Consider the following 144,179-nt stretch of genomic DNA (forward strand, 5'->3'; position numbering starts at 1 on the left):
TCGGCGTCTCGATCCATGGTGAGTCGAACGGAATCCGGGTGGAGTCAAACTGTAAACTAACAGTGTGGAAATAAATGTGAGTGTAAAACCTCACAGAGACATAGACACGCCGCTAAACGTGTCACAGCACGTACCTCACATTGATACCGACACCTTCCGCTCCGTGGCACCGACACGTACCTCACCGTGACACTGTCACGCCCCTCACGGTGAACCTGACGCTACCCTCACCGTGACAGGGACACAGTTCCCACCGTGACACCGTCACGTCCACACCGTGACACCGACTCCCATCTCACCGTGACGCCGAATAATAATGAACTCTGAATCCAGACGGCCAATTCCTCGTGGATCCCATGTATCATATTCTTCCGGATAAGCCTCCCCTGAGGGACCCAGTCAAACGCCCACGGCTCCAACTTAATCGATCACATTCGGGAGAGGTGACAAAATCTCTGGAATCAGAGAGACGCTTGTCAGCCCTGGGAAGTCAAGGGATTTGGACTTTCGGCGATGAGACTCAATGTAACTGAGATTGAGAGAGGGAGGGGGTGATCGTGGTGGAAGGAGAGACCGCGGCTGGCGGGTGGAAGGGAGTCCCAGTGAGGGACACGGTTGAATTCACCCACACACTGATAGAGAACATGGGAAATAGATCGAACCGGAGGTTCTGCCTACTCCGCCTCGTTACGTCCGCCATTATCGTGATTGTTGCCGGGCTCTCGACCCATGGTGAGCCGAACGGGCACCAAATGGAGGCAGGTTGTAAATAAATTGTTTTTGTAAAACATCGCAGGGACACCGACACCCCTTTACTGTGACACTGAGACACCACTCACTGTGACATCTATAAGCTCCTCAACCTGACCCGTCCAGCTCCGCACCGTGACAAGGACTCACGCTTCACTGTAACACCCCTTACCGAGACGGTATCGCCCCTCAACATAACACCGATGTACCGCTCAATGAGGCAATTATCCACACCTCACCCTGACATAGGTAAACCCCTCACCGCGATAGCGACTCCGAAATTCACAGCAAAACCTACGTAGTACACCCCGTGACGTCGATGCATACCTCAGCGTGACAGTGTCACACCCACCGGATTGACCGACAGGATACTGATGCAGACCCCCACTGTAACATGAACTAAATCCTCATCGGGACATTGATACACAGACACGCCTCTCATTTCCCTCGGGATTACCCGGGATTAATATGTCTGCCTGTCTGTCTCATGGTGGCGCCGACGCCTCTCACTGTGCCACAAGTACATCCATCACTGTGACACCCTTCACCGTGACGCTGACACAACACTCTCTGTGACCCGTTCGGTAGCGTGACGCTGACTCACGTGTCACTGTAAACGCTAAACATCCATCACCGTCTCTCTCAGTGTCACAGATTCGTCACCAGTTAACTGAGACGGAAACGAAGTACAGATCTGTCAACGAAACTAAGGCTCGAATCTGTGAATTGTTGACCAGCAGAAGAGGTGAGACATCATCCCCCTCTTTCACCCGCTCCTCATCACAGGGCAGGCATGGAGAGAGGAAGCGTCACTCTGTGCTTGACATCGGGAATGTGTGATGAGATGGTGTGGAGGATCATTCACTCTGTGTTTGACCCGGTGAGTGTGTTATGGGGCTGCGTGGAGGATGTCTGTCCCCTGAAGGGTGTTTTGGCACCGTGGAGAGAGCGTTTCACTCTGAATCCTGGAGTGTTCGACGAGACGGTGCAGCGGGGGCTTCGCTATGTGTCTGCATCCGGGAGTGTGTGATGAGAGCATGGAGAGACAGATTCCGTCTGTGTCTGAATCCCAGAGTGAAGAATGGGACGGAACAGAGGGAACATCACTCTGTGCCTTAATCTGGGTGTGTGTGATGGGACAGTGTGGAAGGAGCTTCACTCTGTGACTGACACCCGGAGTGAGTAATGGGATCGTAGAGAGACAGCGTCTGTGTCTGACTCCGGGACTGTGTGAGACGAGACATTGTAGCGGAAGCTTCACTCTGTCTGAATCCCAGAGTGAGGGATGGTACGGAACAGACGGAACATCACTCTGTGTCTTAATCTGGGTGCGTGTGATGGGACAGTGTGGAAGGAGCTTCACTCTGTGTCTGACTCCCGGAGTGAGTAATGGGATCGTAGAGAGACAGCGTATGTGTCTGACTCCGTGACTGTGTGAGGGGACAGTGCAGAGGAACGTTCATTCCATGTGACACTGGACTGTGTGATTGGATGTTGTGGAGCGAGTCTGAACCCGTCAGTGTGCCATGGGAGAGCGTGGGCGGAACTTCGCTTTGTGTGTGAGCACAGCTGAGCGTGATGGGACGGTTGAGAGAGATCTTCACTCTGTGACTCGCCAGGAGGTGTGTGATGTAAGGAGGGCGTAAGGAGGGAGATTTACACTGTGTTAGTCTCGGGAATGTGCGATGGGACGGTGTGGAGACAGGTTCCCTCTGTGTCTGACACAGGGATTGTTTGATGGGACGGTGTGGAGAGAGATTCACTCTGTGTCTGACCCCGGGAGTGTGTGACGGGATGGTGTGGAGGCATCTTCCCTCTTTGTCGGACCCCTGCAGTGTGTGATTGGACGGTGTGGCGGGCGGGGGGGGGGGGGTGATGAGCATCGCCCGTTCTCTGACCCCTGTGTTATTTGATGCCACATGGCAGAAGGAGTATCATACTGTGTCTGACCACGGGAGTATGCGGCGGGATCGTGCAGAGTGTGTTTCATTTCCTATCTGACAACGGGGAGTGTGTTGGTAAAGTGTCCAGGGAGGCTCGCTCTGTGTTTGTACGCAGGACTTCGTGTTGGGAGAGCATGCAGTGAGCTTCACTACATGTTTGACTCAAGGAGTGTGTGACAGTGTGGTGGAGAGAAAGCTTCAGTCTGAGACTGACCACGGTCTTATGTGATGGGACAGTGTGGTAGGAGAATCACTCTGTGTTTCACACTGGGAGAGTATAATGGGATCGTCAGACAATGGCTTCATTATTCATCTGTCCCTGAGAGTGTGTGACGTGACGTTGTGGATGGAACCCAAATTTCTGTCTGCCCAATCAGGAATGTGTGTGACTGAATGGTCTGCAGGGACCTTCACTCTATAACTGACGCCGGGTGCCTGTGATGGGACGGTGCCGAGGTAGTTTCATTGCGAGTCTGACCGCGGGAGTGTGTGATGGGATGGTGTGGGGGAATTTTCACTCTTTGTCTGATCCTGGGAGTGTGTGACGTGACCGTGTGAAGGGAGCTTCACTCTGGGTCTGACCACAGGAGTATGTGACGTGACGGTGTGGAGGAAGCTTCACTCTGTTCCTAACAGGAGTGTGTGCTGGGACGGTCTGGTGGAGCACCACGGTGACCGACCCAAGGATTGTGTGATGGGACAGTGTGGAGGGAGATTCATGCAGTGTCTGCCCTCTGGAGTATGCGATGTGACTGGGTAGAGGATGCTTCACAGTGTCTGACGCCGGAAGTGTGTGAGGGAACGATGTGGAGAGAGCTCCTTTCTGTGTCTGAACCCGGGAGTGTGTGATGGGAGGGTGTCGAGGGAGCTTCACTCTGTGTCTGACCACGGGACTGTGTGATGGGACGGTGTGGAAGGAGATTCACTCTGTGTCTGACCCCGGGAGTGTGTGATAGGACGGTGTGGAAGGAGATTCACTCTGTGTCTGACCCCGGGAGTGTGTGATGGGACGGTGGGGAGGGATACTTTTTTTATGTTTGACTCACAGCGGATGTAATGGACCGTACGCAGGGAGATTCACTGTTCCTTCTTCCTATTTTCCAGAGCAAGAGTGTCCCCAGTCCTGGATCAGAAATGAAGGCGGCTGTTATTTTATAACCACGTTTACATTATCCTACGATAAAGCAAGGCTGTATTGTTCGGACACTGATTCTAAACTTCTTGAAATAAATTCGGCAGAAGAAGAGGTACGTGTCAGACCGACGGAAGATATATCCACACCGGAGTGAAACTCCCTCCACACCGTTTGATCTCACACTTCCGGTGTCAGACACAGAGTGAAGCTCCCTCCTTCTAGTCCCAGGACACACTCGCGGTGTCATAAACGAAGAGAATTTTCTTCACACCGTCCCGTCACACATTTCCGGGGTCAGACACAGAGTGAAGCTCCCTCCGCACCGTCACATCACATACTCCCGAGGTGCTACACAGAGAGTTCCCTCCATACGGTCTCATTACACACTCCCCGGTTCAAACACAGCGTGAGTCTCCCTCCACACCGTGGCATCACATTCTCCTGTGGTGAGACACAGAATTAAGCTCCTTCAATACCATCTCTTCAAACTCTCCAGGGGTCAGACAGAAAGGGATGCTCCTTAAATTTTGCTTGAATTCAGTCATTAATGATAACAATTTACTTTCACAGAACTTTGTTAATAAAGCTGTCAAGGAACAAGACAGTTCATACTGGATTGGAAAATGCAAAGACGGGTGAGATTTGGGATACTGCATGTTTCTGAGATGAAAGTGGGTCGTCGGATTGATACAGGCTGCGAGAAGCGAGTGGGCAGTGGATTTATTTTGGGGACTGGCACAGGCTGCGGGAAGGTTGTGTGCAGTGATATTAGTTTGTGGTCAGACACGAGTTGCTAAAGGGAGTGGGCATTGGCACGAGTTTGGGCTCTTAGAAGGGCTCTGGGGAGAGAGTGGGAAATCGGGACATTTTGGAGACAGAGAAATATTTTCGGTGAGAGATTGGGCAATTGGATTTGTTTCGGGATCGACACGGACTGTCGGTAGAGAGTCTGCAGTAAAACTAATATAACCATATAACAATTACAACACGGAAACAGGCCATCCCGGCGCTGCTAGTCCGTGCCGAATGCTTACTCTCACCTAGTTCCACCTACCTGCACTCAGCTCAGAACCCTCCATTCAATTCGTGTCCAAAACCTATCTATTTTTTTTTTAAATGACAGAATCAAACCTGCCTCTACCGCATCTACTGGAAGCTCGTTCCACACAGCTACCACACTCTGAATAAAGAAGTGTTGCCCTTAAACCTTTGCCTGTTAATTCTCAACTCATGTTCTTTTGTTCGAATCTCCCATACTCTCAATGGAAAATGCCTATCTACGTCAACTCTACCTATCCCCCTCATAATTTTAAATACCTCTATCAATTCCCCTCTCACCCTTCCACGCTCCAAAGAATAAAGACCTAACTTGTTCAACCTTTCTCTGTAACTTAGGTGCTGAAACACAGGTAACATTCTAGTAAATCTCCTCTGTACTCCATTTATTTTGGTGACATATTTCCTATAATTCGGTGACAGAACTGTACACAAAACTCCAAATTTGGCCTCACCAATGCCTTGTACAATTCTGACATTACATCTCAACTCCTATACTCATTGCTCTGATTTATAAAGGCCAGCATACCGAAAGCTTCTTCACCATCCTATACACATGAGGTTCCACTTTCAGGGAACAATGCACCATTATTCCTAGATCACTCTGTTCTACTGCATTCCTCAATGCCCTACCATTTACCATGTCTGTCCTATTTTGATGAGTCCTACCAAAATGTAGCCCCTCACTCTTATCAGCATAAACTCCAGCTGCCATCTTCCAGCACACTCCTTCTTTTGGCCTAAATCTCTCTGCAAGCTTTGAAAACCTACTTCATTGTCTACAACGGCATCTATCTTAGCATCATCTACATCATTATTAATCCAATTTACCACCCCATCATCCAGATAATTAATGTCTTTGACAAACAACATTGGAACCAGTACAGATCCCTGAGGCACACCACTAGTCACCGGCCTTCAACCTGCCAAACAGTTATCCACCACTGCTCTCTGGCATCTCCCATCCAGCCACTGTTGAATCCATTTTACTACATCAATATTAATACCTAACGATTGAACCTTTCGAACTAACCTTCCGTGTGGAACCTTGTCAAAGGCCTTATAGACAATTTCCACTGCTTTTCCCTCGGCAGCTTTCCTCGTAACCCCTTCAAAAAATTCAATAAGATTTGTCAAACATGACTTTCCAAGCACAAATCTATGTTGAATGTTTTTAAACAGACCCTGTCTATCCAGATAATTATATACACCATCTCGAAGACTACATTCCATTAGTTTACCCACCACCGACGTCAAACCTGCACGCTGATAATTGCTAGATAAACTCTTAGATTCCTACTTAAACAAAGGAAACACATGAACAATACGCCAATCCTCCGGCACCATCCCCGTTTACTAATGACATTTGAATTATTTCTCTCAGAGTCCCTGCTATTTCTACACTAACTTATCAGGACCCGGAGACTTATCCACCTTTTGTATTCTTTAAAAGCTTCAGTACTTACTCTTCTGTAATCATTATAGCTTCCATAACTACCCTATTTGTTTGCCTTATTTTTATAATTCAATACCCTTGACCTCATTCAATAACGATGAAAAGAAATTGGTCAGAATCTTCCCCATCTCTTTTGGCTCCACAAAGAGCTGTCCACACTGATTCTCTAAGGGATGAACTTCATCCTTCACTATCCTTTTGTTATTAATATAACTGCAGAAACACTTCGGATTTATTTTCACCTTACTTGCAAAGCAACCTCATATATTCTATCAGCTTATTAATTTCTTTCTTCAGATTCTTTTCATGTTCTTTACATTCTTCGAGCACCTCATTTACTCCATTCTGCCTATACTTATTGTAGATATCTCTCTTTTTCCGAATCAGGTTTCCAATATCCCTTGAAAACCATGGCTCTCTCAAACTCTTAAACTTTCCTTTCAACCTAAGAGGAACATAAAAAAAATTCTGTACCTTAAGTTTTTAACTTTAAATGACCTCCATTTCTCAATTACGATCTTCCCATAAAACAAATCGTCCCAATCCACTCCTTCTAAATCCATTCGCATCTCCTCAAAGTTAGCCTATCTCCAATCAAGAATCTCAACTCTGGGTCCAGTTCTATCTTTCTCCATAATTATATTGAAACTATATTTGAGTTATATGAAATATAACTCAGGGCTGTGCTAAGAAAGTGGGGTTGTGGGATATGTTGGGGTGCCACAGGTCAATGGCGAGGGAGGGTGTCAGTGGTTTTGGAGACTGACTGCTGGAGGTGCGTTGAAATTGTTTACCCCTCTTTGATAGGAAAGTGGCTTCGAATGTCCTGTTCCGGAAGTTCCGTGGAGACCCCGAATGCGGTAAAAGTACAAATGACACTGAGGTGAAAGATTGCAGTCAGGTTCGGGCACGTTTCATCTGTGAGAAGTCCGAATTTTTGTATCCGGATATTTATGAAATGATAAAGGATCTCTGTCAAGAAACACTGAGACGGACTTGAATAAAAAGATAAAATCCTCTTTCTCCCCCATTTCTCTTAACCACTCAGACTACCCCTTCCGTACCGCTGCTCCTCAACCCTTACCCTGTTCTCATCTTCCATCGCAATCTTACTCACCATCTTGCCCTCTCTTTACCCTCGTCCATCTAAAGTCTCTCTCCCATCCCTCTCTACTCCCGCCTTCAAAGTTTCATCCCCTTTTTCCTCTGTGTCCCTTTTATCTAAACCAACTCGCTCCACGCTTCTATCTTTAGCTACTCTCACCTCAATCATGTGCGTTAATGTTCTCGATACCCCAGTCCTGGGGAAATAGAGTGCACGCAATCCCCTTATCTGTGTCCCTCGTGGTTTTGTACACCTCTGTAAGGTCACCGAAAAAAGTCTCAGAATTCCCAACCTCGCTCCATAACTCAGTCCCTCCTGCCCAGGCAGCATCCTCGGAAATCTCCCTCTGCAGTCTTTCCAGTTCGTTGAGATTTTTCTTAGAGCAAGGCAAGCAGAACTGAACTCCATACTCCAAGTGCGGCCTGACCGAGGTCATCTGCAACTGCAACGTGACCTCCGACCACCGTGCTCAGTGTCCTGACTGATGAAGGCCAGCGTGTCAAATGTCCTGTCCACCTGTATCGCATCTTTTCTACCGGATTCACGTTCTGTTTTATTATCTGTGGCTTAGACCACCTGAGATTTGTTCTTTTGAAGAATCAGTAGGGCGCAAATATGTAAAATTAACGTCAAATGCAAAACGTTAATAAATGCCGCAAAAATGTGGAGGTGGTGCTGATGCGTTCAAGAATATGCTGGAGGAGGGGAAGAAGGTGTTCCTGGTTCATTGAGTTTTCAGTCTCCTTTTCGTCGTCAACCCTCCTTCTCAGCCGACCATCCTCGTCACCGTCATCCACGACTTCCCCTACAGTCCTCCCCGTTTCCGCCACCGCAGTCTTGTTCCACACCATGACCCCTCCGTCCCCTATACTCCGTGCTGTCTCCGTTATCTCCTCCTTCCCCAATTCGGATCTCCTTCTCCCTGACCCACTCAATCCCCTGCAGATCCTCCACGATTCCATTAACCCTCTCCCTCCTCCACACGTCGCCCTCTCTCTGCTTATGGAATTATGCGGAGGGGCGGATGAGGTGACGTCTGTAGTTACACCACCCAGCCCCCTTCCACCGAATATCGATCTCTCGTTTCTGAGCCTCTGCCCTGTTCTGTGTGAACAGGCCGATCGATTGGTTCGATGACACTGCATTCCCGTGAGTGATATCTCACCACCAGGGCTGTGCTCCAACCAAAACCACACCCTCTTCCAATTCTCTCCTGTTCCCTGCACATCCTCTGAACACAAACACACGCACATTCTCCGAGCCGGACTCACAATTCAAGACTTCAGGAAGGGCGGAGTTTTGGGGATTGGTGACAGGGAAGGAGCTTCGGAATATCGGAGTTACTGAAGGGACCCGGGGGAGTAAGCTTCAGTTAGTGTCTGAACCCGGGTGTGTGCGATAGGACGGTCCGGAGAAAGCGTCATCCAGTGTCTAACTTCAGAACAGTGTGAATCGACAGTGTGGAGTTAGTACACTCTGTGCCTGACCCCGGGGGTATGTGATGGGTCAGTGTGGAAGGACTTCATTGTGTCTGAACACGAGAGTGTGTGATTGAATGGTGTGAAGGGAGTTTTACTCAGCGTCTGAACTCGGAAGTGCATGTTATGACGGTCTGGAGGGAGATGCACTCTGTGTCCAACCACGGAAGTGTGTGATGGGACGGTGTGGAGAGATTTTCACTCAGTGTTTGAATGTGTGTGTGTGTGTGTGTGTGTGTGTGTGTGTGTGTGTGTGTGTGTGTGTGTGTGTGTGTGTGTGTGTGTGTGTGTGTGTGTGTGTGTGTGTGAGAGAGAGATGAGCCGGATAAGAGATAAGAGGGAAAGATTGGTGGAAAATTGGATTTGAGTGGAAGTCAGAGGGTTTATCTCTTTGAATCTTCAAGGAGGAGACAATTGGGTGAGAGAAGGCACAGAACTGTTGGCTGATTTGTTTTCAGTTTAATTATTGTTTCTTTCTTTATAATCGCAAATTCAGAGCAGTAGCACCGTCTGGCAGGAGAATTGAATGCTCCTTTGCGAGATGTGGGAAGGCAGGGATACCTCAAGAGTTCCTGACAACTTCACCTGTAAGAAGGTCACCCAGATGTACCTTCTAACACTTTGCGTTACGGAGTTGGAACTGGAACTGAATGAATTCGGGATCATTCGGGATGCCGAGGGGGTGATTGGGAGGACATATAGAGATGTATTTACACACAATGCGTAGGATACAGGAAACTGGGTGACAGTCAGGAAGGTAAAAGGGGTTAAACAGCCAGAGCCAGTGCAGTGACCCCTTGTGGCCAACCCGCTCAATAACAGGTAGACCAGTTTGGATATTTCTGGATGGGAGGACAGAGGTGCAAATGACCAAGAAGGGGAAAGTCTCACCGGTCAGGTCTCTGGCAGTGACTATGGTTCTGTGGCTCTGCAGTGAAGCGGGTAAAATATGACGAACTGTATCGATAGAGTTGCCTTTGTTAGGGGATTGGAAAAAATCTACTGTGGTAAAAGAACGAGATTACTCGATAGGATGTGTTCCGTATCGTCGCCAGTATATTGGTAAGAAAGGGGAACCGGTTCTGCAAGCTTATGTATGTGCAGGTGTAGCCAAAATTAGAAAGGACGTTCAGTTTAAAATGTGGCTCAAATGTTAGGGTTGGATCCAGGTCTTCGGATGTGTGAATCACTGGGCTCTCTTCCTCGGAAGGTGCGACCTCTACAGACGAGACGGTTTCATTTCATTTCAATTCAATTCAATTTAAGTTTATTTGCAATTCTATCACACGTGACGCTCAGGGCCAAGCTGCTAAACTCAATCCCATTTGTCACACGAGGCACAAAGCATGCATAATATGTATAAAATAGAAAGACTGCAAGCATATGCAGGATATCAGTGAACTACTCTCACGCATAATCCACACGCGCACACAAGCACATGCGCGCGCACATATTTATATATAAGCACCTTAAGGTCCAAGGCACTTTATAAACCACCGAAATCTACAAGCTACAACAGCTGAGCTTGTCTTCTGCCAAACGAACACTGGGGGCAGCACAGAGTCCTGCCTGGAAGCCGCGCCACTCCGCCCCACGTTGTGCTGCTCCTTCATTTTCTCCACCATCGAGCAACTCTCTCAGTTTACACCTGAACCGGATTGGAACTAATATCCCAGCGCGAAGGTTTGCCATTAAAAATGGGGTCGTTGTGGTGTTTAAGTTGGAGTTGCAGGGGGATGATAACCAGAATGATTGAACAGATAGTTGAGACATTGTTCGGACAAATGTTGTTAAGACTTCAGACAAAGTCAACACGCCTGCTGTGTCTCATGTTCTGAACTGCGTACGTTTCAATGCAGGAAGTATTGTACGAAAGGCAGATGAGCTCAGGGTGGGGGTCAACGTCTGGAAGCACGATAGTTTAGCCATTAGTAAGACTTGGTTGCTGGAGGGGCAGGTCTGTTAGCTCAACCTTCCAGTTAACCGCTGTTTTAGTCGTGCTTATATTTGTATAATTTAGGCTGAGGCGAGGAGTTAAATGTGGAACAGAGGAATAAGAAAATTATGAACTCATTCATGGGGCTATATTATCGACCACCGACAGTCTGGGGATTTAGAGGAACAAAGCTGTGGAGAGTTTGGATTCTGTTGTAAGAGACGTCAGATTGTGCCATTTGAGTGATTTTAACATTCTTGGTATTGACTGTGAGCCTCATACCGTGAAAGGACCACAGGGATAGTCTTCTTAATCAGTTAAGAAAGTTTCCTGAATCAGTAGATAGAAAGTCCGAATGACAGAGTGCAAAACTTGTTGTCATCCTACGAATAGGACAGGCCAGGGGACAGAAGATTGTGTAATGGGACCACTTTCCCTCTAGTGATGGTAATGCCATTATTAGATATAGGGTTATTATGGAAAAGGATAGGTTTAAACTCGAGTTTAGTTGTTTTTTGAAGTTTATAACAATACAAGACGCAAATAGACCAGATAGCCTGAATCTTGCACCCCCAGGGTGGAAAGGTCTAATACCAGAGGACCTGCATTAAGGTGAGAGGGGTATCGCTCAATTGGTGTATCACAACTCTTGGACCGAAGGGTCTGCTCTGTTGTGTGATTCACGTTCTCTGCTCTGTAGAAAGAGCAGAGTGGTTTGAACTTATCGGGTGGGAAGAGCAGGGGGTTGGGTAGAACAAGGAACTCGACGATTTATCGACAAACAGAGGGAACGACTGATGGCATCGGCTGTGAAAGACACACACCGACTCCATCTTCAAAGGGACACTGAAAAAACCCTTACAGTGTTTCGGTGTCTCCGACACAACCCCCGTCGTGATATGAACATGCCCCTCACTGCCAGACCCACACACTGACAACCCTGCACTGCAACAAGGAAACCTCCTCGCTGTGTGCATAACACCCTCCCTCCACAAACCCCCTCCCTGAATCCCTAAAACACTCCCTCTCCATCACTACTTATCGTCCGCCTCACACATTCCCTCCAGTACAATACTCCCGTCTCCGTCACCCGTCCCTCCCTTACAAGCTGCCCCGTCTCCGTGACACCGTCCCTACCCTGCACCCATTCTCCGTCTGGGTCATCCACAACATTCACTACGCCCCTCCCCGTCCGCGTGACCCACCCCATCACTTAAACCCCAACCCGTCTTCGTCAACCTCTCCTTCTCCTGCACTACTCCCTTTCTCTGTCACACACTGCTCACACAACACCGATTCACTTTCATTCAGCCCCCTTCCCTTACAGGCTTCCACGTCTCCCTGATCTATTCCTTCCCCTGCACACGTCTCGTCTCCCTTAATCCCCTACCTTCCTGTGGCACCTCCCACGTCTCCGTTACCTCCTCAATCCCCTAAAACTATCCCCATCTCGGTCGCTGCCCCATTCGCCTCCCTTACTGCGTTCACAGGCAATTGTGGGGACTATGACGGAGAGATGACGTCTGTTGCTGCAACCACTGCCTGCCACCGTGTATCTATCACCAGGTCCTGAGCGTCTCCACAACTATGCATGCACAGACCGGCCGTATGGTTCCAGCACCACTTGAATCAGTGGCTGCAATCTCAACACACTTTCCCTGTCCTGCCCTCTCCTCCTCTTCTTCCCTCTTCCATCAGCACAGAATCCAGTTACACACACACACTCCATCTCCGAGGGTCACACACAGTTCGAGAGCACTGGAGCGCTGAAGTGCTGGGTATTGGTGAATGGGGAGACCGGGGAAGGGAGGGAACTGCGCACTGTTTCTGACTCCAGTGGAGTGTGCTGCGATGTTGCGGGAGGTACCTCACATGTCCTACACCGGGAGTGTGACGCGATAATATTCAGGCTTTCGACAAGCTGTGCTCTGGCAAAGATGTACTTGGAAAATTGGAGCCCAAGCGCTGATTAACCTCATTGGAAAAGGGAACGGATTATTCGATGAGTAGTGAGAAGTTCTGAAGGAGAGAGGGACTGTGGTGCACAAGGCTTGGGAGTCCACACTGTGAATGGGACAGGGCGCCAGCGCCTGCAATGTGACACTGCCGCACGCCCCACCTTGACAGCGACTCGTCTTTCATCGTGACTTCAGTGCATCAACTCGCCCTGCCTCGAAGCACTGACACCCTCTTCCCCGTCTCCATTAACCCCTTCCCTCCATAAACACCTCCAATCTCCCCTTCCGCTTTATAAAATTATAAAGCGTTTTAGTGTCCTTCTTTATGTGAGGGGATGTGTTGGTATCACGGTGAATCAGCTTATAGTGAGGATTCAGCTTACAGAGAGGAGGTGCAGTGGCCAACGGACTGATGCAGAGTCAACAACCTGTCTCTAAATGTGAACAAAACAAAAGAGAAGGTTGTTGACTTCAGGAGGGCACGGAGCGACCACTCCCCGCTGAACATCGACGGCCCCTAGGTAGAGATCGTAAAGAACACCAAATTTCATTGTGCTAACCTGACGTAAAATCAGATTGTGCGGGTTTTGGGCTGGGGAGTTGCAGTTGAACTAAACAGTGAGTGTGTGAAGGGATGGGCTCAAGGAATTCACTCTGTGTCTGTACCAGAAAGAATGTGATGGGACGGTGTGGAGGGAGATTCACTCTGTGTCTGACCCCGGGAGTGTGTCATGGAGCGGTGTGGAAGGTGATACCATCTGTTTCTGACGCCGGGAGCGTGTGAATCGACGGTTTGGAGGGGTATTCACTGTGTCTGACCCCGAACGTGTGTGATGTAATGTTGGTGAGGGAGCTTCACTCAGCGTCTGACTCTGGGTGTGTGTGATGGGATGGTATTGAGGAGTCTCGCTCAGGGTCTGACTGACGGTCTCAGAGACTCATATATATTTTCCCCTTGGGACAGCCTCCAACCAGAGTTCGGGAGCGAGGAAATGTGAACATTATAAACCAGTGCCTCGCGTTTGTTTGAACAACAACCGATCCGCAAGGCGGGTTCATCAGCAAGAGAAAATAAAGATAGAAACATAGGAACATAGAAAACCTACAGCACAATGCACGCACTTCGGCCCACAACGTTGTGCCGAACACGTCCCTACCTTAGAAATTACTAGGCTTACCGATAGCCCTCTATTTTTCTAAGCTCCATCTACCTATCCAAAAGTCTCTTAAAAGACCCTATTGTATCCGCCTCCACCACCGTTGCCGGCAGCCCATTCCACACACTCACCACTCTCTGAGTAAAAAACTTACCCCTGACATCTCCTCTGTACCTACTCCCCAGCACCTTAAACCTGTGTCCTCTTGTGGCAAACATTTCAGCCCCGGGTAAAAGCTGACTATCCACACGATCAATGCCTCTCATCATCTTGTCGTTATACGATGACTCTCTATCAGGTCATATTGGGAGGAAAATAGACCGAATGTTCATTTCGCAGGAAACTGGGTGACGGTCCGGAGATTCAAAGGGGTTAAACATCCAGCCCAGTACAGCGTCCCCCCGTGGACAAGCGTCTCAATAACAGGTACACCAGTTTGTATGCTTCTGGCCGGGAGAGACAGGTTAAAATAGCCAAGTGGAGACAGATCTCACAGGTCAGGACGACACATGAACATCCATGAATACACCCAACGGTGACAGCGTTACTCCAGAAACAAGGTGCAAAATAAATTGTCAGCATTCAAACACGGCAGAAGGCACAAAATATATTTATGAAATAGAAGAAAATACCAACATAGTTTGAGGCCCTTGGTCAACTGAATACCACTGATATCTGCAGTCAACCACAACAGAGTCTGTCTTCTGCCGAGCGAACACTGGGGGGCAGCACAGACTCCTGCCTGGAGGCCACGCCACACCGCTCTGCCGTGCGCAGCTCCTTCACTTCCTCTGCCAGCGAGCAACTCTCTCAGTTTACACAACAACCTGAGCTGAAATAATATCTCAGCGGGATTTTCTGGCATAAATGAGGGCATAAAACTAGAGTTACAGTGGGGAGGGGGTGAAAACCGTAATGCCATCACAGATAGAAGAAAGGTTGTTGAGACAGATGTAGTTAAGACCGCAGACAAAGTCAGGAAGAAGAAGGTTGAGCCAGCTGGGACCCATGTTCTGAGCTGTGTACGTTTCAATGCCGTACGTATTGTACGAAAGGCAGATGAGCTCAGGGCAGGGGCCAACCTCTGGCAGAATGAGATTGTAGCCAATAGTGAGACTTAGTTGCAGAAGAGGCAGGACCGTTAGCTTAATATTCCGGGTTTCGGCTGTTTTAGTCGCGCTAATGAGCAAATAAATCAAAGGTGAGGGTCGGCTTTACAGTCAGGGAAAATTTCATGGCGGTGCTCAGTCAGGACAGACTGTGGAACTCGTCCCGGTGAGGTTTCTTTGGGAGGAACTCAGGAATAAAAAGGTATGAACTCGATCATTGGGCGATATTTTAAATCACCTAATATTCCGGGTGATTCAGAGGAACAAATCTGTTGAGAAACATAAGGTTGTGATATTGCGTGATTTTAACAGGTGTTAACTGTGAGCTCCATACCGTGAAAGGACGACTGCGGTAGTTTCTCAAATGTCTTTAAGAATGTTTCCTTAATAAGTAGGTAGATAATTCCAACCAGAGAGTGCCATAGGGGATCTCCTCGTACGGAATGGAACAAGGCAGTGGACAGAAGATTGTGCAGGTGACAGCTTTGCATCACGTGATGATATTGCCATTAGATTCAAGGTGATTATGGAAAAGGGTATTTATGATCTCGGGTTTAGTTCTAAATTGAATGAAGGCTGACTTCTTTGGCGGCAGGAATGATCTGGCAAGTGTGGATTCGGCCAGGCTGTTTTCTGGCAAAGATGTACCTGCTAAGTTGCAGCCAGGCGCTGTTTCATAAAACTGTTTCATAAGGCTGTTGAAGGAGAGAGGGATTTCAATGTAGTGGATTGGGGTTCACACACTGTGAATGGGGAAGAGTGCAGATAGGAGCGGGGACTGCATTTGACGTTTCAGAACCCCCTGATTAATTCCTGACTTTCCATTGAAGGAGGTGTGGCGGGGCTCTTTGAAGAGAATACAGAAAGGATTCACTAGGAAGCTGTCCGGATTAGAGGGCACTATCTATAAGCAATCTATAAGGAGAGAATTTTTGGTTTCTTTGTCTGGAGCGGCAAAGGCTGAAGGGACAACTGGCAGAGGGTTATCTCACTACAAGAGACACAGATGGACCAGACAGCGGGTATTGTTACCCCCGAGGATGAAAATGTCTCATATCAGAGAGCGTGCATTAAGGTGAGAGGGGCAAGCCGAAATGAGATGAGGTTGGCAAGTTTTTTATTCACACAGAGACTGGTGGGTGATTGTACTGTGCTATCAGAGACGGTGGGGAGGGCAGATCGATAGAGGCGTTTCACTGGCTCTTTGACAGTCACGTGGATTTGCAGGGAATTGATAGAGATGGACGTGTGTCGGCAGAATGGATTTAGATGAATTGGTATATCACAACATTGAGTGCCGAAAGGTATACTCTGTTCGAATATTTACGTTCACTGCTCTACAGGAGGGTCAGGTAGTGTTTTGAACTCATGGGATGGGAAACGCTGCATTGAAAAAATCAGGGAACGACCTCTGGACATAGGCAGTGAACACAGCCCTCACCACTACACAGACACTCCCCTCACCGTGACTCCGACACAGCCCTCAACTGGACATGAGCGCATCCCTCATCGTGACACCGACACAGCCCTTAACGGGTCATGAACGCGCCCCTCATCGTGACACCGACACACCGACACGCCTTGCAGCATAACACGAACACACCGCCCAACGATACCGACACACTGTCACGACCTTCACCTTAGCAGGGGCACAATCCACCCGTGTGCAGAATCCCCTCCCACTCCAAGACTCCTCCCCAGCTCCGTCTAGCCTCGCTCTCCTGCACTACTCCCTCTCTCCGTCACAAACTCCCTCTTTTACACCACTCCCGTCCCCGTCACCCTTACAAGCTGTCCCGTCTTGGTGACGCGCTCCCCGCTGCGCACATCCCGGTCTCCGTTATCTCTTGTCCTCCCATCGCCACCACCCGTCACGGTCCCCTGCTGGATCCCCTAAAGGTGTCGTGAGACTAGTCTAGCGAACGACACGGGGCCGTGGGGAGAGAGCGATGTAGAGGGAATATTCCGAGAGTACTCTCGGGGCTTCCTACTGGATCTATTGTCCTTCTGTTGAAATTGTTTAACCCTTTTTGATAGGGAAGCGGCCTCTCATGTCGGCTACAAGATGAACGCTGGCAAGTTCGAATGCAACCGAATGCAAATCGTCCAGGAAGATTTCCTCTTGCAATCGTGATAAACGCCGTCTCATCTGCGAGACGGCCGCATCTTTGTACCCGGATAGTCCTGAAGAGATCCAGGATCTCCGTCAACAGCCAGTGGGGGCGACTTGAATCAGTTGACTCATCCCAGTCTATCACTCCCCCATCTTATCTGCACTTTGCCCCTCCTTCATTTCCCTCTCCCTCTATCGCAACTTTTCTCCCAATCGCACCCTCTATTTCCCCGCCCCTCTAACGTCCCTCTCCCATCTTATCTAACCCATCTCGCTCTCCCTCTTCTCTCTTTCCCACTCTCATCTGAATCCTGTGTCCTCTGATTCCCCTAAAATGGGGGAAAAAAGACTGTGCGAATTTACCGCATCTCCCTTCATTCCAAGGAATAAAGTCCTGACCTACCCCAGCTATCTCCATAACTCAGTCCCTCGAGTACTGGCAACATCCTCCTAAATCTCCACCCGCACTCTTTCTTGCTTAATTGCATCTTCGCTGCAGCAGGGCACCCAGAACCGAGCACCCTACTCCATGTGCGGGTTCACGGGCGTCTTGTGCAACTGCAACGTCAGCTCCGGACGCCTGTACTCAGTGTCCAGACTGATGAAGGCCTGCGTTATTATTTGTGACATACTGGCTGAGAAATGTTCTTTTGCAGCATCAGTTCGGCGCAGAGATGTAAAATTAATGTTAATTACAAAAAGATAATAAATATCTCAAAATGCCGAGGGTGTGCTCCTGAAATGGAGGAGGGGAAGAGCTGTTCCTGATTCATTGAGTTTTCACGCTTCCCCGATGGTAGTAATGAACACAGGACATTTACTGGGGTGAGGGTCCTCAGTGTTGGATGCCGCCTTCTCGAGGATGTCCTCGACGGTGGGAGCGGTGGTGTCCGTGACGGGGTTGTATGAGTCTACATCCCTCTGCAGTCTCTGGCCACCCTGGGCGTTGCCGACTCCACACCAGGCGGTGATGCGACTGGTCAGAGCGCCCTCCAGCGGACATCCACATAAATTTACTCGTGTTCAATGTGAGACCAAATCGTCACAAACTCCTGACGTCACAACATCATCTGTAGCGAGGGAGTTATGGATGATATTCATCCCAAGTGCAGAATAATAAAGAGTCCTTTATTACAAAGGAAATTGAGTACAAGAGGAAGGAAATCCTCTTGCATTTGTACAGAGCCCTGGTGAGACCACACCTGGAATATTGTGTACAGTTTTGGTCTCCAGGGTTAAGGAAGGACATCCTGGCTGTAGAGGAAGTGCAGCGTAGAATCACGAGGTTAATTCCTGGGATGTCTGGACTTTCTTACGCAGAGAGGTTAGAGAGACTGGGCTTGTACACGCTGGAATTAAGAAGATTGAGAGGGGATCTAATTGAAACATATAAGATTACTAAGGGATTGGACAAGATAGAGGCAGGAAATATGTTTCAGATGCTGGGAGAGTCCAGTACCAGAGGGCATGGTTTGAGAATAAGTGGTAGGTCATTTAGGACAGAGTTAAGGAAAAACTTATTCTCCCGGAGAGTTGTGTGGTCCGGGAATGCACTGCATCAGAAGGAAGTGGAGGCCAATTTTTGGATGCTTTCAAGAAGCAGCTAGATAGTTATCTTATGGATAAGGGAATCAACGGATATGGGGACAAGGCAGGAACTGGGTATTGGTAGTAATTGATCAGCATGATCTCAAAATGGCGGTGCAGGCTCGAAGGGCCGAATAGTCTACTTCTGCACCTATTGTCTATTGTCTATTGTAATGTCTGGAATTGACTCAGACTCAAAATAAAGAAGACCGCAGTAGCGATATCCAAAGGGCCTATAACAACCCACAGTGCTAGAAATGGATCTCCTACGGTTGAGCACTGAGTGCTCAGCACAATCCATTTAATTACAGACATTCCAGGAAGGAATACGACAACAATAATCGGCAGTCCGAGTCCTAAAGTGAAAGTAACCGCTACGCACACTCCAAATGAGGCCACATCAATTCCGTAAAATTAAATCCTTGCCTGGGAAATGAATGCGAACCAAATGAATGCCTTCCTCACCACTGAGTCCTTGAACAATCCAGCTTGTTGGTGGCAAAGGTTTTCAGTGCCTGACCAGGTACGCATTCGGACCCGATGCCTGGCGAGAATTCACCCACTTGAGGAATGATTCTTATATCGTCCGTCGAGACAGAGGTCACGGAAGAGAAGGGGGCTAGCAGAGCCGAACAATATGCCCATCTCCAATGTCTTGTTAAACCGCAACGTGACTGCCTAACTCGTGTACTTACCCACCTGCACCCCTGCAAGTCTCCGTCATGTATTCCCTCCCTTACACACAAACTGTTTTACGTCAGCCCATCCCTCCACTAAAATCCGCTCCCTCTCCGTGATTCCCTCCCTCTTCTGCACCACTACCCGGTCTAGTCAATCTATCTGTTCACATCACCCTTGGTCGGCTGCACGACCCCCTCGCTCTTCTACACACCGGCGGTCTCTGTCACCACCAGCAGGCCCTGTACCCTCCCCTGTCTCCATCAGCCCCTTCCTCCCCTACAACAACCTTCGTTGTCATTCTCGTCAATCCTCCTTCGTCGGCGACCAACCTCGTCAACGTCGGACATGACAGCCCTACACCCTACACCTCCTTTCAGTCACCAGCTTCCTCTTCTACACAACGCGTCTACATCAGCGCTCCGTCCCCTACACCCCTCGCCGTTTACGTTATCTCCTACTTTCACAACTCCTGCCTCCGTCTCCCTGACCCGCTCCATTCCCTACAGCCCTCCATGGTTCCATCAACACTCTCCCTCCTCTATATCCCTCCCTCTCTCTGTCACATTGAATTCTGGGGAGGAAGGGGGTGAGGCGACACCTGGTGTAACAACACCCCGCCCCCCTCCACCGGATGTCGATTACTCTGTTCTGAGCTTTCACTATACTGTGTGGACAGGCCGGTCGAGTGGGTCGACGCCATTTCCTTCCATTGACTGACAGCTCAACGCCACGTCCTGGATCTCCTTCTCCGCCACTTCTCTTTTCTTCCCTGGACACCATCTGGACGCAAACACTCGCACGATCTGCGAGACCGACACACAATTCAGGACTGCTGGAACGGCGAAGTGCTGGGGATTGGTGAGAGAGAATGAGCTTCTGAACCTGGGAGTGTGTGAAGTGATCAGGGCGAGGGAGCTTGTCTGTGTCTGAACCCGGGTGTGTGTGAGGGGATGGTCCGAAGAAAGTGTCTAACTTCAGGACTGTGTGCTCAGACGGTATCTGGCCCTACGAAAGTGTGCTGGAACGATCCCGAGGAAGGTTTGCTCTGTGCCTGAGCCCGGGAGTGTGTGATGGGACGGTGTGGATGTAGATTCACTCTGTGTCTGAACCCGGGTGTGTGTGAAGGGATCAGGGGGAGGGAGCTTCAGTTTGTGACTGAACCTGGGAGTGTGTGAAGGGATCAGGGGGAGGGAGCTTCAGTTTGTGACTGAACCCGGGTGTGTGTGAGGGGATGGTCCGAAGAAAGTGTCTAACTTCAGGACTGTGTGCTCAGACGGTATCTGGCTCTACGAAAGTGTGCTGGAACGATCCCGAGGAAGGTTTGCTCTGTGCCTGAGCCCGGGAGTGTGTGATGGGACGGTGTGGATGTAGATTCACTCTGTGTCTGAACCCGGGTGTGTGTGAAGGGATCAGGGGGAGGGAGCTTCAGTTTGTGACTGAACCTGGGAGTGTGTGAAGGGATCAGGGGGAGGGAGCTTCAGTTTGTGACTGAACCCGGGTGTGTGTGAGGGGATGGTCCGAAGAAAGTGTCTAACCTCAGGACTGGGTGATGAGACGGTATCTGGCCCTACGAAAGTGTACTGGAACGATCCGGGGGAAGGTTCACTCTGTGCCTGAGCCCGGGAGTGTGTGATGGGATGGTGTGGAGGGAGATTATGTCTGACCCCGGGAGTGTATAATGGGGCGGTGTGGATGGAGATTCACTCTGTGTCTGAACCCGGGTGTGTGTGAACGGATCAGGGGGAGGGAACTTCAGTTTGTGTTGAACCCGGGTGTGTGTGATGGGATCAGCGGCAGGGAGATTCAGTTTGTGTCTGAACCTGGGAGTGTGTGAGGGGATGGTCCGAAGAAAGTGTCTAACTTCAGGACTGTGTGATGGGATGGTATCGCGAGACCATCAGTGCTTGTCTGACACCGAGAGTGTGTGATGGGATGATCCAGAGGAAGGTGCGCTCTGTGCCTAACTCTGGGCTGAGTGATGGAACGGTTTGGTGGGAGACTCAGTACATTCCTGACCCGGGAATGTGAGATATGACGGTGTGGATGGAGCTTTACTATGTGTGGATCATGGGGATCTCTTCCAAGGAAGGTACCACCTTTACAGACGAGACGGTTTCATTTCATTTCAATTCAATTCAAGTCAAGCTTAATTGTAATTCCATCACACATGAATACTCATGCATGCAGCCAGGACCAAGCTGAAAAAGATATTCCCAAGTGTCACATACGGCGCAAAGCACACACAATATGCATAAGATATAAAGGAAGCAAACACTGTACAACATCAATAGAAACATTCACACAATATGTCCACACACACACACACACACACACACACACACACACACACACACACACACACACACACACACACACACACACACACACACACTCACTCACACACACACACACACACACAGATATGTAACGGTGTGTGAGGTTTCACTGATAATGTGCTGATATCTCTGTTGCATCAGTGTCTATGTTATTACTAGCAAATAACTGGGACTTTGCAATGTGCGCTATCCAGTGAGAAACTTAGCTGCCTTTTGGGCGAGATACTGAGAGCGAGGACACAAGAGGAGTGAGCTGAGATCCCGCAGGACCGAGTGAACTTGGAGTGCGGGTCCGGGAGCTGACGGCGATCGGTGGAAATCGATGTGGAATTCAAGGACGGAGAACCGTACGCCCCAACTTGCACAATAAACTTCCACTGAAATTTGCCCTTTTTCTCTTTGTTTCCGATTATGAAGCACATCTCTTTAATCCCATTTGGTGTACCGTCTGCTCTTCCGTGATACTGAGTTCTACAAGGGGAAAACATCAGGCAGTATCCACACAAACAAGACTTCATCGTTTTGGCGTGGGTTGGGAGGGTGCGGTGACTATCTTCCTCTTGTCAAGCGTAGCCGGCCAAACCTGGGGTTTACACATGAAACCTACAATTGGCCAGAACAGATTTTGTTTTCTGCTGAGCGAACACTAGGGGGCAGCACACACTCCTGCCTGGAGACCGTGCCACACCGCCCTCACGATGCTCAGCTCCTTCATTTCCTCTCCCATGGGCAACTCTCAGTTCACACCTGAATTTGAGCGGAACTGGTATCCCAGCGGGAAGTTTTCCCATCTAACAGGGAAGTGGCGGGACTTAAAGAGGAGTTGCAGGAGGATGAAGGCCAGAACGCCTGAACAGATAGTGGAGTGGTTGTTGGAACAGACCTCAGACAATGTTGGGAAGTAGAATGTTGTGTCTGCTGGGACTCATGTCTGAGCAGCGTCCGTTTCAATGCAGGAAGTATTGTACAGAAGGTTGACCAGCTCAGGGTAGGGGCCAACGTCTGGAGGCGTGATATTTCAGCAAAGCGTGAGAGTTGGTTGTAGGACGGGCAGGACCGTTAGCTCAGTATTCCCGGGTTTTAGTCGTACTAATGCGAGAATAATTGAAGGGCGACGGACAGCTTTACTGGACAAGGAAACTATCACGGCGATGCTCAGTCAGGTGAGACTGGAGAACTCGTCCAGGTGAGGCTTCACGGGTAGATCTGAGGAATGAGGTAAGAACTCGCTCATTAGACACATTATCGACCACCTAACAGTCCTGGGGATTCAGAGGAACAAATCTGTAGAGAGATCTCAGACTGTTACAAGAAACATAAGGTTGTGATCGTGAGTGATTTTAACTTTCTTGGTATTGACTGTGAGTCCCATACAGTGAAAGACCATTGGGAGAATTTGTCAAATGTTTTAAAGGAAGTTTCCGTAATCAGTACGTATAAAGTTCTAACAAGAGTGTGCAGTTCATGATCTTCTCCCACGGAATGGGACAAGGCAGGAGATAGAAGCTTCAGTGGGGGACCAATTTTCACCTAGTGATGATAATGCCATTAGATACAAGTTGATTATGGGAAAGGATAGTTCTGACCTCTGTTATAGATTCTGAATTGGATAACGGCCAATTTTATTGGAGTCGGGGATGTTGATTTATGGCAAAGTTGTACTTGGTAAGTTGGAGTCCAAGCGTTGTTTATCCTCAGTGTAGAAGGGAAGGGCCCGAACCGTGAATAGTGGGAAGAACTGAATGAGAGCGCGACTTCAGTGAACAGGATCGGGGTGCCGAGGAACCGACGGACAAAGCAGATAGGAAATGGGACTGGGTTTGACGTTTCCGAGTTCACTCATTCATTTCGGGTCGCCCCGTTACAGGATGAGTGTGGGGCTCCTTGGAGAGGATATAGAGGAGTGTTCCCTGGGACGCTTCCAGGAATAGAGAGCAAAATGTAAAAGCAGATGTCGGAAATTTTCGTTTCTTTCCTCCGGAACGGGGGAGTCTGCGGATACACCTGACAGCTGTTTACGTCATTTCGAGAGACACAGACTGACCAGACAGCGGGTATTTTTACCCTCAGGGTGGGAATGAATAATACCGGAGTGCCCGCTTTAAGGTGAGAGGGGGTAAGTTGAAGGGAGATGTGTTCGGTACGTTTCTGTTGTGAAAGGGTTTGGTGAGTGATTGGAACGTGCTGCCAGCGCAGGTGGTGGAGGGAGATCCACAGAGGCGTTTAATGCTGTTTAACAGGCTCATTGGTGTGCAGGGAATGGAGGGAGACTGACATTGTGTCCGCAGATTTAGTTTATTTGGTATATCACAAACTTGTGGGCCGAAGGGTCTGTTCTGCTCAGTTACTCACGTACTCTGCTCTGTAGAAAAAAACGCAGTGTGCTGTTTGAAATCATCGGGTGGGAAGAGATCAAAGGATCTGGGTAATCTCCGTCAAACAGTCGCTCTCCTACACCACCCCCGTCTCCGTCACCCCTCCCACCCTTGCAAGCTCCCCCGTCATGGTGAACCAGTCCCTCACTTCGCCGTGTCGCTCATCCTCTACCTTCCCTACTGCCCGCCCACTCTCCGTGACACGCTCCATCCTCTAAAACCCTCACTATCTCCGTCGACCCCTCCCCTCTCTGTGACAACAGGCAATTGTGGTGACTATGAGAGAGAGAAAGCGTCTGGTGCTGCACCTCTCCCCTCCCACCGGATATCTGTCACCGGTTTCTGAGCCTCTTCACAGCTCTACATGCACAGACCGGTCACGTGGTCCCACCATCAGTGGCTGCAGTCCCACCACCCTTTCACTGGTCTCCTCTCTCCTCCCCTTCCTTCCTCTTCTGGCAGCACGCCATCCTGTCACACAGACACACACAGCATCTCCGAGAGACACACACAGTTCGAGTCTGCTGGAACACCGAAGTGCTCGGTATTGGTGAGTGGGGAGACGGGGGGGGGAGGGGGCTGGGGGAGCCGCATACATTTTCTGACTCCAGTACACTGTGCTGCGATGGAGCGGGGGGTGGTTCACATGTCTGACACCGGGAGTGTGATGGGTCGGTGTAGGCTGAGTTTCTGTCTGTGTCTGATCCCGGGAGTGCATAATGGGAGCAGTGTGGAAGGGATTGTTCACTCCGATTCTGACCCCGGTAGTGTGTGCTGGATCGTTGCGGAGTGAGCGTTACTCAGTGTATGTTTCCAGGAGTGTGTGATGGGCTTTTATGGAGGGATTCTCGCTCTGCCTCTTACTCCTGGTCATGGGTCGGTCGATTTCGGCGTTTAAGTTGACTCTAATCAGAGATAGGGAGCAAGAAAATGGTGCCTAACACGTTCTGCTCCAACGGCTGCAAACTGAACACCCTTTCTGTGGCCCCACTCTCCGCCCCTTCCTTCCGCTTCTCTCAGTACACCATTCTTTTTCTATGTTTCTTAACTGGGTGAGTGAGCAGCAAATATTAAATGGCAGCAATTAAATCTGTATGTACGGGAAGGTGCTTTTGCAAAGTGAGATCAGGGATTTAGCTATTAAATGAAAGTACAGGACCACCAGCCGTCCCAAAGTGTCCAGCCATAGGAAGACCATACAGATCAGCACGGGGATCAAGTGCTGGTGTAGGTTGGAGGGCTGCAAAATTTGGAATCACTGTATTTTTTTCCAAGGAAGTTGGGATCTGTATAGAAGAGATGGAAGACGGTTTACACATAAACTAGAGGGGGAGTGATATCCTAGCGGGAAGGTTTGTCAGTACTGTGCATGAGAGTTTTTGGGAGAGTTGTTGAACTGGAGGGGAACTGATATCCTAGCGGGAAGGTTTGTCAGTACTGTGCATGAGAGTTTTTGGGGGAGTAGTTGAACTGGAGGTGATTTGGAGAAGTTGTTTTCTGCCAAAGCTGCTCTTGGTATCTTGGAGCCCAAGCGCTGTTTACTTCGTTGCAGCAGGGAACAATCTGTACTGTGAATAGGGGGAGGTGTTGAAGGAGAGAGGGATTTTGGTCTACGGCTGGAGAATACACAGTGTGAATAGAGGGACCCCTCCCGTCATCATCACTCTTCCCTCCCTTACAAACCTCCATGTCTCCTATCGTATTTGCATCCACCACCGTTGCAGGCAGACCATCCCACTAACTCATCCCTCTCTCAGTTAAAAGCTTACCGCTGACATGTCCTCTGTACCTCCTTCCAAGCACCTTAAAACTGTGCCCACTCCTGATAGTCATCTCAGCTGCAGGATAAAGTCTGTGACTGTCCACACGATCAATGCCTCTCATCATCTTCTACATCTTTATCAGGTCACCTCTCATCCTACGTCGCTCCCAGGAGAAAAGGCCAAGTTCACTCAACCTATTCTCAGAGGGCATTGTCCCCAATTCTGGCAACAACTTGTAAATCTCCTCTGCAATCTTTCTATGCCTTCCACATCTTTTCTTCAGCGAGGCGACAATAACTGAGCTCAGTACTCCAAGTGGGGTCTGAGCAGGGTCTGACATAGCTGCAATATTACGTCTCGGCGTCTAAATTCAGTTCCACGATTGATGAAACCCAACACACCATGCGCCTTCTTAACCACAGAGTCAACCTGCGCAGCCGCTTTGAGCGTCCTACGGACTCGGACCCCAAGATCCCTCTGATCCTCCACACTGCCAAGAGTCTTGCCATTAATACTATATTCTGCCATCATATTTGACCTGCCAAAATGAACCACCGCACACTTATCTGTGTTGAACTCCACCTGCCACTTTTCAGCCCTGTTGTGCATCCTATCAATGTCTCGCTGGAACCTCTGAAAGACCTCCACACTATCCACAACACGTCTAATCTTTGCGTCATCGTCAAACTTACTAACCCGTCCTTCCACTTCCTCATCCAGGTCATTTATAAAATTCAGGAGGAATGAGCCCCAGAACAGGTCCCTGAGGAACTCCACTGCTGACCAACTGCCATGCAGAATATCACACGTCTTCAGTGAAACATTCCCTTCCGTGGGCAAGCCAGTTCCCGATCCACAAAACAATGTTCCCTTGGATCCCATGCCTCCTTACTTTCTCAATAAGCCTTGCCTGGGGTACCTTATCAAATGCCTCGCTGAAATCCATATACACTACAGCTACTGCTCTTCCTTCATCGATGCGTTTAGTCACATCCACAAATAATTCGTACGGCGCAACCTGCAATTTTAAAAGCCATGATGACATTTCCTAGTCATATTATACCTCTCTAAATGTTTATGAATCCTGCCTCTCAGGAGTTTCTGCACTGTTACCAAACAGTGAGTTAAGACTCACTTGTCTATAATTGAGCTATCTCTGCTCCCTTTAGGGAGCAACATCCGCAACTCTCCAATCGTTCGGAACCTCTCCCGTCCCCATTGATGGTGCAATGATCATCGCAGGAGGCTCAGCAATATCATCGCTCGCCTTCCACGGTAGCTTGGGGTTCATCTCATCCTATCCCAGCGACATATCCAACTTGATGCTTTCCAAAATATCCAGCACATCCTCTTTCTTAACATTTACATGCTCAATCACTTCAGTCTGCTGCAGGTCATCACTACTATCGCCAAGATCCTTTTCCATAGCGAATAGTGAAGCAAAGTATTCCTTAAGTACCTCTGCTACTTCCTTCGGTTCCATACACACTTTCCCAATGTCAGACTTGATAGCTTCAAATCTTTCAGGTCTTATCCTTTTGCTCTTCACATACTTGTAGAATGTCTTGGGTTTTTCCTTAATCCTGCCCGCCAAGGCCTTCACATGGCTCCTTCTGGCTCTCCTAATATCCCTCTTAAGCTCCCTCCTGTTAGCCTTATAATCTTCCAGATCTCTAACATTACCTTGTTCTCGGAACCTTTTGTAAACGTTTTTTTTCTTCTTGACAGAGATTCGCCGCTTTTTGATCGCTTCCGACCGCGACTTCCAATGGGTGCAATATCAGGAGATGAACAGGACCTGGTGATAATATCGACTAAAAGTCCTTGAGTTGCATTCGTCCCTTGAATCCAGGATGACTGGGAATTCCCTTCTGGATCTTTGGCAGACTTCCTGTCTGAAGAAGACTTACGCCCTCAGCAACAACTTTTCCATCCTCGAAAGCAAATTCTTCTGCCAAGTGTTGACGAGCAGGAAAGGTGAGGTAAAATGCCCCATTTCCCCGCTCCTAATCTCAAGTGAGAGGGAGAGAGACAGAGACAGAGAGAAAGAGCGAGGAGAGAGAGAGAGAGAGAGAGAGAGAGAGAGAGAGAGAGAGGAGAGAGAGAGAGAGAGAGAGAGAGAGAGAGAGAGAGAGAGAGAGAGAGAGAGAGAGAGAGAGAGAGAGAGAGAAGAGATAGGTTTACTCAGTCTCTGATTTTGGCAATGAGTTTTGGGACGGTGTGATGTTCGCCACACCCAGTGTTTGACATCGCAGGTGTGTTCACACTGCTTCTAACCCTGGCTTTGCGACGAGAGGGCGTTTGACATCTGGCATTTGTGATTGAACATGGGGAGAAACTTGAAGTTTAGAATCGAGCAGTATTGAAGGATCTTCACTTTGTGTCCCACCCAGGCGGTGTGTGTTGAGCCTTTGGAGGGAGTTCCACTCCGTGTCTGACCTGGGATTTTATGATGGGACGGTGTAGAGGGAGAGTAAGTGTGTTTGGAAAGTGTAGAGGGAGCCGCACTCCTTCTGATCAAGATAGTGTGTGATGGGACGGTGTGGAGGGAAATTCACTCTGTGTCGGACTCCAAGAGTGTGTATTTGAACGGTGTGAAGAGATCCTCAAACTTAGGATGACTCACGGCGGATGTAATGGATGACACGGAGGGAGATTCACTGTTCCTTCTTCCTAATTCCCAGAGCACCTGCGTTCCCAGGACTGGATCAGGAATGAGGACCTGTGTTTATTCCATATTGACGTTTAAAATATCTTACGATGGAGCGAAGCAACATTGTTCTAACTGCGATTCAAAGCTTCTTGAAATGAGTTCTAAAGAGGAAGAGGTATGTGTCAGATCGACAGAAGAAATATCCGCACCAGTGACTCCGCCCACTCCAGTACATCACACACTTCCGGGGTCAGACACAGAGAGAAGCTACACACGTTGGCGTTGCATTGTGCCGGTGGTCAGGGCCCACTGGAGAGTAAATGAGATTGTATCCGCTGTCGACCTTTTGTGGAGTTCGCTAAATTGCAGCGGGGCCACGTCTTTGCTGGGGAAGGGGTGACTCTGGATAGGACCAGCCTCTCAAAGCATCCGTGAGTATCACTGGGCGATTGTAGCTGAGACAGCTCTCCCTACTCTTCTCGGGCACTGGTGTGATTGCCGCCCTTTAGAAGCAGCTGGAAAATTCCGACCACAGCTTTGAGAGATTGAAGGTGTCCTCGGACACTCCAACCTCAACTACAGTCCTCCCCACCTTCGTCACTTTATCCCTCATTGAACCCTCCCCGTCCCCGTCAGCCCCCTCAGCACCTGCACCCCTCCTCTTCTCCGTCTTGCACTCCGTTCCCATTGCTCGTTGTCTGGGTGGCACGTCTTCGACCCCGCCACCCAGACAACCCCCCGCCCTCGTGTTCACACGGAATGTCGAGAGAATGGGGGAGAGCTGACGTCAAGTGTTACATCTCCTCCTTTCCACCGGATATCGAGCTCTCAGTTCTCAGCCTCTCTACATCTCCGTGTAGGCAGGCCAATTGTGTGGTTCCTCACCACATCCTCCCAGTCACTGCAATCACAGCAGCCGTCTCTGTCCTCCCCTACCCTCTTCTAATCTCTACACTACATCCGGTCACACACGCATACTATCTCTGAGACAGACACACAATTAGAGACTACAGGAATGCAGAAGTGCAGAGGACTGGTGAGAGGGGAGAATATGCTGAGAGGAAGCTTCGCTCGGTTTCTGACTCTGTTAGGGTGTTATGGCACATTCCGGAGGGAGATTCACTCTGTCAGACACCGGGAGTGTGTAAAGGGACGGTGTAGAGTGCGATTCACTTTGTGTCTGACCCCGGGACTGTGTGATTGAAGGGAGTGGAGAGAGCTTCATTTAGTGCCTGGGAATGACACGGGGAGTGTGTAATGGGACGGTGTAGAGTGCGATTCACTCTGTGTCTCACCCCGGGAGTGTGTGATGGGACGGTGTGGAGGGCGCTACACTCAGTGACTGACCCCGGGAGTGTTCGCTTTGAGTGTCCAGAGGTTCTCCTTCTCTCTATATATCTCTATACATCCCCCCACACAGTCTCTCTCTCTCCCCTCCAGCACAGTCTCCTTATCTGTCCGAACTCTTTCAATCTTTTGCTCTACCATCTTTATTTCACACACTCTCTCTAAACCCAGTCCCACTCTCTGTCTAAAACTACACACTCTCTCTCTCTCACTCTATCACTTCTCTGTTGCTCTCGCATCAATCTCTTTCTCTCTCCCACTCTCTCTTTCTCCCTCTATTATATCTCGCTCGTTGGCTCTCTCTTTCTGAACTGTGTTGAGAATTGCCTGATGGAGTTCAACTCAGACAAGTGTGAGGTGCTTCATTTTGGTAGATCCAATATGACGGCAGATATAGTATTAACGGTAATACTCTTTGGCAGTGTGGAGGATCAATAGGGTTTTGGGGTCGGAGTTCAGACGACATTTAAAGCAGCTACGCAAGATGATCTTTGGTTACGGAAGCATACGGTGCATTGGCCTTCATCAACCGTGGGCTTGAGATTAGGTGCCGAGAGGTAATAATGCAGCAATATTGAACCCTACTCAGACCCCACTTGGAGTACTGCGCACTGTCCTTTTCTCACTCTTTCCCTTTCTCTCTTCAGTTGCTAATGCCTCTCTGTCTACAACACCCTCCGTCTCTTTCACTGTACTGTCTCTCTCTACGCCCACTTCTCTCTTTCTCTACCCTCACTCTCTCTTTCTCACTCGCTATTCTCTCTCCCTATATCTCTCTCTCTCTCTCCTCTCTCTCTCTCTCTCTCTCTACCCACACACTACCTCTCTCGCCTCCATTCTCTCATTCTCTGTAACGCCTCTCTCTCCCAATCCCCCTCGCTATATCCCACTCCCTCACATTCTACCCCCACTCGCTCTCACTGCGGTCTCTCTCTACCCCAATTTCTCATCCTCTCTTTCACGGTCCTCCCCTCTCTCACTCACAACCACACACTCTCGCTCCCTCTCTACAACCACTCTCTCTAGCCCCACACTCTCTCTCAGTACGCCCTCTCCTAACCCACACATTGCCTCTCTCACCGAACTCTCTCTCTTTGTCTATCGTCTCTCTGACTCACTCTAATCCCACTCTCTCTATCCCCTCTTTCTTTACCCCACAATCTCTCCATCATTACTACCCCTTCTCTTGCTCTACCCCACTCTTCCCATCAGTCTGCACTCTCTCTCTCTCTCTCTCTCTCTCTCTCTCTCTCTCTCTCTCTCTCTCTCTCTCTCTCTCTCTCTCTCTCTCTCTCTCTCTCCCTCACTACCACCCAACCTTTCTCTACCACCACACTCTCTCCACACTCATTCTCTCCCGCTCTCACTAGTCATTCTCTCCTCCCCTACTCTCTCTTTTCACTACCGTCTCTATCTACCCCACCTCTTTGTACACCTCTTTTTCTCGACCACTGCTCAGTCTCTCTACTCCAATTCTCTCTCTCTAAACTCTCTCACCACTCTTCCTCTCTCTCTACCCTACTGTCTCTCCCGTTTCCCACACTTCCTCTCTTTCTCTCTATCGTTGCCCATTTCCTCCAGTCTCTCTCCCTGTAAACATACCTTCTACTCTCACAGACAGTCTCCCTCTGTCCCTCCCGCTCGAACCCCACTCTCTTTCTCTGTCCCGCTCTCCCCCTCTCTCTCGTTTTACCCTCTCTCTCCCACTCTCTCTCTCTACCTCAACTCTCTCTCTTTCATTCTACCGTATCCCTCTTGTCTCAATCTTTCTCCAATCCGTCTCTTTCTCTGCACTCCCATTCTATGTCCACCAACCCTCCATCTCTCTCTCTTCCACTGTCTACAACCATTGTCCCTCTATCCTACCGTCTCTCTCCATTTCCACCCACAATCTCTCTCTCTTTACTGCTGCAGTTTCCTTCTCTCCCCCAAAACCTTTCTCTAACCACACTCTCTCGCTCTTTCATTCTACCCCCACACTCTCCCACTCTACCACCCTCTCTCTCTCTCTCTTCCTCTATCTCTCTCATCTCTGTCTTTCTACGCCCCACTCCATAGAGCGAGAGAACATGACAGCACAGAAACAGGCCCTTTGGCTCTTCTTGGCTGTGCCGAACCATTTTTCAAGTCCCACTGACCTGCACGTGGGTCATATCCCTCCAAACCCCTCTCATCCATATACCTGACAAGATTTTCTTAAATGCCAAAAGTGAGTCCGCATTAAACAATTCATCTGACAGCTCATTCAACACTCCCACCACTCTCTGCGTGAAGAAGACCCCCCCCCAATGTTCCCTTTAAACTTTTTCCCCTTCACCCTTAACCCACGACCTCTGGCTTTCTTGCTATTGCTTTGCTGTCTTGTTGAAGACCCGCTCAGTGTAGCCGCAGGTTTTCAAGTCCTCTCTGAAAAACTAACAAACCTCAGCTCATGTTGCCATGGGTGACGAGAGTCCTTTGATAACGATCAGCGTGCGCTGGTTTCCTGTAAACTTCAACGGAACAATGTCAGTTTTCTTTGATAATTACTGCAAGCTTTGATAAAACGGCAAGCTATTGTTTTCGACTTCTTCTGGTGTAAATTTGGTGCAGATTTGAGAGAGAGACGAGAGAGAGAGAGAGAGAGAGAGAGAGAGAGAGAGAGAGAGAGAGAGAGAGAGAGAGAGAGAGAGAGAGAGAGAGAGAGAGAGAGAGAGAGAGAGAGAGAGAGACTGTGAGGAGTTGTTCATTTCACTCGGAGGGAGGGAGCTCGCTTGCTTCAGTGACTGTTGGGTGTTTGTCCCCGGGGCCGTGGTTTTTCGCGCAAAGATGGTCTGAATCCCCGGTGATGAGCAGAGCAGTGGGACGGTCAGAAGATCAAAGCAGGAACCAACCGTGGGTGGAGTGGGGGAGGACATCAGAGGCTCTGCATGAGTGTCACATATCTATCTGGTTCACACATTCTTCGCTCCTGTCATCCCTCACTTATCCCCTCATTCCACTTCTTTCTCCCGTCTTCTCTTCTTATCACACTCCATCGTCCACATCTCTGTCAATCGTCCATTCACTGCATCCCTCCTCCCTCTTTGCAGCGCTCTCTGCTCCCTTTCATGCGCTTCGCCCACTATCTGTCCTTTTCACTCTTTCTACCTCCCTTCCTTTCTTCCCCTGTCAGCTTGCACTCTGCTTTCTCCCTCTCTCCCCAATTTCTCTCAAATTGCCCCGATCTTTCTGCATTCCCTATCCATTCACTCCCACCTATACCAACCTCCTATCACTGCCCTCCCTCTCTGTCCCCTTCACCCACTTCTCTCTCTCCGACCTCCCCTAACGTTCCCTCATTCTCCTTCCCCAACTTTCACGCCACTCTCACTGCTCCTGCCCCCACCACTCTCATCTGTTGAGATAATCGTTCTCACACCTTTACTCTCTCTCTCCTCCCCCGCACTTCCTTCCCCTGCTCTCGGCCTCTCTCATTATCGGCCCTTGATCTGGTGTTTGTTGCTGTCGGTCAAACTCCCCTATGAACACGGGCTTCCTTTGTCAACGGTCACTTCAACTTCCTATTCAACCTTTCTGTGTAACTCAGTTTCTCAATCCCGGCAACATCCTTGTAAACCTTCTCTGCAGTTTTTCAAACTTTTTAATATCCTTCCTGTAATTAGGTGACCAATACTGCACACAATACTTCAAATTCGATCTAACCGATGTCTTATACAATCTCACCATTACATTCCAGCTCTAATACTCAATACTTTGTTTTATAAAGGGCAATTTACCAAAAGCTTTCTTTACAACCCTATCTACTTGTGAAAACACTTTTAGGGAATTATGTATCTGTACTCCCAGATCCCTCTGTTCTACTGCACTCCTCAGTGTCCGACCATTTACCTTGTATATTCTACCTTGGTTTAATCTTCCGAACTGCAATACCTCACACGTCTGCAGTAAAATCGATCTGCCATTTTCAGCCATTCCTCCAAATCCCTCTGAGGTCCAAATCCCTCTGCAAGCTTTGAAAACCTTCCTCACTGTCCACTACACCTTCAATCTTTGGATCATCAGCAAATTTTGCTGATCCAATTTGTCATATTATCATCCGGATCATTGATATAAATGACAAGTAACAATGGACGCAGCACTGATCGCTGTGGCACACCACTAGTCACAGGCCTCCACTCAAAGTAGCAATCCTCCACTACCACTCTCTGGCCTCTTCCATTGAGCCAATGTCTAATCCAATTTACTATCTGTGAGGCCACCATCTCGCACTCTATGAATCCCTCTCCACCCCACTCCCTTCTCCCGCTTCCTCTTGTTATCAGCTGCTTAGCTCGTGTCTGTTGATGTCGGTCTGATTCCCTTGTCAAAACAGGCTTCCACTGACAATGCTTGCTTCTCCTTCCTGAGTTTAGAGACACAAAGAATCCTCTGCAGGATGGACGACAGTGAGACTTACGTGAACGTGAAATTCACGAAAACGGACTCACAGTCTCCTTCCCGAGGTGAGTGTGGCCGAGAGACGAAGGAACGGAGTTTCAGTCTGTGTCTGTCCCCGGGAGTGTGTGATGGGACAGTGGGGACGGAGATTTACTCTGTGTCTGACCCCGGGAGTGTGTGATGGGACGGTGTGGAGGGAGATTCGCTCTGTGTCTGACCCCGGGAGAGTGTGATGGGACGGTGTGGAGGGAGATTCACTCTGTGTCTGACCCCGGGAGTGTGTGATGGGACGGTGAGGAGGGAGATTTACTCTGTGTCTTTATGTCCTTGTAAATCTTCTCTGCACTCTTTCAACATTATTAATATCCTTCTTGTAATTCGGTTACCGAAATTGTACACAATACTCCAAATGCGGACTCAAAAAATGCATTATACAACCTCTCTATAAAATTCCAACTCTTCTACTCACTACTTTGATTTATAATGGCCAATGTACCAAAAGCTCTCTTTACTATCCTTTTTACCTTTAGGCGCAACTTTTCGGGAATTTTGTATCTGTATTCCGAGATCCCTCTTGTCTACTGTTCTCTTCAGTGCCCTGCCAATTACCTTGTATGTTCTACAATGGGTTTTCCTTCCAAAGTGCAATACCTCACACTTGCCCGTTGTAAACTCCATCTTCAAACACGAGGAAACCTGCAGATGCTGGAAATTCAAACAACACACACAAAATGCTGTTGGAATGTAGCAGGCCAGGCATCATCTATAAGGCGAAGCACTGACGACGTTTCAGGCCGAGACTCACTGACCACTAGAACTCCAATCTTAGTATCATCAGCAACTTTGCAGGTGCAGTTCACCACATTATCAACCAGACCATTGATGTAGTTGATAAATATCAATGGACCCAGCACTGATTCCTGTGGCTTACCACTAGTCACAGGCCTCCACTCAGAGTAGCAATCCTCCACTACCACTCTCTGGTTTCTTCCACTGAGCGAATGACTAATTCAATAGATAGATAGATAGATACTTTATTCATCCCCATGGGGAAATTCAACTTTTTTTCCAATGTCCCATACACTTGTTGTAGCAAAACTAATTACATACAATACTTAACTCAGTAAAAAATATGATATGCATCTAAATCACTATCTCAGAAAGCATTAATAATAGCTTTTAAAAAGTTCTTAAGTCCTGGCGGTAGAATTGTAAAGCCTAATGGCATTGGGGAGTATTGACCTCTTCATTCTGTCTGAGGAGCATTGCATCGATAGTAACCTGTCGCTGAAACTGCTTCTCTGTCTCTGGATGGTGCTATGTAGAGGATGTTCAGAGTTATCCATAATTGACCGTAGCCTACTCAGCGCCCTTCGCTCAGCTACCGATGTTAAACTCTCGAGTACTTTGCCCACGACAGAGCCCGCCTTCCTTACCAGCTTATTAAGACGTGAGGCGTCCCTCTTCTTAATGCTTCCTCCCCAACACGCCACCACAAAGAAGAGGGCGCTCTCCACAACTGACCTATAGAACATCTTCAGCATCTCACTACAGACATTGAATGACGCCAACCTTCTTAGGAAGTACAGTCGACTCTGTGCCTTCCTGCACAAGGCATCTGTGTTGGCAGTCCAGTCTAGCTTCTCGTCTAACTGTACTCCCAGATACTTGTAGGTCTTAACCTGCTCCACACATTCTCCATTAATGATCACTGGCTCCATATGAGGCCTAGATCTCCTAAAGTCCACCACCATCTCCTTGGTCTTGGTGATATTGAGACGCAGGTAGTTCGAGTTGCACCATATCACAAAGTCCTGTATCACCTCACCATTTATACCTCGTGACTGAATCTTCCTAACTGACTTCCCATGCGAGATCTTGTCAGAGGCCTTACTGAAATCCCTGTAGACAACATCCATTGCCTCCCGTTCATCCACTTTCCTGGTAACCTCCTCGAAAAACTTTAATACCTTTGCTAAACATGACCTATCACGCACAAGTCATGTTGATTGTCCCTGATAAGTCCCTGTCGATCCAAATACGTAGATCCTATCTCTTAGTACTCCTTCCAATAATTTACCTACTACTGACGGCACATTTACCGGATGACTTTTAAACATTTGTTAAACAACGGAACAGCATGAGATATCCTCCAGTCCTCCAAACCCTGATGTGTGTGATTGGACGGAGAGGAGGGAAATTGCCTCTGACACCGGGTATGAGTGACGGGACTGTGTGGAGGGATATTGACTCTTGTCAGACCCCTGTAGTGTGCGATGAATTGGTATGGAGACTGCTTAACCCTGCGTCTGACCCGGGAGTGTGTGATGGGACGGTGCGGACAGATTACATTTTCTGTCTGACCCCGGGAGTGTGTGAAGTTACGATGGTGCGGGAGCTTCACTCTGTGTCTGACCGCGGGACTGTGTGATGGGACGATGGTGAGGAAGCTTCCCTCTGTGTCTCACGCCGGGTGTGTGTGTTGGGACGGTGTGGAGAGAGTTTCACTCTCTCTGCTTGCAGAAGTGTGTGATGGGCCGGAGTGGAGGGAGATCGCCTCTGAGCACGGAGTGTGTGATGCGACGGTGTGCAGGGAGATTTCCTTTGGGTCTCACAGAGTGAATCTGTATTGCGATTTGTCTTAAAATCCCCTACTATCACAACTTTATGTTTCCTGCAGTTGTCTGCTATCTCTCTACAGATTTGCTCCTCAAATTCTGAGTGACTATAGGGTGGCCTATACGACAACCCCATTAATGTGGTCGACAGGGAAGGGTCGTGCCGTTAACTTTCTCCTGTCCCTCTCTTTCCCTCGTCCACGTTTTCTTCCACTCATTCTATCACCTTTCTCCCTCAACTGTGCTATCGCTCTCACACTTGTCATTCCCTTCCGCTCATAACCTCGCTTCCTTTTCCATCCGCCAATCTCTCCCATTCTCTCCTGGTTCTGTTTCTCCATTCTATTCTACCTTTCAGCCCATCGCACCACTCTCCATTCTCCACCCCCCCCCCCCCCCATCGATCCCTTCTACCGTTTGCCTCCTACTTGGAATCCCAGTCTTTACCCGTCACTTCCCCCCTCCCTTACCTTCTATACCTCCCTCTCAGCTATTCTTCACCGTGTCGACTCCGTCTCTGTCCGACTCTCTCTCGCCCTCACTCTGCTCTGTCTCTCTGTTCTCACTCCCACGATTCTCTACAGGTTTCTCCACCTTCTATTTCTCACCCTCTCTTATATTCTCTCCTCCTCTCCCAGACGGTCTAACATCCACATACTCAGTGCTAAAGTCTGGGAAAGACGAACTTCTGATCGATGAGGATGAAGATCTTTCAATCTCCTCTGGACCAGTCAAACTATCAGCGATTGCTCGAGCAGGTTTGAGTTCACAGTATTAGCGTCAATGTGAAGGAGTCACGTGCTATACGCACAGAAGTTCAACTTCTAACGCATCTGCATCGACCACTTTCTATGACAGCTCGTTCCATAGATGGCCCAGCATCTCAATTTAAAAAAAAAATCACTCGTGTCACCACCTTCTACAATCACCTGATCCCTCATCGCTTTGGTCCTCAATTCTCCAAGCCCAGAGAGAAAAATGGCTCTGAGTATTCACCTTGTCTGTGCCCCATGTGGTTCCGCATGGGAGGTTAGTAAGGAAGATTCAGTCGCTAGGTATACATGGAGAGGTAGTAAATTGGATTAGACATTGGCTCAGTTGAAGAAGCTAGAGTGGTAGTGGAGGATTGCTGCTCTGAGTTGAGGCCTGTGACTAGGCAGTGTCTGCCTTTTATGCCTGAACCTTCCCTGTTGTCCAGCTCAGGACTGGTTTCCGGATATAGACACTGACAGACCATGTACAATGGACTAGCGCTCTCGAAGCCCCCTTTGTAAATAACCACCGCACACCTACGTGAAATCGCACTTCGTGAAGCTCTGCTGACGCCGCCTATGGGCAATGTACTTTCTATACCGGTCTCTCCTCCTTTCACTTCTTCTTCTCTCTCATTCTCTCTCAGACGGTCTGAACTCCACCTACTCAGTGCTGAACCTTCCAAAAGACGAGCATCACTTGGAAGAGTCTGAAGATCCTCCTATTACATCGGGACCCGCCGGAATGTCAGCGGCTGCACCGGCAGGTCAGAGTTCACAATAATGACATCACTTTGAAGTGGTCACGTGTTTTACGCACAAGTGTTCTGGTTCCAATGATTCTACTTCGACCACTTCCTCTGGTAGCTCATCCTACAGACGGGTAAAAAAAAAGTTGTCAATCTTGTCCTCAGTTGCATCATCTACTGCTATCACCTTATCCCTGAGCGCTTTATACCTCGATTCTCCAAGCTCAGAGTAAAAATGAGTCTGTGCTTTCACCTTGTCTTTGCCCCATGTGGTTTTCTACAGCTCCGTTAGTTCACCATAGAACCATAGAACATTACAGCACAGAAACAGGCCTTTTGGCCCTTCTTGGCTGTGCAGAACCTTTTTTCTGCCTAGTCCCACGGACCTGCACCTGGGCCATATCAACCCAAACGCCTCTCATCCATATACCTGTCCAAGTGTTTCTTAAATGTCCAAAGTGAGCCCGCATTCACCACTTCATCTGGCAGCTCATTCCACACTCCCATCACTCTCTGCGTGAAGAAGCACCCCCCTACAATGTTCCCTTTAAACTTTTCCCCCTTCATCCTTAACCCACGACCTCTGCTTTTTTTCCTCCACTGGCCTCAGGCAAAAAAGCCTAGCTGGATTCAGTCTACCTATACCCACCATCATTTTATACACCTCTATCAAATCACCCCTCATTTTCCTACCCTCCAGGGAATAAAGTCCTAACCTATTCAACCTTTCTGTGTAACTCAGTTTCTCAGTTCCCGGCAACATCCTTGTAAACCTTCTTTGCACTTTTTCAAAATTTTTAATTTCCTTCCTGTAATTCGGTGATCAATACTGCACACAATACTTCAAATTCGGTTTAACCGATGTCTTACACAATCTCACCATTACATTCCAGCTCTAATACTCAATAATTTGTTTTATAAAGGGCAATTGACCAAAAGCTTTCTTTACAACCCTATTTACTTGTGAAGCCACTTTTAGGGAATTATGTACCTGTACTCCCAGATCCCTCTGTTCTACTGCACTCCTCAGTGTCCGACCATTTACCTGGTAAGTTCTAGATTGGTTTAACCTTCCGAAGTGCAATATCTCACACGTCTGCATTAAAATGGATCTGCCATTTTTCAGCCTTTCCTCCAAATCCCTCTGAGGTTCAAATCCCTCTGCAAGCTTTGAAAACCTTCTTCACTGTCCACTACACCTTCAATCTTTGGATCATCAGCAAATTTTGCTGATCCAATTTGTCAGATTATCATCCAGATCATTGATATATATGACGAATGACAATGGAGCCAGCACTGATCCCTGTGGCACACCACTGGTCACAGGCCTCCACTCAAAGTAGCAATCCTCCACTACCACTCTCTGTCTTCTTCCATTGAGCCAATGTCTAATCCAATTTACTACCTCTCCATGTTACCTAGCGACTGAATCTTCCTAACTAACCTCTCATGCGGGACCTTGTCAAAGGCCTAACTGAAGTACATGTATATAACATCCACTGCCTTCCCTTCATCTACTTTATCGGTAACTTCCTCGAACCACTCTAATAGATTGGTTAAACATGACCTACCACGCACAAAGCCATGCTGACTTTTTGTAATAAGTCATTGTCAATCCAAGTACTTTTAGATCATATCTCTTAGTACTCCTTCCAATAATTTACTTTCTACTGATGTCAAACCTACCGGCCTATGATTCCTCGGCTTACTTTTTGAGCCTTTTTAAAGCAATGGAACTACATGAGCTACCCTCCAATCCTCCGGCACCTGACCCGTGGATTTTGACATTTTAAATATTTCTGCTCGAGCCCCTGCAATTTCAACACTAGTTCCCTTCAAGATCCGAGGGAATAACCTGTCAGGTCCTGGGGATTTATCTGCTCTGATTTGCCTCAATACAGCAAGCACCTCCTCCTCTTTAATCAGTATAGTTTTCATGACCTCCCTACTTGTTTGCCTTGTTTCCATAGACTCTATTCCAGTTTCCTTAGTATATACAGATGAAAAAACATTTAATATCTCTCCCATTTCTTTTGGTTCCATACATAGCTGACCACTTTGTTCTTTGAGTGGACCAATTTTATCCCTTACTATCCTTTTGCTCTTAACATATCTGTAGAAGCTCTTAAGATTACCTTCACCCTGACTGCCAAAGTAACCAATTCTATTATTTTAGTCCTCCTGATATCTTTCGTAAGTATTTTCTTATTCTTTTTATACTCCTCAAGCATCTTATTTCCTCCCTGTTGCCGAAACATGTTATACATCTCTCTCTCTTCATCTTTATCAGACACCTCTGCGCTCCGAGGCATAAAGTCCAACATTGCCTGACACATTTCCATAATCCAGTCCCTGAACTATCCTCGTGCATCTCCTCTGCTCACTCTCTAGCTCAGTGGCATCTTCTCTAGAGGAAGACGACGCCCTGGGAACACTCTACACAAATGTGGCTTTACTGACGTCTTGTACAATTCCAACATGACCTCCCTACTCCTGTACTCATTGCCCTGACGGATGAAGGGCGGCGCGACAGGTGCTAACTTCACCGCCCTGTCTACCTGTGACTGCACTTTCAGAGAACCGTGTCCCTGAACCCCTGGGTCCCTCTGCTCTGCAACACTCCCCAGGGTCTCTGTCTACCTGTGATTCCACTTTCAGGGAACAGACTACCTCTAGCCCTGTGTCCCTACGTTCTATAATGTCCCCCAACATTCCACTCTCCCGTCTTCCAGGGTGATCTACCATCTGTGATCTTGATACGTGTTTTGAATAGCGTTCATTATAGCTATCAATCCGGACATATTGGGCAGTCAAATTCCCCTGGGACACACACCTTTACACAGAATAGTCTCCCAAGTGAAAAAATAAAATGTTTTATTTTCTTCCCTGTTCACCATGTCTACCACCCTGCTCTCAAAAACGCCCTGGTTCCTCACTAAAGATATAAACACTGCTCTTCCCATGACTGCAAGAAACTAGAGAGCGTTGTGGAAAGAGCTGAGCCCAGCTCCGAAACCAGCTTCCCCTCCATGAACTCTTTCTACACATACTGCTGCTTCGATAAAGCACCCTGCATCATCAAAAGTCCCCGGACATTCTGTCTTCTGCACCCTCCCATCGGAGGGAAAATGCGAAAGCGTGTATCAGGAGGCTCAAGGACAGCTTCTACGCTACAATAATCTGACTATTGAACGGATCTCTAATACGATAAGATGTACTCTTGACATCAGATCTTCCTCTCTGTTGCTCTTGAATCTTATCGTCTGCCTGCACTGCAATGTCTCTATGCATATCTGGATTACATCTAATTATCTGGGTAGACAGGGCCTATTTAGCAAGAATCAACACGAGTTTATGCGTGGAGGTCAAAATAAGATTTTGCCCAATCTTATGAAATTTTTTGAAGAGGTTACTAGGAAGGTTGACGAGGGTAAAGCAGTGGATGTTGTCTATATGAAATTCAGTAAGGCCTTGGCAGGTTTCAACATGCAAGGTTAGTTAGGAAGGTGCAGCTGTTAGGTATTAATATTGAAGTAGTAAAATGCATTTAACATTGGCTGGATGGGAGTTGCCAGAGAGTAGTGGTGGATAACTGTTTGCCAGTTTGGAGGCCGGTGACTAGTGGTGTGCCTCCGAGATCTGTACTGGATCCAATGTTGCTTGTCACATACATTAATGATCTTGATGATGGGGTGGTAAATTGGATTAGTAAAGATTTAGATGATTCTAAGACAAGTGGCCTTACGATAATGAAATAGGTTTTCGAAGCTTGCAGAGAGATTTAGGCCATTTAGAAGAGTGGGCTGAGCGATTGTAGATGGGGTATAATGCTGATAAGTGTGAGGTGCTACATTGTGGTAGGACTAATCAAAAAATGACAGACATGGTAAAGAGTAGGGCATTGAGGAATGCAGTAGAACAGAGTGACCTAGGAATAATAGTGTATAGTTCCCTGAAGGTGGAATCTCATGTGGATAGGGTGGTGAAGAAAGCTTTTGTTATGCTGGCCTTTATAAATCAGAACAATGTGTATAGGAGTTGGGATGCAATGATAAAATTGTGCAAGGCTTTGGTGAGGCCAAATTTGGAGTATTGTGTACAGTTCTGGCCACCGAATTTTAGGAAGGATGTCAACAAAATAGAGAGAGTACTGAGGGGATTTACTGGAATTTTAACTGGATTTCAGCACTTAAGTTACAGAGAAAGGTTGAACGTTAGATCTTTATTATTCGTAGCGTAGAAGATTGAGGTGGGTCTTGACAGAGTTATTTAAAATTATGAAGGGTATAGTTATAGTTGACATGGATAGGCCTTTTCCATTGAGAGTAGGGGAGATTCAAACAAGAGGACATAAATTGAGATTTATGGGGCAAAGGTTTAGTGGTAACACAAGTGGGGACCTCTTTACACAGAGAGAGGTAGCTGTGTGGAACTAACATCCTGTAGAAGTGGTGGAAGCCGGTTCATTATTGTCGCTAAAAAAATGGATAGGAAAGGAATGGAGCGATACCGGCTGAGTGCCGGTCTGTGGGAATAGGTGAGTGTAATCGTTCAGCACGGACTAGAAGGACCGTGAGAGCCTGTTTCTGTGCTGTAACTGTTACATGGTTATATGTCTAAATGGTCTGGATGAAAATATAGGTGGGGGGGGTTTGGTATGTTTGTAGATGATACGTTGATGGGTGTTGCGGATCGCATAGAGGACCTGCAAAGAATTCCGTAGGCGATGGAACAGTTTCTGATATGGGACGGAGGATTGGCAGATGGTGTTTAACCCGGACAAACGTAAAATGTTGTACCTTGGTAGTGGAAATGCTCAGAGACAGCTCTCTACTAAAGCCAAAACACTAAATGTGTTTTTACCAGAGGGATCTTACAGTCCAATGCCACTGTTCATGCCATGGTTTCTGATAGGATGGCTCAGAATGCCATGCCTGCCATTATTAGTTGGGGCACTAAGTTTAAAAGTCCGGCTGTTATAAAGCAACTTCACAAAAATTTCTAGTCAGCATGTGTTACGTACCCCGTAACTGGGTGACTAACCAGCAAGAGAAAGAAGAATCTGTTGGAGTCTGTTGGTACTATATTCAAAAGTGTTTATTAGTAAAATAAGCAAATTAATATCAATAATGCAAGTATATAGATAATACACGTTAGCAATAATAAAAATAAAAGTGTGGGAATAATAATAAGCAATTATAAACAAGCTCTATCGATGTCTAGGGGATAATGTATTGTCATAGAAAAGTATAAGGTTCAGTTCATTTCATACGTGCTGCTGTAGATATTGGTTGTTGTGTTGTAATCGTTGGAGAAAGAGAGAGAGCGAGAGAGAGAGAGAGCGAGATGTAACAGCTACAGTCATGCAAACCTTCCTTTACGTTCTTGATCCGCCATAGCGTTGTGGCCATTCAGTTAATGACCCCTCTGTCCTTCAGCTGGACCGTTCTTCTGTGGTGGACTCGTCACTCTGGCATGAGTGGACACACACACATGTCCCCATCGGCCCTGCTATAACACTGTGAGTTCAACCGACCGATTTCTTTGTTCGGTCTCCGATGCCCCACACCTTCCCGTGGGTTCCAACACTCAAGCAGTGCTCAATAGTGTGTCTCCTGGTGTGTCTGAGGGGTGTCTCCCCAGACCTCACTTTTATCCCTACTCACGGGGTCTCAGTTGTCAATCAATTTTGAATGGCTGTGTCCATCAAACCAGCCCACTCCAGCTGTCCACTGAGGAATGTTAATGAACAGAATGGTACAAGGTGAACAACCCTCTCAGAAGCCATAAGTCTCTCAGAAGTCATAGTACGGTGAATCAACAAGTCTCTCTCCCCTGCTTCACCTTTCTCTTATCTGCAGCAGATGTTCTCTCATGTTTTCTTTTCCATCTCTCTCTCTCATTAGCAGCATAGAAACAGTAACGGTTTGTGATTCTCCCGGGGGGAGGGGGCATATGGGCAACTCAGCACCCTTCTGCCCATCAGAGCTGTTCATCCTTCATAACACATGAATCAGGCGTATTGAATACAGTTCTGGTCACCCCGTTATCGGAAGGATGTCAAGGCCTTTGCTGTCATCCGGAGAGGATAAACGGGATGTTGCCTGGTTTCGATGGCTTGGGCACGTGGTTGTTTCCCCTGGAGCGGAAGAAAATGAGGTTGATCAGATCATAAGAGTTTCAGACGGTATCATTCCCAAACGTGAAATGTCTAACACCAGAGGGAATACATCCTGGACAGCATTGCCGGCCGAATGGCCTGTTCCTGTGCCGTACTGGCTGGTCTACGATGCAGGATGTTCGAAACACACAAAGCCTTGTTAAATGCCCAGATTCTCACACGTCTCGGCCACAGCCATTAGAGGTCCCGTGGGTAACACAACCAGTCACGGACATCCGCCGGCCTCTGGGTTTTGTGGACAAGCCAGTACGGAAACCAAATTCCAAATTCACTGTGAGTCCCAGTCATCACAATGTTGTGAATGGATCTCCCATGAGAGAAACATTGTCAAAGGCCCGTCTACAGTCAACTCTTTATCACTCCATTGAACCGCTTGATCAATACGAGATCCCTTTCCCCGTCGACAGTTAAGGGTTCTGTCGTTAATTGTGTCCTGTCGCTTCACATTTAACTCCCCAAAGGAAAATCCCTCACACTTACTTCAGCTAAACTCCGATTGCCATTTTCCACCCAGATCTACAACTGATCCATACCCCACCGAATCTATTGGCGATAGTCCGCACTGCCCACAACACCGCCAATCTTTGTGTCTTCTGAGATTTTACAACCATCCATCTCTATTCCCATCCAGGACAATCACACCCATCACAAACACCGGAAGGTCCGGTTTTATATGTATACCATTTCCCACCATCTTTTCAATTTTTTCTCAAAATTTATATTTTGTTTTTTTTCACTGAAAACATTTCGGAACAGGCACTTCCGGCCATTCAGGCCGCGCTGCTCAACAATTCTCCGAATTATTACTTTTTCTAATGGCAGTTAAATTTACAATAACCAATTAACCGAACAACCGGTATGTCTTTGGACTGTGGGAGGAACCCAGAGCGCCCGGAGGAAATCCACTCGCTCGTGGAGAGAATTTGGAAACTCCTTGTAGGCAGCGGCGGGACTAAACCCGGGTCGCTGGTACTGTAAAGTGCAATGGTAACCATCTCGTGCCCGTACCCCCCTTCTCATTGTGAGCAGCCACAAAACAAAGAAACACAGTGGAGTCCACGAAGCTCTCTCTCTCTCTCTCTCTCCATTGTCTCGTCCCCCGCTCTCTCCCACTTTTTTCTCCCATCACTCCCTCTCTCTCACCCACCCTTTCGCTGTCTCTCTCACACATCCCACTCACCCTTCACTCATAACATTGCTTCCTCTTCTCACGTGGCCATTCCCTGTCTCCGATCTCTTCCCGTTTTCCTTCTCTCCATTCGCTCACATTTTCCCCCCCCATCTCTCCCCTCTCACTCTCACCATCTTCTCCCTCTGTTTATCCGAATGGTCTCTCCACAGGTCCGCATAAACAAGAGCCGAACGAGAACATCGGGAATAGACCGGACCGTAAGATCTGTCTACTCTGCCTAGTTACGGTCGTCCTCATCGCGACAGTGGTCGGGCTCTCGATCCACGGTGAGTCAAACGGACTCCGGTTGGAGTCAGACCATAAACTAACAGTGTGGAATGAAACGTGAGTGTAAAACCTCACAATGACACGGACTCGCCGCTCAACCTGTCAGAACACGTACCTCACCGTGACACTGTCACGCCCCTCACGGTGAAGCTGACACTACCCTCACCTTGACAGGGACACAGCTCCCATCGTGACACCGTTACGTCCACACCGTGTCACCGACTCCCACCTCACCGTGACGCCGAAAAATAATAAAATCTGAATCCAGACGGCCAATTCTCCGTGGATCCCATGTATCATAATTCTCTGGATAAGCCTCCCCTGAGGGACCCGGTCAAACACCCACGGCTCCAAATTAATCAATCACATTCGGGAGAGGACCCATGGTGAGCCGAACGGGCTCCAAATGGAGGCAGGTTGTAAATAAATTGTTTTTGTAAAACACCGCAGGGACACCGACACCCCTTTACTGTGACACTGAGACACCACTCACTGTGACATCTATAAGCTCCTCAACCTGACCCGTCCAGCTCCGCACCGTGACAAGGACTCACGCTTCACTGTAACACCCCTTACCGAGACGGTATCGCCCCTCAACATATCACCGATGTACCACTCACTGAGGCAATTATCCACACCTCACCCTGACACAGGTAAGCCCCTCACCGCGATAGTGACTTCGAAATTCACAGCAAAACCTACGTATTACACCCTGTGACGTCGATGCATACCTCAGCGTGACACTGTCACACCCACCGTCGTCATAACATGCCTCTCATCGTGACACAGACACACCCCTCTCTTTGAGACCAGCACACCCCACACCATGACACAGATACTCCACCCACCGTGACATCTCCACGCTCCTCACTCTGAGATTTCTCACGCCGTGACATCGAGAAGCACTTCATTGTGACCCGCACATCTCGGGCCAGGGCACCTAAACACCTGTCACAGTGACACCGACACGTTCCTGACAGCAACTCGGATTGACCGACAGGATATTTATGCAGACCCCCACTGAAACATGAACTAAATTCTCATCGGGACATTGATATACCCCTCAGCGTGACACAGACACGCCTCTCATTTCCCTCGGGATCAATATGTCTGCCTGCCTCAAGGTGGCGCCGATGCCTCTCACTGTGCCACCAGCACATCCTTCACTGTGACACCCTTCACCGTGACACTGACATAACACTCTCTGTGACCCGTTCGGTAGCGTGACGCTGACTCACGTGTCACTGTAAACGCTAAACATCCATCACCATCTCTCTCAGTGTCACTGATTCGTCATTCCAAGGAAAACTGCCACCGAAACTACCAAGCTGAACTCCGTCATCAGTTCACGGAGATGGAAACGAAGTACAGATCTCTCAACGAAACCAAGGCTCAAATCTGTGAATTGTTGACCAGCAGAAGAGGTGAGACATCATCCCCCTCTTTCACCCGCACCTCAACATAGGGCAGGCATGGAGAGAGGAAGCGTCACTCTGTGCTTGACATCGGGACTGTATGCAGAGATGGTGTGGAGGATCATTCACTCTGTGTTTGACCCGGTGAGTGTGTTATGGGGCTGCGTGGAGGATGTCTGTCCCCTGAAGTGTGTTTTGGCACCGTGGAGAGAGCATTTCACTCTGAATCCGTGAGTGTTCGACGGGACGTTGCAGAGGGGACTTCGCTCTGTGTCTGAATCCAGGAGTGTGACGGGATCGTGGAGAGAGAACGTCTGTGTCTGACTCCGGGACTGTGTGATGGGACAGTGCAGAGGGACGTTCATTCTATGTGTCACCGGATTGTGTGATTGGATGTTGTGTAGCGAGTCTGAACCCGTCAGTGTGCCATGGGAGAGCGTGGGCGGAACTTCGCTTTGTGTGTGAGCACAGCTGAGCGTGATGGGACGGTTGAGAGAGAGCTTGACTCTGTGACTCGCCAGGAAGAGAGTGATGTAAGGAGGGAGATTTACACTGTGTTAGTCTCGGGAATGTGTGATGGGACGGTGTGGAGGCAGCTTCCCTCTGTGTCTGACCCTTGCAGTGTGTGATCGGATGGTGTGGGTGGGAGAGCTTCGCCCCCTTTCTGACCCCTGTGTTATTTGATGTCATAGGGTAGAAAGACCATCATACTGTGTCTGACGACGTGAGTATGCGGCGGGATGGTGCAGAGAGTGTTTCATTTCTAATCTGTCCACGGGGTGTGTGTTGGGGAAGTGTGGAGGGAAGTTCGTTCTTTGTTTGTCTGCAGGACTGGGTGCTGGGAGAGCATGCAGTGAGCATCGCTCCATGTTTGACCCAAGGAGTATTTGACAGTGTGGTGGAGTGAAAGCTTCAGTCTGAGACTTACCCCGGTCGTGTGTGATGGGACAGTGTGAAAGGAGCATCGCTTTGCATCTGACACTGGGAGAGTATAATGAGACTGTGAGACAAAAGCTTCTTTCTTTATCTGTCCCCGAGAGTGTTTGACGTGACGTTATGGATGGAACCCAAATTTGTGTCTGCCCAATCAAGAAGTGTGTGATTGAATGGTGTGCAAGGACCTTCACTCTATATCTGACTCCATGTGGGTATGATGTAATAGTATAAGGGAGTTCGACTCTATGTTTACTCCTGGATTCTGTGATGGGACAGTGCTGAAGGAGAATCCCTCAGTGTCTAGCAACGGGTTGCGTGATTGGAAATTGCGGACGGAGCTAATTCATGTGTCTCACCCCAGGAGTATGTAACGGGACGGTTTGGATTGAAATTCTATTTGTGTCTGTCCCTCAGGATCTCTATGATAGGCTGTTGGAAAGGAGTTTGTAACTCCTATCGGGGGCACGGCTGCGCAAGCGCGTGTAAGTCGGACCGTGAGGCAGCGGGAGTATTTAAAGAGAACTGTTAGACGGAGTGGGGCGACGTTTTAGCGGGCGACGAAGTAGTGGGAGACAGAATAGGAAGGCTTTGTCTCCAGAGGCTTCGGCGCGCAGAGGCTGAGGACAAGCTTCACTCCAAGTGAGGTAAGGCCGGGTAAGATCCTTTAAAAGGAGGAAGTTTCAAAAGTTGAGGCAAGTATTGGGTAGGTTATGGCAGCTGAGATCGGCCCCGTGGTTTGTCCATCCTGCAGCATGTGGGAAATCAGGGATGCTTCAAGTGTCCCTGACGACTATGTGTGCAGGAAGTGTGTCCAACTGCAGCTTCTGGCAGACCGCATTGAGCGTCTGGAGCTGCGATTGGATTCATACTGGAGCATCCGCGATGCTGTGAAAGCCGTGAATAGCACGTTCAGTGAGTTGGCCACACCGCAGGTAAAGGCTACACTGGCAGAAAGGGAAGGGGTGGCCACTAGACAGTGTAGCAGTAGGCAGGTAGTGCAGGAGTCCCCTGAGGTCATCTCCCTCCTAAACAGATATACTGTTTCGGATACTGTTGGGGGAGATGTCTCATCAGGGGAAGGCAGCAGCAGCTGAGTTCATTGCATCATGGGTGGCTCTGCGGCACAGGAGGGAAGGAAAAGGAGTGGGAGAGCTATAGTGATAGGGGATTCGATTTTAAGGGGAATAGATAGGCATTTCTGTGGCCGCAAACGAGACTCCAGGATGGTATGTTGCCTCCCTGGTGCTAGGGTCAAGGATGTCTCTGAGTGGCTGCAGGGCATTCTGGAATGGGAGGGTGAACAGCCAGTGGTCGTGGTGCACATAGGTACCAACGATATAGGTAAAAAACGGGATGAGGTCCTACAAGGTGAATTTAGGGAGTTAGGAGATAAACTAAAAAGTAGGACCACAAAGGTAATAATCTCTGGATTACTACCAGTGCCACGTGCTAGTCAGAGTAGAAATAGGAGGATATTTCAGATGAATACGTGGCTTGTAAAGTGGTGCAAGGGGGAGGGATTCAAATTTCTGGGGCATTGGAACCAGTTCTGGGGGAGGTGGGACCGGTATAAAGAGGACGGTCTGCACCTGGGCTGGATTGGAACCAATGTCCTAGGGGGAGCGTTTGCTACTGCTGTTCAGGAGGCTTTAAACCAATATGGCAGGGGGTGTGAACAAGAGCACAGAGACAGAGGGGTGTAAAATGAGGGTAGAAGCAAAAAGTAGTATGGTGAAAAGTAAAAGTGGCAGGCAGGCAAATCCAGGGCAAAAAGCAAAAAGGGCCACTTTTCAACATAATTATATAAGGGCTAAGAATGTTGTAAAAACAAACCTGAGGTCTTTGTGTGTCAATGCGTGGAGCATTCGTAAAAGGTGGATGAATTGAATGTGCAGATTGTTATTAATGAATATGATATTGTTGGGACCACAGAGACATGGCTCCAGGGTGACCAAAGATGGGAGCTCTACATCCATTGATATTCAATATTCAGCAAGGATAGACAGGGATGAAAAGGAGGTGGGGTAGCTTTGCTGGTTAGAGAGGAGTTTAACGCAATAGAAAGGAAGGACATTAGTCTGGAGGATGTGGAATCGATATGGGTACAGCTGCATAACACTAAGGGGCAGAAAACGCTTGTGGGAATTGTGTACAGGTCACCTAACAGTAGTAGTGAGGTTGGGGATGGCATTAAACAGGAAATTAGAAATGCGTGCAATAAAGGAACAGTAGTTATAATGGGTGACTTCAATCTACATATAGATTGGGTGAACAAATTGGTAAGGGTGCTGAGGAAGAGGATTTCTTGGAATGTATGCGAGATGGTTTTCTGAACCGACATGTCGAGGAACCAATTGGAGAGCAGGCCATTGTGGGTTGGGTATTGAGCAATGAGGAAGGGTTAGTTAGCAATCTTGTCGTGCAAGGCCCCTTGGGTAAGAGTTACCATAATATGGTGGAATTCTTCATTAAGATGGAGAGTGACATAGTTAATTCAGGAACAAAGTTTCTGAACTTAAGGAAGGGTAACGTTGAAGGTATGAGTCGTGAACTAGCTAAGATAGACTGGCAAATGATACATAAACGATTGACAGTGAATATGAAATGGCAAGCATTAAAAGATCGCATGGATCAACTACAACAATTGTTCATCCCAGTTTGGCAAAATAATAAACCAGGGAAGGTATTGCACCCTTGGCTGACAAGGGAAATTAGGGATAGTATCGTCAAAAGAAGAAACAAAAATTAGCAAAAAAACAAAACAAGCGGCACACCTGAGGACTGGGAGAAATTCAGAGACCAGCAGAGGAGGACAAAGGGCTTAATTCGGAAAGGGAAAAAACGATTATGAGAGAAAGCTGGCAGGGAACATAAAAACTGACTGTAAAAGCTTTTATAGATAAGTGAAAAGAAAAAAAAGATTGGTCAAGACAAATGTAGGTCCCTTACAGTCAGAAACAGGTGAATTGATCATATGGAACAAAGACATGGCAGACCAATCGAATAACTACTTTTGTTCTGTCTTCACTAAGGAGGACATAAATAATCTTCCGGAAATAGTAAGGGACCGAGGTTCTTGTGAGATGGAGGAACTGAGGGAAATACATGTTAGTAGGGAAGAGGAGTTAGGTAAATTTAACGGAGTAAAGGCAGAAAATTCCCCAGGGCCAGATGGTCTGCCTCCCAGAGTGCTTAAGGAAATAGCCCAAGAAATAGTGGAGGCATTAGTGATAATTTTTCAAAACTCCTTAGCATTCTGGATTAGTTCCTGAGGATTGGAGGGTGGCTAATGTAACCTCACCTTTTAAAAAAGGAGGGAGAGAGAAACCGGGAAATTATAGACCGGTTAACCTGACATCAGTGGTAGGGAAAATGCTAGAGTCGGTAATCAAAGATATGATAACAGCACATTTTGAAAGAGGTGAAATCATCGGACAACGTCAGCATGGATTTGTGAAAGGAAAGTTATGTCTGACGAATCTTATCGAATTTTTTGAAGATGTAACTAGTAGAGTGGAGAGGGGAGAGCCAGTGGATGTGGTATATTTAGATTTTCAAAAGGCTTTTGACAAGGTCCCACGCAGGAGAATAATGTGCAAACTTGAAGCACATGGTATTGGGGTATGGTATTGATGCGGATAGAGAATTGGTTGGCAGATAGGAAACAAAGCGTGGGAGTAAACGGGACCTTTTCAGAATGGCAGGCAGTGACTAGTGTGGCACGGCAAGGCTCAGTGCTGGGACCCCAGTTGTTTACAATATATATTAATGATTTAGACGAGGGAATTAAATGCAGCATCTCCAGGTTTGCGGATGACATGAAGCTGGGCGGCGGTGTTAGCTGTGAGGAAGATGCTAAGATGATGCAGGGTGACTTGGATAGGTTAGGCGAGTGGGCAAATTCATGGTAGATGCAATTTAATGTGGATAAATGTGAGGTTATCCTCCTTGGTTGCAAGAACAGGGAAACAGATTATTATGTGAACGGTGCCCGATTAGGAAAAGAAGAGGTGCAACGAAACCTGGGTGTCATTGTACACCAGTCATTGAAGGTGGGCATGTAGATACAGCAGGCGGTGAGAAAGGCAAGTTGCATGTTGGCATTCATAGCAAAAGGATTTGAGTACAGGAGCAGTGAGGTTCTACTGCAGTTGTACAAAGCCTTGGTGAGACCGCACCTGGATTATTGTGTGCAGTTTTGGTCCCCTAATCTGAGGATAGACATTCTTGCCATAGAGGGAGTACAAAGAAGGTTAACCAGATTCATTCCTGGGATGGGAGGACTTTCATGTGAAGAAAGACTGGATCGACTAGGCTTATACTCACCTTGAATCATCTTGAAACGTATAAAATTCTAAAGGGATTGTACAGGCAAGATGCAGGAAGATTGTTTCCGATGTTGGGGAACTCCAGAACGAGGGGTCACAGTTTAAGGATAAAGGAGAAGCCTTTTACGACCGAGATGAGGAGAAACCTCTTCACACAGAGTGGTGAATCTGTGGAATCCTCTGCCACAAGAAACAGTTGAGGCTGGTTCATTGGCTATATTTAAGAGGAGGTTAGATATGGCCCTTGTGTCTAAAGGGATCAGGGGGTATTGAGAGAAAGCAGGTACAGGGTTCTGAGTTGGATGGTCAGCCATGATAATACTGAATGGCGGTGCAGGCTCGAAGGTCCGAATGGCCTACTCCTAAATTATTTTCTATGTTTCTATGTTTCTAACTGACTCCTAAAGCTTGTGATGGGTCGGAGTTGAGGGAGATACACCTTGTGACCGGTCCTGCGAATGTGTAATTGGGTGCCGTGGCGGGAGTTTCAATTTGAGTCTGACAGCAGGAGATTGTGATGGGACGGAGTGAACGAGCTTCAGTTTGATTCTGACGACGGGAATGCGTGATAGAAGGGCGAGAGGGTAGTTTGTATTTGACCCCGGGAACTTATAATGGGGCAGTTTCGCGGGAGATTAACTCTGTGTCTGACTCCGGGAGTGTGTGATGGGACGGTGTGGAGGGAGTTTCACTCTGTGTCTGACTCCGGGAGTGTGTGATGGGACAGTGTGGAGTGAGATTCACTCGGTGTCTGACCCGGGGAGTGTGTGATGGGACAGTGTGGAGTGAGCTTTGCCCTGTGCCTGACACAGTGTGTTTGCGATGAGATGCTATGCAAGGAGGAATGAGCATTGGGAGAGTGAGGAGGGAACTTCACTCTGTCTTTTACCGGAAGTGTCTGATGGGACAGTGCAATAAGGAGCTCACACTGGGTGAAACCCCCGGGAGTGTGATGGGACTGTATGGAGCGAGTGTCACTCTGCATCTGACCTCTGTCGACTGTGACAGGATGATGTGGAAGGAGCTTCACTCTGTGACTAACACAGTGTGCGAGCGATGGAATGCTATTGTGGCTGCATCATTTATATCTGACCTCTGTAGTGTGTGATCTGACAGTGGCTCCACTCTGTTTCTGACAATAGGATTGTGTGTTGGGACAGTCTGGTGGGAGCATCACTCTGTGTCCAACCCGAGGATTGTGTGATGCGACAGAGTGAAGGTAGCTTCACTCTGTGTCCGACCTCTGGAGTGTGTGATGGGACAGTGTGGAGGGAGATTCACTATGTGTCTGACCCCGGGAGTTTGTGATGGGACGGTGTGGAGGGAGCTTCACTCTGTGACTGACCCCGGGATTGTGTGATGCGACGGTGTGCAGGGATCCATACTCTATGTCTGTCTTCCGGCGGATGCAATGGACCGATGTAAGGGATTCATTGTTACTTGTTCGGAAATTCCGGAGCAAATTTGTCAAGGGACCGGTGAGGAGGGTGTTTAATTGTGTATTTGACCAGTTCTATGTGATGGGACGATGTGGAGGGATCCTCTTTCTGTGTCTGACACACAGCGGATGTAATGGACAGTACGCAGGGAGATTCACTTTTTCTTGTTTCTAATTTCCAGAGCAAGCGTTTTCCCAGGATTGGATCAGAAATAAAGACTCGAGTTATTTTATATCCACGTTTCACATTTCCTACTATGAAGCGAAACATTATTGTTCGAACTCAGACTCTAATCTTCTTGAAATAAATTCAGCAGAAGAGGAGGTACGTATCCGATCGACGGAAGATATATCCACACCAGAGGGAAACTCCCTCCACACCGTTTGATCTCATAGGTCCCAGGTCAGACAAAGAGTGAATCTCCCTCCATACGGTCCCATTACACACTCCCGGAGTCAGACACAGAGTGGAACTTCCTCCACACCGTCCCATCACACACTACCGGGGTCAGACACAGAGAGCTCCCTCCACACCGTCACATCACACACTCCCGGGATCAGACACAGAGTGAGGCTACCTCTACTCCGTGCCATTACATTCTCCGGTGATGAGACACGGAATCAAGCTCCTTCAACACCTTCCCTTCACGCTCTCCTGGGGTCAGACATAAAGGGACGCTCCTTAAATTTTGCTCGAATTCAGTCATTAATGATAACAATTTAATTTCACAGAAGTTTGTTGCCAAAGCTGTCAGCGACCAAGGCAGTTCATATTGGATTGGAAAATGCAAAGACGGGTGAGATTTGGGATCTTGCAAGTTTCTGAGAAGAAAGTGGGCCGTCGGATTGATACAGGCTGAGAGAAGCGAGTGGGCAGTGGATTGATTTTGGGGACTGGCACAGGCTGCGGGAAGGTTGTGTGCAGTGGGATTAGTTTGTGGTCAGACACGGATGCCTAAAGGGAGAGGGTGTTAGAATGTGTTTGTGGACTGACAAGGGCTGTGGGGTGAGAGTGGGCAATCGGGGCATTTTGGAGGCAGAGAAAGTTCTACGGTGAGAGAATGGGCAATTGGCTTTGTTAGGGAATCGACACGGGCTGTTGGTAGAGAGTGCGCAGTAAAATTAATATAACTATATATCTATATAACAATATAACAATTAAAGCACGGAAATAGGCTGTCTCAGTCCTTCTACTCGGGGCTGGTCTCACCAAGACTATCTTCTTTTTTTGACTTCTCCCCTACATCTTCGGTCTGAGCGCACCGCTTCTCTGTCACCTGCTATCCTCCCTCACACACTGTCTACTAGCTTTCTCAATTTGTGAACTAGCCTCATCTTTCCTCGTCTCTTCAAATTGATTCCCACTCCCAGCTATTCTTATTTAAAGTCTCCCAAGTAGTCTAAGCAAATCTCCCGGCCGGGATATTTGTCCCCCTAGGATTCAAGTGTAACCCGTCCTTTTTGTACATGTCACACGTTCCCCAAAAGAGGTCCCTGTGATCCAGAAACTTGAATCTCTGCCCCCTGCTCCATCCTTCAGCCACGCATTTGTCCTCCACCTCATTCAATTCCTACTCTCACTGTCGCGTGGCACAGTCAGTAATCCCGAGATTCCTACCATTGCGGTCTTTCTTCATAACTCCCTTCCTAAATCCCTATTTTCTCCTTTCAGGACTACTTCCCTTTTCCTCCCTTTGTCATTGGTATCTATATGTACCACGACCTCTGGCTCCTCACCCTCCCACTTCAGGATATCCTGGACGCGATCAGAAACATCCCGGACCTTGGCATCAGTGAGACAAACTGCCATCCGGGTCTCCTGACAGCGTCCACAGAGTCGCCTATCTGACCCCCTAACTATTGAGTCCCCGATTACTACTACCTTCCTCTTCCTTTCCTTACCCTTCAGAGCTACAGGGCCGGACTCTTTGTGCCGGTGGCCCGGCCACTGTCGTTTGGCCCAGGTAGGTTGCACCCATCCCCCCACCAACAGTACTCAAACAGGAGTACTTATTGTCAACGGGTACAGCAACTGGGGAACTCTCTGTTACCTGACTATTCCCCTTCTCTCTCCTAACAGTGACCCACCTGTCTGACTCCCGTAGCCCTGTTGTGACCATCTTCCGGTAACTAATCTCTATCAACTCCTCACTCTCCCTGACCAGACGAAGAACACGGTCCCTTAGGAGCTGCAGCTCTGCGCACCTGGCGCAGATGTACATGTCCAGGAGGCTAGGAGACTCCAGGACCTCCCACAGCTGACACGAGAAAACAAGCTGTCTTCACACTCATAATTCTCCCTTTCCTCAAATAACAGGAAAAATTAAAAACTAAACCTACCTTGCCTCACCCGTTTCCGTCTAAGCCCACTGAGACAAAGCCCTTAAGCCTTCACTCTGCTCCCGGCTCACTCCGCTGCCCGCAAAACGACACTGCCTCCTGTATACTCCCTTTTACATCTTCCTCGCTTCACTGCCCGACGTCACACGCCTGCTCAGTCCCGCCTGTCTTACCTCTGATGAGATGAAGAAAAAATCAATATGGCTCCCGCCGCATTCCCGTTCTGATCCTCAGACTTCCTTCTCCAAATGTTGTAACTGACATGGGCTGTGGGAAGAGAGTGCAATGTGGGAGTCTTCTGGTGGTTGACACAGATCTTTAGGGAGAAGGCTAGCCTTGGGATTATTTTGGGAACTTGCACGGGAACTTGAGCAGAGAGTGGGAAATGCAAGTATTTTGGGGACTACCACGGGGCCGTGGGGAGAGAGACAGGCAGTGGGTGTAGTTTGGACTGACACGGATCTGTGGGGTGGGAGTGGTGAGTGTCAGTATTTAGGCAGAAAACACAGGCCTGTGGGGAGACAGTAAAGAAGTGGGAGCATTTTGAAGACTGACATGGGGCCTTGGAAGACACTGGCACCGTGGGAATATTTTGGGGACTGACACGGGCGTGTGAGGCGAAGGTTGGGTACTGTTATTATTCTGGTCTCTGACACAGATATGTGGGTAGAGGGTGGGGCAAGCGATTACTTTAATGACTTTAATGACTGACACAGGGCTGCAGGGAGAGAGTGGGTCAGTTTGAGTAATCTGGTGACTGACACAGGGATGTGCTGGGGAAGTGGGGTTGTGGGAGATGTTGGGGTGCCACAGGTCAATGGCGAGGGACAGTATCAGTGGTTTTGCGGACTGACTGCTGGAGGTGCGTTTAAATTGTTTACCCCTCTTTGATAGGAATGTGGTTTCGTATGTCGTGTACTGGATGAACGCTGGAGATTTCAATTGCGGTGTATGTACTTGGCAGAGTCGGGGTAAACCTTGTAGTCAGGTTCTTAAGCGTTTCATCTGTGAGAAATCTGCACCTTTGTGCCCAGATATTTCTGAAAAGATCCAGGATCTCTGTCAACAACAAGTGGGACCGACTTGAATATAATGATAAAACCCTCTTTCTCCCCCATTTCTCTCAACCATTCATACTACCCCTCCGCGCCGCTACCCCTCCCCCTCACCCTGTTGCCTCTTTATTCTATCGCAATCTTACTCACGATCTTGCCCTCCCTGTATCCTTGTCCCTATAAAGGCTCTCACTTAAATCCGTCTCCAATCTCGCCTCCTCTGTTTCATCCCCGTTTTCCTCACCCCGCTTTCTTGCCTCCCTCTCCCCCAATTACCCCTTCTATACCGGTCTCTCTCTCGATTCACTACTCATTCTCTACCCACTCTCCCCATCCCACTGTGTCCCTTTTATCCAACCCAACTCGCTCCCCGCTTCTGTCTTTAGCTACTCTCACCTCAATCACCTCGCTCCATAACTCAGTCCCTCCTGTCCCGGCAGCATCCTCGGAAATCTCCCTCTGCAATCTTTCCAGTTCGTTGAGATTTCTCTTAGAGCAAGGCAAGTAGAACTGAACTCCATACCCCAAGTGCGGCCTGACCGACGTCATCTGCGACTGCAACGTGACCTCCGACTCCCGAACTCAGTGTCCTTACTGATGAAGGCCAGCGTGCCAAATGTCCTGTCCACCTGTATCGCATCTTTTCTACCGGATTCACGGCCTGTTTTATTGTATGTGACTTAGACCACCTGAGATTTGTTCTTTCGAAGGATCAGTCGGGCGCAAATATGTAAAATTAATATCAAATGCAAAAAGCTAATAAATGCCGCAAAAATGTGGAGTTGGTGCTCATGTGTTCAAGAAAATGCTGGCGGAGGGGAAGAAGGTGTTCCTGGTTCATTGAGTTTTCAGTCTCCTGTTCGTCGTCAGCCCTCCTTCCCAGCCGACCTTCCTCGTCACCGTCATCCGCCACTTCCCCTGCAGCCCTCCCCGTTTCCGCCACCGCCATCTTCTTCTACACACCCTGACTCCATCACACTCCATCCCCTACACTCCGTGACGTCTCTGTTATCACCTCCTTCCCCAACTCCTCTCACCGTCTCCCTGACCCGCTCCATCCCCTGCAGGTCCTCCACGATTCCGTTAACCCTATCCCTCCTCCACACGTCTCCCTCTCTCTCTGCTAATATGGAATTATTGGGGTGGAAGGGGGAGAGGTGACGTCTGTTGTTAAACCACCCAGCCCCTTTCCACCGGATATCGATCTCTCGGTTCTGAGCGTCTGCACTGTTCTGTGTGAACAGGCCGATCGTTTGGTTCGACAACACTTCATCCCAGTGACTGATATCTCACCACCACGTCCGTGCTCCCACCAAAACCACCCCCTCTTCCAATTCTTTCCGGTTCCCTGCACACCCTCTGTACAAAAACACACGTACTTCTCCGAGCCGGCACACAATTCAAGACTTCAGGAACGGCGGAGTTCTGGGGATTGATGAGAGGGAAGGTGCTTCGGAATATCGGAGTTACTGAAGGGACCCGGGGGTGTAAGCATCAGTTTGTGTCTGAACCCGGGTGTGTGCGATAGGACGGTCCGGAGAAAGCGTCACCCAGTGTCTAACTTCAGGAGTGGGTACTGCGACTGTGTGGAGGGAGTTTCATTCTGTGTCTCTGAACCCAAGGGTGTTAGATGGGACAATGTGGAGAGATTTTCACTCAGTGTTTGAATGTGTGTGCGTGTGTGTGTGTGTGTGAGAGAGAGAGAGAGAGAGAGAGAGAGAGAGAGAGAGAGAGAGAGAGAGAGAGAGAGAGAGAGAGAGAGAGAGAGAGAGAGAGAGAGAGAGAGAGAGAGAGAGAGAGAGAGAGAGAGAGAGAGAGAGAGAGAGAGAGAGAGAGAGAGAGATGAGCCGGACTAGAGGGAAAGACTGGCGGAAGAGTGGAAGTCAGAGGGTTTATCTCTTTGAATTTTCAAGGAGGAGATTCTTGAGTGAGAGAAGGCGCAGAACTGTTGGTTGATTTGCTTTCAGTTTAATTATTGCTTCTTTCTTTAAAATCGAAAATTCAGAGCAGTAGCAATGTCTGGCAGAAGAGTTGAATACTCCTTTGCTAGATATGGGAAGGCAGGGAGACGTCAAAGGCTTCTGACAACTTCACCATTAAGAAGGTCATCCAGCTGCACCTTCTGTCACTCTGCGTTACAGAGTTGAAACTGGAACTGGATGAACTCGGAAATCATTCGGGAAGCCGAGGGGGTGATAAGGAGGACATATAGAGATGTATTTACCCCCAATGTGTAGGACACAGGAAACTGGGTGACAGACAGGAAGGTGAAATGGGTTAAACAGCCAGAACCAGTGCAGAGACCCCTTGAGGCCAACCCGCTCAATAACAGGTAGACCACTTCGGATAATTCTGGATGGGAGGGGAGAGGTGCAAATGACCAAGTAGGGCAAAGTCTCATCGATCAGGTCTCTGGCGGTGACTATGGTTCTGTGGCTCAGTAGGGAAGGGGGTGAAATATGGCCTGCTGTATCGGTAGGGTTATCTTTGTTAGAGGAGTGGAAAAAAAGGTACTGCGGACGAGATCGAGATTCCTCGTTGGGATGCGGTCGTTATCGTCTCCAGTATATAGGTAGGAAAAGGGCGCCAGTTCTCCAACCATATGTATGTGCAGGTGTGGCCAAAATTTGAAAGAACATTCAGTTTAAAATGTGGCTAAAATGTTTGGGTTGGAACGAGTGCTTCAGATTTGTGAATCACTGGGCTCTCTTCCACGGAAGGTGCGACCTGTACAGACAAGACGGTTTCAGTTCATTTCAATTCACTTCAATTTAAGTTTATTTGCAATTCCATCACACATGACCGGGGCCAAGCTGCAAAAGACATTACCAACTGTCACACGAGGCACAAAGCACACATAATATGTATAAAATAGAAATATATCAAGCATATGTCGGATATCAGTGAAATACTGTCACGCTTTATATACACGCGCACACACGCACGCGCGCGCGTGAGCATACATATAATCAACTTGAAGTTCGAGGCAATTTAAAAGCCTCCGAAATATTCAAACTGCAACAACTGAGCTAGTTTTTCTGCCGACAGCACAGAGTCCTGCCTGGAGGTCGCGCCACACCGCCCCTCGCTGTGCAGCTCCTTCATTTTCTCCGCCATCTGGATCTCGCTCAGTTTACACCTGAACCGGAGCGGAACTAACATACCAGCGGGAAGGTTTGCCATTAAGAAAGGGGTCGTTGTGGTGTTTAAAGTAGAGTTGCAGTGGGTGATAACCAGAATGATTGAACAGATAGTGGAGTGATTGTTGAGACAGAGTTGTCAAGACCTCAGACAAAGTCAGCAAGCAAAATGTTAAGCCCGCTGGGACTCATGTTCTGAGCTGCGTACGTTTCAATGCAGGAAGTATTGAACGAAGGACAGATGAGCTCAGGGTAGGGGCCAACGACTCGAAGCACGATAGTTTAGCCATTAGGTGGCGTTGGTTGCAGGAGGGTCAGGTCTGTTAGCTCAACCTTCCAGTTCACCACTGTTTCAGCCGCGCTAATGTATAATGTAGGCTGAGGCGAGGCCTTAAAGGTGGAACTGAGGAACAAGGAAGGTATGAATTCGCTCATGGGGCTGCATAATCGACCAGCGACAAATCTGGAGATTTAGAGGACCTGATCTGTGGAAAGTTCAGAGTCTGTTGTAAGAGACATCAGGTTGTGACTTCGGGTGAGTTTAACATTCTTGGTATTGTCTGTGAGCCTCATACTGTGAAAGGACCACTGGCATAGTTTTCTTAATCAGTTAACTGTTACGAAGGATGAACAACTCTGATGGGCAGAAGGGTGCAGAGTTGCCCATGCCCCCCTTTTGGAGAATCGCAATCCGTTACTATTTCGATGCTGCTAACAGGAGAGTAAGAGAGACAAAAGAAAACATGCCAGGTCATCTGTTACTGATAACAGCTCATGAGAGAGAAAGAGAGAGAGACACAGATAAGAGGTAAACAAGTTGGAACATCTGCTACTGATAAGAGAGGAGAGGAGCCATTGATTTACTGGTATTGTCTTTTGGCGAAGGATTGTTTACTTGGTTCTATTCTGTTCATTAAAATTCCTCAGTGGACAGCTGGAGTGGGCTGGTTTGATGGACTAAATCATTCAAAACTGATTGACATCTGAGACCCTGTGAGTGGGGATAAAAGTGAGGTCTGGGGTGACACCCCTCAGACGCACCAGGAAACACACTAGTGAGCATCAGACACCCACGAGGAAGTGTGGGGCATCGGAGATCGAACGAAGGATCGGTAAATTTTAACTCACAGTGTTTATAGCGAGGCCCGTGGGGGCTTATGTGTGTGTCCACCCTTGCCTGGGTGACGTCCACCACGGAAGAATGGTCTAGCTAAAGGACGGAGGGATCATACTTGAATGGCCACAGCAACACATCGACGGATCAAGATAGTAAAGGAAGGTTTGCAAGACAATAGCTGTTACTGTTTGCGCTCTCTCTCTCTCTCTCTCCAACAATTACAACACATCGACCAACAACTACCTCAGCCTGCATGGGCTGAACTGAACATTATATTTCCATGTGACAATCCGTTATCCCCTAGACAACGATAGAGCTTGCTTCTTATTGATTACTATAATACCCACACTTTTAGGTTTAGTATTGCTAACGTATATTATCTGTATATTTGCATTGCGCACTGTTTCTGACTCCAGTAGAGCGTGCTGCGATGGTGCGGAAAGTACATCACATGTCTGAGTCCGGGAGTGTGACGCGATAATATTTAGGCTTTCGACAAGCTGTGTTCTGACAAAGATGTACTTGGAAAATTGGAGCCCAAGCGCTGCATAACCTCATTGGAAAAGGGAACGGATTGTGCTGTGAACGGTGAGAAGTTTTGAAGGAGAGAGGGACTTTGTAGTTCCAGATGGCAGATACAAGGCTTGGGTACTCACACTGTGAATGGGACACGGCGTTAGCGCCCTCAATGGGACACTGAAAAACGCTTGTGGTGACTCTGCCACACACCCCGCCGTGACGTCTTTCATCGTGACACCAAAACACGGACACGCCCTGCCTCGTAGCACTGACACACATCTCCGTCTCCATTATCCGCTTCCCTCCATTAATGCTTCCGATCTCCCTGACTCACGTCCTTGTCTGCACAACTGCAATTCTCCGTCATCCCTTAACTCCACTAAGCCCCCACCCCGTCTCCGTGACCCACTCTGTCCCCACGAGAAGTCCACATCTTAGTGTTTACACCTGCCCCCTTCCACAGGTTATTAATCTCTCAGTTCCGAGTCTCTCCACAGCTCTAAATGCACAATTCGGGACTACTGAACGCCGAAGTGCAGAGTATTGATGAGAGGGGAGTGTGGGGGACGGAAGGAACTTCGCCCTTTTTTTTGACGCCGGTAGAGTGTGAGGCGATGATTCGGCGATTAATCAGACTCCAGACAGCGGCAGGGAACGAGAAATTGGGAACCCACACTTTCTGCGGACTGCATGGAAAGCAGTTACGGAAGTTACGGCGTTTGAACAGCGACCAATCACGGAACGGGATTCATCAGCAAGTGCAAACAAACACAAGGCAGCGGCAAGCGGAGCGGCCATTGTTGGCGAGGACAGTATCGGACTGGTCATTTGAGGCCTTATCACTTCGATACTTCAGCGAGGAGAGGTTTCAGCGAGAACAGGCATCAAACTTAAGAAACATTTTTTTTGCCGTTTATTTATTCTTCCCTTCTCGATGATGCTTAAGTTGGTGTTCGGACAACCGTAGGTCATGGTCCATGTACGGACCAATGACATCGATATGAATAGGGACGTGGTTCTGAAAAAGTGAGGTCAGGGATTTACCTATGAATTTGATGCCCCAGACCATTAATCATCCCAGTGAGGCCAGACTAGCGCTAGGGTTTTCTTTGATAGGGGAACAGAGAAAAGGCACTGCGGACGAGAACGTGGTTTCTCGATGGTATGCGGTCGTTATAGGTACATGCGTTATAGGTGGGAGGAGGGAGGCGGTGCTGTATCTGCTGGTGTGGCCAGAAATAGAAAGAGTATACAGTTTAACAGGTAGCTGGAGCGTTAGAGTCGGAACGAGGACTTCAGATATCTGGATGACTGGTCTTTCTTCCAAGGGAGGTGCGACCTCTACAGGCGGGACGGATTCATTTCATTTCAATTCATTTCATTTAAAGTTTATTACGTCAAAAATCGAAAGGAATTACCGGAGGAGGGGTGTCATCACTGGGCAGAGAAAATGTCACTGCAGTGCTCAGTCAGGGCAGACATGAGAACTCGTAAAAATCAGGCCCTATGGTTGAAAATGAGGAATAAGAAATAAATGAACATGTTCTTGGGGGTAATTGTATGTAATTCCGAGAGACGCAGGTAGACCAGACATCCGGTATATTTTTCTTTTCTGGAGCGGCGTAGGCTAAGAACAGACAGACAGACTGACAGACATACTTTATTGATCCCGAGGGAAATTGGCTTTCGTTACAGTCGCACCAAACAAGAATAGTGTAGAAATATAGCAATATAAACTATAAATAATTAATTAATAATAAGTTAATTATGCCAAGAGGAAATAAGTCCAGGTTCAGCCTATTGGCACAGGGTGTCTGACACTCCGAGGGAGAAGTTGTAAAGATTGATGGCCACAGGCAGTAATGACTTCCTATGACGCTTAGTGTTGTATCTCGGTGGAACGAGTCTCTGGCTGAAAGTAATCCTGTGCCGAACCAGTACATTTTGGAGTGGATGGGAGTCATTGTCCAAAATGGCATGCAAATTGGACAGCATCCTTCTTTCAGACACCACCGTCAGAGAGTCCAGTTCCACCGCAGAACATCACTGGCCTTACGAATGAGTTTGTTGATGCTGTTGGTGTCTGCTACCCTCAGCCTGCTGCCCCAGCACACAACAGCAAACATGATAGCACTGGCCACCACAGATTCGTAGGACATCCTCAGCATTGTCCGGCAGATGTTAAAGGGCCTCAGTCTCCTCAGAAAATAGAAGAGAGCAGATAGAAGTCAATATCATTTCGGGAGACAGAGATAGATGAGACAACCTGTACATTTCTCCCCTAGGATGGGAATTTCGAATACTGCTAAGTTAAAGGTGAGGGGGGTATGTTTACAGTAGCTGTGACGGGCAAGGTCTTGTTCACACAGAAAGCGTGGTTGACTGGACTGTGCTGCCATGGGTGCTGGGTGAGACAGGCACGTGGATATAAAGGAAGTGGACACTGTACAGACAAAAGGATGTAGTTTAATTGGTTTAGCACACGATTGCGGACAGAAGGGTCTCCTTTGCTCTGTTGTCTCATTTCACTGCTCTGGAGGAGGGGAAGAGAGTGATTAAACCCCGGAAAGTGGGAAGAGCAGGGGTGGGGTAGAGCAAGAATTATTACCATGAATTGACAAAGACAAGGAGCGATTTTTCCGCAGACGACACAACCCACTAGGAGAGACAGATCAGACCCAAACATGTGACTAACCTGCGTTTTAACAGCGACCCACATTATCACGGGTATCTTCTGGAGGATTGATGGTGAGTTTCACACCGGTCTGAACGACCAAACCACAGAGAATAAAAATGGCCACTGTAACAGCGACACCTTCCCAACATTAACCTGAAACACCCTTCACGGTGAGACCACCACACCTCTCAGAGTAACATCGACATGCCTGTCACCGTGACACAGACACACTACTCACCATGAACCCGGGAGTGTGTGATCGGACGGTGTGGAGGGAGATTCACTCTGTTTCTGACCCCGGGAGTGTGTGATCGGACGGTGTGGAAGGAGATTCACTCTGTGTCTGACCCCGGGAGTGTATGATGGGACGGTGTGGGGGCAGCTTCACTCTGTGTCTGACCCCGGGAGTGTGTGATGGGACGGTGTGGATGGAGATTCACTCTATGTCTGACACCGGGAGTGTGTGATGGGACGGTGTGGATGGAGATTCACTCTGTGTCTGACCCCGGGAGTGTGTGATGGGACGTTGTGGATGGAGAATCATTCTGTGTCTGACCCCGGGAGAGTGTGACGCAACGGTGTGCAGACATTTTCACTCATCGTTTGAATCTGTCTGTATGTATGCGTGTAATGAGCCAGAGTAGAGGGAAAAAAGATAAAGAGATGCGGGAAATTGGATTTGAGTGGAAGTTAGAAGTTTTATCTCTTTGAATCTTTAAAGGGGAGGGTCTTGGGCAAGAAAAGGTAAAAAAAAACTGCTGGATGATTTTTTCAGTTTAATTATTGTTTCTCTCTTTATAATCACTCCGTCAGAGCTGTATCAATGTCTGGCAGGAGAGTTGAATGCTGCTCTTGCGAGATGTGGGGAGGCATGGAGACCTCCAGAGCCCCTGGCAACTTCACCTGTAAGAAGCTGAGGGGGTGATAGTGAGGACATATAGGAAATTATTAACAGGTGAAGGATGCAGGAAACTGAGTGACAGAGAGGAGGGTGAAAGTGGTTAAATAGCCAGAGCCAGTGAAGAGTCCCCTTGGTAGTTTGGGTACTTCTGGATGGGAGGAGAGATGTGCAAATGACCAAGCAGGGGGAAGTCTCACTGGTCCGGTCTCTGGAACTGACCATGTTTCTGTGGCACAGACAGGGTTGTCTTTGTTAAGGGAACGGTAAAGATGTACTGTGGTCGAGAACGAGATTCCTCGATGCTATGTGGTCGTTATCTTGGCCAGTATCCAGGTAGGAAAAGGGAGCCGGTTCTCCAATCTCGTGTATGTGCAGGTGAGGACAAAATTAGGAAGAACATTGATTTTAAAATATGGCTAAGGAGTTGGGGTTGGAACGAGGTCTTCTGATATGTGTATCACTGGGCTCTCGCCCTCGGAAGGTGCGACCTCTACCAGCAAGATGGTTTCATCTCATTTCAATTCAATTAAATTTGAGTTTAATTGCAATTCCATCACACATACATGCCCATGAATACAGCCAGGACCAAGCTGCAAAATACAATGCGAACTGTCACATAATATGCATGAAATAGAAAGATAGGAAGCACCTGCAGGATTTCAGTAAAATACTTTCACGCATTATGTACACACGCACACATGCACGCGCGCCGCCCTAGGCGATTTAAAAGCCACTGAATTCGACAAACTGCAACAGCTGAACTTGTCTTCTGCCGAGCGAACGCTTGGGGGCAGCACAGAGTCCTGCCTGGAGGACGCGCCACACCGCCCCACGTTGTGCGGCCCCTTCATTTTCTCCGCCATTCAGCAACTCTCTCAGTTTACACCGGAACCGGAGCGGAACTAATCTCCCAGCGGGAAGGTTTGCCATTAAAAAAAAAGCTTCGTTGTGGTCTTTAATCTAGAGTTGCAGGGGGATGACAACCAGAATGTTTGAACAGATAGTAGAGTCTTTGTTGGGACAGACGTTGTTAAGACCTCAGACAAAGTCAGGAAGCAAAATGTTGAGCCTGCGAGGACTCACGTTCTGAGCTGCTTACGTTTCAATCCAGTAAGTACTGTACAAAAGGCAGATGAGCTCAGGGCAGGGGCCAGTGAATGGAAACATGACAGCTTAGCCATTAGTAAGACTTGGTTGCCGGAGGGGCAGGTCTGTGAGCTCAGCCTTCCAGTTTACCGCTGTTTTAGTCCTGATAGCACACGTATAATTTAGGCACAGGCGAGGCTTTCAAGATGGAACTGAGGAATAAGCAAGGTATGAAATCGTTCATGGGGCTACATTGTTATGTTTCAGAGCCGACAGGTAATGTTCCAGCTTTTTAGAACCCTGGTCAGATATTGGCTGTTACGTGACATTTGACCTGCGTACCAAGCTGTCTCTCATATTCTCTTTCTCCTTCCACTTCCTCTGTCTCATCTCCCTATTACCCTCCTTCACCCTCCATAGTCTCCTCACCCTGCGTCCTTTTTTCGACCACCCCCCCTGCACCCGCCCTCACTTCCCGTTCTCTCCCACCACACCTTTCCTCTTTCCTTCTCCCCGATTCCTTTTCCTTTCCTCTCCCTATTTACTGAGGTAGCATCCATTGTTTCATTGTGCAGAGATTCCCACAAGTTCACCACTCTCTGAGAATAACACTCCGTCCTCATCTCCGTCCTCAATCTCCCACCCCCGCATCTTGAGGTTATGCCCCTCGTTCCCGTCTGAACTACAGTGAAAACAACTTCCCTGCCCCTAACTTATCGATCCCTTTCATAATTTTGTATGCTTCTATAAGATCTTCTCTCATCCTTCTGAATTCCAGCGAGTACAGTCCCAGGCGACACATTCTCTCCTTACAGTCTAACTCTCTGATTTCTGGAATCACCTTCGTGAACCTCCTTTGCACCGCCTCCAAAGGCAGTATCTGCTTCCTCAAGCAGACCAGAACTGCACACAGTACTCCAGGTGTGACCTCACCAGTACCCTGTACAGTTGCTGCATAACCTCCCTGGTTTAATTTCCATCCCTCTGGCAATGAAGGCCAACATTTCATTTGCCTGCTGCACCCTCAAACCTAACTTCACTGACGCATGCACATGCAGTCCCGAGACCTTCTGCGCACAACGTGCTGCAGTTCTTTTATTCATTTTGTCCTAATGCCCATTCCTTGGACAACATCGGTGGAGTGGAGAGGGGAAGGCTTACAGCTTGGGCAACTGCCGGTCTCCCATCGAACCTTGCCAATGCCTATGCCCAGGAAACCTTCCAGGGCGCAAATCCATCGGATGCCTAAAAATTGCGGGGTCAGCAACTTGCATTTCCCGGGTGTTGGCATCTCCGAGGATATATACTGTACTTTGCCCGCTACACTTTGTCTCTCTCCACAATACTTCCCCAACGGGTGAAATCTCACTTGCTCTCCACTGGGCCTCGGACCATCTGGACAATTTCAATACCTACATCAGGCTGAGGTTTATTGACAACAGCTCAGCGTTCAAAACAATCATTGCCCCAGTTCTAATCAACAGGCTCCAAATCCTGGGCCGGGGTATCTCTCCCTGCAACAGAATGTTTGGCTTCCTCATCGGGAAACCGCAGTCAGTGTAGATCGGTCATGACATTTCAGATCTACAGGTGGTGTTGCAGGTAGATGAAGGAAATGGAAAAAAAATCGGTACCGTGTGGAGAAGTGTATGGTCACGTGCCTTGGTAAAAGAAATAAAAGTGTAAACGATTTTTCTAAATATGGAGAAAAATCAAATTCCTCCGGCGCAAAGGGATTTGGGGATCCTGCTGCATGATTCCCTGAAGGTTAACCTACACGCGGAGTCGGTGCTGACGAAGGCAAATTGAATATCACCATTCATTTCCAGAGCGCGAGTATATAAATGCAAGGATATAATTTTAAGGCTTTAAAAATTACTGGTGAGGCCTGATTTCGGGGAATGTGAGTAGACCTGTCTTCTTGAGATAAGAAAGGATGTGTTTGCTTTTGAGTGGGTTCCACACGGGTGAACGGAAATGATTCCGGGATTGAAACGCTTATCACAGGAGGACGTCATTGAAGCTTATCGGCTGTTGAAGATCTCGATAGAGTAGCTGTGGATAGAAGGCTTGCTAAGGTTGGGGTGGGGGTGGGTGATACTGAAACCAGGGAACATGGCCTCAGGATAGAGCGATGTCAATTTACAACGGAGATTGGGAGGTATTTATTTTGCCAGAGACGGGTGAAGCTGTGGAATTCGTTGTTACAGGCGTCCGTGGACGAGATGTTACTGGGCATATTTCAGACAGAGAGTAATAGATTCCTGACTACACAAGACATGAGGGGATACGGAGCGAAGGCTGGACATTGGGAATACTGGTGCATTTGGCATGATCAAATGGTGGGCCGACCCGATGGAGCAAATGGCTTAATTCTACCACTCTGTCGTATGATGGCATTTGAAGTTCCTGCAATACGGGGTATCAGCATCTCAGAGGGACTACACTGGGCACAACACATTCATGTAACATGAAAAACGTGTCGTGTTCCTGACAGAACCGTCTCAGCCATCCAGGTTTCAACACTCCCATTCCTCGGAGAGAAGTTCGCTGTCACTTTCCCTTTAACACTCAGACTGCCAATTATTGTCTGCCAATGTTCCTTCATGGAATGTCTGTCGGTGAAGGTCTCGCGCCGAGCACTCAGTGCTCAACCGTACGGGATCCATTTCTTGTACTGCTGTTTGTGACTTTATCTTTGGATTTCATCACTGTGGTCTTGATTATTTCGAGTCTGAGCCGGAGTGTATTCTAGATTCTACTCGGCCCCTGCCTTCTCCACCATCCATATCTCTGTCGGTACAGAGGGGATTACAAGGTTAGGGGTTTGAGGGGATGTGGTCTGTCATTGAGGACTCGCGAATTTCTCCGGATATACTGTGGGGAGCGTTCTGACTTGTCGCATCGCCGCCTGGTGTGGAGGCTGCAACGCAGAGGGTCGCCAGAGGCTGCAGAGGGTTCTAGGCTCAGCCAACCCCATCACGGGCACAAACCTCCCCTCCATCGAGGACATGTTCAAGAACGAAAGCCTCGGGAAGACCACATCCATCAGCGAGGACCCCATCCAGCCGGAAAATGCCCTGTGCTCATCGGTACCATCGGGGAGGAGTACAGGCGCCTGAAAACTCAACAATTTACAAACAGTTGCTTCCCCTCCGCCATCAGATTTCGAACGTTCCCTGAACACTTAAACACTCCCTCGGTATTCACCTTATACACTGTTTATTCATTTTAAAATTTTACGTTAATTTTACATCATTGCATCGTGCTGAGTTCATGTTGAAGTTGTACCAGACGTCGGTGAGGCCGCGCTTGGGGTACGTTCTTCAGTTCTGGTCGCCCTGCTGAAGGAAAGATGCCACTGAGCTGGATAGAGTACAGAGGGAGATTTACGAGGATGTTACTGGACTCGAGTGTCAGCGTTACGGAGAGAAGGGAAGCCGGATGGGACTTTGATCCAGGAGAGACTCAGATAGGGTGAATGTGCACAGTCTTTTACCCCTGAGTTGTGGAACCAGTATGCACTGAATTGAGGTGAGAGTGTGTGGGGGTAACCGAGAGTAGAGAGGCAGAGAATGGGGTCCTTGGGGGAGAGAAAGGGGAAGAATGGGAATGAGTTGGGGAGAAGGGGAGTGAGAAAAGCGGAGTAGAAAGGAAGAATAAATGAGGGGAGCAGGGGATTTCGGCGCAGGGAGGGGAGAAGAGTGGTCGAGGTGGGGAGAGGGAGAGTAGTGGGGGAGAATGGAGAAGCCAGTAGAGGAGGAGGAGACTGTGTTAGGAGGGATGAGAAGAGATGGTGGGAAGGGATGAAAGGATATAGGTTTGAGAGTTGGGTAGGATGAATGGGGGGAAGTGGGGAGTAGTCACCTGGTTGAAGTCGGCCCGACAGGCTGTTGACGGAGGCCTCGGATCTCTTCAGGAATATCCGGGTATAAATGTGCCGACTTCACGCAGAAGAATCTGTGTTTACTGTTTCAACTGTAACTGTTCGAGTTGTACTTACTGCAGGTGAGCGATCCATAGTACATCTTGTACAGAAGATAAGAGCACACATTCCTCTCTTAGAGGGTGAGACAATTTCAACAGAGACAAAACAGATCCAGCATACAACCGGAGACCTTCGCCAAACTCATCTCACTAATCTGCGCTCTCTCCACAGACCCTTGCAAGCCTCGAAACTAATAGCATGATACCACGCTCTACCCACAGCCCCAGGCCCTTGGCCGTACGAATCCCACCACACCGCGCTTTCCTACAATCCCGAGTCAGTTCCCAAATTAATCCCACTGCACCACCCTCTCTGGACAACCCTGCATCAGTCAACAAACTAATCCCACTATCCCATTCTCTCCCCACGGCTCTATGGCAGTCTTCAAAAAATCTCACTGACCTACTCTCTCCACGGCACTCTGCCAGTTTCCAAACCTATCCCACTGCCCAATGGCATCGTGTCAGACTCCAAACTAATCCCACTGCCCAACTGTCTCCCCACGGGCTCGTGTCACTCCGACACCACCGACCTGTAACAGTGCAAACCTCACCCGTCTCCGCATTTTCCAATCCAGTAAGTTCTGTGTACATCGCCGATAGATGCGGAAACAAATTCCTGTGAAATTAAATCCCTTCGATTAATGTGCATGCAACGACTTGGGAACTGTTTCACTGCTAATGTAATGGTTTCTTTGTAGCAGCAAAGTGTTTGTGTTATGACGAGAGATAACGGGGCTTCGGAATGTATGGCGTCCCCTGATGGAAGGGGTTTTCTTTCCTGTGAGCCCGAGAGCGAGGGACTCGCGGGCTTTTGTTCGGCAGAAGATGGAGAGAGAAGATGCCAGAACGGGGTAATCGTAGACTGCAGGCCTGAGCGGTCTTGGAATGGGGTCGGGCGCTGACCACGCCCGGGGGAAATCGATGGAGAACGAACGGACGTGAAAGCAGTGAGCTCCAAGGGCGTATTAGATCATTTCGGCCGTTTTTCTCTTTGTTTTCTGTGCCAACCCGATAGTAAAATTTAGAACGTAAAGCTCAATCGTTTTCATGCAAATCCTGTACTGCTCGTTGTTCCGTGGGATTGAGTTGTAACCGGGCAACACGTCCACACACACGGGAATTCTCGGTCTGACCGGGCCGGTGGCAGTATCGCCCCGCGACCCCCGGACAAACGCATGCTGGTCGAGCCTGAGGGTTACATTCAGCATCGCTCCATGCCTGACCACAGGAAGACATGAAGAGATGGAATACATATGGAATTTCCTAGGGTCTGATCCCAGGAATGAGTGATTGGACGGTGTGCAGGGAGATTCACTCTGTATCTGACCCCGGGAGTGTATGATGGGACGGTATGGAGGGAGACTCACTCTGTGCCTGACCCCGCGAGTGTGTGATGGGACGGTGTGGAGGGAGATTCACTCTGTGTCTGCCCCCGGGAGCGTGTGATTGGACGGTGTGGAGGGAGATTCATTCTGTGTCTGACCCCGGGAGTGTGTGATGGGACGGTGTGGAGGGAGATTCAGTCTGTGTCTTATCCCCGGTGTTTGTGTTGGGAAGGTGTGGACGCAGACTGACTCTGTGACGGATCCCCGGAGTTTGTGTTGGTGCAGTGTGGAAACAGGCCATATCGGCCCTTCTAGTCCGTGCCGAAAGCTTACTCTCACCTAGTCCCACCGACCTGCACTCAGCCCATAACCTTTCAACCCTTCCCTGTCCATATACCTATCTATTTTTTTTAAATGACAAAATCGAATCTGCCTCTACTGCTTCTACTGGAAGTTCGTTCCACACAGCTACCACTCTCTGAGTAAAGAAACTCCTCCTCATGTTACCCCTAAACTTTTGCCCCCTAACTCTCAAATCATGTCTACTTCTTTGAATCTAGTCTACACCCAATGGAAAAAGCCTATCCACGTCAAATCTATCTGCCCCCACATAATTTTAAATACCTCTATCAAGACCCCCCTCAACCTTCTACACTCCAAAGAATAAAGACCTAACTTGTTCGACCGTTCTCTGTAACTTAGGTGCTGAAACCCAGGTAACATTCTGACAAATAGTTATCCACCACTACTCTCCAGCATCTCCCATCCAGCCACCGTTGAATCCATTTTACGACTTCAATATGAATACCTAACGATTGAACTTTCCTAACTAACCTTCCGTGCGGAAACTTGTCAAAGACATTACTGAAGTCCATATACACAACGTCCACTGATTTACCCTCGTCAACTTTCCAAGTAACATCTTCAAAAAAATTCAATTTGTCAAACATGACCTTTCACGCACAAATCCATGTTGACTGTTGCTAATCAGACCCTGTCTATCCAGATAATTATATATACCATCTCTAAGAATACTTTGCATTAATTTACCCACCAGTAACGTCAAACTGGCAGTCCTAAAATTGCTAGGTTTATTCTTCGAACCATTTCTATTTTTTTCACATTTTAAATAAGCTATTCAATATTTGATTGATTTACTTGTTTCTTGTCTTTATTAGTATTTTTTTCTCTCTCTCTGCTAGATTATGTATTGCTTTGAATTGCCGTTGCTAAGTTAACAAAGTTCACGTCACATGCCGGTGATAGTAATCCTGAATCCGATTCTGCATCTCGTGGGAGTTTCTCTCTGTGTCTGTTCCCTGGAGTGTGTGATGGGACGGTGTGGAATGATTCAATCTATGTTAGGCCATGGGAGCCACATACCTCTCTTCCTCGTTTGAATTTATTTCGAGGAGCCTTGCATCAAAGTTTGAACAATGTTTCCTCGCTCCGTCATAAGATTTCTCCAACGTGGACATAAAATAACACCGAGTTTCGTTTTTGATCCAGTCCTGAGGACACGTTTGCACTGCAAAACAGGAACAAAAAAACACTGAATCTCCCTCCATAACTCCCATTGCACGACTGGGATCAGAAACATTCAACCTCCCTCCACAAAGTCCCATCCCGGATTCAGACAGCAGGTGTCGCTGCTTTCACACAGTCATCATGCACTCTGATGACTGTGAAGCTCCCTGCACACTTTCTATTCACACCTATCATGATCAGCCACAGAGTAAATCTCCCTCTACACCGTCCCATCACATATTCCTTGTGGTCAGACATAGAATGAAGTTCCCACCACATCGTCCCAACACACGTTTACGCTCTCAGTTGTAAAGTGACGATCTGTGCGAACCATCCGATCACTCAGACTCGCCGGGCCAGAGACAGAGTGTATCACCCTCTGCCCTCACCCATCAAACAAACATACAGAGGAGTTCTGAAAACAGTCTCCCAAAACACATCCCCGGGATCAGACACAGAGCGAAGATCCCAAAACACCGTCTCAGTAGATACACGTTGCGTTAGACACAGAGTAAAGTTGCTTCCAGACTGACCCATCACAGAATCCAAGGATCAGATTCTCCCTTCGTAGCATTCCCTCACACGCACACTGTATCAGTCACAGAGTGAAACTCCTTCCACTGTGTCCTTTCATAGCCCACAGAGGTCAGACGCGCAGTGACACTCCCTCCATACAGACCCATCACACTCCCAGGTGTTGAACACAGTGTGAGCATCGCATTCCACTCTCCCATCAGATACTCCCGGTATCAGACACATAGTGACTCTCACTCCGCACTCTTCCTTTGTTTTTGTAATTTATTTTTTTTATTGAGGTTCATCGTCAAACAGACATCTCTATAAGATGTATTTCAGATATTGTACATATATATCATATAATCATATAAATCACACATCACCACATAGTATTTATCTGAGGCATACACTTAAAGAAAAGAGTGGAAAGGAAAAAAAAACAAGCAAAAGGAAAAAAAAACTATGTGCAAGTAGGGAGTGATCTTATTTTACAACATATTCATTGATTTGTGACAATAAAATCAGGCCTATGAGGCATTATGTAGTTAAACCGTTTTCCCAGTATGAATCTAATTGTTCCAGCTTTTGATTAACTGTTATCTTATCCATGTTGTAAGTGGACATTGTAATTTCCATCCATGCATTTAAAGTAGGGCTCTCCTGTGATAACCATTTCCTGGTAAGAGTCTTTTTACCAAGCACCACCAGTATATTCATTAAATATTTATCTCTTTTCATCCGTTATTGAGGTATATATCCAGAATATGTAATCTTACTCTCTAAGTGTATTTCACATTTAAAGATGTCTTGTAGGGCATTGTGTACCCTCCTCCAATAGTCTTTGATAACAGGGCAGTCCCAAAAATATGATAATGATTTGCATTTTGATTTCCACAATTTCTCTAGCAAACAGGGTTATTATCATAATGGGATTTCTGACAGGGTGTAAGAAAATATCTTATCAAGTTTATCCATCCAAACAGTTCAATTTCTGTGAACTTGTACACTTCCATTGATATCTCCGTATTGTTTTCCATTCTTCCTCAGATATAATTATCCCTCCTTTCTTCTCCCATCTTGTTTTAATGTATGAAGTCAAATAAGTTTAAGACAACCACTTATACATGTTTGAAATTATTCTACTACCGTATCTGAATTATATGCTTTTCCAAATAGCTTCATCAAGCAAGTTCTTGCCTTGGTTACATTTTTAAGCGTCTTGTTAACCTATTGCCCCACTAATGTGTTTCTCTTCAAGCATTTCAAAACTGAACAGTGTTCCTTCTTTCATTATTTTGTAAAGAACTGTTATTCCTTTAGCTGTCTATTCCTTAATTCTAGCATCCAATTTATTCGGTGTAAAATCCGAGTCATATGCACACCATTTAAGAATTGCAATATCTCCTTCAAGATTATATTCTTTCATAGTAGTTTTCCATATTTTAAGAGTACATTTCACCCATGGGGTATCAATAGTATTTGTGTACCTTTGCAGGTTGTTATCAGCCAAAATTGCTTGTATGGGGATGGGAAGTACCCGCTCCTCAATGTTTTTCCATTGAGCGTCATATGATGGGTTGCACCAACATATCACAGCTCTCAACTGTGCCGCAAAATAATAATCTCTGAGAGAAGTTAGGCCCCATCCCCCTTTTTTCCTTTGCTAATTGCAAATTTTAGAGACGAAATCCAGGCATTTTACCCTGCCAAATATAACTTGATAACATCTTGTTCCATTCATTGATTTGATTTTGATTACTCTCTATTGGCAGGGTCTGAAAGAGATATAACAGTCTGGGCAGTATATTCATTTTAATTGACTCAATCCTTGAATTGAGACTGAAAAAAGGAATCACGTTCCATCTTGCCATATCTTCCTTATTTTTAATATAAAGGTTGATAATTACATTCTGATAATGATGCCCAAATGTTTGACTCTGTTTGCCATGCCCAGGGGTATCTACTTTCAATTTCTCTTGGTAGGCTATAGTTATATGAAAGTAATTGTGTTTTATCTATGTTGATCTTGTACCTTAAAAATTGACCATATTGTTCAAACGACTGCATCAATTTAGGTCAAGAGTATGTTGGTTGCCCTGGATAGATCAAAATGTCATCCACGTAACAAGCCAATTTATGTTCTGTCCCTTTAATAGTAATTCCCGTGATATCTTCATTTTGTCTGATGTATTGAGCTAATGGTTCCAGCTACAATGCGGAGAGTAGCGGTGATCATGCACAACCCTCTCTGCTGCCCCTTTCTAGGGTAAGATTATTTGATAAATATCCATTGATTTTAATCCTAGTGGTAGGGTTGTCATATAGTGTCTGTATAGTTTTAATAATTGTGTCTTGGAAACCAAATCTATGAAAAACTCTGTAAAGACAATTCCAATTAACCGAATCAAGTGTTTTTTCAGCGTCCACGCTTATCACTATTGCTTCGATTTTTTTTATTTTTGTATATGATCCATAATGTAAAGTGTCATTCAAATATTGTCTTGTGTTTGGCGTTGTTTTATAAAACCTGTCTGACCGTCACGTATCAGTATGTGTACAAACTGCTCTAATCGTTTGGCCATGATGGAGGTAAATAATCTATAATCTACATTAACAACGGATATTGGTCTAAATGACCTGCATTCCATTTTATCCTTGCCTTCTTTCGGTATAGATGAGATTATCGCTTCCTTCTAACTCGGTGGCTTTTGTGGAATAGCACTTTGTATACTTCTGGGTGGGGGGCAGGGGTGAAATTGACCAGTAGAGATATATCTGTCAGGTCAGGGCTCTGGCACTGAGTTTGGTTCTGTGGTGCAGTGGGATCGTGCGGAGGGAGAGATGAGGCGAGATGTGGCCAGAGGGGATTCATTGTCTGGCGAACAGAAAAGAGGATCTGCAGGCGAGAGAAGATTCTTGGATGGTATTATACCTCCCGGGTGCCAGGGTCGTGACATCTCGGAATGAGTCCCTAGCAATATCCAATGGGAGGGTGAGCAGGCAAAGCTCTGCAGGTGCTGGTGTGGTCAGAAATCGGAAGTTAATACAGATTAACACGTGGCTGCGGTGCAGGGTTTGGAATGAGGGCTTCAGATAGTCAGGTCATTGGGTTTTCTTCAGTGGCAGTTCCGACCTTTGCAGAAGAGACAGTTTCAATCCAATCCAATTTTAATTGACAGACAACCATACGTGAGTAGACATGAGTACAACCAAACGAAACAGCGTTACTCCAGGACAACGCAACTTGAGGCCCTGTCTCCATCGAATGCCACTGAATGCCACAGTGGAGCGCAACAGAGCTTGTGTTCTGCAGGGCGAACACTAGGGGGCAGCACATACGTCTGCCTGGAGGCAGCACCACACCGCCCCAACTTTGGGCAGCAACTTGATTTTCTCTGCCCTCGATCAACTCTCTCAGTTTCCACCTGAACTGGAGGGGAAATAATATCTCAGCGGAAGTTTTCCCACTAAAAATAAGGAATGTTAGCAGAATTACACGGGGATGGAAAACAGAATGAGATAAAAGATGGTGGCCAAGAGAGGCAGGCAAGTCGGGCACGGTTAGGAGAGGCAAGTGTAACAGTCAGGTACTACAGTGTACCCCAGTGGGGTTGCCCCTTGATAATAAGTACTCCTGCTTGAGTACTGTTTGGAGGTGGACAGCCCACCTGGGGGAAGCAACAGTGGCCGTGCCTCCGGCACAAGAGTCCGGCTCCTTTGCTCAGAAGGGTAGGGAAAGGAAGAGGAAGGAAGTAGTAATAGGAGACTCGATAGTTGGGGGGTCAGATAGGCGAATCTGTGGATGCAGTCAGGAGACCCGAATGGTAGTTTGCCTCCCTGATGCTAGGTTCCAGGATGTTACTGGTCGCGTCCAAAATATCCTGAAGTGGGAGGGTGAGGAGACAGAGTTCGTGGTACATATAGGTACAAATGACATAGGTAGAAAAAGGAAAGAGTCTTGAAAGGAGAATATAGTGAGATAGGAAGTAAGTTGAGAAGAAGGACCGCAAAGGTAGTAATCTCGGGATTACTGCCTGTGCCACCGCGACAGTGACAGTAGGAATGAATGAGTTTGGGGATTAATGCGTGGCTGAGGGATTGCAGCAGGGGGCAGGGATTTCAGGTTCTGGATCATAGTGACCTATTTGGGGCAGGTGCGACGGGTACAAAAAGGACGGGTTGCACGTTAATCCTAGGGGGACCAATATCCTGGCGGGGACATTTACTAAGGCTACAGGGAAGACTTTAAAATAGAATGGATGTGGGTTGGAATAACATTGAAGAGACCAGGAGAGAGGAGGTTAAGTCACAAATAGAGAAAGCTAGTGGACAATGTGTGAGGGAGGATAGGCAGGTGATAGAGAAGGGGAGCGCTCAGACTGAAGATGTAGGGGAGAATGAAGATAAAGATAACAAAGTTGGTTGCACCTTTAGGGATCAACAGAGAGGAAATGATGAAGAATATCTTAAATGCATCTATTTTAATGGTAGGAGAATTGTAGGAAAAGTGGATGTGATAAGAGCGTGGATTGATAACTGGAAATATGATGTTGTGGATATTAGTGAAACATGGTTGCAGGAGGGGTGTCATTGGCGACTAAATATTCGTGGATTTGGTTGCTTCAGGTGTGATAGAATCGGAGGGACAAGAGTGTTGCGTTGCTTGCCAGGGAAAATATTACAGCGGTTGTTAAGCAGGATAGATTAGGGGGCTCGTCTCGGGTGGATTTAAGGAATGGGAAATGTGTAGTTTACAATTCTAGACCACCTAATACAGAGCGAGAATTGGAGAAGCAAATTTGTAAGGAGATAGCAGATATTTGTAGTAAGCACAAGGTTGTGATTGTGGGAGGTTTTAATTTTCCACACTATAAACTGGGAAGCCCAATCTGTAAAAGGGCTGGATGGATTGGAATTTGTAGAATGTATGAGGTATAGATCTTTGCAGCAAGACATAGAGGTAGCAATAATAGAAGGGAGAGTGTTGGATCTGCTGTTAGGGAATGAGATAGGTCAGGTTGCGGAGATATGTGTTTCGGAGTACTTAGGGTCCAGTGATCACAATGCCATTAGTTTCAATATAATTATACAGAAGGATAGGACTGGACCCAGGGTTGTGATTTTTGATTGGAGAAAAATAAACATTGAGGAGAGGCGGAAGGATTCAGGAGTGGATTGGGGCAATTTGTTTTATGGGAAGGATGTAATAGAGAAATTGAGGTCATTTACAGTTGAAATGTTGAGGGTACAGAATCTTTATGTTTCTGTTAGGTTGAATGGAAAGGTTATAAGTTTGAGAGAGCAATGATTTTTGGGGGTTGTTGGAAACTTGGTTCGGAAATAAAGAGAGTTCTACAATTAATAGACAATAGACAGTATGTGCAGGAGAAGCCCATTCGGCCCTTCTAGCCAGCACCGCCATTCACAGTGATCATGGCTGATCATACACAATCAGTACCCCGTCCCCGCAGTCTCCCCATATCCCTTGACCCCGCTATCTATAAGAGCTCTATCTAACTCTCTCTTGAATACATCCAGAGACTTGCTCCACTGCATTCTGGGGCAGAGCATTTCACATATCCACCACTCTCTGGGTGAAAAAGTTTTTCCGCATCTCTGTTCTAAATGGACTACCCCTTATTCTTAAACGGTGGCCACTAGCTCTGGACTCATCAATCAACGGGAACATGCTTCCTGCCTCCAGTTTGTCCAATCCCTTAATAATCTTATATGATTCAATCAGATCCCCTCTCATCCTTCTAAATTCCGCGTATACAAGCCCAGTTGCTCCAATCTTTCAACATATGACAGTCCCGCCATTCTGGGAATTAACCTTGCGAACCTACGCTGCACTCCCTCAATAGCAAGAATGTCTTTCCTCAAATTTGGAGACCAAAACTGCGCACAGTACTCTAGGTGTGGTCTCACCAGGGCCCTGTACAGCTGCAGAAGGTCCTCTTTACTCCTATACTCAATTCCGCTTGTTATAAAGGCCAGCATGCCATTAGCTTTCTTCATTTCCTGCTGTACCTGCATGCTTGCTTTCATTGACCGATGTACAAGAACACCTGGATCTCGTTGTACTTCCCCTTTTCCTAACTTGACTCCATTTAGATAGTAATCTGCCTTCCTGTTCTTGCCACCAAAGTGGATAACCTCACATTTAGACACATTAAACTGCATCTGCCATACATTTGCCCACTCACCCAACCTGTCCAAGTCATCCTGCATTCTCATAACATCCTCCTGACATTTCACACTGCCACCCAGCTTTGTGGCATCAGCAATTTTGCTAATGTTACTTTTAATCCCTTCATCTAAATCATTAATGTATATTGTAAACAGCTGCGGTCCCAGCACCGAAGATTGCGGTATCCCACTGGTCACAGCCTGCCATTCCGAAAGGGACCCGTTCATCACAAAACTTTGTTTCCTGTCAGCCAGCCAATTTTCAATCCATGTCAGTACTCTGCCCCCAATACCATGTGCCCTAATTTTGCCCACTAATCTCCCATGTGGGACTTCATCAAAAGCTTTCTGGAAGTCCAGGAACACTACATCCTTGTCCAATTTCATAGTTACATCCTCAAAAAACTCCAGAAGATTAGTCAGGCATGATTTTCCCTTCATAAATCTATGATTACTCGTACTGATCCTTCTACTGCTATCCACATGTGTCGTAATTTCCTCTTTTATAATTGCATCATTCCCACCACTGACGTCAGGGTAACCGGTCTATATTTTCCTGTTTTCTCTCTTGAAAAGTGGGACAAAATTAGCCACACTCCAAGCAGTAGGAACTTTTCCTGAATCTATAGAACATTTGGAAAATGATTACCAATGCGTCCACGATTTCTAAAGCCACCTCTTTAAGTACCCTGGAATGCAGACCATCAGGTCCCGGAGACTTATCAAACTTCAGACTCAACAGTCTATCCAACACCGTTTCTTGCCCAATATAAATTTCCTTCAGTTCATCCTTTACCCCAGTTCCTTTGGCCACTATGCCATCTGGGAGATTGTTTGTGTCTTCCCTAATGAAGACAGATCCAAAGTACCTGTTCAACTCATCTGCCATTTCCTTGTTCCCCATAATAAATTAACCCGTTTCTGTCTTCAATGGCCCAAGTTCAATGGTCTTAGCTATTTGTTTGCTATTCACATAACTAAAGAAACTTTTACGATCCTCCTTTATATTCTTGGCTAGTTTACCTTCGTACCTCATTTTTTCTTGGTGTATTGCCTTTTACGTTACCTTCTGTTGCTCTTTAAGTACAGGCTCTTTAAATATAGGCAGCGTGGTGTAGATGAGGTGCTCGAAGAATATAAAGAACGTAAAAAGAATCTTAAGAAAGAAATTAACAATTTCTTTTCTTCGGTATTCACTAAAGAGAAGGATGTTGAATTGTGTAAGGTAAGGTAAACAAATGGGTTAGTTATGGAAGCTGTGATGATTAAAGAAGAGGAAGTACAGGCGCTTCTAAAGAATATAAAAGTGGATAAGTCTCCGGGATCTAACAGAATATTCCTTAGGACCTTGAGGGAAGTTAATGTAGAAAAAGCAGGGGCTCGGACAGAAATATTTCAAATGTCATTAGAAGCGGGGATGGTGCTGGGGATTGGTGTATTGTTCATGTGGTTCCATTAGAAGTGGGGATGGTGCCGGGGGATTGGTGCATTGTTCATGTGGTTCCATTAGAAGTGGGGATGGTGCCGGGGGATTGGTGTATTGCTCATGTGATTCATTGTCTGAAAAGGGTTCTAAGAGTAAACCTAGCAATTATAGGCCTGCAAGTTTGACGTCAGTGGTGGGTAAATTAAGGGAAGGTATTCGTAGAGATGGTATAAATAATTATCTGGATAGACAGGGTCTGATTAGGAACAGTCAACATGGATTGGTGTGTGGAAGGTCATGTTTGACAAATCTTTTTGAATTTTTTGAAGAGGTTACTAAGAAAGTTGACGAGGGTAAAGCAGTGGATGCTGCCTATATGGATTTCAGGAAGGCCTTTGACAAGGTTCCACATGGAAGGTTAGTTAGGAAGGTTCACTAGTTAGGTATTAATATTGAAGTAGTAAAATGTATTCAACAGTGGCTGTATGGGAGATGCCAGAGAGCAGTGGTGGATAACTGTTTGTCAGCTTGGAGCCCGTGACTATTGGTGTCCCTCAGGGCTCTGTACTGGGTTCAATGTTTTTGTCATATACATTAGTGATGTGGATGATGGGGTGGTTAATTGGATTAGTAATTATGCAGATGATGCTAAAATAGATGGCGTTGTGGATAATGAAATAGAAATCCAAAGTTTACAGAGAGATTTAGGACAGTTAGAAGAAAGGGCTGAAAAATGGCAGATGGAGTTTAATGCTGCAAAGTGTGAGGTGCAACATTTTGGTAGGACTAATGAAAATAGGACATACATGGTAAATGGTAGGGCATTGAGGTATGCAGTAGAACAGAGTGATGTAAGGATAATGGTGCATAGTTCCCTGAACGTGGAATGTCATGCGGATAGGTTGATGAAGAAAGCTTTTCGTATGCTGACCTTTATAAATCAGAGCATTGAGTATAGGAGTTGGGATGTAATGTTAAAATTGTACAAGGCATTGGAGAGGTCAAATTTGGAGTATTGGAGGATAGGCTTTTTTCCGTTGAAAATAGGGGAGATTCAAACAAGAGGTCGTGAGTTGAAAGTTAGTGGGCAAAATGTTAGGGGTAACATGAGGGGGAACTTCTTTACTCAGAGAGTGGTAGTTGTGTGGAAAGAGCTTCTAGTAGAAGTGGTAGAGGCAGGTTCGATATTGTCATTTAAAGTAAAATTGGATACGTATAAGAACAGGAAAGGAATGGAGGGTTATGGGCAGAGTGCAGGTCGGTGGGACTAGGTGAGAGTAAGCGTTCGGCACGGACTAGAAGGGCCGAGATGGCCTGTTTCCGTGCTGTAATTGTGATATGGTTTTATGGTTATATCTCTCTCGTTACAAAACCAATTAGAGCGTTAGGAGTTTGAGGGGATGTGGTCTGTCATTGAAGACTCGCGAATTTCTCTGGATGTACTGTGGAGAGCGTTCTGACTTGTCGCATCGCCGCCTGGTGTGGAGGCTGCAACGCAGAGGGTCGCCAGAGGCTGCAGAGGGTTCTGGGCTCAGCCAACCCCATCACGGGCACAAACCTCCCCTCCATCGAGGACATGTTCAAGAAGGAAAGCCTCGGGAAGATCCCATCCATCAGCGAGGACCCCCTCCCGCCGGGAAATACCCTGTGCTCATCGGTACCATCGGGGAGGGGTACAGGCGCCTGTAAACTCAACAATTTACAAGCAGCTGCTTCCCCTCCGCCATCAGTTTGGGAACTCTCCCTGAATACTTAAACACTCCCTGGGTAATCACTTATTTTTGCAGTATTTATTAACTTCCCCGATTTACGTTAATTTTACATCTTCGCACCGCATTGAGTCACGTTGTAGTTACAGGAAAGGTCGGTTCGGCCCCGCTTGGAGGGCGGTGTTCAGTTCTGGTCACCCTCCTGTAGGAAAGACGCCACTAAGATGGAAGGAGTGCGGAGGGAGATTTACGAGGATGTTGCCGGGTCTCGAGGGTCTGAGTTATGGAGAAGAGACGAGAAGGATGGGACTTTGTTCTTTGGAGCGTGGGTATGAAGCCAGGGGAGGCACAGATAGGGTGAATACACAGCCCTTTTTTCCCCTTGGCTGGGGCATCGAGAGCTAGTATGCACAGCATTGAGGTGAGAGTGGGTGGTGACAACGGAGAGAGGAGAGGCAGGGACTGGGGTAAGAGACAGAGATAAATGGGGAGAAGCGGAATGAGTTTGTGAGAAGAAGGGTAGAGTGAGAAGAGGAGTGAGTAGAAAGGAGGAGTAAATGGGGGAGCGGGGGAGTTTGGAGCAGGGAGGGGAGAAGAGCGGTCTAGGTGGGGAGAGGGAGAGTAGGGGGAGAATGGAGATGTGAGTAGAGGAGGAGACTGGGGTAGAAAGAAGGGGAAGATAGGGTGTGAGGGGATGAAAGGATTGGGGAGTGAGGGTGTAGATTGAATGGGGAGAAGTGGGGTGAAGTCACTTGTTTGAAGTCGGCCCGAAAGGCAGTTGACAGAGACCTCGGACCTCTTCAGGAATATCCGGGTACAAATATGCCTTCTTCTCGCAGATGAATCTGAATTTACTTTTGCAACTGTAGCGGTAACTCGATCCACACTTACTGCAGGTGGGCGTTTCATAGTTCAACTCGTACACAAGATCAGAGGCCACATTCCTTTTAAAGAGGGTTAGACAAATTTCAACAGAGACAAAACAGATGGAGCAGACAACCGGAGACCGTCGCCAAACTCATCCCACTAATCTGCGCCTCTCTCCACAGCCCCTTGTCAGCCTCTAAACTTATCCTATGATACCGCGCTCTCCCCTCAGCCCCGGGTCCATCGCCTTACGAATCCCATTATACCGCTCTCCCCTACAATCCCGAATCAGCTCCCAAATTAATCCCACTGTACCACTCTCTCCCACCAACCCTGTGTCAGTGAACAAACTGATCTCACTGACTCACTCTTCCCACAGATCTGTGTCAGAACCCAAACTAATCCCACTGCCCGACTCTATCCGCACGACCTCCTTTCAGTCTCCAAACTAATCCCGCTGTCTCACTCTCTCCACAACCCTGTCTTTCTCCAAACTGATCTCACTGACTCACACTCTCCCCACAGATCTGTGTCAGAGCTCAAACTAATCCCACTGCCCGACTTTCTCCCCACGACTCCGTTTCAGTCTTCAAACTAATCCCACTGACCCACTTCCACACCACAGAGATGCAACAGTCCAAACCTCACCTGTCTGCGCATTTTCCAATCCAGTATGTTACGTATCGTTGGGCAGCGTTGGAAACAAACTTCTGTGAAATTAAATCCCTTCAGTTAATGTTTAGAACCAGACTCTAACAATGCATATCCATGTGAAGGGACGAAACAGAGTGGGAATGACACAGTGTCTGAGTTTGGGACTGTGGTCTGAGTTTCACTCTTTGTCTGACCCCGGGAGTGTGTGATGGGACGGTGTGGAGGGAGATTCCCTCTGTGTCTGACCCCGGGAGGGTGTGATGGGACAGTGTGGAGGGAGATTCACTCAGTGTCTGACTCCGGGAGTGTGTGATGGGACTGTGTGGAGGGAGATTCACTCTGTGTCTGACCCCGGGAGTGTGTGGTGGGACGGTGCGGAGGGAGATTCCCTTTGTGTCTGACCCAGCGAGTGTGTAGATCGGACGGTGTGGAGGGAGATTCACTCTGTGTCTGACCCCGGGAGTGTGTGATGGGACGGTGTGGAGGGAGATTCACTCTGTGTCTCACATCTGGAGAGTGTTGTGGTATTGTGTGTAGGGAGATTCACTCTGTGTCTCACATCTGGAGTGTGTGGTGGTATTGTGTGTAGGGAGATTCAGTGTCTGTCTCACCCCACGATCTCCAGATTATTGATATCTCTTCTCGCGGTAAGACATACCTTTTCCTTGTTTGAATTTATTTCGAGGAGCCTTGAATCAAGTTCCGAACAATTTTGCCTCGCTCCATCATAAGATGTTCCAAACGTCGATATGAAATAACAACGGTCTTCATTTTTGATCCATTCCTGGGGACACGTTATCTCTGCAACTCAGGAACAATAAACCGTGAAACTCCCTCCAGAAATCCCGTTGCATCAACTGGGAACAGAAAAAGTTAAACTCCCTACACACTGTCCAATCACACACACCTGCGGGCAGACAGAGAGTGAAGCTTATCTCCACAGCGTCCCCTCATACACTCCTGGGGACAGACACAGAATAAATCTCACTTCACACCGTCCTTTCACACACTCCCGGGGTCGATGTGAAACTCCATCCACACCGTCCTATCACACTCTTCTGGGATAGAACGCAGACCGAAACTCACTCCACACAGTCACGTCACTCAATCTAGTCGTCCTTCTGCATCATTTCTTCACACAGTCAGAGTCAGACGCAGAGTGTAGTAATTCAGTATCCGACCTGCCGCATCACGGACTCCCGAGATCAGACAGTAGGGGACGCTGTTTCCACATTGTCCAGTCACACTTTCCAGGGTCAGACACAGGATGAAGCTACCTTGAATTGTCCAACTCCCGGTAATTACCTCCCCCTCCCTTCCCTTGTCCCAGGTTCACTATGCCTCCTCCTCCAGTTACCTATCAGCTCACTCCTGCCTCCGCCTGACGGTGGGAGATCAGTCTGTGTCTGCCCACGGGAGCGTGTGATGGGATGGTGTCGAGGGACCTTCACTCCGTTTCTGACCCCGGGAGTGTGTGACAGGACGGTGTGGAGGGAAATTTACTCTGTGTCTGATCGCGGGAGTGTGTGTTGGGACGGTGCGGAGTAAGCTTCACTCTTGTCTGAGCCCAGGAGGGTGTGATGGGACGGTGTGAAAGGGTCTTCACTATGTATTTAACCCCAGAAGTGTGTGGTGGAACGGCGTGGAGTGAATTTCACTCTGTGCCGGACCCAGGGAGTGTGTTTGGGGACGGTGCGGAGGGAGCTTCACACTTGTCTGAGCACAGTACTGGGTGATGGGACGGTGTGGAAGGAGCTTAACTGTGTATCTAACCGCAGGACTGTGTGATGGGAAAGTGCGGAGAGAGATTCTCTCTGTTCTGACGCGGGGATTGTGTGATGGGAAAGTGTGGATAGAGATTCTCTCTGTTCTGACGCGGGGATTGTGTGATGGGACGGTGTGGAGGGAGCTTCACTCTGTGTCTGACCCCGGGAATGTGTGATAGAACGGTGTGGATGGAGATTCACTCTGTGTCTGACCTCGGGATGGGAAGAAGGTACGTAGGTGCAAGGTGAAGAACCAGTAAGGGAAAAGAACAATGTGTGTGGGTGGAGAGCAGGGGAAGGTGAAGAAGGAATAGCAGAAGGTGGCGGAACATTCCCGGGGTCAGACACAGAGTGAAGCTCCCTGCACACCGTCGCATCACAGTCCCGCTGTCAGACATATAGGGCAATTCCCTCCACATTGTCCTATCACACAGTCCGGTGGTCAGAGACAGAGAAAATCACCTTCCACACCGTCCCATCACACACTCCCGAGGTCAGACACAGAGTGAATCTCCTTCCACACCGTCCCATCACATACTGCTGGGCTCAGACACAGAGTGAATCTCCATCCACACCGTCCCATCACACACTCCCGGTGTCAGACACAGAGTGAATCTCCCTCCACACCATCCCATCACACACTCCCGGTGTCAGACACAGAGTAAAACTCCCTCCACGCCGCCCCTTCACACACACCTGGGGTTATTGAAATCGCATCAAGAGGTGGAGACGGAAGCTCTGTGAGAAGGTTTTTTTTAACTGATATTGGTAAAGATGCTGGACTGTGGAGGCGCGTAACGTAGTGCGCTAAAGTTTTAAATGAAAGACCGCCATATATAGCGGCAATAGTCGGAGTGGAGTGAGTCAGGGCTGGTCGGCTTTGGCTCAATCATGCTTCGGCAAGAACAGACAGAGGCGAGGTTTGAACGGGGCACAACTGCGCAAGCGCGTGAAAGTCGTCCTGTGAGGCAGCGGGAGAATTTAAATAGCGAGCGGAGGCTGACTCAGGGCGAGCACTGTTGTCCCTGCTGATTATACATGCAAAAGGTGCATGGAGTTGCAGCTCCTGACAAACCGTGTTAGGGAACCGGAGCCGGATGAACTTCTGATCATTCGGGAAGCAGAAGCAGAAATAGACAGGAGTTTCAGGGAGACAGTGACCCCAAGAAATCAGGAGACAGGCAGTTGAGTGAGTGTCAGGAGAGGGAAGTGGAATAGACAGGAAGAGCAGTGCACCCCTTTGGCCGTTCCCATCAACAATAAGTATACCGTTTCGGATGCTGTTGGTGGCGACGACCAACCATGGACTAGTTGCAGTGGATGCGATTCTGGCACCGACAATGGACTCTCAGCTCAGAAGGGAAGGAGGGCAAAGAGGAGAGCAGTTGTGATAGGGGATTCGATAGTTAGTGGGACAGATAGGAGGTTCTGTAAAAGAGATCGAGAATCCCGGATGGCCTGTTGCCTCCGTGGTGCCAGGGTCCGCGGTATCTCGGATGGAGTTCTCAGTATTCTCAAGAGGGAGGGTGAGCAGCCAGATGTCGTGGTCCATGTAGGGACCAATGAAGTGGGTAGGAAGAGTGAGGAGATCATGAAAGGTGAGTTTAGGGAGCTACATGCCAAATTAAAGGACAGGACCTCCAAGATAGCAATCTCAGGATTGCTACCAGAGCCATGTGCAGGTGGGTTTAGAAATAGTAAGGTAGTGCAGATCAACACTTGGTTGAAGACATGTGCAGGAGGGAGGGCTTCAAATTTATAGGTAAATGGGCAGTTTTCCAGGGAAGGTAGGACCTGTTCCGGCGGGACGGTTTACATCTGAACTTGAGGCGGACGAATATTCTTGCAGGTAGGTTTGCTAGAGAGGATCCAGTGGATTTATACTAGATACAAGCGGCGAGGGGGAACCAGAGTGTAGGAATAGATGCATGGGAGAAGGAAGAAAAAAGAAGACAATAAGTTCTTTGTACTGTCAGAGATAAACAGAAAGGAAGAGGTGTAGAATTTCTTAAATATATTTATTTTAATGCTAGGAGCATTGTAAGAAAATTGGATGAGTTTAGAGCATGTATTGATACCTGGAAATATGATGTTGTAGCTATTCGTGAAACATGGTTGCAGGAGATATGTGATTCACAACTAAATATTCGTGGATTTCGTTGCTTCAGGTGTGATAGAATCGGAGAGACAAGAGTGTTGCGTTGTTTGTCGGAAAATATTACAGCAGTGCGCTGGCAGTATATATGAGAGGGATCGTCTAGGGAGACTATTTGTGTGGAATTGAGGAATGTGAAAGGGGTTAGTAACACTTATAGGGGTGCATTAGTGACCACCCAATGGGGAGTTGGAAATGGAGGAGCAAATTTGTAAGGAGATAACAGATATTTGCAGTAAGCACAAAGTTGTGATAGTGGGGGTTTTAATTTTCCACACATAAACTGGAAAGCCCATTCTGTAAATGGCTGGATGGGGTTGGAGTTTGTAAAATGTGTGCAGGATAGTTTTTTGCAGCAATACATAGTGGTACCGACGAGAGAAGGGGTAGTGTTGGATCTCGTGTTACTGAATGAAGTAGGTCAGGTGAGGGGGTATGTGTTGGGGAGCACTTCAGGTACAGTGATCACAATGACATTAGTTTCAATATAATTATGGAGAAGGATAGGACTGGACCCAGGGTCGAGATTTTTGATTGGAGAAAACCTAACTTTGAGGAGATGCGAAAGGATTTAGAACGAGTGGGAGGGACATGTTGTTTTATGGGAAGGATGTAATAGAGAAACGTAGGTCATTTAACGGTGAAATTTTGAGGGTAAAGAATCTTTATGTTTCTGTTAGGTTGAAAGGAAAGGTGAAAAGTTTGAGAGAGCAATGATTTTCTAGGGATATTGAAGACGGTTAGGAAAAAGAGAGATATCTACAATACATATAGGCAGCAAGGAGGAAATGAGGTGTTCTGGGAATATAAAAAATGTAAGAAGAATCTTAAGAATGAAATTAGAAAAGCTAAAAGAAGATGCGAGGTTGCTTTGGCAAGTGAGGTGAAAATAAATCCAAAGGGTTTCTACAGTTATAGTAAAAGCAAAAGGATAGTGAGGGATAAAATTGGTCCTTTAGAGAATCAGAGCGGACAGCTATGTGTGGAGCCGAAAGAGATGTGGGAGATTTTGAACAATTTCTTTTCTTCGGTATTCACTAAGGAGAAGTATATTGAATTGTGTAAGGTAAGGGAAACAAATCGGGAAGATATAGAAACTATGACGATTAAAGAGGAGGAAGTACTGGCGCTTTTAAGGAATATAAAAGTGGATAAATCTCTGCCACCTGACAGGATATTCCCTAGGACCTTGAGGGAAGATAATGTGGAAATAGCGGGGGCTCTGACAGAAATATTTCAAAAGCCATTAGAAACGGGAATGGTGCCGGAGGATTGGCGTATTGCTCATGTGGTTCCATTGTTTTAAAAGGGTTCTAAGAGTCAATCTAGCAATTGTAGGTCTGACAGTTTGAGGTCACTGGTGGGTAAATTAATGGAAAGTATTTCGAGATGGTATATATAATTATCTGGATAGACAGTGCCTGATTAGGAACAGTCAGCATGGATTTGTGCGTTCAAGAGGTTACGAGGAAAGTTGTCAACGGTAAAGCAGTGGATGCTGTCTATATGGACTTCAGTAAGGCCTTTGACAAGGTTCCGCACGGAAGTTTAGTTAGGAAGGTTCAATCTTTTGGTATGAATATTGAAGCAGTAAAATTGATTCAACAGTGGCTGGATGGGAGAATCCAGAGAGTAGTGGTAAATAACTGTCTGTCAGGTTGGAGTCCGATGACTAGTGACATGCCTCAGGGATCAGTACTGGGTCCAATGTTGTTTGTCATATCGATTAATGATCTGAATGAGGGGGTGATAAGCTGGATTGGTAAATATGCAGATGATACTAAGGTAGGTGGCTTTGTGGATAATGAAGTAGGTTCTCAAAGCTTGCAGAGAGATTTAGGCCATTTAGAAGAGTAGGCTGAACGATGGCAGATGGAGTTTAATGTTGATAAGTGCGAGGTGATAAATTTTGGCAGGAATAATCCAAGTAGGACATACATTGTAAATGGTAGGGCATTGAAGAATGCAGTAGAGCAGAGTGATCTAGGAATAATGGAGCATAGTTCCCTGAAAGAGGAATCTCATGTGGATAGGGTGGTGAAGAAAGCTTTTGGTATGCTGGCCTTTATAAATCAGAGCACTGAGTATAGGAGTTGGGATGTAATGTTAAAATTGTACAAGGCATTGGTAAGGCCGAATTTGGAGAATTGTGTACAGTTCTGGCCACCAAATTATAAGATAGATGTCAATAAAATAGAGAGTACAGAGAAGATTTACTAGAATGTTACCTCGGTTTCAGCACCTAAGTTGCAAGGAAAGGTTGAACAAGTTATGTCTATTATTTGGAGCGTAGAAGGTTGAGGAGGTACTTGATAGAGGGATTTAAAATTATGAGGGGGATAGATTGTGTTGATGTGGATAGGCTTTTTTCCATTGAGAGTAGTGGAGATTCAAACAAGAGGACATGAGTTGAGAGTTAGTTGGCAAAGGTTTAGGAGTAACTCGAGGACGAATTTCTCTTCTCAGAGAATGGCAGCTGTGTGGAAGGAGATTCCAGTAGGGGTGGTAGAGACAGGTTCGGTATTGTCATTTAAAGTAAAATTGGATACGTATATGGAAAGGAAAGAAATGGAGGGTTATGGGCTGAGTGCAGGTCGGTGGGACAAGGTGAGAGTAAGCGTGCGGCACGGATTAGAAGGGCCGAGATGGCCTGTTTTCGTGCTGTAATTGTTATATGGTTATATGATCAGACGCAGACAGAGTCTCTCTCTCCACGGACCCATCACACACCCCAGGTTCAGACGTGGAGTGAAGCTCCCTGCACACTCCCGGGGTCAGACACTGAGTGAAGTTCCAGTCCACAACCTTCTGTCACACACTCTCGGAGTCAAACACAGAGATTCGCTCCCTGTACAAAGCCTCGACTCACACTGCCTGGGTGAGACGAGAATGAATCTCTCTCTCCCTAGCCTCATCACACATTTCATCCTTCAGATGTGTGATGAAGCTTGCAGCACACCGTCCCGTCACGATGATCCCGAGTCAGATGCTCAATATTACTCTTTCCACGCCGTCTCATCACACACTCCAGCGGCCAGACACAGAAAGGAACTCCCGAAGCACACTAGACAAATGTCAGAGGGAGAGTGATTCTCCCTCCACAAGTTCTCAACACACCACAGAGCAAAGCGTCAGACACAGACGGAAGCTGCCTCCACACGGTCGCATCACACACTCCCGAGTCTTACACCGTGTGAATCTCCCTCCTTACGTACCATCACACTCATCCTGACGAGTCACAAAGTGAACCTCTCTCTGAACCATCCCATCACACCGCCCTGTGTTCTCACACAAAGCAAATTTCCGCCCATACCCTCTCATGGAACATTCAAGGGGTCAGACTCCTCCACAACATCCAACCACACAATCCGGTTTCACATCGAATGAACGTCCCTCTGCACTGTCGCATCACACACTCGTGGAGTCAGATACAGACGCTTTCTCTCACTACGATCCCATTACACGCTCTGGCAGTCAGACATAGAATGATGCTCCATCCACACTTTCCCATCACACACTCACGGATTCAGACACAGACTTCAGCTCCCTCTCCACCATCGTATCACACACACTTGATCAGACAGAGTGAAGCCTCCGCTGCACCGTCCCGTCACATACTCCCAGATTCAGAGTGAAACTCTCTCTCTCTCCACGGTGAATAACACCCATCAGGGGTCAGACATGAAGTGAATCTCTCCGGCCGCTGTCCCATCACACAATCCCATGGTCAGACAGACAGTCAATCTCCCTCCACAACGCCCCATCACACAGTCCTGGATTCAGTGATAGAGTGAATTTCCACCACGCAGCCCCATCACACACTCACCGGGTCAAACACAGAGTGAATCACCCTCCATACTATCTCTTCACACACTCCCAATGTCAAGCACAGAGTGACGATTCCTCTCTCCATGCCTGCCCTGTGATGAGGAGCGGGTGAAAGAGGCGGATGATGCCTCACCTCTTCTGCTGGTCAACAATTCGCAGATTTGAGCCTTGGTTTCGTTAACAGATCTGTACTTCGTTTCCATCTCAGTGAACTGGTGACGGAGATCGCTGTTCATTCGTTTAAGATCGGACAGATTAGAGTTGAGCGCAGAAAGCTTGGATTGAAGGTTTGAGTTTAACTCATTGTAACTTCGGTCGGAGGTGATCTTAGACTGACGAATCTGTGACACTGAGATAGATGGTTAGGGAAGTTTAGCGTTTGCAGTGACACGTGAGTCAGCCTCACGCATCCGAACGTGTCACAGAGAGTTTTGTGTCCGAGTCACAGTGAAGGATGTGCCTATGGCACCGTGAGAGGCTTCGGCGCCACGGTGAGGGGCGTGTTTGCGTCACGCGAAGGGGTATATCAATGTCCTGGTGAAGGTTTTGTTTTTACCATGGGGGTCTGCGGCAGTATCGTGCGGGGCATGTTCGAGTAACTGAGGAATGTATCTGTGTCACTTTGTGGCAGTTTACGTGTCCTGGCCAGAGGTGTACCGGATCACAATAAAGTGTATCTCGATGTCAAGGCGAGGAAAATGTCAGTCTGATGGGCGTTGTGGTGTCACGGTATGAGGAGAATCTGTGTCATGGTGTGGGGTGTGCTGAACTCATGGAGCGGGACATGTCTCTTTCACGGTCAGAGAAATGTCATGGCCACGGTGTGTGTGTGAGTGTCACGATGAGGTGTGCGTCGGTGTCACGGAGAGAACTATGTCGGTGTCATTGATAATTTAGTTGTCTGTATCACGTTCACGGGTTTTCCTGTGTCAGGGTGAGGTGAGGGTAATTGCCTCAGTGAGCGGCGCATCGGTGTTATGTTGAGGGGCGATACTGTCTCGGTAAGGGGTGTTACAGTGACGTGTGAGTCTTTGTCACGATGTGGTGTGGAGCGGATCACGTTGAGGAGCGTGAAGGTGTCACGGCGTACGGTACCTCAGTGTCACGGTGAAGAGCGTGTCAGTGTCACTGTGAGGTGTGTGTCGGTGTCGCCTTGAGGAGTTTATCAGTGACACGGTCAGGGGCATGTCTATTTCACAGTGAGAGGTGCTTTGCGGTCAGTGTGACTGCCATGTGTGTGTCACGGCGATGGTCGTGTCAGTGTCGCGGTCAGGAGTGTACCTGCGTCTCGTTGAAGTTCGTGACCATGACAGCGTTGTTGTTGTTATAGTGAATGGCGTGTCGGTGTCAGGACGAGTCTTGATTGTGTTACGGTAAAGGCCGTGTTTTTATCACGGTTAGGCGTGTGTCCGTGTTATGATGATGTGTTTTAATCGGTGTTACGGTCAGGGGCGTGTCGGTGTCACTGTTGTGTTTTACAATAACAATTCATACAACTCTCTTTATTTATGGTCTGACTCCACCCGGAGCCCGATCCACTCACCATGGATCGAGAGACCGACCACTATCACGATGAGGGCGGATGTAACTAGGCAGAGGAGGCAGATCAGACGGTACGGTCTATTTCCGATCTTCACTTTCGACTCCTGTTCTTGCGCAGCTGTGGAGAGACAACAATACCATAAGACGATAACATATAGTAGCAGACGTAGGTCATTCGGGCCATCGAGGCCGCTCCGCCATTCAATCATGGGCTGATCTAATTCTTCCAGTCATCCCAATTCCGTGCCATCTCCCCATCCCCTTTGAAACGCTGGCTAATCAACAACCTATCTATCTCTTACTTAAATGCGCCCAATCACTTGGTTTCCACAGCTGCGCGTCGGAATATATTCCACAGATTTACCACCCTCTGACTAAAGCAATTTATCCGCATCACAGCCCTAAGAGGACGTCCTTCAATCCTGAAGTTGTGCCCTCTTGTGCTGGACTTCCTTTATCACGGTAAGGAACATTTCCATATCTAGTCTGTTCAGGCCTTTCAACATCCGGAAAGTTTCTGTGAGATCCCTCCTTATTCTCCTGAACTCTAGGAAATACAGCCCAACGGCTGTCTGATGATCCTCACACCAACTCTCTCATTCCTGGAATCATTCTCATGAAACTTCCCTGAATCCTCGGTAATGTCAGTAAGTATAAGGAGCCCAAAACTGCGTACAAGTGTGTTCTCACGAGTGCCTTTTGGTACCTCAACATCACATCTCTGCTCTCATATTCCATAACTCTAGAAATGAATACCAACATTTCTTTCGCTTTCTTCACCACCGACTGAACCTTTAGGGTATCTTGCACAAGTACTTCCAAGTCGCTTTTGCATCTCTGCATTTTGAATTCTCTCACCATCTGAAGTCTTCTTCGTTATTTCATCCACCAAATGGCATGACCATACACTTTCCAACGTTGTATTTCATTTGCCACTTCTTTGCTCATTTCCCTAGGCTATCTAAGTCTCTCTGTAGTATCTCTGTTTCCTGAACACTACCCGCTCCTGAAGGTATCGGTAAATTTTGACACAAAACTATTAATCCCATGGTCCAAATCATTGACAAACATAGTGAAAATCAGTGGTCCCAACACTGACCCCTGTGGAACTCCACTGGTAACCGGCAGCCAGCCGGAACAGGATCCCTTTACTCCCATCTCTGTTTTCGGCTAACCAGCCAATGCTCCACCCACGCTAGTAACTTCCCTGTAATTCCACGGGCTCTGAGCTTGCAAAGCAGCCTCATGTGCGACACTTAGTCAAAGGCGTCCTGAAAATCCAAGTACACCACATCCAATGCAATTCCTTTGTCCATCCTACTTGTAATGGTCAGGGAGCATTACAGGAAAACCATGCTGGCTTCCGCCAAGCTTGTTGTGTGACTCCAGGTATTTCGCAATCTCAGCCTTAACAATCGCTTACCATAAGACATAAGACCATCAGACAAAGGAGCAGGTCTGATATTTGGCCCGTCGAGTCTGCTCCGTCATTTCATCATGAGCTGATGCAATCTCCCCATTTGATCCCATTCCTCGCCTTCTCACCCTAACCTTTGATGCCCTGGCTACAAAAACTTCCCCGCCTCTGGTTAGGCTAACAGGTCTATTGTTTCCTTTTTGCTGCCTCCCACCCTCCCTAAATAGCGGAGTAACATTTGCAATTTTCAACAACATCCGGTGCAATGCCAGAATATATCAATTCCTGAATATTTATTATAGAAGCCTCTAAAATCTCTCCGCATAGTTCCTTCGGAGTCAAGGGTGCATCCCATCAAGGCCATAAGATAGAACATAGAACATAAAACATAGAACAGTATAGCATATAACAGGCCATTCGGCCCACAATATTGTGCCGACCCTCAAACCCTGCCTCCCAAATAACCCCCACCTTAAATTCCTCCATATACCTGTCTAGTAGTCTCTTAAACTTCACTAGTGTATCTGTCTCCACCACTGACTCAGGCAGTGCATTCCACGCACCAACCACTCTCTGATGAAAAACCTTCCGCCAATATCCCCCTTGAACTTCCCTCCCCTTACCTTAAAGCCATGTCCTCTTGTACTGAGCTGCGGTACCCTGGGGAAGAGGCGCTGGCTTTCCACTCTGTCAATTCCTCTTGATACCTTGTGTAACTCTATCATGTCTCCTCTCCTCCTCCTTCTCACCAAAGAGTAAAGTCCTAGCTCCCTTAATCTCTGATCATAACCCATACTCTCTAAACCAGGCAACATCCTGGTAAATGTCCTCGGTACCCTTTCCAATGTTTCCACATCCTTCGTATAGTGAGGCAACCAGAACTGGACACAGTACTATAAGTGTGGCCTAACTAGAGTTTTATAGAGCTGCATCACTACATCGCGTCTTTTAAACTCTATCCTGCTACTAATGAAAGCTAACGCCCCATAAGCTTTCTTAACTACTATATCTACCTGTGAGGAAACATTCAGGGATCTGTGGACATATACCCCCTGATTCCTCTGCTCCACCACACTACCATGTACTGCCATTTACTTTGTACTCTGCCTTGGAGTATGTCATTCCAAAGTGAACCAGCTCACACTTCTCCTGGATGAGCTCCATCTGCCACTTCTCAGCCCACTTCTGCATCCTATCAATGTCTCTCTGCAATCGTCGACAATCCTCTACACTTTCTACAAAACCACCAACCTTTGTGTCGACTGCAAACTTGCCAACCCACTCGACTAGCCCTACATTCAGGACGTTAATAAAAATCACGAAATGTAGACGTCCCAGAACAGATCCTTGTGGGACACCACTAGTCACAACCCTCCAATCTGAATGTACTCCCTCTACCACGACCCTCTGCCGTCTGCAGGCAAGCCAATTCTGAATCAACCTGGTCAAACTTCCCTGGATCCCATGCCTTCTGACTTTCTGAATAAGCCCACCATGTGGAACCTTGTGAAATGCTTTACTAATATCCATGCAGATCACATCCACTGCACTACCCTCATCTATATGCCTGGTCACCTCCTCAAAGAACTCTATCAGGCTTGTTAGACACGATCTGCCCTTCACAAAGCCATGCTGACTGTCCCTGATCTACCATGATTCTCTGAATGCCCATACATTCTATCTGTAGGAATACTTTCCAACAGCTTTCCCACCACAAACGTAAGGCTCACTGGTCTATAATTACCCGGACTATCCCTACTAACTTTTCTGAACAAGGGGACAACATTCGCCTCCCTCCAATCCTCCGGTTGCATTCCTGTGGACAACGAGGACATAAAGATCCTAGCCAGAGGCTCAGCAATGTCTTCCTTCTCCTTGTGGGGCAGCCTGGGGAATATTCCGTCAGGCCCCGGGGACTTATCCGTCCTAATGTATTTTAACAACTTCAACACCACCTCTCCCTTAATATCAACATGCTGCAGAATATCAACCTCACTCGTTTTGTCGTCACCGTCATCAAGTTCCCTCTCATTGGTGAATACCGAAGAACAGTATTAATTAAGGACCTCGCTCACTTCCACAGTGTCCTGACACACCTTCCCACCTTTATCTCTAATCTGTCCTATATTCACTCTTGTCATCCTTTTTTTCTTCACATAATTGAATACTACCTTGGGGTTTTCTTTCACCCTCTCGCCAAGGACTTCTCAGGCCTCCTTCTTGCTCTTCTCAGTCCACACTTAAGTTCCTTTCTTGCTACCCTATATTCCTCAATAGACCCATCTGATCCTTGCTTCCTAAACCTCATGTATGCTGCCTTCTTCCACCTGACTATACTTTCAACTTCACTTGATTCCTTCAACCAACCGTTCTTTATCTTCCTCTCGGGACAAATGTATCCTTAACATCCTGCAAGAGATCCTTAAACATCGACCAGAGGTTCATAGTACATTTCCCTGCAGAAACATCATCCCAATTCACACACGCAAGTTCCAGCCTTATAGCCTCATAATTTGTCCTTCCCCACTTAACATGTTTCCTGTCCATTCTGGTTCTATCTTTTTCCATGATAATGCTAAAGAGCAGGGAGAGGTGATCACTGTCCCCCAGAAGCTCACCCACTGACAGATCTGTGACCTGATCCGGTTCGTTACCTAATACTAGATCTAGAACGTTATTCCCTTTAGTCGGCCTGTCAAAATACTGTGACAGGATTCCATCCTGGATACACTAAACACACTCTGCCCCATCTAAACTATTGGAACTAAGCAAGTCCCAATCAATATTAGGGAAGTTAAAGTCACCCATGATAACAACCCTGTTATTTTTGCACCTTTCCAAAACCTGCCTCACAATCTGCTCCTCGTTATCTCTGCTGCTACCAGGGGGCCCATAGAATACCCCCAGTACAGTAACTGCTCCCTTCCTGTTCCTGACTTCCACCCATTCTGACTGAAAAGAGGATCCTGCTACATTACCCACCCTTTGTGTAGCTCTAATAGTATCCCTGCCCAGTAACGCTACCCCTCCTCAACTTTTACCTCCCTCTCTATCCCTATCAAATCACTGAAATACAGGAATATTAAGAATCGATTCCTGCCCTTTGCTCCTGATGCTTCTTGCATTGAAGTACACGCATTTTAGCCCTTCTACCATACTACCTTTACACCCTTTATTCTGCTTCTCCTTCCTCAAATCCTTTCTATCTGTTATATCTGGCTTTACTCCATGAATCTCCTTCACTGCTCTATCGCTCCGGGTCCCACCCCCCTTGCAAATTAGTTTAAACCCTCCCGAACCATGCAAGCTTCAGGACCTCATCCCTCTTCCTGCCGATGTCGTTGGTACCAACATGTATCACGACTTCTGGTTGCTTTCCCTCTCGTACCAGGATGTCATGCACTCGGTCAGAGACATCACGGACCCTGGAATCCGGGAGGCAACAAACTATGCGGGTGTCCTTCTCACGTCCACAAAATATCCTGCCTGCTCCCCTGACTATAGAGTCTCCAAAGGCGACAGCTTTCCGCTTCTCCGTCCCATCTTTCTGCACCACCGTGTCGGAACCAGTGCCAGAGGCCCTGCCACCGTGGCTCACACCTGGTCGGACGTCCTCACCAACAGTATCCAGGACGGTAAGTTTAATATTCAGGGGAATGGCTACAGGGGTGCTCTGCACTAACTGTTTACTCTCCTTCGCTTTCGCCCCTCTGACTGTCACCCAAAAACCTGCTTCCGGCAGCCTAGGTATGACTACCTCCCTGTAGCTCTCATCTATGACTGCCTCGTTTTCCCTAATGAGTCGAAGGTCATCCAGCTGCTGCTCCAGATTCCTCACATGGTCTTCCAGATCGCCCATCCGCATGCACTTCTGGTAGATGTGACTGCGGCAGAGGGGAGTTACCCCAAGGCTGCCACATCTCACAGGAGAGGCACATTACCGTCTCAGGAGACATTGTAATGACTAACTGGGAACAAAGTCCACCTCCGCCTCTTTTCGTCGAAGCCTCTCGAGTCAAACCCTCATATCTCCACTCCTTCACTTCCCCACTCACTCACTGGCCGCTTTCTACAGGTCGCGCCGCTTGAGCTACCCCTCAATTTCTTTGTTTGAGCTTTTCAATCTGCTTGGTCGCCTGACCTCGATTGCCCAATCAGCTGCTTTCTACTCTGAGCTATTCAAATCTGGATTATCGAATCAACAGCTTTCAGCTGAGCTATTCAAATCTTGATTGACTTGATTGCGCAGTCCAACTGCCAAAACTGCCAGAATCACTCGAGGCAAAGCCTCAAATCTCCAATCCTTCACTGGCCCACACACTCACTGGCCACTTTCCACAGATTTACTCCTGTCGTCCAAATCACTGACATCTTTCAGCGTGTGGATGAATTCAGCGTGTCCCCAATTTGGATTCCCTTTCACCCACCAACCGCGATTTCACCTTCCACCACGATCACCACTCCCTCTCTCAGACTCAGTTACTTTCAGCCGTAATCGCTGACGGTAGAAATGACTTTACTCGGCAAAGGCTGAGAGGTGTCTAAACTCTCAGAGAAGGGGCCGAGGCAACTGCATTGAAATTTGAAACATTTGGGCAAATGACACAGACACTTCCAGAATGACGTCACTATAGTGAACTCTGACCTGTTTGTGCAGTAGTGGTTCGCCCTCCGGGTGCCGAGGCAATGGGAGGATCATCGTCCTCATCGACGAGGGGATTATCTCTCCGAAAATTCAACTCTGAGTAGGTGCAGTACAGACCATCTGGGAGAGATAGTCGGATAGGCAGATTAGGGAGAGAATGAGATAGGAGTAGAGAATGTGAAAGAGAGTCGCAGAGAGAGTGTAGAGACAGCAGAAGAGAGAGAGGGGTATACCGAGGGAGAGAGAAGGGCTGAGGGACAGCGAGGCAAATGGATTGGGGGAGAGAGGAGGAGTGACTGTGAAAGTGATGGACAGGGATCGGGAGAGAACGATGTGATAACGGACAGGAAAATATAAGTGTCTACGAGAGTTCCCACCGGTCACGGACGGAGTAGTTTCCCTCAAAGCCGAGCTGCATTGTGATTGGATGCTTTCGGTGGTGCATCGGCAAAGATCGGCGAGAGACAACAGAAACATGCCAAGCTGAGTGAGGAGCCAAGAAGGCTAACCAGGGCAGAGCAGTAGACATGTAGTTCGGAGCAAGAAGGCTGCGCGTGAACTGCTGATTTTTCGGAGCGAGGGAGATTTTTACTGCTCGGGTTAAAGAGAGTCGAGCCTGGGCAGGCGCGTGACGTCAGGCAGTCGAGCGCGAAATGTCTGGTTAAAAAGAGGACCACAGTACTCAGCGGGCAGAGGAGTGAGAGGCAGCAGAGTGACAGGGCTTTGGCTCAACGGGCTTCGGCGGTAACGGGAAGAGTCGAGGTAGGAAGTATGTGCGTGAGGCCAGTTTTCCGTGCTCGGTGTCAGATGTGGGAGACATGGAGTCTCCCAGCCTCCCGGACGGCCATATCTTCCCACGGTGTGCCGAGCTGCATCTCCTGAGGGACCGAGTTGGGGAACTGGAGCTGAAGCTCGATGACATTCGGCTGGTCAGGGAGAATGAGGAGTTGATAGACAGGAGGTCACAAAACAGGGCCACGGGAGACTGGCGGGTGTGTCACAGTCAAGAAGGGGAAGGGGAAGAGTCAGGTACTAGTGATCCCCTGCGGCTGAAAACCTTGACAACAAGTACTCCTGTGTGTGTACTCTTGGGGGGTACAGACTACCTGGGTGAAGCGGTAGTGGCCGTGCATCTGGCACAGATTCTGGCCCTGTGGCTCAAAAGGGTAGGAAAGGGAAGAGAAAGGCAGTAGTGATAAGGGACACTGTAGTTATGGGGTCAACCAGGGGATTCATTGAACGCAGGAAAGAAACTCTGATGGTACTTTGACTCCCAGCTGCCAGGGTGCAGGATGTTTCTGATCGCGTCCAAAATATCCTGCAGTGGCGAACAGCCAGAGGTCGTAGTATATATTGGTATCAACGACATAGATAAGAAAAGGGAAGAATTCCTTGAAAAACTACTACAGGGAGTTCGGAAGTATGTTGAAAAGCAGGACCGGAAATGCAGTAATCTCGGGATTACAGTGAGAACAGGAACAGAATGAGGTGGAGGATAAATACGTGCCTGAGGGATTTCAACAGGAGGCAGGGATTCAGATTGCTGGATCATCGGTACCTCTTTTGGGGCAGGTGTGACCTGTACAAAAAGGACGGGTTGCATTTGAATCACAGAGAGTGCAATGTCCTGCCGGGAAGGCTTGTTAACGCTACTGGGGAGAGTTTAATTTGGAATTCTTGGGGGGGGGGGTGGAAACCGAGCTGAAGAGACTGGGGAAGGTTGGCTCACAAGTAGAAAATACTTGTAGACACTGCGAGGAGGAGGATAGGCAGGTGATAGAGAAGGGACGCGCTCAGACCGAAGGAGTATTGTGAACAAAGCGAATGTGCTTACAGCGTGGATCAGTACTCGGAGAAATTATGAGGTGGCCATTACAGAGACTTGGATGACTAAGGGACAGGAATTGTTACTTCAAGTGCCGAGTTTTAGATGTTTCAGAAAGGATAGGCAGGGAGGCAAATAGGTAGGGGCGTGGCACTGTTTATAACAGATAGCGTCACGGCTGCAGAAAAGGTGGATGCCATGGAGGGATTGTTTACGGTGCCTCTGTGCTTGGACGTTAGGAACAGGAAGGAGTCAATAAATTCTCTGGTTGCTTTTTGTAAGCCGCCCAATAGTAACAGGGATATGGAGAAGTATATGGGGAAACAGCTCCTAGAAAGGTGTAATAATAGCAGAGCTGTCGTGATAGGAGATTTTGATTTCCCAAATATCGATTGGCAAGAGCAAGAGCTTTAGATAGGGTGGAGTTTGTTACGTGTGCTGAGGAAGAATTGTTGACATAGTCTTTACATAAGCCTACAAGAGGAAAGGCTGCACTTTATTTTGTGTTGGGAAATGAACTTGGTCAGGTGTCATATCTCTCAGGGTGAGCGGCTAGATGTTTTGCACCATGTAGGGAGCAATTGCGAGGATAGGAAGGAGGAGGAACTCCTACAAAGAGAGTTCAGGGAGTTAGGTGAACAGTTGAACGACAGGACTGCAGGGTTGCTCTCTGAGGGTTGTTACTGTACCACGTGCCAGTGAGGCTAGAAATCGGCAGATAATGCAGCTAAATACGTGGCTAAGGAGTTGGAGCAGGTGGGAGGGCTTCATCTTTCTGGAAAATAGGCCAATGTTACAGGGAAGGTGGGGCCTATTCCGACGGGACGATTTGCTCCTGAACTGGAGGGGGACTAACATCCTTGCGGGAGGTTTGCTAGTGCTGCTCTGTGGTGTTTAAACTAGATTTTCAGGAGGAGGGGAAACAGAGTGTTAGAACAGATAGTGAGGTGGAGGAGGACGAAGGTCATGCGTGAACTGCAAGTACAGTGCATGGGGTAAAACAAGATCTAAGATATAAAGAGGCTTTGAGGAAAGAGAAGCAGAATAAAGGGTGTAAAGGTAATAAGATATAAGGTCTAAAGTGCGTGTACTTCAATGCAAGAAGCATCAGGAACAAAGGTGATAAACTGAGAGCTTGGATACATATTTGGTATTATGATATAGTGGCCATTACAGAGACTTGGCTGGCACTATGGCAGGAATGGATTATCTATATTCCTGGATTGCAGTGTTTTAAAAGGGATAGAGAGGGGTGTAGGGGAGGAGGGTGGCATTATTGGTCAGGGATACTAGTACAGCTGCAGAAATGGTGGGTAATGTAGCAGGATCTACTTCTGAGACAGAATGGTTGGAAGTCAGGTGCAGGATCTGTGCAGTTACTCTATTGGGAGTATTCTATAGGCCCACTGGTAGCAGCAACGATACCGAGGAACAGATTGGGAGGCAGATTTTGTGAAGGTGCAGAAATAACAGAGTTGTTATCATGGGTGAGTTTAACTTCCCTAATATTGATTGGCACCTGATTAGTTCCAAGGGTATAGATGGGGCAGAATTTGTCCCTGTCACAGTATATTGACAGGCCGACTAGGGGGAATGCCATACTAGATCTAGTATTAGGGAACGAACTGGGTCATGTCATAGATATCTCAGTGGGTGAGCATCTGGGGAACAGTGACCACGGCTCCCTGGCCTTTAGCATTACCATGGAAAAGGAGAGTATCAGAGAGGACAGAAAAGTTCTATATTGGGTAAGGGCAAATTATGAGGCTATAAGCCTAGTACTTGCAGGAAAATGTATTACGAACATGTGGTCGATGTTTAGGGATTCTTGCAGGATGTTAGGGATAAATTTGTCCCGGTGGTGATGGTAATGAATGCTAGTGTGAAGGAACCAAGGGTGACAAGTGACGTGAAAAATCTAGTCAGGTGGAAGAAGAGGGCATATATGAAATTTAGAAAGCAAGGATCAGATGGGTCTATTGAGGAATATAGGGTAGCAAGGAAAGAGCTTAAGAAAGGGCTGAGGAGAGCAAGATGGGGGCATGGAAAGACCTTGGATATTAGGGTAAAGGAAAGCAAAGACATTCTTCAATTATGTGAAGAACAAAAGGATGACAAGAGTGAAAGTAGGACCTATTAGAGATAAAGATGTGAAGATGTGCCTGGAGGCTGTGGAAGTGAGCGAGGTCCTCAATGAATAATTCTCTTCGGTATTGACCAATGAGAGGGGACCTAATGGCGGTGAGGACAACATGAGTGAGGTTGATGTTCTGGAGCATGTTGATGTTAAGAGAGAGGAGGTGTTGGAGTTGTCAAAATATTTTCGGATGGTTTGGTCCTCGGGGCCTGACGGAATATTGCCCAGGCTGCTCCATGAGGCGAGTTAAGAGATTGCTGAGCCTCTGGCTAAGATTTCTATGCCCTTGTTATCCACGGGAATGGTACCTGAGGATTGGACGGAGGCGAACGTTTTCCGCTTGTTCTAAAAAGATAGTAGGAATAGTCCGGGTAATTATAGACCAGTGAGCCTTACGTCTGTGGTGGGTACGCTGTTGGAAAAGATTCTTAGAGATAGGATCTATGGGCATTTGGAGAATCATGGTCTGATCAGGGACAGTCAGCATGGCTTTGTGAAGGGCAGATCGTCTCTAACAAGACTGATAGAGTTCTTTGAGGAGGTGACCAGGCATATAGATGAGGGTAGTGCAGTGGATGTGATCTACATGGACTTTAGTAAGGCATTTGATAGTGTTCCACACGGTAAGCCTACTCAGAAAGTCAGAAGGCATGGGATCCAGGCAGGTTTGGACAGGTGAATTCCGAATTGGCTTGCCTGCAAAAAGCAGAACGTCGTGCTGGAGGGAGCACATTCGGATTGAAGGGTTTTGACTAGTGGTGTCCCACAACGTTCGGTTCTGGGACCCCCTACTCTTCGTGATTTTTATTAACGACCTGGATGTGGGTGTAGGCGGGTGGGTTGACAAGTTTGCAGACGACACAACATTTGGTAGTGTTGTGGATAGTGTAGACTAGAGGATTGTCAAAGATTGCAGAGAGACGTTGATCGGATGTAGAAGTGGGCTGAGTAGAGGTAGATGGAGTTCAACCCGGAGAAGTGTGAGGTGGTGCACTTTGGAAGGACAAAAACCATGGCAGAGTACAAAGTAAATGGCAGGATACTTGGTAGTGTGGAGAAGCAGACTGATCTGGGGGTACATGTACACAGATCCCTGAAAGTTACCTCACAGGTAGATAGGGTAGTTAAGAAATCTTACGGGATGTTAGATCTCATAAGTCGAGGGATAAAGTTTAAGTGTTGCGCGGTGATAATGCAGCTCAATAAAAGTATGGTTAGGCCACGCTTGAGTACAGTGTCTAGTTCTGGTCGGTTAACTATAGGAAGGATGTGGAAATATTGGAGGAGCTACAGAGGAGATTTAGCAGGATGCTGCCTGCTTTAGAGTGTATGCTTCTGGTTTTGTTTGTATATGCAGTATGATCAGATATTAAGGGAGCAAGGGCTGTACTCTCTGGAGAGATGTAGGATGAGTGTAGACTCGATAGAGGTATACAAGATATTAAGAGATATATAAGGGGTGTACAGCCAGCGCTTCATCCTCAGAGCACCACTGCTCAATACAAGAGGACATGGCTTTATGGTAAGGGGTGGTTAGTTGAAGGGGGATATCAATGGTAGGGTTTTTACTCAGAGAGTGGTTGGTGCGTGGAATGCACTGCCTGAGTCAGTGGCGGAGGCAGATACACTACTGAAATTTAATATACTACGAGCCAGTTTTATGGAGGAATTTTATTTGGGGGTTTTATCGGAAGCAGGTTTAAAGGGGAGGTACAACATTATGGGCCGAACGGCCTGTTCTGTGCTGTACTATTCTATGTTCATTATTCTATAGGAGACATTGGAGCGCCAAATTAACGATAACCCAATGACATTCCACACGCATGTAAAGAGCAAGAGGATAAAACGTGAAAGAACAGGACCTATGAATTGCGACAGTGGGAAAGTGCGTATGGAACCAAAGGAAATAGCAGAGGTACTTAATGAATACTTTCCTTCAGTATTTACTATAGAAGAGGATCTTAGTGATTTTAGTGACGACTTGCTGTAGACTGAAATTCTTGAGTTTGCAGATATTAAGAAAGAGGATGGGTTGCAGCTTTTAGAATGCATCGTTGGAAAAGTCGCCGGGACCGGACGAAATATACGCCAGACTACTGTTGGAGGCGAGGGACGAGATTGCTGAGGCTCTGGCGATGATCTTTGCATCATCAATAGGGACGGGAGAGATTCCACAGGATTGGAGGTTTCTAGATATTGTTCCTTTATTCAAGAAAAAGGAGCAGAGATTGCCCAGGAAATTATACACCAGTGAGTCTTACCCCAGAGGTTGGTAAGTTGATGGAGAAGATCCTGAGAGTTAGGATTTAAGAGCATTTGGAGAGGTGTAATATGATTAGGAGCAGTCAGCGTGGCTTTGTCAAGGGCAGGTCGTGCCTTACGAGTCCTTTTTAATTTTCCGAGGATGTGACTCAACACATTGATGAAAGAAGAGCAGTAGCTGTAGTGTATATGGATTTCAGCAAGTCATTTGACAAGGTACCCCATGCCTCGTTACTTTCCCAATACGCCTTGCATTGCTTTGTGGATCGAAAACTGGCTTTCCCACAGAAGACAATGAGTGGTTATATACGAGTCATATTCTGCATGCAGGTCGGTCACCAGTGCAGTACCTCAGGGATCTGTTATGGGACGCTTAATCTTCGTGATTTTATTATAAATCACCTGGATGAGGAAGTGGAGGGATGGATTAGTACGTTTGCTGATGACACAAGGGTTGGAGGTGTTGTGGATAGTGTGGAGGTCTGTTAGAGGTTACAGCGGGACATTAATAGGATGCAATACTGGGCTGAGTAATGGCAGATGGAATTCAACCCAGATAACTGTAAAGATGTTCATTTCGGTACGTCAAACATGATGACAGAATATAGTAATAATGGTAAGACTCTTGGCAGTGTGGAGGGTCAAAGGGATCTTGGGGTCCAAGTCCTTAGGACGCTCAAAGCAGATGCGCAGGTTAACCTTGTGGTTAAGAAAGCGTATGGTGTATTGGCCTTCATCAATCGTAGGATTTATTTTAGGAGCCGAGAGGTAATGTTGGAGCGATATAGGACCCTGGTCAGACCCCACTTGGAGTACTGTGCTCAGTTCTGGTCGCCTCACTACAGGAAGGATGTAGACCCATATAAAGGGTGAAGAGGAGATTTACAAGGATGTTTCCTGGAATGGGTAGCATCCCTTATGAGGATAGGTTGAGTGAACTCGGTTTTTTCTCCTTGGAGCGAAGGACCATGAGAGGAGACCTGATACATCTGTACAAGATGATGAGATGCATTGATCGTCAAAGGCGTTTTCTCTGTCCTGAAATGGTTGCCACAAGAGGACACAGGTTTAAGCTGCTGGGGAGTAGGTACAGAAGAGCTGTCAGGCTGAGTTTTTTGCTCAGAGAGTGCAGAGTGCGTGGAAACAGCTTGCGGCAATTTTTGTCGAGGCGGATACGATAGGGTCTTTCACGGGTCTCTTAGATAGGTACATGGAGCTCAGGAAAATAACGGGCTATAAATAAGCTTAGTAATTTCTGAGGTAGGGACTTGTTCGGCATAACCTTGTGGGCCGAAGGGCGTGTAATGTTCTGTAGGTTTTCAATGTTTCTATGTTTACCCAGATGGTATTCCGTCTATGGAACGAGCTGCCGGAGGTAGTGGTCTATTCGGCTGCATTAGAAACTTGGAGACGTGTGTGCATGACTCGTGAAACCCTCCAGAATGACGTCACTAATGCGACCACTAACCTGTCTGTGCAGGGATTGGCTGCTCGCCGGTTCGCGGGCCGGTGGGATGATCCGCATACTCAGCCATGAGAGGTTCCTCCTTCCGAAAGATCAGCTCAGAGTAGTTGGAGTTCAGACCGTCTGGGGGGAGAGAGAGAGAGAGAGAGAGAGAGAGAGAGAGAGAAAAGCAGGACGAGAGAGGTTATGAGTGAAGGAGCAGTGAGAGGGTGAGTGAGAGGGAAAAGGTGGGGAGAGGGAGAAGAGAGGACAAGGTGGCGAGCGGGGAAGAGACAAAGGGAGTGAGAGACGGAGTTTGAGAGGGAAAAAAGAAAAGGTTAAGACAGACGGGAAATACCCTGTGGGAAAACGGAGGAGGGGGAAGTAGATAGAGAAGATGATAGTGCGTTAAGGCGGATGAATGGAAAATGGGGTCAGTGAGAGGGGATGAACACGATACCGATTGAGAGACATAGCAGTGTGCGAGAGGGTGAGAGGAAGCAAAGAGTGTGCGGACAAAAACGGAAAGAGGGCGCGGGAGGAGGAAGAGCGAGAGAGGGTTGGTGTGATAGAGGGCAGGGGTAGAGTGCATGGGTAGTGAGAGTGTGAGAGAGAATGAAGGGGAGAGTGGTCAGAATGAGGGAAAGGAGGGAATGAGAGGGGAGAGACGGGGTTATGGTGGGAATCAAGATGGAGAAAGGTGAAAGTCGAGACAGAAGGGGAAAGAGGGATAGGGTTAGTGAGGTAGTAGGAGAAAGAGAGGAGCAAGGAGAGGAGGAAGAGGGAGGGGGAGAGGGTGAGAGGGAATACAGAGTGAGGTAAGAAAGAGTAGAGTTGGGTTAAAATTTTATACAGGCCTCCTCCCACTGTCCTCTATCCTCATCAGTCTTCCCTCGGTGTATCCTACTCTCTGCCCATCCCCACAGCGCTCCTATCTCAATAGCCCCTGCTCAACACCCCTCACACACTACAACCTCCACACAGCCCAACCTATGACATTCTCCCTTCACTGATACCTCCCACAGCACTCTCCCTTCTTCGGATTCCATAGCTCTCCCCCTACGCCGCCCCTCCCCGGCGCTTCCTCCACTCCCCTGCCTCGGGTGCAGGTTCCTCAAAAACCCTCCAACAGAGCTCCCTCCTCAGCACCTCTCCCATCCGTTCAGCGGGCGACAGAAAAGCGAGAGTCAGTGAGGCTCCCTCCACCCGTCCGATTACACACACCCGGGTCAAACACAGAATGAAGCTCTCTCCTCCCGTTTTTCTGCCCCACTCACCGTTGGAAAGAGTCTGTGGGCCTGTTTTTGCGAACTTCACATTCACGTAAGTCTTGCCCTCTTCCATCTTGTTCAGGACTCACTGCGTCTCTGAGCTCACAAAGAGGAACGAACCGTTGTCAGAGGAAGCCCGTGTTGAGAAGGCGGTCAGAACGACAGCAGCAAACAACAGGTGGACAGCTGATAAAGTGAGGAACCGAGAGCAGGGAGAGGAAGTGCAGGCTGGCAGAGAGATTGAGGACGTGGGAGAGCCTTGTCAAGAGAGATTAGAGTGGCGTGTGCTGGGAGAATATTGAGAGTGGGGAGAAAGGGAGGGAGGGTGAGAGGGGAAGATTAGGGTTTAGCGGAGAAGAGGAGAGCGGCAGTGTACAGAGTGTAGAGGGGGTGAGAGAAGGGGGAGTGTGTAGAGAGAGAGGGAGGATAAGCGTGACAGAAATGGGGAAACAGGAGTAGGGAGGAGGAATGTAGAGAATAGAGGGTGAGGATTTCGGTGAGAGATTGGGAAAGAGAGAGTAAAGAGGCGGTGAACGGGAGAAAGAGAGGAAGATACAGAGCCGGAATGACAGGAGGCAGAGTGGAGGAGAGGGAGGGAAAGAGGGAGAGCTACAGAGAGTGAAAAGTGATCCGTCGGGAAGGATAGAAGAGAGGAATATAGACCAAAGGAGTGGAGAGGAAAATAAACAGGAGGAGAAAGAGAAAAGGAATGGAAGGAAGGAAGGAGATATTGAGGGCAGGAGGGAATGTCGGAGGGATTTGTGTCACTCATACAGAGCCTGTATTTCCCGGGAGATATGCATCCACCGTCGGTTCCTGGTTTGGGCGTTGGTTTGTTCCTGCTCATCGCCGGGGCTCCAGGCCTTCAGTCCGCGAGAAGTCACGACCCCAGGTCGAACGCCGAAATGACACACACCCTAGTTAAATGAGCTCGCACTCCTCCTATGGGTAAAGTAATCCTCTCCCCTCTAAAACATTTCCAGCCGCAAGGTTTCCTCGCCTTCGTCGTCCAGTAGCGCACTCTCTCCCTCCTTTATTCCATGGCATTCTCTCTCTCTCTCTCTCCTTCTCTCTCTCTCTTCCCTCTCTCTCTCTGTCTCTGTCTCTCTCTCTCTCTCCCCGTTCCCCTACCATTCCGCTCTCTCTCTTTATCTCCTACCTTCCTCCCTTCCTCAGCCCTCCAACTAGGAGAAATTCGAGGCAACGCCCATTCGTTCTGGTCTCAGTTTCCAGTGGGTCAACTTTCCAGCATCTATCTTAACTTTCTCTTTCATAATTTTATCTGTTTCTCTAAGATCGCCTCTCTTTCTTTGGATTCCAGTGGGTAGAGCGCGCCAGGCGACTCAATGTCTCCTCATATTCCTCCCTCCCCCGAACCTATCTTCCAAACTGTTAATGCATATCGTGAACAGTCTGGTATCATCAGCCATCTTTGGGGCATTATACTCGGACCTCTCAGATCGGAAATATAAATCGTGAAAACCTGGAATGAACCCGGTGAGCCTCTTCTGCACCCCCTCCAAATCCAGTACATCCTTCCTCAAGTAAGGAGACCAGAACTACACACAGTACTCCAGGTGTGGCTCCACCAGGACCCTGTACAGTTCCACCATAACCTCCCTGTGCTTTAGTTCAGCCCCTCTCGTAATGAAGGCCAAGATTTCATTTGCAATCCTGACAGCCTGCTGCACCTGCAAACCAAACATTTGTGATTCATGCAGAGGAACTTGAAACTCCCTCTGCACAGCAGCACGCTGCAATCTTTTACCAATTAATTAATAATGTGCTCTGCCACTTTTCCTGCCAAAGTGGATGAAATCCCATTTACCAACAGTGTATTCCGTCTGCCAGATCCTCGCCCACACAACCGATCTCAATCTCTCTGCAGATTCTCAGTGTCTTCTGCACAATTTGCTTTTCCAATCAATTCAGTATCATCAGCAAACTTCGGTGCACGGCACTCGATCCTACCTTCCAGACCGTTAATGTATATCGTGAACAGTTGGGTATCATCAGCCATATTCGGGACATTATACACGGACCTCTCGGAAATATATATCGTGAACATTTGTGTACCATCAGACATCTTCGGGACACTATACTAGGACCTCTCTTCCAGATCGTAAATATATATCGTGAGCAGTTGCGGGACCAGCGAACCCTGCGCACACTGCCCATCGTTGTTTGCCAAACAGAGTAACACCCATGTATCCCAGCTCTCTGCTTTCTTTCAGTGAACCACTCCTCCACCCATGCGAATCTCTCCCGCATCCATCATTCAGTGAGCCACTCCTCCATCCATGCGAATCTCTCCCGCATCCATCATTCAGTGAGTCACTCCTCCATCCACGCGAATCTCTCCCCATCCATCATTCAGTGAGCCACTCCTCCACCCATGCGAATCTCTCCCGCATCCATCATTCAGTGAACCACACCTCCACCCATGCGAATCTCTCCCGCATCCATCATTCAGTGAGCCACTCTTCCACCCATGCGAATCTCTCCCGCATCCATCATACAGTGAGCCACTACTCCACCCATGCGAATCTCTCCCGCATCCATCATTCAGTGAGCCACTCCTCCACCCATGCGAATCTCTCCCGCATCCATCATTCAGTGATGCCTGCAACATCATACCTGCCAATCTGCAACTGCGCTGCGAGTTCATCTTCTTATTCCGTGTACCGTGTGCATTCAAATATAACACCTCCAGTCCTGCATTCATCCTCCCCGATTCTGTCCATTTTCTACTGTACAACTCATCCTACTGACTGACAAGCACTTCTGTCAATATCCTCTCCTCACTGCACATTGCCTCTGTTTATAAACCAGTCACCTCATCTTCACCACAATCATCCGCCTTTCCTACTATACTTCATTGTTTGAAATATATGGAGCCCAGGACACTATTCAGAAAATGATTAATTTATCGATTGCAAACTGTGCCTGAGTTCTTCGCAGCTGCATAAGCCTCCCGAATGAAACCGCTTGCATTTCCTGGGTGTCAGCATCTCGGTGAATTGATACTGGGCCCAACAAATTGGCCCGATACATTTTGTCGCTCCACAATAGGTCTCAGTGGGAGCAATCTCACTTGCTCTCCACTGGGACTTCGACCGTCTGGACAATATCAATACCATGTCAGGGGACGGATTATTGACAACAGCTCAGCGTTCAGCACAATCATTTCCTCATTTCTAATCAGCAAACTCCAGATCCTGAGTTCGTATATCCCCCTCTGCAACAGAATGTTTGACTTCCTCATCGGGAAACCACAGTCAGTGTAGGTCGGTCATAACATTTCCCATTTACAGGTAGTGTTGAAGACAAATTAGGGAATTGGCAAAGCAGTGGCAGATGGAGTACAGTGTGGGGAAGTATACAGGCATGTAGTTTGCTACAACAAATAAAAGCAGAGATGATTTTCTAAACCGGGAGAAAAATGCGGTTTGCAGGCGCAGCAGGCTGTCAGAAAGGCAAATGAAATGTTGTCCTTCATTACCAGAGGGGTTGAACGAAAGCGCAGGGAGGTTATGTTGGAACTGTACAGGGTCCTGGTGGAGCCACACCTGGAATGCTGCGGGCAGTTCTGGTCTCCTTACTTGAGGAAGGATATACTGGATAGATAGATAGATAGATAGATAGATAGATAGATAGATAGATAGATAGATAGATAGATAGATAGATAGATAGATACTTTATTCATCCCCATGGGGAAATTCAACTTTTTTTTCCAATGTCCCATACACTTGTTGTAGCAAAACTAATAACATACAATACTTAACTCAGTAAAAAAAAATATGATATGCATCTAAATCACTATCTCAAAAAGCATTAATAATAGTTTTTAAAAAGTTCTTAAGGATATGGAGGCGGTGCAGAAGAAGCTCACCAGGTTCATTTCAGAGATGGGAGGGGGAGAGAATATGAGGGGAGATTGAGTCGCCTGGCGCACTACTCACTGGAATCCAAAGAAAGAGAGAAAGAGAGGAGATCTGAGAGAAAAAGATAAAATTATTTAAGAGATAGATAAGATAGATGCAGGAAAGTTGTTCCTCTGGAAACTGAGACGAAAACGAATGGACGTTGTCTCGAGTTTCTATTAATTCGAGGGCTGAGGAAGGGAGGAAAGTAGGAGAGAAAGGGAGGGACAGGAATGGGGGGGACGGGGAGAGTGAGGGAAGGATGAAGGAGAACGAGATAGAAAGAGAGAGAGAGAGAGAGAGAGAGAGAGAGAGAGAGAGAGAGAGAGAGAGAGAGAGAGAGAGAGAGAGAGAGAGAGAGAGAGAGAGAGAGAGAGAAAGAGAGAGAGAGAGAGAGGGAGGGGAGAAGGAGAGTGCCATGGAATAAAGAAGGAGGGCGAGAGTGCGCCACTGGACGAGGAAGGCGAGGAAACCCTGTAACCCTGTAGCTGGACAGGGTTTAGAGGCGAGGAGTTTAATTCCTGTTGGAGGAGAGTGCGGGCTCACTCACTACGGTGTGTGTTCGGGCTTTGACCTGGGGTCGTGGTTTCTCGCGGAATGAAGGCCTGGAGCCCTGGCGATGAGCAGGAACAGACCAACGCCCAAACCAGGAACCGATGGTGGATGCATATCTCCCGGGAAATACAGGCTCTGTATGAGTGACACAAATCCCTCCGACATTCCCTCCGGCCCTCAATATCTCCTCTCTTCCTTCCATTCTTTTTTTCTCTCTCCTCTTATTTATCATTCTCTCCACATCCTTCGTCTATATTCCTCTCCTCCATCCCTCCGTAGGAAACTCTCTGCACTCTCTGTAGCGCTCCCTCTCTCCCTCCCTTTCCTCCACTCTGCCTCCTGTCATTCCGTCTCTCTCTCTGTCTGTCTTTCTCCCGTTCACAGCTTATTTTCTCCCTCTTTCCCAATCTCTCGCCGAAACTCCTCACCCTCGATTCTCTACATCCCTCCCCTCCACTTCCGTTTCCCCATTTCTGTCAGGCTTACCCAACCCTCCGTCTCTCTCCACACACTTTCCCTTCTCTCACCGCTCTAACCTCTGTACACTGCCGCTCACCTCTCTCTCCGCTGACCCCGAATCATCTCCTCTCTCTCTTCCCTCCCTTTCTCCCCGCTTTCCATATTCTCCTAACACCCGCCACACTAATTTCTCTCGCCAACGCTCTCCCACGTCATCATTCTCTCTCCTCCTTGCATTTCCACCCCCTGCTCTCGGTTCCTCTCTTTATCAGCTCGCCATCTGGTGTTTGCTGCTGTCGGTTTGACCGCCTGCTCAACACGGGCTTCCTTGGACTTCGGCTCCTTCCCCTTTGTGAGCTCAGAGACGCAGAGAGCCCTGAACAAGATGGACGACAGCGAGACTTACGAGAATGTAGACTTTGCAAAACAGTCTCCTTCCAACGGTGAGTGGGGCAGAACAACGGGGGCGGGGGGGTGTGGTAGAGGGGAGAGCTCCATTTTGTGTTCGATCCCGGGTGTGCGCGATTGGGCGGGCGGAGGGAACCTCACTGACTCTCACTGTTCTGTCCCCAGCTGAACGGATGGAAGAGGTGGTGAGGGTGGAGCTCTGTTGGGGGGGCTTGTGAGGAGCCTGCACTCAGAAAAGGGGCGTGGAAGCAGCGCCTGGGAGGGGCGGCATAGTGGGAGAGATAAAGAATAGGATGAAGGGACAGTGCAGTGTGTTCGAGACAGTAAAGAGAGAATGTCATGGGCTGGGCGGTGTTGAGGTTGTACTGTGGGAGTGGTGTTGAGGAGGGGGCATTGAGAAAGGAGTGCAGTGGGGATATGTAGAGAGTAGCAAACACCGAGGGAGGACTGATGCGGATAGAGGACAGTGGGAGGGGCACTGTATAAAATATAACCTCAATCTATACTTTCCTACCTCATTCTTTATTCCCCCTCTCCCTCTCGCCTCCATCATATCCCCTCCCTGCTCCCTCTTTCTCCTGCTACCTCCCCTCATTAACCCTCTTCCTCTTTCCTCTCTTGCCCCTCACTCTCTTTCATCCTCTCTCCCCACATTGTCTCACACCTTCTCTCCCTCTTTTCCACCTCTCTGGAATTTCACCTTACTGCTTCTTGCCTCCCTCCATCTCTCAACCCCTTCTCTTCCCTCTGTTTCCCTCATATCCCTCTTTCTTCCCACTCTCCCCTTCATTCTCTCTCACTCTCTCACTGCCCAAACGCTCTGCCGTCTCACCCTCTCCTGCTCTTCCTCTTCCCCTGCCTTCTTAACCTTTCTGTGCGCACACCCATTGCATCCTCTTACCCCCTCTCTCAGTGGCAGAGGAAGTATCTTTTCTGGAGAGGTGAGGGGCAAGGTTTTGATTAGACAGAGAGCATGGGTGACTGAATTGTTCGTCCAGGGGTAGTGGTGAATGCAAATCGATAGAGGCGTTTAATCGGCTCTTTCTCAAACACGTGTATGTGCAGGGGTTGGAAGGAAATGAACATGCTGAAGGTAAAACCGATTCTGGTATAAAGTAGAACTGGTATAGCAGTTCCGGGCCGAATGGTCTGCTCTGATCTGTAATTTACGCTCACGGCTCTGTATGAGGAAAAGAGAGTGATTTGAACTCAGAGGGTGAGAAGAGCGGGGGAGGGGGGAGATCACAGAATATGACGATGGATTGACAAAGACAAGGAATAATGTTTCCACAGACGGTATGGGCAGAGAACGACCCAAAACGAGAGAGAGATTTACTTCATGCATATGGCTAATCTGCGTTTTAACAGCGGCCCTCATTATTACGGCTATCTGCTGGGGTATTCATGGTGAGTTTAGCTTCGGCGACCAAAGCCCTAATAAATATGGCCACTGTAACATAGAACATAGAATAGTACAACGCATTACAGACCCTTCGGCCCACAATGTTGTGCCGACCCTCAAACCCTGCCTCCCATATAACCCCCAACTTAAATTCCTCCATATAACTGTCTAGTTGTCTCGTAAATTTTAACAGTGTATCTCCGTCCACCACAGACTCAGGCAGTGCATTCCATGCACCAACCACTCTTTGATGAAAAACCTTCCGCCAATATGCCCCTTGAACTTCCCTCCACTTACCTTAAAGCTATGTCCCCTTGTACTGAGCAGTGGTGCCTTGGGGAAGGGGTGCTGGCTGTCCACTCTGTCTATTCCTCTTAATATCTTGTACACCTCTATCATGTCTCCTCACATCCCCCTTCTCTCCAAAGTGTAAAGCCCTAGCTCCTTAATCTCTGATCTTAATCCATACTCTCTAAACCAGGCAGCATCCTGGTAAATCTCCACTGTACCCTTTCCAATGCTTCAAAATCCTTCCTTTTCTGAGGCGACCAGAACAGGACACAATACTCCAAGTGTGGCCTAACTAGAGTTTTATAGAGCTGCATCATTCCATCGTGACTCTTAAACTCTATCCCTTGGTTTATGAAAGATAACACCCCATAAGCTTTCTTAACTACCCTATCAACCTGTGAGGCAACTTTCAGGGATCTGTGGACATATACTCCCAGATCCCTCTGCTCCTCCACACTACCAAGTACCCTGCCATTTACATTGTACACTGCCTTGGAGTTTGTCCTTCTAAAGTGTACCACCTCACACTTCTCCGGTTTGAACTGCATCTGCCACTTCTCAGCCCACTCCAGCATCCTATCAATGTCTCTCTGCAATCTTTGACAATCCTCTACACTATCTACAACACCACCAACCTTAGCGTCGTCTTCAAACTTGCCAACCCACCATTCTACCCCCTCATCCAGGTCGTTAATAAAAGTCATTAAAAAGTAGAGGTCCCAGAACAGATCCTTTTGGGACACCACTAGCACAACCCTCCAATCTGAATGTACTTCCTCGATCACGACCCTCTTTGACTTATGCAGGAAAGCCAATTCTGAATCCACATGGCCAAACTTCCCTGGATCCCATGCCTTCTGATTTTCTGAATAAGCCCACCGTGTGGAACCTTGTCAAATGTCTTACTAAAATCCATGTAGATCACATCCACTGCACTACCCTCATCTATATGCCTGGTCATCCCCTCAAAGAGCTATATAAGGCTTGTTAGACACGATCTGCTCTTCACAAAGCCATGCTGACAGTCACTGATCAGACCATGATTATCTATAGATCATAAATCCTATCTCTAAGAATCTTTTCCAACAGTTTTCTCACCACAGAGGTGAGGCTCACTGGTCTATAATTACCTGGACTATCCCTACTACCTTTTTTCAACAAGGGGACAACATTCGCCTCCCTCCAATCGTCCGGTACCATTCCCGTGGACAACGAGGACATAGAGATCTTAGCCAGAGGCAATCTCTTAACTCGCCTCGTGGAGCAGTCTGGGGAATATTCCATCAGGCCCCGGGGACCAATCCGTCCTAATGTATTTTAACAACACCTACAGCTCCTCTTCCTTAACATCAACATGCATCAGAACATCAACCTCACTCGTGTTCTCCTCACCGTCATCGTCCCCTCTCATTGGTGAATACCGACGAGAAGTATTCATTGAGGATCTCGCTCACTTCCACAGCCTCCAGGCACAACTTCCCACTTTTATCTCTAATCGGTCCTACCTTCACTCCTGTCATCCTTTTGTTCTTCACATAATTGAAGAATGCCTTGGGGTTTTTATTTACCCTGCATGCCAAGGCCTTCTCATGCCTCCTTCTTGCTCTTCTCAGCCCCTTCCTAAGCTCCTTTCTTGCTACCCTATATTCCTCAACAGACACATCTGGTCCATGTTTCCTATACCTCGTGTATGCTGCCTTCTTCTACCTGTCTCGATTTTCCACTTCACTTGTCACCCATGGTTCCTTCACCCTACCGATCTTTATCTTCCTGACCGGGACAAACTTATCCCTAACATCCTACAAGAGATCCTTAAACATCGACCACATATCCATAGTACATTTCCCTGCAAAAACATCATCCCAATTCACACCCGTAAGTTCTAGCTTTATAGCCTCATAATTTGCCCTTCCCCAATTAAAATGTTTCCTGTCCTCTCTGAGTGTATCCTTTTCCATGATAATGCAAAAGGTCAGTGAGAGGTGATCACTGTCCCCCAGATGTTCACCCACTGACAGATCTGTGACCTGACCCGGTTTGTTACCTAATACAAGATCTAGTATGGCATTCCCCCTGGTCGGCCTTTCAACATACTGTGACAGGAATCCATCCCGGACACACTTAACAAACTCTGTCCCGTCTAAACCATTGGAACTAATCAAGTTCCAATCAATATCTGGGAAGTTAAATTCACCCATGATAACAACCCTGTTATTTTTGCACCTTTCCAAAATCTGCCTCTGAATCTTCTCCTCGGTATTCCTGCTGCTACCAGGGGGCAGAAAGAATACCCTCAGTAGAGTGACTGCTTCATTCCTGTTCTTGACTTCCACCCATACTGACTCAAATGAGGATCCTGCTACATTACCCACCCTTTCTGCAGCTGTAATAGTATCCCTGACCAGTAATGCCACCCTCCTCCTCTTTGCCCCCCTCTCTATCCATTTTAAAGCACTGAAATCCAGGAATATTGAGAATCCATTCCTGCCCTGGTGCCAGCCAGGTCTCCGTAATGGCCACTACATCATAATTCCATGTATGCATCCAAGCTCTCAGTTCATCACCTTTGTTCTTGATGTGTCTTGCATTGAAGTACACACACTTTAGCCCTTCTACCTTACTACCTTTACAACCTTTGTTCTGCTCCTCTTCCCTCAAAGCCTCTCTACATGTTAGAGCTGGCTTTACTCCATGCACTACTTTCACTGCTCTACCGCTCCGGGTCCCATCCCCCTTGCAAATTAATTTAAACCCTCCCGACCCATGCTAGCAAACCTACCAGCAAGGATATTGCTCCCCCTCGAGTTCAGGTGCAACCCATCCAATCTGTACAGGTCCCACCTTCCCCAGAAGAGACCCCAATGGTCCAAAATATAAAAACCTGCCCCCTGCACGAAAAACTCAGCCAAGCATTCAACTGCCATCTCCTCCAATTCTTACCATCACTGTCATGTAGTACTGGCATCAATCCTGAGAACGCCACCCCTGAGGTCCTGTTCTTCAGCCTTCTGCCTAGTAACAGGGTCTAATTCCCAACATTTCAACAGAAAAACACCCTTTACGGTTATATCAACACACCCCTCACTGTGGTACTGACGAGTATCTCAGCATGTCCACGACTCACACCTCACCGTGACACCGACACAACCCCCACCAACACATCTCTCAACATGATACTCACATATCCCTCAACCTGGTATCAACACACAACCTAATGTAATAACGATTCACTGTAACACTGACACGCCTCTCGCCGTGGCACCGACAGGTCACGCACTGTGACGTGGACACACCCCTCACTGTGGCACAGACACGTCCATCACTTTGAAACCGACTCACCTGTTATCATGAAGGTAACAACCACTCCTCCGAAACACCGACATAGCCCTCACCGTCACAAAGACACACCCCTCACCGTGACACCGACACTACACTTACTGTGACATCGGCACATCCACCGTGACCACAACAGGTCCTTCACCGTGACACAGACACACCGTAATACCGTAACATCGGCATTTTTCTACTGTCACACCAATTCACCAAACTCCATGACACCGACGAGTCTCTCGTTGTAACACCGTCAAACCTCGCACTGTGACCCTGACATATCTCTCACCGTGACATTGAGATACACCGCGATGTTAACCGGTACACCACTCACATGGACCCAGAAACGCCTATCACAGTGACAGCTACACGTCTCTCACTGAAACACCGACTCGCTGTGACAGGGATTCAACTATCACCGCGATACTGACGCAACCCCCATCGTGACACAAAAAAAAAAAACTCGCTGGTAACCTGATATAATCCTCAGGGTGTCACAGACACGTACCTCACGGTGGGTCCAACACTCCTCACTGTGCCACCAAGACACCGCTCACTGTAACACCCTCATCGTGACACTGACACACCACTCTCCGTGACCCGCGCTGACACACTATGAACGCCAAACATCCTTCACCATCTCGAATCATCTCTGACCTAAAGCACAAACTCCCTTTGAGAAGAATATCAGAAGATTAACAGGACCCAACGCCGATGTTGACTGCCAGTCCATGAGTTAAACTCAACTTTGAATCCAAGTTATCTGAGATTTGTCTCACAAATCCCTGAGAAACTGTCTCAGGGAGACTCAGAAATTCACCTCACAGTGACACCGACACGCTCTTCACCGGACACTGAGACACCACTGACACCCACAGGCTGCTCCACGTGACCCGCCCAGATCCACACAAGGGCTCACACGTCACAGTAACACCCCTCACCGAGACAGTATAGCCCCTCAACATAACACCGATGCACCGCTCACTGAGGCAATTACCCTCACCTCACCCTGACACAGGCAAACCCCTTAACGTGATGCAGACACCTACATTCACAATGACACCGACATAGTCCTCCCCATCACACGGCCACACACGTCAGTGTGACAATCGGGCACACGCTGTGGCCATGACATGCCTCTTACGGTGACACAGACACACTCCTCACAATGAGACCAGCACCCACACATTATACCGATACTCCTCCCACCGTGACATTACCAGAGCTCTCACTCTAAAATTTCCCTCACTATGTCGTTTCCCTCGGTGTGACGTCACCAGGACATTGATATACCCCTCAACGTAACACAGACGCGCCCATCAATGTGTCGCCGACATCTCGATGTGCTAACAGCTCATCCTTCATTGTGACACCCTTCACCGTGACACAGACACAACACTCTCTGTGACCCGTTCGGTAGCGTGACGCTGACTCACGTGTCACTCTAAACGCTAAACATCCCTCACCATCTCTCTCAGTGTCACAGATTCGTCAGTCTAAGGAACCCTGCCACCGAAACTACCATGAGTTAAACTCAACCCTTCAATCCAAGCTTTCTGCGCTAAACTCTAATTTGTCTGATCTTCAACGAAGGCACAGCGATCTTCGTCACCAGTTCACTGAGATACAAACGAAGTACAGATCTATCAACGAAACCAAAGCTCAAATCTGTGAATTGTTGACCAGCAGAAGAGGTGAGACATCATTCCCATCTTTCACCCGCTCCTCGTCACAGGACAGGCACAGTGAGAGGAAGCGTCACTCTGCTTGACATCGGGAGTGTGTGAAGGAGGGTGATTCACTCTGTGTTTGACCCGGTGAGTGTGTGATGGAGCTACGTGGAGGAAGTTTCGCTCTGTGTCTGATCTCAAGAGTGTGTCATGGGACGGTGTGGAGGGAGATTCACTCTGTGTCTGACCCCGGGAGTGTGTGATGGGACGGTGTGGAGGGAGATTCATTCTGTGTCTGACCCCGGGAGTGTGTGATGGGACGGTGTAAAGGGAGATTCAGTCTGTGTCTGACCACGGGAGTGTGTGATGGGACGGTGAGGAGGGAGATTCACTCTGTGTCTTACCCCCGAAGTGTGTGATGGGACGGTGTGGAGGGAGATACACTCTGTGTCTGACCCCGGGAGTGTGTGATGGGACGGTGAGGAGGGAGATTCACTCTGTGTCTGACCCCGGGTATGTGTGATGGGATGGTGTGGAGGGAGCTTCACTCTGTGTCTGACCCCGGGAGTGTGTGATGGGATGGTGTGGACGGAGATTCACTCTGTGTCTGACCCCTTGAGTGTGTGAAGGGACGATGTGGAGGGAGATTCACACTGTGTCTGACCTCGGGAGTGTGTGATGGGACGGTGTGGAGGGAGATTCACTCTGTGTCTGACCCCGTGAGTGTGTGCTGGGACGGTGTGGAGGGAGATTCACACTGTGTCTGACCCCGGGAGTGTGTGATGGGACGGTGTGGAGGGAGATTCACTCTGTGTCTGATCCCGGGAGTGTGTGATGGGACGGTGTGGAGGGAGATTCACTCTGTGTCTCTTCGTTAGGGCGTGTGATTTGACAGTGAGCTTCGTGCAGTCTGAACCCATGAGTGTGTGATGGGGCCGTGGAGCGAGAGAGAGCTTTACTCTGTGTCTGACCCCGAGTAGTTATGATGTAATAGCATACGGGAGATCCCCTCTAAGTTACTCCTGGATTATGTGATGGAACGATGTCGAAGGAGCTTCCCTTATTGTCTGGCAACGGTTTGCGTGATTGGAAATCGCGGAGGGAGCTACATCCTGTGATAGGAATTTGGAAAGGAGCTTGTAACTGACTCCTGAAGTTTGTGATGGGACGGTGTTGAGGGAGCTACACCTCGTGACGGGTCCCGCGACTGTGCCGTGACGAGAGTTTCAATTTGAGTCTAACAGCAGGACGGTGTGATTGAACGGTGCGAAGGAACTTCAGTTTGATTCTGACGATGAGAACGCCTGACAGGGGGGTGTGAGAATAGCTTGTATTTAATCCCGGGAACGTATAATTGAACAGCTTCGAGTGAGTCTCACTCTGTGTCTGACCCCTGGAGTGTGTGATGGGACAGTGTGGACTGAGCTTTACTCTATGTCTGACACAGTGTGTTTGCGATAGGATGCTATGCAGGGAGCATCACTCTGTGTCTGACCCCAGGAATGAGCATTGGCAGAGTGAGGAGGAAACTTCACTCTGTCTTTTATCAGAAGTGTCGACAGATGTCGACACAGATCGCATACAGTTGACCGGACATGGGGCACCCTAGACGTACTGCTCTTCTGAAGGGAATGGTCGCTGTCTGTGATCCAATGATCTTAACAAGGCATTCTGCGACAGAGTATCGGAGCCGAACACCGGCCACAAAGTGTGGTCCGAGCCCAAAGGCCCGCAGAGTGCCCACCGGGAAACTGTGGTCTACCTGGTCAAACATTTTCTATTGGTCAAGAGAAAGAAACGCTGCCGGGGACCCAGTCTCCTATTTCAGTTTGATCAGGTCCCGTAGTAGGTGGACATTGTCCTGGATGGAGCGGCCCGGGACGGTGTAAGATTGGTCAGGATGAATCTCCTGTCTCAGTACTGACCCAAGAGGGTTGGTCATTGCCCTGGCGAAGATCATGTAGTCTGCGCACGTGGGAGACCGGGTTCCAGTTCGTTAGGAGGCGGAGGTCTCCCTTCTTGGGCAGTAGGACCACAACAGCTCTCCGCCATGAGAGGGGCATTTCCCCAGTGGCTAGGATCTCCCCGAGAACAAGGCTGTAATCATCCCCCGGGACATTCCAAAAAACCTGATATAACTCTGCAGTCAGACCATCTAAGCCAGGGACTTACCCCTCCGGAGTTGCCGAAGGGCAGTTGACAGCTTCTTCCGAGTGAGGGGAGGGCCCAGACGCGCTGTGCCTTCTGGGCTGACCTTAGGCAAAATTCGCAGACCTCATTGCACGCCTCTTCATTTGACTGATCTTGTGAGAATAAAGACTGATAGAATGAGCGGACTTCTTTGATAATTTCGTCAGGATCCGTGATGGAGGAGCCATCAGCAGCCAGTAGCTCCACCAGCTGTTTTTGAAATCCCCGCCACTTCTCCAACGAGTAGAAGAAGGGTGAGCCGCTGTCCAAATATTGCAGCATTTGGATCTGCGACCTCACCTATGCACCTCGGGACTGCTGAAGCTGCAGATTCCTTAGTACGTCCTTCTTCTCCTGGTATTCCTGCCATAGCTGTTGGTCTCCAGCGGCCGGACCAAGACGGGACTCTAGGTCAAGCAACGTTCTCTCAGGTCGCTCAATCTCAGAGCCCTGCCTCTTTGTCGACCCCCTTGTTTACTCCCAACATAAAAACCGGATGTAAGCAAAGCCCACATCCCACCACAGACGTAGGGAGCGGAACTCTGTCCGTCTCTTTCTCCAGGTGGCCCAGAACGCACGGAACGAATCATGGAATCGGCATTACTCCAGCAGCTGGTTGTTAAAGTGCCAATACCCAGATCCCACACGAGGGTGCAGACGAGTAAATTCCATTCACACAAGGTGATGATCCGAGCACGACATCGGCTGCATGGAGGACGCCGACGCGCGGGAGATATAAGCCCGAGTGATATACAGGCGGTCCATCCGGGAACATCCCAGTCTAGATCTTCTCGAGAAGGCGCTAGAATCGGGGTGAAGATTCCGCCAGCTGTCCCCCAAGTCAAAGGAGCCGACTAGCTCCTTTAACTTTTTCGCCGATGGTGGGTCGCTTTGGAGGCCCGAGCGGCCCTCCGCCTCGAGGATGCAGTTGAAAACTCCCCCGAGGACGACGCAGTCCCCAGTATCGATGGAACTCAGCAAGGTGGACAGCTGACAGAATAGGCGCGTCTGCAGCACCCCGCGCCTCGGAGAATACACGTTGATAAAATGCAGCGGTACTCCATCGAGGCGCACAGCCAGGTGGAGCAGACGGCCGGAGACAACATCCTGGACTCCTACGATTTCTGGCCGAAAGTTTGGGGCCAACAGGATCGTCACCCCGCTAGAGTAGGCGCTAAGGTGACTCATGTAGACCCTGCCCTGCCAACCCAGGAGCCAAGCGGACTCGTCCCCCGGAGTGGTATGGATTTCCTGCAGGAAACTCACCGTATATCGTCCATCCCTGAGGACTGAGAGATTGTTATATCTGCGTAGAGAGCCCCTACTAACATTTATATTAAGACTCGCTATGGTCAGTTTCATGTCGAGAGCACAATAGGCCTCAGCGCCACTACCCTTCCCGCTGAGAGCGGAGGCGCTCTCAACCACACTATCCCGAAGAAAACCAAGAATATTATTTTCTTTCCCGGCCCGACTGCTACCATCGCTACCCTGTGACCCACCATTTCCTGAAGGAGCGAGACTGCTTTCCACCCTGATGTCCCTCACCAGGTCATCCAGAAAGGATTTCAGCTGCCGTCTGTCATTCCCCGACGCAACATTCCTGTTCCCCTTCCCCATCCTTCTGAGGATGACTCGCAGGGACTTCACCAGCCTCGGTATGCTAGACCAGCGAAGCGAGGCTAGTTTAGGCCGATGCTTTGCACCCTCAGAGGACTGAATGAACTCTCTGATCTCCTCCACAGGTAACAATGGGGATTTCTCAGGAGAGGTGAGAATGTCCATTGTCTCGCTATCAAATGAATCTCCCTTCAACCCCTCTCTGCAGATACCTTCCTCCTAGAAGGTGGCTGCACTTGCAACCCACACTGCGCAGCGGGTACCTCACTCATACATGCCCGCTCCACCATCGCATCAGTCTTATCCACAGATACGACGATGGAGGGATAATCCCGAGGGACTCCCTGCAGGCAATTAGTTGATGGGGTCGGCATGCAGGCTATATCAACCTCCCCAGGAGACAGGTATGAGGTGGACCCCAGCAGCTCTGGTCCAAGGGATTCACCGGCAGGCTGATGCTGACAATGAGCGAGCTTGGTCTCCTTTCCGCCCATATTGGTTAATACACTTGCCTCCAGGGAGGCGCTTACTACAGGGTCCTGGTTGGAGGGCTCGATGTCTGCCTTAGTTGTGCAAACAGGGCTAGCACGACCGTTCTGCACAACCACACCACCTACCACAGGACTGGTGGCTACATCTGTGGATTCAGGGTTGGACACAACCTCCACCCGGATTCCTACCCCTTTCTGGGACTCCCCCGCATCTGCATTCCTTGCCTTCCTGGGGGAATATTCCCTTCTGCTCTTCAAGCCGGAAGAGCACACAGGTGCGAGATTCACCGACGGAGCGGTAATCCCCGCTTCCATCCCACCCGTCTAACTGTACAGTTCCCCGAGCCTTCCGTTCCACTTCAGGGCAGATGGGAGTGAGCTCTGCTTTCTCGGGGGCTGACCTCTTAAGGTATTTGGATTTCTTCTTCACTTTCTTGCCCCCTACAGGCTCCACCCCGTCCCACGCCTGAACCTCCCTGCAAGTAGCCTCAAGATCACCCGACTGAACCACAGAGGTAGGAGCAGGGACTGAAACAGATTTAGGAATAGTGGCAGGGGCAGGAACAGGGGCAGGCGCAGGTGTAGGCGCAGGAATGGGATCAGGGACAGAGGTAGCTGGGACACTGGTTCCCGAAGTGGTCTCCCTAGGTTTTCGAATGTTAGGACTCTGAAAGTGCCCCAACCTCCCAGCCCACATGACACCGTAGGCGCTCAGAGCTCCAATACACCAGATAGTCTACCCCCTCGTGCCGGACAGTAATCCGGCCCTCACTGTCATCCTCTCTTTCCAGTTGCATGAATACCTGACGCCGAAAAGAGATTACAGTATGTAGTACCTCAAATTGTGCCTGATTTTATTTCTGACCTTACTTGCCCCAAGCGTGCTAGTGTGGGAAATAGGTCCTCGTTGGTGATGGAGGGGTTAACCGTGACCGAGGGTGATGCGTTGTGTGGGATTTGTCACGAGCTCCATCTGTCAAAAGGTATTTTCCACCGTGATCCCCCTACTGAGAGCCCTATGCACCAACTTATCATTCCTCAGATAAAATACTGCCTTCCCGAAATCTTTCTCGATGGCCAAAATGCCATCCCTCCCCAACAAGTCCTCCATGGCCTCCCCGCAACTATTCAGGGTAATTTCAGGACGCAAAATGCACTGCACCCCGAGTTCCGCTTTCACCGAACGAAATAGGGCTTTGTCCGAGGCTGGAGAGGCAGCCGCCTTTGCATAACTCCCCGAAGGCCTGCGACTCCCTGGAGTCCGGTCCGGTATGTTGCCGCTGTGTCCGAATCGAGAATGATATGCCGGTGCTGGTTATAAAGTTCCAGAGCGAGTTGAGTGACTGGCCGGAAAGTTTGTACTCAACAGCACCTGGCTGGCCCGGCGCCAGAAATTCCAATGCCAGAAAAAGCTCCGTCGGTCCACCAGAACTACCAGGCCGTGAAAGTTCGAGACGTCTCAAACGATGCTTCGGCTCCTACACCGAACGAGGGTCACGACGGTGAAGGTGGAAGGAGGTTGTCCCGATGTCAGTGGGGGAACAACGATGTTTGCCTCCAGTTTTTGGAGCGACCCGTCTTCCTTCAGAGTTGCCAGCGGCCACAGCTGGGTGCTACGCAGTTGGCAGCCGTCAACGAAACCAGTCCAAACTGGCAGAAAAACTCCAAGGAAGCTTCCACACTAACCCAGCCGCTCCCATAAATGTCCAAGAGACGTTTCGAGCCATCTACAAAGTATCTCACGAACTTAAAACAGCAGTTTTTCTTCGATTTCTCCCAGCTCATTCAGGACAGTTCCACTCTGTGCCTGACCCCAGGAGTGTGCGATGGGACGGTGTGGAGGGAGCTTCACTCTGTGTCTGACCCCGGGAGTGTGTGATGGGCCGGTGTGGAGGGAGCTTCACTTAGTGTCTGACTCCGGGTGTGTGTGATGGGACGGTGCAGAGGGAGATTCATTGTGTCTGACCCCGGGAGTGTGTGATGGGACGGTGTGGAGGGAGGTTCACTCTGTGTCTGAGCCCAGGAGTGTGTGATGGGACGGTGTGGAGGGAGATTCACTCTGTGTCTGACCCCAGGAGTGTGTGATGGGACGGCGTGGAGGGAGATTTATTGTGTCTGACCCCGGGAGTGTGTGATGGGACGGTGTGGAGGGAGATTCACTCTGTGTCTGACCCCAGGAGTGTGTGATGGGACGGTGTGGAGGGAGATTCATTGTGTCTGACCCCGGGAGTGTGTGACGGGACGGTGTGGAGGGAGATTCACTCTGTGTCTGACACCGGGAGTGTGTGATGGGACGGTGTCGAGGGAGATTCACTCTGTGTCTGACCCCGGGATTGTATGATGTGATGGTGGGGGTTGGGAGATTCAGTCTGTAGCTATTCCCAGGAGTGTGTGACTGGACGGCGTGTAGGGATCCATATTCTATGTCTGTCTTCCGGCGAATTCAATAGACGGAGGTAGGGGATTCACTGTTACTTGTTCGGAATTTCCAGCGAAAATTTGTCAAGGGACCGGTGATGAGGGTATTTCATTCTTTATTTGACCAGATCTGTGTGATGGGACGGTGACGAGGGATCCCTGTCCTGTGTCTAACACACAGCGGATGTAATGGACGGCACGCAGGGAGATTCACTGTTCCTTGTTCCTAATTTCCAGAGCAAGCGTGTTCCCAGGACTGGATTAAAAATGAAGACAGGTGCTACTTTATATCCACATTCAACATTTTCTACGATGCGAAGCAGTATTGTTCGAACTCTGATTCCAAACTTCTTGAAATAAATTCAGCAGAAGAAGAGGTAAATGTCAGATCGACGGAAGATATATCCACACCAGAGTGAATCTCCATCCACACCGTTTGATCTCACACTTCCAGAGTCAGACACAGAGTGAATCTCCTCCACACCTTCCCATCACCTATTTCCTGGGTCAGACACAGAGCGAATCTCCTCCACACCGTCCAATCACCTATTTCCTGGGTCAGACACGGAGTGCAGCCCCCCTCCGCACCCTCACATCACAAACTCCCGTGGTCGGACACAGAGAGCTGCCTCCAAACTGTCTCATCACACACTCCCGGAGTCAGACACAGAGTGAAGCTCATTCCACATCGTCCCAACACACACTCCCGGGATCAAGCAAAGAGTGAATCTCCCTCCACACCGTCCCATCACACACTCCCGGGGTCAGACACAGAGTGAAGCTCCTTCAACACCATCCCTTCACATTCTCTTGGGGTCAGACATAAAGGGACGCTCGTTAAATTTTGCTCGAATTAAATCATTAATGATTGCAATTTAATTTCACAGAATTTTGTTGACAAAGCAGTCCGCTACCGGGGCAGTTCATACTGGATTGGAAAATGCAAAGACGGGTGAGATTTGGGATCTTGCAGGTTTCTGTGAAGAAAGTGGGTCGTCGGATTGATACAGGCTGCGAGAAGCGAGTGGGCAGTGGAATTATTTTGGGGACCGGCACAGGCTGCGGGAAGGTTGCGAGCAGTGAGATTAGTTTGTGGTCAGACACGGGTTGATAAAGAGAGTGGGCATGGGTATAAGTTTGCTGACTGACAAGGGCTGTGGGGAGAGTGTGTGCAATCGGGGCATTTTGGAGACAGAGAAAGTTCTGCGGTGAGAGAATGGGCAATTGGATTTGTTTGGGGATCGACACGGACTGTTGGTAGAGAGTGCGAAGAAACATTAATATAACCATATAACAATTAAAGCCCGGATACAGCCAATCTAGCCCTTCTAGTCCGTGCCGAAAGCTTACTCTCACCTCGTTCCACCTACCTGTACTCATCCCATATCCCTCCATACCATTCCTGTCCATATACCTATCTATTATTTTAATTACAGAATCGAAACTTCCTCTACTACTTCTACAGGAAGCTCGTTCCACACAGCTACCACTCTCTGAGTAAAGTATTTCCCCCTCCTGTTGCCCTTAAAATTTTGCCCCTTAACTCTCAACATGTCCTCTTGTTTGAATCTCACCTATTTTCAATGGAAATAAGCCTATCTACGTCAACTCTTTATATCCCATCATAATTTTAAATACCTCTATTAAGTCCCCCATCAACTTTGTACGCTCCAAAGATTAAGGCCTAACTTGTTCAACCTTTCTCTGTAACTTAGGTGCTGAAACCCAGGAAACATTCCTCTGTACTCTATCTATTTTGTTGATATCTTTCCAATAATTAGGTGACCAGAGTTGTACATAAAACTCCAAATTTGGCCTCACCAATGCTGTGTCCAATTTTAACATTACATCCCAACTCCTGTACTCAATGCTCTGATTTGTGAAGTCCAGCATACCAAAAGCTTTCTTCACCACCTTATCCACATGAGATTCCACCTTCAGGGAACTATGCACCATTATTCCTGTTTCACTCTGTTCTGCTGCATTCCTCAATGCCCTACCATTTACCATGTATGTCCTATTTGTATTATTCCTAACAAAATGTATCACCTCACACTTATCAGCATTAAACTCCATCTGCCATCTTCCAGCTCACTCTTCCAGCTGGCCTAAATCTCTCTGCAAGCTTTGAAAACCTACTTTATTACCCACAACGACACCTATCTTAGTATCATCTGCATATTTACTAATCCAATTTACCACCCCATCATCCAGATCATTAATGTATATGACAAAAAAAAATTGGACCCAGTACAGATCCCTGAGGCACCCCGCTAGTCACCGGCCTCCATCCCGATAAACAATTATCCACCACTACTCTCTGGCATCTCCCATCCAGTTAGGAATCCATTTTACTGCTTCAATATTAATACCTAACGATTGAACGTTACTATCTAACGCTCCTTGCGGAACCTTGTCAAATGCCTCACTGAAGTCCATATAGACAATATTCACTGCTGCACCCTCGTCATCTTTCCTAGTATCCTCTTCAAAAAACTCAGTAAGATTTGTCAAACATGACCATCCACACACAAATACATGTTGACTGCTCCTAATCAGACCCTGTATATCTATCAAACACTAGGAAATAAGCAGATGCTGGAAATTCAAACAATGCACACATGGCCTCATCTATGGACATATCTAGATGGGAATGAGAGGCAGAGTTGAAGTGGGTGGCAAACTGGAGGTCCTGTCTATTGTGACTGGACCTGTCTATTGTGTCCTAATGTGCGTCGGGTCTCGCCGGTTGCCACCCTCCTCAAATCTGCCTCTCATTGCCATCTAGATATGTCCATACATGGTCTCCTCTGCTGCCATGATGAGTCCAAACTCAGGTTGGAGGAGTAACCCCTCATCTACCGTCTGGGTAGCCTCCAGCCTGGTGGTATGACCATTGAATTCTCCAATTTCCGGTAATACCCTCCCACTCCCCCTTCCCCTATCCCAGGTCCCTCTCTGCCTTTCTCCCCCTTCAACTTTCTGTTTCTTTATCTCTACAGTTCTTTCATGCTTATCCCCTCCTCCTCCCCCCTTTATCTTTCCTCTGATTGGTTTTCCACCTGGCGCCTCTAGTCCCTACCCCCTCCCGTGTGTCTAGTACTGGGCTTCGGCCCTCTCTCCCCCCTTCCCATTCCTGATGAATGCTCTCGGCCCGAAACGTAGGCTACTCTTTTCTCACGGATGCTGCCTGACCTGCTGAGTTCTTCCAACGTTGTGTATGTACTCCACAAATACACAATCGATCAGCTCCTGCCACCAAGTTTCACTAATTGCTACAACATCATATTTCCAGTTATCAATCCAAGCTCTAAGATCATCCACCTTTCTTACAATGCTCCTAGCATTAAAATAGATGTTTTTATGAAACTCTCCACAACTTCCTCTCTGTTTATCCCTAACGGTACAAACAACTTTATTATCTTTTACTTCCTTCTCCCCTACATCTTCGGTCTGAGCGCACCCCTTCTCTATCACCTGCTTATCTTCCCTCACACACTGTCTACTAGCTTTCTCTATTTGTGAACCAACCTCCTCTCCCCTAGTCTCTTCAATCTGATCCCCCCCCCCCAACCATTCTAGATTAAAAACTCCCCGAAGCCTTAGCCAGGTTATTTGTCCCTCTAGAATTCAAGTGTAACCCGTCCTTTTTGTACAGGTCACACCTGCCTCAAAAGAGGTCCCAGTAATCCATAAACTTGAATCTCTGCCCCCTGGTGCAAACCTTCCGCCACGCATTTATCCTCCACCTCATTCCGTTCCATCTCTCACTGTCGCCAGGCACAGACAGTAATCCCGAGATTACTACCTTTGCACTCCTTCTTCTCAACTCCCTTCCTAACTCCCTATATTCTCCTTTCAGGACCACTTCCCTTTTTCCTACCTATGTCATTGGAACCTATACGTACCACGTCCTCTGGCTCCTCACCCTCCCACTTCAGGATATCCTGGTCGCGATTAGAAACATCCCGGACCCTGGCACTAGAGAGGCAAACTACCATCCGGGTCTCATGACTGCGTCCACAGAATCGCCAATCTGACCGCTTAATTATCAAGTCCCCTATTTCTACTGCCTTACTCTTCCTTTCCCTACCCTTCTGAGCTACAGGGCCTGAGTCTGTGCTGCTGGCACTGCCACTGTCGTGTCCCCCAGGTAGTTTGCCCCCCAACAGTACTCGAAGAGGAGTACTTATTGTCAAGAGCTACAGCCACTGGTGTACCATTAGTACCTGGCTCTTCCCATTCCCGCTTCTAACCGTGACACACCTGTCTGCCTCCCGTGGCCCTGGTGTGTCCTCCTTCCTGTAACTCATCTCTATCATATCCCCTCTCTCACTGACCAGACGAAGGTAATCGAGCTGCAGCTCCAGTTCCCTAACACGGTCCCTTGGGAGCTCCGGCTCGGCGCACCTGGCGCAGATGTGGACGTCCGGGAGGATGGGAGTCTCCAGGACCTCCCACATCCGACACCGAGAACAACAAATTGCCTTCACACTTTCCTCAAATAACAGGAAAAATTAAAAAAAACCAGAACTTTCCTTGCCTTGCCCCTTTCAGCCTAAGCCCGTTGAGCCAAAGCCCTGAAGCCTTCTCTTTGTTCTCGGCTCAGTCCGCTGCCCGCAAAACGACTGCCCGCTGTATACGGCTGCGTTCCTTTTAAATCTCCCCCTCTTCACTGTCCGACGTCACACGCCTGCGCAGTCCAGCTTCTCTTAACTCCGATGAGAAGATGAAAAATCAAAATGGCTTTCGCCTCACTTCCGTTTAGATCCTTAGACTTCCTTCTCCAAATGTGGGAACTGACATGGGCTGTGGGAAGAGAGGGCGAAGTGGGAGTCTTTTGGTGGTTGACACAGATATTCAGGGAGAAATCTAGGCAGTGGGATTATTTTGGGAACTGCAACGGGGCCTTGGCTTGAGAGTGGGAAGTGCAAGTATTTTCAGGAATGGCACGGGAACGTGGGGAGAGTGTGCAGCTATGGAGCTTTTTGGGAAATGCCCCAAGTTTTCGGAGAGAGTGAGGCAGTGGGAACACTTTCGGGCCTGGCACATGTCTGTGGGGAGAGAATGAGGGGTGGGTGTACTTTGGGGACAGACACAGATCTGTGGGGAGAGAATGGTTCAGTGGGAGTACTCTGGGGACTGAGACACGTCCGCGGGGAGAGCATGGGAAGCGGGAGATGTTTTGGTGATTGACACAGGTCTCTAAGAAGAGGGTTGTGGGATTATTTAGGGGACCTGCACGGGGCTGTGTGGAGACAGTCAGGCAGTGGGTGTAGTTTGGACTGACACTGATCAGTGTTTGGACTGACACTGGTGAGTGTGAGTACCTAGGCAGAAAACACAGCCTGTGGGGAGACAGTAAAGAAGTGGGAGCATTGAGGACTGACGTGGGGCCTTGGAAGACACTGGCGCTGTGGGAATATTTTGGGGACTGACACGGTCCTGTGAGGAGAAGGTTGGGTACTGTTATTATTCTGGTGTCTGACACCGATCTGTGGGTAGAGAGTGGGGCAAGCGATTACTTTAATGACGTTAATGACTGACACAGGGCTGCAGGGAGAGAGTGGGTCAGTGGGAGTATTCTGGTGGCTGAAACAGTGCTGTGATGGGAAAGTGGGGTTGTGGGAGATGTTGGGGTGCCACAGGTCAATGGCGAGGGAGGGTATCAGTGGATTTGGGGACTGACCGCTGAAGGTGCGATGAAATTGTTTACCCCTCTTTGATAGGAATGTGGCTTCGTATGTCGTGTACTATATGAACGCTGGAGATTTCAATTGCGGTGTATGTACTTGGCAGAGTCGGGGTAAACCTTGTAGTCAGGTTCTTAAGCGTTTCATCTGTGAGAAGTCTGCACCTTTGTGCCCAGATATTTCTGAAAAGATCCAAGATCTCTGTCAACAACCAGTGGGACCGACTTGAATATAATGATAAAACCCTCTTTCTCCCCATTTCTCTTAATCACTCGGACTACCCTTTCCGCGCCGCTGCCCCTCACCCTTACCCTATTCTCCACCTTCCTTCTATCGCAATCTTTCTCACCATCTTGCCCTCTGTTTACCCTTGTCCCTCTAAAGTTTCTCTCTCATCCCACTCCATTCCCGCTTCCTCTGTTTCATCCCCAATTTCCTCACCCCGCTTTCTTGCCTCCTCTCCCCCAATGCCCCCTTCTGTTTCAGGTCTCTCCCTCCATTATCTACTCTGTCTTTACCCACTCTCCCTATCGCACTGTCTCTCTATTATCTAACCCAGCTCGCTCCCCGCTGTGACTTTCGCTACTCTCACCTCAATCATGTGTGTTAATGTTCTCGATACCCCAGTCCTGGGGAAATAGAGTGCACGCATTCGCCTTATCTGTGTCCCTCGTGATGTTGTACACCTCTGTAAGGTCACCGAAAAAAGTCTCAGAATTCCCAACCTCGCTCCATATATCAGCCCCTCCTGTCCCGGCAGCATCCTCGGAAATCTCCCTCTGCAATCTTTCCAGTTCGTTGAGATTTTTCTCAGATCAAGGCAAGCAGAACTGAACTCCATACTCCAAGTGCGGTCTGACCGACGTCATCTGCAACTGCTACGTGACCTCCGACCCCCGTACTCAGTGTCCTGACTGATGAAGGCCAGCGTGTCAAATGTCCTGTCCACCTGGATCGCATCTTTTCTACCGGATTCACGGTCTGTTTTATTATCTGTGACTTAGACCACCTGAGATTTGTTCTTTTGAAGAATCAGTAGGGCGCAAGTATGTAAAATTACTGTCAAATGCAAAAAGCTAATAAATGCCGCAAAAATGTGGAGGTGGTGCTGATGCGTTCAAGAATATGCTGGCGGAGGGGAAGAAGGTGTTCCTGGTTCATTGAGTTTTCAGTCTCCTGTTCGTCGTCAACCCCCCTCCCCAGCCGACCATCCTCGTCACCGTCAGCCAGGAAGTCCCCTACAGCCCTCCCCGATTCCGCCACCGCCATTTTCTTCTGCACGCCCTGTCTCCATCACCCCTCCGTCCCCTACACTCCGTGCCGTCTCCGTAATCTCCTCCTTCCCCAACTCCTCTCCCCGTCTCCCTGACCCGCTCCAACCACTGCAGGTCCTCCACGGTTCCATTAACCCTCTCCCTCCTGTACACGTCTCCGTCTCTCTGTTCATATGGAGGACGGAATGAGGTGACGTCCGGTGTTACACCAGTCTCCTTCCACCGGATATCGATCTCACGGTTCTTAGCCTCTGCCTTGTTCTGTGTGAACAGGCCGATCGTTTGGTTCGATAAAACTTCATCCCAGTGATTGCTATCTCACCACCATGTCCGTGTTCCCACCAAAACCACAGCCTCTTGCAATTCCCTCCTGTTCCCGCAACACCCTCTGAACACGAACGCATGCACATTCTCCGAGCCTGCACACAATTCAAGAGGACCTGAACGGCGGAGTTCTGGGGATTGGTGATCGGGAAGGAGCTTCGGAAAATCTGAGTTTCTGAAGGGATCCGGGGGAGTAAGCTTCAATTTGTTTCTGAACCCGTTTGTGTGCGATAGGACGGTCCGGAGAATGCGTCACCCAGTGTCTAACTTCAGGAGCACGTGGTGCGACTGTGTGGAGGGAGTTTCACTCTGTGCCTGACCCCGGGATTATGTGATGGATCAGTGTGGATGGAGCTCCACGGTGTCTGAACCCGAGAGTGTGTGATGGGATGGTGTGGAGGGAGCTTTATTCAGTCTGACCCCGGAAGTGTGTGCTATGAAGGCACGGAGGGAGATGCACTCTGTTTCAGTCCCCGGGAGTCTATGATGAGGGGCGGAGGGATATTCAGTCTGTATTTGAACCCAGGAGTGTTGGATGGGACGCTGTGCAGAGATTTTCACTCACTGTTTCTGTGTGTGTGTGTGTGTGTGTGTGTGTGTGTGTGTGTGTGTGTGTGTGTGTGTGTGTGTGTGTGTGTGTGTGTGTGTGTGTGTGTGTGTGTGTGTGTGTGTGTGTGTGTGTGTGTGTGTGAGAGATGAACCAAATAAAAGGAAAAGTGGCGGGAAATTTGATTTGAGTGGAAGTCAGAGGTTTTAAAGGTGGAAGTGAGGAATGAGAAAGGTATGAACTCGTTCATGGGGCTTCATTATCGACTACCGAACAGTCCTGGGGATTTAGAGGAACAAACCTGTGGAGTGTTCGGAGTCTGTTGTAAGAGACATCAGGTTGTGACATTGGGTGATTTTAACATTCTTGATATTGACTGTGAGACTCATACTGTGGAAGGACCACTGGGATAGTTTTCTTAATCAGTTAGGAAACGTTCCTTAATCAGTAGATAGAAAGTCCCAATTAGAGAGTGCAAGACGTGATCTCATCCTATCGAATAGGACACGCCAGGTGACAGAAGTTTGTGTCGGTGATCACTTTGCATCTAGTGATGAGAGTGCCATTAGATACAAGGTAATTATGTAAAAGGAAAGGTGTAACGTCGAGTTAAGTTTCGTTTTGAGGTTTATAACAATACGAGACGCCAGTAGACCAGATAGCTTGTATCTTTTTCCCCCAGGATGGAAATCTCTAATAACAGAGGACCTGCATTAAGGTGAGAGAGGGTATGTTCAAGGGAGATGAGTTTGGCAAGTTTTTGTTGTCACAGAGATTGGGGGGTGACTGGAACGTGCTGGCAGCGCTGGCGGTGGAGGGAAATCCATAGAGGAGTTTAAATGCCTCTTTATCAGGCACGCGGGTGGGCAGAGAATGGTGGGAGTCGGATGTTGTGTCGGCAGAAGGAAATCAGTTTAAGTGGTATATCACAACTCTCGGGCCGAAGGGTTTGCTCTGTCGTGTGATTTACGTTCTCTGCTGTGCAGAAAGAGCAGAGTGATTTCAGCTCATCGGGTGGGAAGAGCAGGGGGTTGGGTAGAACAAGGAACTTGACGAATTATCGGCAATCAGAGGGAACGCCCAATTCGCTGAAGGCAAAGGCCGTGGAAAAGACACACAGCGACACAATCTTCAAAGGAACACTGGAAAACCCCTTACAGTGTTTCTGTGTCACCAACACAACCCTCTTCGTGATACCAACACGCCCCTCATGGTCACACCCACTCACTGACAGACCCTGCACTGCAACAGGGAAACATCCTCGCTGTGTTCATAACACCCTCCCTCCACAATACCCCTCCCCGTATCCGTAAAACACTCCCTCTCCTTCACTACTCATCGTCCCCGTCACACATTCCCTCCACTACACCACTCCCGTCACCGTTACCCGTTTCTCCCTTAGAAGCTACCCCGTCTCCGGGACTCAGCCCCTGCCCTGCACACATTCTCCGTCTGGGTCATCCACAACATTCACTACACCCGTCCCCGTCCGCCTGACCCACCCCATCGCTTAAACCCGATCCCGTCTTCGTCAACCTCTCCTTCTCCTGCACTACTCCCTGTCTCTGTCACACACTCCTTACCCAAAACAAATTCACTTTCAGTCATCCTTCCCTCCGCTACAGGCTACCACGTCTCCGTGACACATTGGCCCTCTTCCCCCACCTCGCACACGCCCTTTCTCCCGTATCTCCCACCTTCCTGGCTCCGTTACCTCCTCAATCCCCTAACAAATACGTCGTCCCTCCGCTCTCCTCCCTCTCTGGGTTTACAGGCAATTGTGGGAGTATGACGGAGAGGAGACGTCTGGTGTTACACTACCACACCCTCACACCCTAAACCCGATAACGATCTTCTCTACATTCATTTTTATCACCGCCATCTTCTTTTACCAATCCCGTCTCCATCAACAGTCTATCCCCTACACTCCTTGTCGTCTCCGTTATCTCCTCCTTTCAATCTCCTCGCCCCGTCCCCCTGACCCGCTCCGTCCCCTACACTCTCCACGGTTCCATCAACCCTCTCGCTCCTCAACACCAGGAAGGGGGAGAAGTGACATCTGGTGTTACAAAACCCAACCCCCTCCTCCGGATGTCGATCTCTCGGTTCTGATCCTTTTCACTGTTCTGTGTGGAGAAGCCTGTCATGCGGTTCCACACCACTTTCTTCCAGTGACCACTGTCTCAACACCACGTCCCTACTCACTCTCCTCTCAACTTCCCCCACTTCTCTGCTCTTCCCTGCTCACCATCTGAACACAAACACACGCATAGTCTCCGAGACAGACACACAATGAAGGACTACTGGAACGACGGAGTGCTGGGCGTGGTGAGAGGAAAGCAGCTTCTGAACCCGGAGGGTATGATGGAACCGGGGGAGGGAGCTTCAATCTGTGCCTGTCCCCTTGTCTGGGTGATGGGACGGTGTGGGGTGAATTTCGTTCATTGTTTGAATCTGTATCCGTGTGATGAACCGGAGCAGAGGAGGCGTACCTCGGAGTAAAGAGGTGGGCAATCGCAGCAGCCATTGTTAGAGTAAACAGTATTTGAAGTGAAAGATGGAGGGCTTATCAATTTGATGCTGTAAGGAGGAGAGTCCCCGGTGAGAGAAGGCACAAAACTGTTGGCAAATGTGTTTTTCATTTTATTAATTGTTTCGTTTATAATTACAGTTAGAAAGAGCAATAAGCATGCCTGACAGAAGAGTTGACTGCTTTCCTTGCGGGATGTGGGAGGGCATGGAGACCTCTGGAGTCGCTGACCTCTTCACCTGTAAGAAGGTAATCCAGCTGCACCTTCTGTCACTCTGCGTTACAGAGTTGGAACTAGAACTGGATGAACTCGGGATCATTCGGGAAGCTGAGCGGGAGATAGGGAGGACATATAGAGATGTATGTACTTACAGCCAAGGTGTAGGATACAGGAATCTGGGTGTCAGACAGGAAGGTGAAAGGGGATGAACAGCCAGAACCAATGCAGAGACACCTTGTGGCCAAACCGATCAATAACAGGTAGACCACGTTGGATACTTCTGGATGGGAGGAGAGAGGTGCAAATGACCAAGCAGAGGAAAGTCTCACGGTCAGGTCTCTGGCACTGACTATGGTTCTATGGCTCAGAAAGGAATGGGGTGAGATGTGGCGAGCTGTATCGATACAGTGTTCCTTGTTAGAGGAATAGAAAAGTGATACTGTGGACGAGAACGAGATTTCTCAATGGTATGTGGTCCCCAAAGTACAAGGATGTCGCTAGGAATGATGAGCGGTGAACAGATAGATGTGTACAAGATAACGAGAGGTACTTATCGCGTGGACAGTCAGACCCATTTTGTCAGAGCAGAACTGGATGGCACAAAAGCGCATTTATTTATGGTGCTTGGAAGTATGTACAGAGGAGTCGCCAGGATAAGTTTTTTTTACGTAGAGTGGTGAGTGCGTGGAATGGGATGCCGGCGGCGGTGGCGGAGGCGGATACGATAGGGTCTTTTGAGAGACTCCAGGCTGGCTGCATGGAGCTTGGAAAAATAGAGGCCTATGGGTAAACCCTGGGTCGTTCTAAGTTAGGGACATGTTCGGCATAGATTTCTGGGCCTAAGGGCCTGCATTGTGCTGTAGATTTTTCTGTGTTTCTGTGTAGCCTATGTTATAGACACCAGTACATAGGAACGAAGAGGGAGCCGTTTCTGCAAACTTATGTATGTGCAGGTGTGGCCAAAAATAAAAAAGAACTTTCAGTTTAACAGTAGGGTTGGAATGAGAACTTCAGATGTGCCCATGAATACAGCCAGGACCTGGCTGTTAATTGCAATACCAACAGCTCCACGTGGCACAAAGCACACACAATATGTATAAAATAGAAAGACAGCAAGCATATGTAGAATATGAAGAAAATACATTCACGCATTATGTACACACACACACACACACACACACACACACACACACACACACACACACACACACACACACACACACACACACACACACACACACACACACACACACACACACACACACACACACACACACTAACTCCGAGATTCACACACAATTCGAGAGTACCGCAAGGCCGATGTGCTGGCTATTGGTGGAGTGGGGAGACCGGGGGAGGGAGGGAGCTTCGCACTGTGCGTCCAATAGAGTGTCCTGCGACGCTGAGGGAGGTACTTCACATGTCTGACGCCGGGAGTGTGATGAGATAATACTTAGGCTTTGGACAAGCTGTGATCTGGCAAAGATGTACTTGGTAATTTGGAGCCCAAGCGCTGTTTACCCTCATTGGAAAAGGGAACGGATTGTGTCGTGAATAGTGTGGTTTTGAAGGAGAGAGGGATTTTGTGTACAAGGCTTGGTAACACACACTGTGAATGGAACAGAACGCCAGCGCCCTCAAAGGGACTCTGCAAAACGCTTACGGTGACACTGCCACACGCCCCACCGTGATGGCGACACGTCTTTCACCTTGACGCCAATTTACCGACACGCCCTTTCTCGAAGCACTGACACACTCCTCCCCGTCTCCGTTATCCCCTTCCCTCCATAAACACCTCCGGTCTCCGTTTTCGCTTTATATAATTATAAAGCGTTTTACTGTCCTTTTCTTATATGAGGGGAGTGTTGGTATCACGGTGAATATTGGGTCGTTGTAATGTCTAGGGGCCTGTCAGTACCACAGTGTGTGGTGTGTTGGTATCGCGGTGAAGGGTGGTTCGGGGTATTGTTGGGAATGTGTCGCTGTTATGTGGCTATATTTCTTCTCTGTTGTTTGGTCGTGTGACCGGTGTTGAACTCTTCATGAATCCTCCAGCAGATACTCGTGATACTGAGGTATCTGATAAAATGCAGATAAACAATCTGCTTGAGTCTGATCAGCCTCTCCCTGTGCGTCGTTCACTGCCCATGTCGTCTGTGAAAATTCGTTCCTTGTCTTTATCAATCCATCGTCATATTCCCTGATCCACCCCACATCTGCTCTTCCCGCCCTCTGAGTTAAGATCTCTCTCTTCCCCTCCCGCAGAGCAGTGAAATGAGACAACAGAACAAAGGAGACCATTCTGCCCGCAATCATGTGCTAAACCAAATAACTAAATCTTTTCTGTCTACGCAAAGTCGATCTCCCTCCATTCCCTGTACATCCACGCGCCTGTCAAAGAAGCACTTAAACACCTCTATCGATCTGTCTCACCCACAAACCCTGGCAGCACATTCCAGTTACACACGCTCTCTGTGTAAGCAAGACGTTGCCCATCACAGCTCCTATAAGCATACGCCCTCTCTCCTTAAACTCTGCGGTATTCGACATTTCCATCCCAGGTAAGAAAGGTTCTCTCGTCTATCTCTGTCTCTCTAAATGATGTACACCTCTATCTGTTCTCCTCTCATCCTACTCCGCTCCAGTAAAAAAAAATACCGGCAGTCTGGTCTACCTGTGTCTCTCGTAATTATATAGAAATTAGCCCCAAGAACATGGTCATTAATTTCTTATCCTACATTTCCACCCATAAGGGCCTGATGTTGACGATTTCTCATGTCCTATCCTGACAGAGCACTGCGGTGACATTTTCTCTGCCCTGTAATGTCACCCCTCCTCCTTTAATTTGTTCTACTTTTTGACGTCATAAACTGAAATTGCATTGAATTGAAATGAAATGAAATATTCTCGCCTGTAGAGGTCGCACCTTCCTTGGAAGAGAGCCCAATGATCCACATATCTGAAGCCCTGTTTCCGACCCTAACGCTTCATCCACCTGTTAAACTGTATGTTCTTTCTACTTTTTTGACTACGCCAGCACATACAGAACCGTCTCCTTCTTCCTGCAGGTACCTTTAACGGTCGCATACCATTGAGTGACCTTGTTCTCGTCCGCAGTACCTTTTCTCTGTTCCCCCTAACAAAGAAAACCCTAGCGCTAGTCTGGCCTCAGTGGAATGGGTAGTGGTCCGGGACATCAAATTTACAGGCAAATTCCTGACCTCACTTTCTAGAACCACATCCCTATTCATACCGATGTCATTGGTGCTTATATGGACAATGACCTACGGTTGCCCACACACCAACTTAAGTATAATCGAGAAGGAAACTATGAATAACCGGCAAATATAAATATAAATATAAATATATATATATATATATATATATTTCCTCATTTTGATGCCAGTTTTCGCTCGCCTCTCCTCGCTGAAGTATCGAAGTGATAAAGCCTCAAATGACCAGTCCGATACTGTCCTCTCCAACAATGGCCGCTCCGCTTGCCGCTGCCTTGTGTTTGTTTCCACTTGCTGATGTATCCCGTTCCGTGATTGGTCGCTGCTCAAACCCCGTAACTTCGGTAAAGTACAGTTTTCCATGCGCTCCGCAGAATGAGTGAGTTCTCATTTTCTCGTTCCCTGCCGCTGTCTAGAGTCTGACTAAACGACGAACCATCGCCTCATACTCTAACGGAGTCAAAAACAGGTGAAACTCCCTCCGTCCCCCACTCACCCCTCTCATCAATACCCAGCACTTCGGCTTTCATTCGTCCCGAATTGTGTGTGCCTCTCGGGAACTGTGTATGCGTGTGACCCGATGGTTTGCTGAGGAAAGAGGCGGGGAGGCCGGAGTGTGAAGCCCACAGACAGCGTGCTCAGATTGCAGACTCTGGAGCGAGTGGTGTCGATCCATACGATCGGCCTGTGCATTCAGATCTGTGGAGAAACTCAGAACCGAGAATTTAATAACCTGTGAAAGGGGGCAGGTGTAAACTCTACGATGTGGAGTTCTCTGGGGGATAGAGTTGATCACTGAGCCAGCGGGGGGTGGGGGGGGCTTAGTGGATGGAGTTAAGGGATGACGGAGAATGGCAGTTGTGCAGGCAAGGGCGTCAGTCAGGGAGATCGGAAGTGTTTATAGAGGGAAGGGCGTAATGGAGACGGGGAGGAGTGTGTCAGTGCTACGAGGCGGAGCATGTCTTTGCACTGGTGTCACGATGTGGCAGTGTCACCTGAAGCGTTTTTCAGTGTCCCATTGAGAGCACTGGCGCCTTCGGTCCCATTCACAGTGTGTGTACCCAAGCCTTGTACACCAAAGTCCCTCTCTCCTTCAGAACTTCTCATATTCGCAGCACATAACCTTTTCCAATGAGGTTATGCAGCGCTTGAGCTCCAAGTTGCCACGTACATCTTTGTCAGAACGCAGCCTGTCAAAAGCCTAAATATTATCGCGTCACACTCCCGGGGTCAGACATGTGAAGAACCTCCAGCACCATCGCAGCACACCTTACCGGAGTCAGCAAAGGTACGGAGCCCTCTTCCTCCTCCGTTTTCCTCTCTCACAAATACCGAGCTCTTCGGCGTTCCAGCAGACTCGAATTGTGTGTGACTCTCGGAGATGGTGTTTGTGTGACTGGATTGTATGCTGAGGGAAGAGGAAAGAAAGGGAGGAGCGGGGGACAGGGAATGTGTGGTGAGATTGCAGTCACTGATTCAACTAGTGCTGGAATCACACGACCAGCTTGTGCATGCATAGTTGTGGAGGCGCTCAGGAGCTGCTGAGAGATATCCGGCGGAAGGCGGGAGGTGTATCAACAGACGTCATCTCTCCCTCATAATCCCCACAATTGCCTGTGAACACAGTAAAAGAGGCGAATGGGACGGAAACGGAGATGGGGATAGCTTTAGGGGACTGTGGAGGTAACAGAGCTGTAGGAAAAGCAGTGGATCAGGGAGACGGGACGTGTGCAGGGGAGGGAATAGGACACGGAGACGTGGTAGCCTGTAAGGGAAAAACTACTGACTGAAAGTGAATCTGTGTTGTGTAAGGAGTGTGTGACAGAGACAGGGAGTAGTGCAGGAGAAGGAGAGGTTGACGAAGACGGGTTCGGGTTTAAGTGATGGGATGGGTCACGCGGACGGGGAGGGGCATAGTGAATGTTAGGGATGACCCAGACGGAGAATGTGTGCAGGGTAGGGACTGTGTCACGGAGACGGGGCAGCTTGTAAGGGAGGTACGGGTGACGGAGACGGTAGTGGTGTAGTGGAGGGAATG

General features: G+C 48.3%; 2 protein-coding genes across 3 annotated transcripts; both read left to right on the forward strand.

Moving 5' to 3' along the window:
• The first annotated feature begins 24,639 nt into the window (after positions 1-24,639).
• LOC140720495 (uncharacterized) lies at positions 24,640-46,227 on the forward strand. 2 transcript variants are annotated; one of them, XM_073035342.1, is made up of 6 exons: positions 24,640-24,725; positions 27,667-27,915; positions 34,333-34,422; positions 37,614-37,733; positions 38,375-38,494; positions 45,999-46,227. In XM_073035342.1, the coding sequence occupies exons 2-6, from the start codon at positions 27,792-27,794 to the stop codon at positions 46,175-46,177; spliced, it is 633 nt and encodes a 210-aa protein (XP_072891443.1). In that variant the 5' UTR covers positions 24,640-24,725; positions 27,667-27,791; the 3' UTR covers positions 46,178-46,227. The 2 variants fall into 2 exon arrangements, 1 of the variants encoding a protein (XP_072891443.1); XR_012097198.1 differs by lacking the exons at positions 34,333-34,422; positions 37,614-37,733; positions 38,375-38,494; positions 45,999-46,227 and adding an exon at positions 28,623-28,912.
• Positions 46,228-47,426: 1,199 nt separating this feature from the next.
• Positions 47,427-57,957, forward strand: LOC140720496 (C-type lectin domain family 10 member A-like). The gene is made up of 4 exons (XM_073035343.1): positions 47,427-47,540; positions 54,416-54,558; positions 54,966-55,030; positions 57,468-57,957. Exons 1-4 carry the CDS (start codon positions 47,471-47,473, stop codon positions 57,658-57,660), a joined length of 471 nt encoding a protein of 156 aa, XP_072891444.1. The 5' UTR covers positions 47,427-47,470; the 3' UTR covers positions 57,661-57,957.
• The last annotated feature ends 86,222 nt before the right edge of the window (positions 57,958-144,179 follow it).

This window comes from Hemitrygon akajei, unplaced genomic scaffold (assembly GCF_048418815.1).
Source record: "Hemitrygon akajei unplaced genomic scaffold, sHemAka1.3 Scf000043, whole genome shotgun sequence".
NCBI classification, from domain to species: Eukaryota; Metazoa; Chordata; class Chondrichthyes; order Myliobatiformes; family Dasyatidae; genus Hemitrygon; species Hemitrygon akajei.

Excerpts from the sequence above, each read along its gene's own strand:
- LOC140720495 (XM_073035342.1), top strand. The coding sequence starts at position 27,792 with ATGACTGGGAATTCCCTTCTGGATCTTTGGCAGACTTCCTGTCTGAAG. Across the intron at positions 34,423-37,613 it reads CTCACAGTCTCCTTCCCGAG|ACGGTCTAACATCCACATAC; the intron begins GTGAGTGTGGCC and ends CTCCTCTCCCAG. Across the intron at positions 38,495-45,998 it reads GTCAGCGGCTGCACCGGCAG|GTCCGCATAAACAAGAGCCG; the intron begins GTCAGAGTTCAC and ends GTCTCTCCACAG.
- LOC140720496 (XM_073035343.1), top strand. The coding sequence starts at position 47,471 with ATGGAAACGAAGTACAGATCTCTCAACGAAACCAAGGCTCAAATCTGT. Across the intron at positions 47,541-54,415 it reads ATTGTTGACCAGCAGAAGAG|AGCAAGCGTTTTCCCAGGAT; the intron begins GTGAGACATCAT and ends TCTAATTTCCAG. Across the intron at positions 54,559-54,965 it reads TAAATTCAGCAGAAGAGGAG|AAGTTTGTTGCCAAAGCTGT; the intron begins GTACGTATCCGA and ends TTAATTTCACAG.